This window comes from Salvia miltiorrhiza, chromosome 8, assembly GCF_028751815.1.
Source record: "Salvia miltiorrhiza cultivar Shanhuang (shh) chromosome 8, IMPLAD_Smil_shh, whole genome shotgun sequence".
NCBI classification, from domain to species: Eukaryota; Viridiplantae; Streptophyta; class Magnoliopsida; order Lamiales; family Lamiaceae; genus Salvia; species Salvia miltiorrhiza.
This window is the reverse complement of record NC_080394.1, coordinates 22,568,540-22,710,954: the sequence shown is the minus strand read 5'-3', so window position 1 is coordinate 22,710,954 and position 142,415 is coordinate 22,568,540. Positions and strand designations below refer to the sequence as shown.

The 142,415-nt window shown below is 35.7% G+C and overlaps 14 protein-coding genes, 1 non-coding gene and 1 pseudogene across 41 annotated transcripts; 8 read left to right on the top strand and 8 right to left on the bottom strand.

Annotated features, from left to right (window-relative positions):
* The first annotated feature begins 22,306 nt into the window (after window positions 1-22,306).
* LOC130998202 (secreted RxLR effector protein 161-like) lies at window positions 22,307-23,327 on the top strand. Its single transcript, XM_057923632.1, has 3 exons — window positions 22,307-22,849; window positions 22,964-23,062; window positions 23,286-23,327. Exons 1-3 carry the CDS (start codon window positions 22,307-22,309, stop codon window positions 23,325-23,327), a joined length of 684 nt encoding a protein of 227 aa, XP_057779615.1.
* Window positions 23,328-24,675: 1,348 nt separating this feature from the next.
* LOC131001910 (uncharacterized) lies at window positions 24,676-26,466 on the top strand. Its single transcript, XM_057928554.1, has 3 exons — window positions 24,676-25,061; window positions 25,812-26,145; window positions 26,228-26,466. Exons 1-3 carry the CDS (start codon window positions 24,721-24,723, stop codon window positions 26,291-26,293), a joined length of 741 nt encoding a protein of 246 aa, XP_057784537.1. The 5' UTR covers window positions 24,676-24,720; the 3' UTR covers window positions 26,294-26,466.
* Window positions 26,467-27,216: 750 nt separating this feature from the next.
* Window positions 27,217-30,660, bottom strand: LOC131001911 (uncharacterized). Of its 3 annotated transcripts, XM_057928556.1 has the most exons (4): window positions 30,480-30,660; window positions 29,817-30,079; window positions 28,126-28,245; window positions 27,217-27,420 (listed from the first exon to the last, which is right to left on the bottom strand). In XM_057928556.1, exons 2-3 carry the CDS (start codon window positions 30,033-30,035, stop codon window positions 28,132-28,134), a joined length of 333 nt encoding a protein of 110 aa, XP_057784539.1. In that variant the 5' UTR covers window positions 30,036-30,079; window positions 30,480-30,660; the 3' UTR covers window positions 27,217-27,420; window positions 28,126-28,131. The 3 variants fall into 3 exon arrangements, with proteins under 3 accessions (XP_057784539.1, XP_057784538.1, XP_057784540.1); XM_057928555.1 differs by lacking the exon at window positions 30,480-30,660 and having other exon boundaries at window positions 29,817-30,170; XM_057928557.1 differs by lacking the exon at window positions 30,480-30,660 and having other exon boundaries at window positions 27,217-28,245; window positions 29,817-30,232.
* A 6,914-nt stretch (window positions 30,661-37,574) lies between these two features.
* On the bottom strand, window positions 37,575-41,216 carry LOC131001909 (probable RNA-binding protein ARP1). 3 transcript variants are annotated; one of them, XM_057928553.1, is made up of 5 exons: window positions 40,841-41,216; window positions 40,615-40,759; window positions 40,308-40,525; window positions 38,579-38,813; window positions 37,575-37,957 (listed from the first exon to the last, which is right to left on the bottom strand). In XM_057928553.1, the coding sequence occupies exons 1-5, from the start codon at window positions 41,009-41,011 to the stop codon at window positions 37,938-37,940; spliced, it is 789 nt and encodes a 262-aa protein (XP_057784536.1). In that variant the 5' UTR covers window positions 41,012-41,216; the 3' UTR covers window positions 37,575-37,937. The 3 variants fall into 3 exon arrangements, with proteins under 3 accessions (XP_057784536.1, XP_057784535.1, XP_057784534.1); XM_057928552.1 differs by having other exon boundaries at window positions 37,575-37,933; window positions 40,841-41,129; XM_057928551.1 differs by having other exon boundaries at window positions 37,575-38,813; window positions 40,841-41,113.
* Window positions 41,217-53,071: 11,855 nt separating this feature from the next.
* On the bottom strand, window positions 53,072-58,344 carry LOC131001908 (nuclear transcription factor Y subunit B-8-like). Of its 6 annotated transcripts, none has more exons than XM_057928544.1 (6): window positions 58,147-58,344; window positions 57,693-57,926; window positions 54,833-54,962; window positions 54,399-54,485; window positions 54,226-54,288; window positions 53,072-53,487 (listed from the first exon to the last, which is right to left on the bottom strand). In XM_057928544.1, exons 2-5 carry the CDS (start codon window positions 57,902-57,904, stop codon window positions 54,226-54,228), a joined length of 492 nt encoding a protein of 163 aa, XP_057784527.1. In that variant the 5' UTR covers window positions 57,905-57,926; window positions 58,147-58,344; the 3' UTR covers window positions 53,072-53,487. The 6 variants fall into 6 exon arrangements, with proteins under 6 accessions (XP_057784527.1, XP_057784528.1, XP_057784530.1 ...); XM_057928545.1 differs by having other exon boundaries at window positions 57,693-57,930; window positions 58,147-58,339; XM_057928547.1 differs by lacking the exons at window positions 53,072-53,487; window positions 54,226-54,288 and adding an exon at window positions 54,569-54,647 and having other exon boundaries at window positions 54,404-54,485.
* An 8,343-nt stretch (window positions 58,345-66,687) lies between these two features.
* On the bottom strand, window positions 66,688-70,988 carry LOC131001906 (uncharacterized). 9 transcript variants are annotated; one of them, XR_009094066.1, is made up of 9 exons: window positions 70,571-70,988; window positions 69,981-70,461; window positions 69,635-69,752; window positions 68,917-69,041; window positions 68,399-68,484; window positions 68,146-68,255; window positions 68,027-68,059; window positions 67,190-67,354; window positions 66,688-67,077 (listed from the first exon to the last, which is right to left on the bottom strand). XR_009094066.1 is itself a non-coding variant. In XM_057928541.1 (8 exons), exons 1-8 carry the CDS (start codon window positions 70,662-70,664, stop codon window positions 67,298-67,300), a joined length of 1,104 nt encoding a protein of 367 aa, XP_057784524.1. In that variant the 5' UTR covers window positions 70,665-70,986; the 3' UTR covers window positions 66,688-67,297. The 9 variants fall into 9 exon arrangements, 3 of the variants coding, with proteins under 3 accessions (XP_057784524.1, XP_057784525.1, XP_057784526.1); XR_009094065.1 differs by having other exon boundaries at window positions 66,688-66,978; window positions 70,571-70,986; XR_009094067.1 differs by having other exon boundaries at window positions 68,027-68,054; window positions 70,571-70,986.
* Window positions 70,989-71,872: 884 nt separating this feature from the next.
* Window positions 71,873-72,959, top strand: LOC131001905 (uncharacterized). Its single transcript, XM_057928540.1, has 2 exons — window positions 71,873-72,602; window positions 72,681-72,959. Exons 1-2 carry the CDS (start codon window positions 71,881-71,883, stop codon window positions 72,928-72,930), a joined length of 972 nt encoding a protein of 323 aa, XP_057784523.1. The 5' UTR covers window positions 71,873-71,880; the 3' UTR covers window positions 72,931-72,959.
* A 1,946-nt stretch (window positions 72,960-74,905) lies between these two features.
* Window positions 74,906-76,977, top strand: LOC131001904 (golgin-84-like). Of its 2 annotated transcripts, none has more exons than XM_057928538.1 (6): window positions 74,906-75,169; window positions 75,762-75,838; window positions 75,951-75,996; window positions 76,070-76,174; window positions 76,355-76,399; window positions 76,526-76,977. In XM_057928538.1, the coding sequence occupies exons 1-6, from the start codon at window positions 75,161-75,163 to the stop codon at window positions 76,595-76,597; spliced, it is 354 nt and encodes a 117-aa protein (XP_057784521.1). In that variant the 5' UTR covers window positions 74,906-75,160; the 3' UTR covers window positions 76,598-76,977. The 2 variants fall into 2 exon arrangements, with proteins under 2 accessions (XP_057784521.1, XP_057784522.1); XM_057928539.1 differs by having other exon boundaries at window positions 74,906-75,207.
* A 12,288-nt stretch (window positions 76,978-89,265) lies between these two features.
* LOC131002104 (U1 spliceosomal RNA) lies at window positions 89,266-89,404 on the top strand (annotated as a pseudogene).
* Window positions 89,405-97,736: 8,332 nt separating this feature from the next.
* LOC131001903 (receptor-like protein 7) lies at window positions 97,737-101,320 on the bottom strand. The gene has a single exon (XM_057928537.1). The coding sequence runs from the start codon at window positions 101,126-101,128 to the stop codon at window positions 97,913-97,915; it is 3,216 nt and encodes a 1,071-aa protein (XP_057784520.1). The 5' UTR covers window positions 101,129-101,320; the 3' UTR covers window positions 97,737-97,912.
* Window positions 101,321-105,202: 3,882 nt separating this feature from the next.
* Window positions 105,203-110,115, bottom strand: LOC131001902 (pentatricopeptide repeat-containing protein At5g14080). 7 transcript variants are annotated; one of them, XR_009094062.1, is made up of 5 exons: window positions 108,215-110,033; window positions 107,726-108,143; window positions 107,588-107,650; window positions 106,332-106,502; window positions 105,203-105,946 (listed from the first exon to the last, which is right to left on the bottom strand). XR_009094062.1 is itself a non-coding variant. In XM_057928535.1 (2 exons), exons 1-2 carry the CDS (start codon window positions 109,842-109,844, stop codon window positions 107,938-107,940), a joined length of 1,836 nt encoding a protein of 611 aa, XP_057784518.1. In that variant the 5' UTR covers window positions 109,845-110,115; the 3' UTR covers window positions 107,660-107,937. The 7 variants fall into 7 exon arrangements, 1 of the variants encoding a protein (XP_057784518.1); XR_009094063.1 differs by having other exon boundaries at window positions 106,332-106,412; XR_009094061.1 differs by having other exon boundaries at window positions 107,588-107,640.
* Window positions 110,116-110,565: 450 nt separating this feature from the next.
* Window positions 110,566-112,840, top strand: LOC131001901 (uncharacterized). Its single transcript, XM_057928534.1, has 3 exons — window positions 110,566-110,808; window positions 111,341-111,693; window positions 111,841-112,840. Exons 1-3 carry the CDS (start codon window positions 110,790-110,792, stop codon window positions 112,558-112,560), a joined length of 1,092 nt encoding a protein of 363 aa, XP_057784517.1. The 5' UTR covers window positions 110,566-110,789; the 3' UTR covers window positions 112,561-112,840.
* Window positions 112,841-113,054: 214 nt separating this feature from the next.
* On the bottom strand, window positions 113,055-116,223 carry LOC131001899 (uncharacterized). 3 transcript variants are annotated; one of them, XR_009094057.1, is made up of 3 exons: window positions 114,814-116,223; window positions 114,613-114,736; window positions 113,055-113,816 (listed from the first exon to the last, which is right to left on the bottom strand). XR_009094057.1 is itself a non-coding variant. In XM_057928533.1 (2 exons), the coding sequence occupies exon 1, from the start codon at window positions 115,975-115,977 to the stop codon at window positions 114,820-114,822; it is 1,158 nt and encodes a 385-aa protein (XP_057784516.1). In that variant the 5' UTR covers window positions 115,978-116,223; the 3' UTR covers window positions 114,394-114,736; window positions 114,814-114,819. The 3 variants fall into 3 exon arrangements, 1 of the variants encoding a protein (XP_057784516.1); XR_009094056.1 differs by having other exon boundaries at window positions 114,613-116,221; XM_057928533.1 differs by lacking the exon at window positions 113,055-113,816 and having other exon boundaries at window positions 114,394-114,736.
* TRNAN-GUU (transfer RNA asparagine (anticodon GUU)) lies at window positions 113,404-113,474 on the bottom strand. Its single transcript has one exon. It is a non-coding gene; the product is annotated as a tRNA-Asn (tRNA).
* Window positions 116,224-118,696: 2,473 nt separating the features above from the next.
* LOC131001898 (putative late blight resistance protein homolog R1C-3) lies at window positions 118,697-122,629 on the top strand. Its single transcript, XM_057928532.1, has 2 exons — window positions 118,697-120,015; window positions 121,838-122,629. The coding sequence occupies exons 1-2, from the start codon at window positions 118,906-118,908 to the stop codon at window positions 121,967-121,969; spliced, it is 1,242 nt and encodes a 413-aa protein (XP_057784515.1). The 5' UTR covers window positions 118,697-118,905; the 3' UTR covers window positions 121,970-122,629.
* A 7,624-nt stretch (window positions 122,630-130,253) lies between these two features.
* On the top strand, window positions 130,254-133,892 carry LOC131001897 (putative late blight resistance protein homolog R1A-10). Its single transcript, XM_057928531.1, has 3 exons — window positions 130,254-133,070; window positions 133,338-133,531; window positions 133,681-133,892. Exons 1-3 carry the CDS (start codon window positions 130,465-130,467, stop codon window positions 133,686-133,688), a joined length of 2,808 nt encoding a protein of 935 aa, XP_057784514.1. The 5' UTR covers window positions 130,254-130,464; the 3' UTR covers window positions 133,689-133,892.
* Window positions 133,893-142,415: the final 8,523 nt, after the last annotated feature.

Below are 142,415 nucleotides of genomic sequence, written 5' to 3'. Positions count from 1 at the left end.
CACTTTGCACTTTGCACTTTGCACTTTGCACTTCGCTCGTTCGCGTCGTCGCGAGGAGCATTGAGGAGCCTTTAGTTTTGACAAATGAAACGGTGGCTCAGGTGACGTGGCAACATGGCTCGGCGGTTCGGTGACGTGGCAGAGTGGGCGGATGCTGACGTGGCACAGGCGGTTCCATGACATGGCGGATAAGGTCCGGGTGACGTGGCACAGGCGATTCCGCTGACGTGGCAGGGCTGGGCGGCTGCTTGGGCCGAACCATTGCAATGGTTCGGTCATGGCACCCCTTGACCGAATGGCTGTGATGGTTCGGTCAAGGCCTTCTCCCAACAGACGCACCCTTCCACCGCACCCCTCTACATACTATAAATAGGCCCTCCAGGATGTGGTTCAGATCATTCCATTCACATCATCTCCTATCATACTAGTTAGTGTTCATACTCAAGTCCCGAGTATCGAGCCGTTCGACCGGATAACGATCTCCTAGTGCTAAGGAATCGTCTATCGACCCTATACCGTTGTATCTTGGGGGCAATTACTATAGATCCGCAAGCACAAGAGCGGAAGTAATTTTGCCTTACGGAGAGAGATTTTATCTCGCCTCGGTTCTGCATTAATTCTTTTATCGTCATCCTATTTTCTACACTACCCAACTAACAATCGTAAGGCAAAATTAGTGTGGAAAGATGGCGACAGGAAGCAACACCAACAACAACAATGTTCCGCCCAACAACAATGCTCCACCAGTTCCAACCAACGTTCCACATGCTCCAGCACCTGCTGCTGCCGAAAAGCCGGAAAAATTCGTAGGTTCTGAATTTAAACGTTGGCAGTCTAAGATGCTGTTTTATCTTACTACTTTGAATATGGCTCGTTTTGTGAATGAATCTCCTCCAACTGTGGGGGAAGACGAGACTGATTCGCAACTGCGGATAGCATATGATGCATGGCATCATAGCGACTTTCTGTGTCGCAACTATATTCTGAATGGGCTAGACAACACTCTCTATAATGTTTACTCTAGCGCCAAGACGTCCAAGGAACTATGGGACTCCTTGGAGACGAAGTACAAGGCAGAAGATGCCGGCTTGAAGAAGTTCATAGTCGGTCGTTTTCTAGACTTCAAAATGGTCGATAGCAAAACCGTTGTGGAGCAAGTGCAAGAATTTCAACTGATCCTGCACGACATTCTTGCCGAAGGTATGGAATTGTCTGAATCTTTTCAGGTGGCCGCGGTGATAGAGAAATTACCACCACATTGGAAGGACTTCAAGAACTATCTCAAGCACAAACGCAAGGAGATGGGACTTGAAGACTTGATCGTTCGCTTGAGAATCGAAGAGGACAATAGAATCTCCGAAAACAAGACGAACAAAACTTCCATGGAGGCAAAAGCAAACCTAGCCGAGTCTAGCAACAAGAAGAAACGCAAGTTCAAAGGCAAAAATCCCGACTCAAAAGGTCAGAAGAGGATCAAAGGAGATTGCTTCAACTGCGGCAAACCCGGCCACATGGCGAAAGATTGTCGCAAACCGAAGAAAGACAAGCACAATGGTCACCATCAAGCCCACGTGACGGAGACAAAGTCTGTGCCCCTCGACTTAGGCGAACTTGACTTGTGTGCCGTCATAGACGAGGTCAACATGGTCGGGAGTCCAAAAGGATGGTGGATCGACACCGGTGCTACCCGGCATATCTGCGCCGACAAGACAATGTTCTCCTCGTATGAAGCTCTCTCCGGCGACAGAAAGCTGTATATGGGCAATTCTACCTCATCCTCTATCATCGGAGTTGGAACCATTGTGCTCAAGATGACGTCGGAACTCAAGATAACCCTACAGAAGGTGCTGCATGTTCCCGACATTCGCAAGAACTTGATCTCAGGATCCGCTTTGTGCAACGCCGGATTTAGACTAGTGTTTGAAGCAGGCAAAGTTGTAATGACCAAGAATGGTCACTATATAGGAAAAGGCTACCTAGATAATGGCCTTTTCAAGCTTAATGCTATCCCTGTACTTGTACGTGACAATGAAATAAAGAAAAATGTTTCTTACTTGGTTGAGTCTCCTAATTTATGGCATGATAGATTAGGACATGCAAATCTAAATACACTACGTCGTTTAGTAAATTTAGACTTATTGCCAAAGATGTCTTTCAATCAACATCAAAAATGTGAAATTTGTGTTGAAGCAAAAATGGCAAAATCTCCTTTTCATTCAGTGGAAAGATCAACGAAACCTCTTGAATTGATTCACACCGATCTATGTGATTTAAAACTTGTGCAAACAAGAGGTGGAAAGAATTACTTTATAACATTTATAGATGATTGCACAAGATTTTGCTATGTGTATCTTTTGAGAAGCAAAGACGAAGCATTCGAAGCTTTCAAAACATACAAAAGTGAAGTTGAGAATCAACTTAACACCAAGATCAAAATGATTCGAAGTGATCGAGGTGGCGAGTACGTTGCACCTTTTGAGGAATTTTGTCGTGAAAATGGCATTATTCATCAAACGACTGCACCTTATTCTCCACAATCAAATGGTGTTGCAGAACGAAAGAATAGAACATTGAAAGAAATGATGAATGCTATGTTGATAAGCTCAGGCCTATCACATAACATGTGGGGGAAGCTATTCTTTCGGCTAATAAAATTTTGAATAAATTACCCCAAAAGAAACAAGAAAAAACTCCATATGAATTATGGAAAGGAAGGAAGCCGTCCTATAAATATACAAAAGTGTGGGGGTGCTTAGCAAAAGTTGAAGTACCTAAACCCAAACAAATAAAAATAGGACCAAAAACTGTTGATTGCATCTTCATTGGATATGCAAACAATAGCAGTGCGTACCGATTCTTGGTACACAAATCGGAAGTACCCGATATGAATGAGGGAATGATTATAGAATCAAGAAATGCCATATTCTTTGAAAAAATATTCCCCAAGAAAGAGAAGAATGACATAAGTTCGAAAAAGAGAACTTATGATGAAATTTCGCTTAAGAATAACGGACCAACACGTGAACTAACACCGCAACCAAGACGCGGAAAGCGAACAAAAACTGCGAAAACCTTTGGTCCGGATTTCGTAGTTTATACTTTAGAAGACGAACCAAAGACAATCAAGGAAGCATTGTCTGGTCCTGATGCCGATCTATGGCGTGAAGCTATCAATAGTGAAATCGAGTCAATCTTATCCAATCACACTTGGCTTATTGTTGATCTTCCTCCGGGAAATAAACCTTTGGGTTGCAAGTGGATTCTTAAGAAGAAATATAAAGCCGATGGATCTATTGATAAGTATAAAGCACGTTTGGTAGTTAAAGGCTACAAACAAAAGGAAGGGTATGATTATTTTGATACATACTCTCCAGTCACTAGAATTACATCCATTAGAATGCTACTTGCTATAGCAGCATTATATAATCTTGAGATACACCAAATGGATGTAAAAACAGCATTTCTAAATGGAGATTTAGAAGATGAGATATATATGGAACAACCCGAAGGGTTTGTGATTCCTGGTCAAGAAAAGAAAGTTTGTAAACTTGTAAAGTCTTTGTATGGACTCAAACAAGCTCCCAAACAGTGGCATGAGAAATTTGACCAAGCAATGATGGCAAACGGATTCAAAATCAATGAATGTGATAAATGTGTATACGTTAAAGGAACATCCGACAATTTTGTCATTGTTTGTCTCTACGTTGATGATATGCTAATTATGGGCAGCAACAATAGAATAATCATAGAAACCAAGGAGATGTTAAAGAGAAACTTTGACATGAAAGATATGGGATTAGCTGACGTGATTCTAGGAATTAAAATCCTTAGAACACCCGATGGAATAGTCTTATCACAATCTCACTATGTTGAGAATGTACTTAAGAAATTCAAAGCTTTTGATCTGCCTCCGGCTAAAACGCCCGTTGACCTAAGTATACACTTAGCCAAGAATCGAGGAGAACCCGTATCACAATCAGAATATGCTAGAGTTATTGGAAGCCTAATGTACTTGTCAAATTGTACAAGGCCTGATATAGCATATTCGATTAGTAAATTAAGTCGGTTTACAAGTAATCTCGGGAAGGATCATTGGACCGCACTGACAAGAGTGTTGAGATACTTAAAGCACACAATCTCTCATAGTATACACTATTCGAGATATCCCGCAGTTTTGGAGGGATATTGTGATGCCAATTGGATATCCGACACTAAAGACTCTAAATCCACAAGTGGGTTCGTATTTACCATTGGTGGAGGAGCAATATCATGGAAATCTTCTAAGCAAACATGTATAGCCCGATCTACAATGGAATCGGAATTTATTGCTTTAGACAAAGCCGGCGAAGAAGCCGAATGGTTAAGAAACTTCTTAGAAGATATTCCCTGTTGGGAAAAACCTTTGCCTCCGGTTATGATACATTGTGACAGCATGGCTGCTATAGGGAGGGCAAAGAATAGTTTGTATAACGGTAAGTCACGACATATTCGTCGAAGACATAATACCGTTAGACAATTGATCACTACAGGAATAATGTGCATTGACTATGTAAAGTCAAAAGACAATATTGCGGATCCGTTTACTAAAGGTATTAATCGTGATCAATTGTATAACGCAATAAGGGGAATGGGATTAAAATCCACACGTTAAGAACTTTCATAGTGGTAACTCAACCATGATGACTGGAGATCCCAAGAACATGGTTCAATGAGACAACTAAATTATGGAAATTCAAGTTGAGCACTTGAAACTTTCAAAATCCATTCTCATAGCTACTCAAGTGCAAAGCCTGCAGCTTGTGGTAAAGGGTAAGCCATCAAAAGCTTTTAATGATTCCTATAGCCTTATTAGGTGGAGTATGGCAGGATACTCTTTATAGGAGATCACCTATACAAGTGAAGAAGTGGGCCGCTTCAAATTATCAATAAACACTTGTGAATCCAAGAAATGGTCCAAGGCCGAAATGGACACAACGTGAGAACGAAAGATATTAGATCTATTATTGTGTGTATGTTGTTGACTAGATTTACACAAAAGTTGACCGGTTCAAGACATCATGTTCACCGAGCAACGAGTAAATCCGATGGCATTACACTAAGGAAGGTTCAAAGCTAACAACTACCTATCCTAATGCAATAATGGATCGTCGGGACTTAGTTTTTTTTTTTCATTTGCATTAATCATCATTCATGTGGGGGATTATTGGAATAAATGGCTTTATTAGTCCATAATTACTTTGTAATTAATGGAATTAAATGGTATATTTGGAATCTACATTTTGAGTAGATTAATTTGGTATATTTACTTGTTCAAATCTATTAAGAATTGAATGAGTAATTAATGCCCAAAGATAGCCATTGAAGATGGAAATGTGGAGTGTCATCCCACATTGGAAAATTAAGGAAGTGTAAAGCTATTTATAAAGTGCTCTCCACCATAAAGGAACAATCAAGTGTGCTCCTCTATGGTGGACCTATGGTGCACCCAAGTAGGTTTTGACTTAGCCTTTTAAGGCTAAAACTCGATTCCTACGAGGAAGGTGCGAAGCACCTTCCGAGTCCGAGTCCGAGGCCGAGGCCGAGCACGTGCACGTCGCACTTGTCGCAATGGGCGCTTTGTAGGCGCACTTTGCACTTTGCACTTTGCACTTTGCACTTTGCACTTCGCTCGTTCGCGTCGTCGCGAGGAGCATTGAGGAGCCTTTAGTTTTGACAAATGAAACGGTGGCTCAGGTGACGTGGCAACATGGCTCGGCGGTTCGGTGACGTGGCAGAGTGGGCGGATGCTGACGTGGCACAGGCGGTTCCATGACATGGCGGATAAGGTCCGGGTGACGTGGCACAGGCGATTCCGCTGACGTGGCAGGGCTGGGCGGCTGCTTGGGCCGAACCATTGCAATGGTTCGGTCATGGCACCCCTTGACCGAATGGCTGTGATGGTTCGGTCAAGGCCTTCTCCCAACAGACGCACCCTTCCACCGCACCCCTCTACATACTATAAATAGGCCCTCCAGGATGTGGTTCAGATCATTCCATTCACATCATCTCCTATCATACTAGTTAGTGTTCATACTCAAGTCCCGAGTATCGAGCCGTTCGACCGGATAACGATCTCCTAGTGCTAAGGAATCGTCTATCGACCCTATACCGTTGTATCTTGGGGGCAATTACTATAGATCCGCAAGCACAAGAGCGGAAGTAATTTTGCCTTACGGAGAGAGATTTTATCTCGCCTCGGTTCTGCATTAATTCTTTTATCGTCATCCTATTTTCTACACTACCCAACTAACACTTAGCAAACCAAATGAATGTATTTGTATCTGGAAAGTATTTGTAACAACAAATGAAATGCTAAATTCATGTTCAATTCGTATATAATGGACGAGATATATATGATTACAAAAGGATTAGTTTGTATTTAATATTAAATGATTTACGCATATTATATAAAATATCATGGCTAAATTTGAAAGATTTGATTTGCTAAAATCAAATCCTTATTAAGATTAACTTGTTGGCCGATTTTTAGCAATTAAAAAACAAAAAAAACAAGCCATTTACTATTTAATCTGTACCGTTCAATTAATGAAGATCAATGATCTAAAATGGTTCCTAGTTAACACATAAGGGTTGGTTTCCATTATAACCCACCCATATATATATATATATATATATATATATATATATATATATGAGTTAAGATAAAAAAAAAATCATTATATTTTGTTCTTTTCTTTGAAAACGTTGTCTTAGTTGAAAATTCAATCAATAATTGCACCAGTGGTTTGAAAGCATGTTAATCTCACATCATTTTATTCGTGTCTAATTAAGACTTTTGGATCAAAAGCAAACATTTCTGCAAGAAAACCTTAATTGTTAAATGAACCCCATTATTACATTTGAATATACTCGCTTGGTATGAATATTCTTGCATGGCATAAGTATGACAGTATGAAAAATAGAAGTGGTGTCGTATTGTACAGTTAGACGAAAACGACGTCGTTTACGTCCAAAGTTTGGCTGAAAAATGAGTAAAATGAGAAAAACTTAATAATCAAGGAAATTTTAGTAAAGAGTTTAAAGTTCAAATGAGAATTTGTTGAAAGTTCAGTAATTTATCATGCAATTAATCCTTAAAAAAATTATTCATATTATAACAAATTAATTAAATTAAGTTGTGAAACTTGGGCCTAACAACCGGCACGAGTCGGCCCACAACCGGATTTTTTTTGGACTGTATATTTGTAGGCTTAACAAAATATATAAATCGATCTACACTGAAAAATGATTTGATTGCAATTGTATCATCACTCGTAAGGATATTATACGACCTTTTGGAATGGCATGATCGAGCATACAGTCTCATAAATAATTATCTTATAAATTCGAAGCCTTTAAACCGAGTCACTCATAACTCATAATCTATATACTCCCTCCGTCCCATGAAATATGACACAGTTCTTTTCGACACGAGAATTAAGAAATTTATATTTTATGTGTTAAGTGTGATAGGTGAAAAATAAAAATGTGAATAAATGATAAATTTTTTACCATTTTTAAAAACGTGTCATGCTTCGTAGGACATACCAAAAAGAAAACTGTGTTATGGTTCGTGGGACGGAGGGAGTATAATATAAAAGGGAAGTTTAACTTAAATTTTTTCCCACCGAATTTTCTCTCTCTTTGTTTTTCTTTTTGTAGTTTTGATTCTCTTTTAAAATCTTCAACTTTAATTTATAAAAAAAATACTCCCTCATGGCTCGTATTCCTTTTTGAGTCGTCCCATGTTACTTGGCTCGTTTCCTTTTTGGGCCATAATTAGGTGTAGATTAATTACTTAATTAATAGTTGAATAAAATCCTAAATTCTACCCAGATTTTCACCCCATCAATTCTCTCTCTTCTCAGCTGCTCTCTCCTCTCTCCCTCTCATTTCATCTGCCCTCTCCACCAATTGCCGTCCACCGCCTCCGCCGCGTGTTCTACCTCCGCCTCCATCCTCTGCCGCGTCCTCTGCCTCCCCTACAGGCTGTGGTGTGGTGGTGACGGAGATGGAGGGTGCGGCGTCGCAACAGATCGGCGGTTCTTCACCTCGAAGGTGTGGCGGCGGCGTGGTTCGGTGGCGCTGCAGAACAGAGGTGGATGAGATTGTATCAGAGCTTAATTTTCACAAAAAAGGGCTGGCCTCGCCGGCGTTAAGATTCGCGGCGGCGGCTGAAGCCATAGCGCCTCCACCTCCACCATCCACCGCCTCGCGCTTCCACCTCTCCTCCACTGTTTTCCCGGCGGGTTCGCGGCGGCGGCTGAAGTCATAGCTTGGATTGTTGTGTATACCCAGAAAAGGGAAGGGTTAGCGCGGCCGCCCATTCTCCCCAAACCCCAGATCCTTCAAATCGCAGCCCCTGGCCTCGATTCCGGGCGATAGCACGGCCGGAAAGCCACCGCCACGTGAGATCTGAATTTTTACCACCACTTTAACTCGCAGCCCCACGCCTCGATTCCTCATATTTGAATTTTTTGTCTGAATTTTTAATTATTTTATTGTATAAAGCACGTTATTAAGCAAAAGTGTCAAGGAATAAAATAGTTGAAAGAAATACCTTAATCTTGTGGTCCCTACTACTTTTACCACAACTTTAACTCTCCTAAATACCCGTGCTGAAAAGTTTTGAGCCATGAATCATGGGACAGAGGGAGTATTCAATATGGATGTTAAATTAAAGATAATAAAAATATCTTTAATTTGATGTAAAAATTATAAAAAAAATAAATTTAAAATCAATAAGTTATTATAGTTCAAAGTTACAAAATTATTTTTCTTTTTCTCTCTCCTCTCTCTTCTCTCATCTATCATATCCTTGCTCATTTCTTATTTTTTTAAATGTCACAGTTATTTCTTTTCTCTTTCATTCATTTTTTCATATTTTTTTATTTTGTCTTTTATGTTTTTACTATATTAGTAGTATTTTTATATTTTACTCTCTCCGTCCATGAAATATTGCCCTACTTACCCATTTTTCCTTGTCCACAAAGTAATGACTTACTCTGCTTTTTGTACCACTACATCCTTTTTTCTTTCATTTATTTACCATCAATTGTCATTAATGGACCCACGTCACAACAACTTATTTCATTTTTATATTATATATTTATTACACTTTATTACTAGTGGACCCACCACACAACATCTTTAACACTTTAGTCAACTACCTTTATCATTTTAGTCAACTACCATTATATTTCACTCACAATCACTTTATCAGCTTTCTTAAAACCTGTGCCGAACAGTAAATGGGGCAATACTTTGTGGACGGATTATATTTTCATTATATCAATTTAGGGTTAAGGTGCAGATAGGCCCCTCAAGTGGAGGCCCTTAGAGCGTTTCAGTCCTCTTACTAACTGTGTGTGCAAATTGGCCCCCGAACTCAAAAAAACGGTGCAGATCGGCCCCTCTGACTTAACACCGTTATGGCCGTTAGTCAAGGGGGCGATCTGCACCGTTTTTTCGGAGTTCAGGGGCTAATCTGCATCTTTTAACTTTTTAATTAATTCATCTCTCTCGCTCAAAAGTTGATCGTCGTTGTCGCTGACTCAAGCTCCGGTGAGGCCGGCGAAGGGCGCCGCCCCTTTCTTTCTCTCTTGGGCCCTAAACCTCGGAGCTCGCTCGACTGCACACGCTTAGCGTCAAGGACGAGCCCTAATTCTCCCATTCCGTCAGAAATCGCCGCCGCAATATCCGGTGAACCCGCCGCTTGGCTTTTCTCGATTAGGAGTCGCCTAGCTTTTCTCGATAAGGAGTCGTCTCTTTCTCTCAAATTCGGCGAAATCCGGTGATAAAGGCCGACGATGCCCGTCGCCATCTACACTATTGGCGTGCTGTTGAAGAAGGACGCCTTCAAATCAGAGACCATGGCCAACATGATCTCGATCTCGATTGGGGTCACGATCATCGCCTACGGCGAGGCGAAGTTCGATTCGTTGGGGGTGATTCTGCAATTGGGGGCGGTGACGTTCGAGGGAGAATTTGAGTTTCCATTTCGATTATGTGATTTTCGGGAGCAATGACGCCGATTTGGAATTCCCGATTTGGGGCTTGGGAACTTGATTTCGTGATTTTTCTCATCTGACGGCGATTGACGCTGGAAAAGTTGGTCGGAGAAGATGAGATGTGATTTTTTTTAATGAACGGTGTGCAGATTAGCCCCCGAACTCCAAAAAGGGAAAATGTGCAGATTAGCCCCTGAACTCCAAAAAAACGGTGCAGATCGCCCCCTCTGACTAACGGCCCATAACGGTGTTAAGTCAGAGGGGGCGATCTGCACCATTTTTTTGAGTTCGAGGGCCAATCTGCACACACAGTTAGTAAGAGGAGTGAAATGCTCTAAGGGCCTTCACTTGAGGGGCCTATCTGCACCTTAACCCATCAATTTAATGCAATTACAATGTTGAAACTTATATTTGTTCATTTTAGAACTCTTTAGCTTAAAAATATATTTTTAAAGGTCAAATTTATATTAATATAAATTTTTTGATAAGTTTACTTTTGTAGTAGCATGTTGATTTAAATTTACTGAAATTGTATACATTTTATTTTAGAAAATGAACGATACATATCTCATGTTAAACTCTTTATTTTTCTACTTTCCAATTGATAAAAAATTGGATACGTTGATAGGAACTTTATTTTAAAATTTGTATTTAAATAAAATGACCACATAAATATAATTTAAATATGTATTCGAAAACTATATTAAACTAGAGTTATAATATATGTAAATAAATAGTTTTGTACATCTTAGAATATTATATAATCCATAATAATTCTCATTATCATCTCTTTTGATATTTCATAATTTATATACTTATACACATTATCAATTAAAATAATTAATTACTATTTCAAAAATTGAAAATTCGAATGTTTTCAAATTCATATTTTTATTGAGATTATATTGTGGATAATTTAATTTTTTTATTGAAATCATTGATGTTTGTAGTTACTTATAGTCTTATATATATATATATATATATATATATATATATATATATATATATATAGGGAGAGGTTCAAGAAAGAACTATAAATAAAAGAAGACCGGAGAACCATTTTCAGCCATTCGATCATCAAGATCTACGGTGGATGCATCATCTTGTTGGATGAATGCAGATCCTGGGTTCAAATCCTGAAGGGAGCATTTTTTTTTTTTTAGTGCATTAATTTTAACAGCGAATGCATTAATTTTTACAGTGGATGCATTAGATTTGATGGTTCTCCCGTTCTCACAAATAATGTAGTTCTCTCTAGAACCACACCCTATATATATATATATATATATATATATAGGGTGTGGTTCTAGAGAGAACTACATTATTTGTGAGAACGGGAGAACCATCAAATCTAATGCATCCACTGTAAAAATTAATGCATTCGCTGTTAAAATTAATGCACTAAATTTTTTTTAAAAAAATGCTCCCTTTAGGATTCGAAACCAGGTTCTATATTCATCCAACAAGATGATGCATTCACCGTAGATCTTGATGATCGAATGGCTGAAAATTGTTCTCCGTTCTTTTTTTATTTATGGTTCTTTCTTGAACCTCTCCCTATATATATATATATATATATATATATATATATATATGTATATATATATTATATTTAATATTTGTTTAAATTATAATTCAATTTCGATGATGGTCGTGCATCGCACGAGTGGGCATGTACTAGTAGTTCTAAAAAAGAAAGAGGTGGTCTTAGGTGCAACCGGTTGCACTCTCACTCACTACAAAAAACGCCTGATTTCCGGCGAACTTACCGCCGGTAATTACCGGCGGCCCAACGACGCCAAAACAAGGCGGGTCGTTTTTTTCGTTTACCGGCGGCATTGTTGCCGCCTCTAATTAGCGGCGGTATTACAGACGGCATTGTCGCCGACGGTAATTAGAGGCGGCGCGCCGCCGGTATTTATTAAATAATTTAATTTAACTTTAAATTTATACTCCCTCCGTCCCTAAAATAACTTCCTCTTTTTCCATTTTGGGACGTCCCCCAAATAACTTCCTCTTTCTTTCTTTCCATTTTTGAAAACCTACCCCACCACTAATAATACTTTATTTATTCTTACTTTTCACTTTTCACCACTCTCAATACTAATTATAACACTTTTCACAACTTCCAATAATAATTATATCACTTTTTCTCCACTATCAATACACTTTACAACTTTTTATTAAAACACGTGCCGTCCCTAAAGAGGAAGCCATTTCAGGGACGGAGGGAGTATAATTTGTTGATTACCGGCGGCAATGCCGTCGGTAATTAGCGGCGGCATTTTGCCGCCGGTAATGCTGTCATTAAATATTTACAGATCCCCTTTCACAGATCCCCTTTCACGCATTTTCCCCTCAAACCCCCCCCCCCCTCCCTGCCGCGCCTCCAGCCCCAGTCGCCGCCTCGCCCCGCCCCCAGCCGCCGCCGCCGTCCACCGCCGCCGGCCAGCCACCTGCAGGTATTATTTCCATCTCTTTCTCTTTAATTATCTCTCATTTTCAAATCTCATTTTATTTCTTTAACATTTCAGTTGAACGACGCCGCGCTGCTACCGACACTGCCATCGCCACCGCTCCGCCGCCGACCACTACCGTACGCTTTCGTTCTCGTTATTTGATTTATTTATTAATTATTTTGTTAGATTAAAATTAATATTAATTAGATTAATTTTAATTAATTTATAATATTTGAAGTATGATTAATTAATTTAAAATTTATTTTTTAATATTATTTTGTTAGAATCTAATTAATGTTAATTTGATTAATTTTAATTAATTTATAATATGTGAAGTGTGATTAATTTTAATTAGTTAAATTATATTTAAATTTGTTTTTACAATCTAATTAATAATTTGTTGAAGTTTGATTAATTATAAAGCATGATATTTCGTTAGATTCAAGTAATTCATGATATTTTATGTGTGTCAATGCTTATATAAATCATTTTGAAACAGGTAACATGTCTCGCCGTAGAAGTATATTTTTGTTTGGTCGATCTGGTCGGTCTGATCGAGATGAGCAGCCGACTGATGACACATCTGATTGGTCCGGTACAGGGATTTCTGGGACTCCTGAGACCCCCCAGGCGTCTAGTAGTTCACGGGCTAGAAGGCCCAGCGCCCCTCCAGCTGCCACCATCAGGGCCAACACGCCTAGGGAAGCACATGGGAGGATTGTCTTTCAGAGGATGCCTAATGGGTAAATATTTTAATTTAAATCATTATTTTTCGTATAGCAAACAAATCCTTAAATTAGTTTTACACAGTGCTTTGATGGAGCCAGTGGGCCTGGCCAAAGCCTGCACTAAAGCATTTAAGAGGGTGGATAACCCAGGCGAGTACACTTGGAAGTTGACTCCCCCGGATGTGAAGGAGGCGTACTATGCCGAATTACAGGTATGATTGAATTTATAGTGCATATAAATTTATCATTATCTATTGTAAAATGTTACATATTAAATTAACTATTTCTTTCAACAGAAAGAGTTTGCATGGTCGCCTGCGGACGAGCTTGAGGTCAGGGGCATGTGGGAACAGAAAGCCAACAAGAGGTACAGTGACATGATGAGCGACTACAACAGGAAGCTCAGGGCTAGTACCGATGAAGGTCGGGAGATGCATAGACCCCTCTGGATGTCTGCCGAATTCTGGACAGGACTCCAGGCATACTGGAGTCATGAGGCTGTTCAGGCCGTTTCCGAGCGAGCACGTGCGAACCGGATGTCTGAGCCCGATGGACCCGGTACAGGGATCAGCAGGCACGTGGGAGGGTCTCGGTCCACTCGTGTCCTGCAGCAGAGTCTGGTTAGTAATTATCAAATAAATTCATAAGTATATATATATATATATATATATATAATATCGCAAATAATAACTTATTTATCTTACATGCATGCATGGACAGAACTTGGAGACTGGACTCCCCCCGACTGCACAGAACTATAGCACATTTCTCCGCCTCCACATGCGCGAGGATGGAAGTTTTCTGTCACAGAGGGATGAGTTAATTGATGTAAGCGTTTAAGTTTAATCAAATATTAGTAGTTCATAGTGAAATGTATTTATTTTAATACAATTTTCAATTGTTATGTCTGAATTAGGCGGAGATTCGTCGCATTGCTGTTGAGACTAACCGAGAGGACCTGCTGGCTGAGATCTACTTGGAGGTCGTACGACCCGACAGGTCCCGGCTCTACGGCACTGGAAGTGCCGGTAGGAGCCAGGTTAGTAGGGGGTCTTCTCAAAGCACAGGCACTTCCATGATGTCTCAGCAGCTGTATGAGACACGGATCTCCACGCTGGAAGAGCGCCTTCAGGCCGAACAAGCAGCACGTGAGGCCGAACGAGAGGCTTCTCGAGCAGAACGTAAGGCCCTCGAGCAGCGTATAGCTCAATTCGAGAAGTTCATGAGGCGGTCGGGTCAGCTACCTTGAGCAGCACTTTATGTTTTGGAACTATTAATTTCATGTTTTGGAACTATTTGTTTGAACTATGTTTAGGAACAAAATTACACTTGCACTTTCTTTTTGCATTTATGTTATGTTGAGCAACTATTAATTTTATGTTTTCAAACAACATTACAATTACTTCGTAACAAAGTAATAAATTCAAAATAACGACGAATGGAAATAAATTCAAATTACTTATCTTATAACAAATTATCTCCTTGTTTTTTATAAAAATAAGGACGTATGGAAATAAATTCAAAATACAATTATCATGATAAAATACTAATGGTGTATATAAACTATATTGATTAAAAAAAATTATATAATAATAATAATAAATTAATAAATAAATACTTTTGCGACATAAAAATAAAGACAAAAACGAGTTCGATCCGTAATTAACAGCATCTCATCGATACCATCTCGATATATTATAAGGTTATGAATATATATATATGATTTTGTATATTGAATTAGACTTTAAATGAATTAATAGGTACTATATATATCAATAATACGAGTGTTCTGTACTGGTGACCATTCGAAAAGAACTTCAAAGTTAAGCGTGCTTGACTTAGAGCACAACTAAGATGAGTGACCGACTGGAAAGTTCGTCTAACTTATAAATAATAAATAATAAATAATAAATAATAAATAATAAATAAATAAATAATAATAATAATAATAAATAATAATAATTAATTAATTAATTAATTAAATTACAAAAAAAACCGGCAATTAGCGGCAGCATTTTACCGCCGGTAACGACAATAATCTCTGGTTATATCACCGCCGCCGTCCGGTGAATATTACCAGCGGCAAAGTCACCGCCGGTAATTACCGGCGGCAACATGCCGCCAGTAATTTGCCGGTATATCTCCGCCGTTCGCCGAGGAAATATAACGGCGGGACCTACCGCCGTTAATTACCGGCGGTGTGTTTTGCCGCCGGTAATTGTGTTACCGACGAGAAAATTACCGACGGCAAAACGCCGCCGGTAATCTCCGTTTAGTTTCTGGCGGCCGTCTCGCCATTACCGACGGCAAAACGCCGCCGGTAATCTCCGGTTTTTTTGTAGTGACTTAAATCATGATCCATATCCTAACTTGAATCCATATCATGATTCTAACAGTATAAATAACACTATTTTAAATACGGATCAACCCGATTGCACGGTGCAACTGATTGCACCCAAGTTTTTGTGAAAAAGAAATATGCTCAAGTCAGCATCACCCTAATTAGACTACCTATGTATTTTGCTTATTTATTTGTATGGTTTTTATTATGTTTATTGAACTGAAATCAAATGGATTTAATTCATTTGGATAGTTCAATTAATTAGTAACGTATATAATGCACGGTATGAATAGTTAAAAAAAAACATTTCCATAAAGTTAATTCATAATCTAATTAATAAATTAAATCATGAAATAAAATATATGCGGTCTAATATATAATTGTTAATTTTTTATTCTTGAACCGATTATAAAATCATTCAGTTTAATGGATATAAAAACAATAATTTCATCAATAGTTTATAATCGTAACAAAAAATAACTTTAGCACCGAAAACAATAACATTAAACCGACTTGAACACAATCGTAAATACAGGCCCAACGAGTACGGTATGTATATATAAAAAGGTTAATTGCATCTAAATTACTGAACTTTTAATAAATTTTTATTTTGCACATAAACTTTAAAATCTTATTAAAATTACTTAATTATTAATTTCTTCTTATTTTGTATATTTATTCATTTTCTGGCCAAAATTTTGGGTCTAAATTCCATCTAACTATACATTACAATGTCAATTCTATTTTTCCACACAATCATATTTATGTTGCGCAAGCATATTCATGTCAAACGAGTATATTTATGTCATGTCACCACGATGAAAATGGACAAATATATAAAATTAGAAGAAATTAATAGTTGAGTAATTTTAATAAAGATTTTAAAGTTCACGTGAAAAATGAGAATTTGTTGAAAGTTCAGTAATTTATATGCAATTAACCCTATATAAAAACACATTCGACGTATACAAATGTACAATCATCCAAATTATATAAAAGCTCAAATTAATACCTCTTATTGAACTACAAATGAGGACCAAACCAAGAAAATAGAATTGATGCATAATAATATAATATAAGAAAATATGAGACACAAATTTTTATGTGGAAAATTCAAATTAAAAAAAAAATCATGAGATTGTAGTCTAGAATTCTTCCACTATATAAATAGTCTAGAAATCTTCCACTATATAAATAATAGATTTACTAAATTCTCCCTACACAAAATAGGGGAAAGACAAATCTCAAGTTTAATAGCTTGACAAAGCTACTCTTTGAAGAGATGAAAAATCCTACAATTTTTCCTCACTTTTTCTTCTCTCAAAAGCACTTAATGGACATGAGACAAGAATTAACTTGGCATCACTAGTTGTGCCCGATACTGAATATTAGATCCGAAATTATGCCTTTGTTTAAAGGAATGAAGCCCGAGCCCATTTTCGACACCTTACAAATCAAAAGTTCAAAAAATTTAAATGAGTTAATGTCACAATTGTCAGGTTATATTCAATTAAAAGAGACAAAGGCTACGAGGAAAGTTGAAGCAAAGAGGAATAAACATAAAAAGCAGAGAAGAATGACAAAACTAATGATCTGAAGAGACAGAGACCAACACTGAGAGGACAGCCCCCGAAAGGCGAAATCCCCTTCAATTTCTTTTTATTTTCTTTTCATGTTTGGGTGCGATTAGGAAAATTAGAGAAAGGTGTTAAGTATTTTGTGCATGCATGGATTTACCGAGGGGTTTTCTAGCAAATATGAAGAGTTGAAGGGAGCTAACTGTAAATATACATGGGCAGCTATCTGTTCAGCTGGATATCTTGGATCTCAAGCCATCTTTTTCAATGGTTTAGATAGGTTTCTTTAGCTCCATCTATAGTCTTTATATTTGTATTGTTTCCCTGTTATTTGCGGCTGTTGATCATTTAACAAGAAGAGAGAAAAGTAGGCTGTGTGAGTAATATTGAGATCGAGAGCTTTTGTTGTGTTTTGAGAGCTGCTTTCATCTTCAAGATTGCAGCAATTGTAGTGTGTGTTTCTTCTCATTCGTTCAATCAATAAAGTACATCGTGTTGACCTGCCCGTGGATGTAGATCTCTGATCGAACCACGTAAAATTAAGTGTGTTATTGTTCTTGAATCTCTTCTACATTTTGTTGTTTTCTTTTCAATTTGTGAGAGCTTTCTTCGGTTCACAAATTGGTGCCGTCTGTGGGAATCAATTGGATCGCACCAGAGCCGGAGATAGTTTTGCAAGGGCAGTGCGATTCGATGTGGAGAAGTTTTCTGGGAAGAACAATTTCGGTCTTTGGCGGATAAAGATGAGAGCAATGCTCATTCAACAAGGTCTGGCCGATGCACTCAAAGTGGATTAAAAAAAGAATGATCCTGACTTGAAGGTAGATCAACAAAGGAAGGAAATGATGGAGAAAGCTCATAGCACCATCTTACTATGTCTAACTGATAAAGTTTCAAGGGAAGTCTCAAGAGAGACTGCTGCAACTGGTGTGTGGGCTAAACTCGAGAGCCTATACATGACTAAATCTTTAACAAATCGCTTATACATGAAGCAGAGGTTATACTCTTATAAGTTCTTGGAAGAGAAATGTATTAGTGAGCAGCTCGATGAGTTCAACAAATCCATAGATGATTTGGAGAATATCGATGTTAGTCTTGATGATGAAGACAAAGCCATCATATTACTCAATGCTCTACCTATGTCTTTTGATCAATTGAAGGATGTCATGCTATATGGTAGAGTGGCTTCTATCACTCTAGAGAAAGTTCAGTTGGCTCTCAAAGCTAAAGAACTGCAGAAATTGAACAATAATATTAAAGACTCAATTGCACAAAGTCTGAATGTTAAGAAGTTCAAAGGAAAGAAAGCAAAGAAGACTACTCCAGAAGGCAGCAAGCAAAATTAGACAAAATCAAAGGATTCTGAAGGAAAGGAAACTAGATCATGCCACTGGCGTAAAAAGCCAGGACACCTCAAGAAGAATTATTTTGCCTGGAAGAAGATTCTGGCTGAAAATTATCGGAAGGCTAACATTATGGATGTTACAGAATGAGTAGATATTGCAGAGGTACTAAACATTGTTGAAAAGGTTGTTGAAGATGCTTGGATCATGGATTCAGGATGTAGCTTGCATATGTGCCCCAACAAATCTTGGTTCTAGCAGCTCACTAAGAAAGATCAAGGATGAGTTCTTCTTGGAAATAATCAGGTTTACAAGGTTAACGGTATATGTTCTATTAAGTTGAAAATGCATGATAAGTCTCTCAAAATTTTGTCTGATGTTAGATATATCCCTGACTTAAAGAGAAACCTGATTTCCCTTGGCATGCTAGAGTCAAAAGGTTATTCTTTCTTATCTGAAAAGGCCATCTATATGTTATTAAAGATTCTAATGCTGTTATGATAAGGCATATGAAGAATAGCCTATATTATCTAGATGTTGAAGCTGTTCTATGAAACTCTTACGCTATAGAATCTACTGATTTGTGGTACAAAAAATTAGGCTATGTTAGTGAAGGGGGAATCAAAGAACTACAGAAATAGGGTCTTATTAATGTTGATTGCAACCATAAGCTAGAAACCTATGAATAATGTGGTTTAGGTAAGAGAAAAAAGGCCTCTTATCCCATTGGTAAACATACTTCTAAAGCTCATCTGGATTATGCACATAGTGACTTATGGGGGCGTTCACAAATTGAAACAATAGGTGGAGGCAAATTTTTTTTTTGAGTATTATTGATGATTTTCAAGAAAACTCTAGATATATGTGTTAAAAGATAAAACAGAAGCTTTTAATAAGTTTAAAGAGTGCTGTAAAGAAATAGAGGTTGAAAAAATAACTAGCTTAAAATGTTAAGGACTGACAATGGTCTTGAGTTTCTTTCAGAGAAATTTCAGGTTTTCAGCAAAGAAAAAAAAATTAAAAGGCACAGAACAATGTCTGGTCATCCTCAGCAAAATGGAGTTGCTGAAAGGATGAATAAAACTATATTGGAGAGAGTGACATGCATGCTTATCAACTCTAGCTTGCCCAAGAAATTCTGGGGTGAAGCAACATCTACTATTGGTGTTCTAATCAACAGATGCCCCTCATCATCCATTGACTTTGATACACCAGATTTCAGATAGTATGGCTAAAATAGAAATTTTATTAAAAAGAAAAAAAAAGAGAAAATGGACCTAAAAATCCTTAAGAGCACAGACGCTAACAAAGGGCCGGGTCACAAAGGATCTGTCTAAAAGCAAAACAAAAAACCGTGTAAAAATACCCGCAAAGGACCACGGGTAGACGAAAACAATGAAAACGAAGACTATGAGGAAAAATTTAAAAAAGCGTCCTCATCCCCAGCATCTTCGTCGTCCAACATATCTCTCCATTTTTTCTTTTTTGTAGATACCACTGCCGACATAGTTCGGACATCGTCGGAAGAGGAGTGAATCACAAAGTTTTGCAGAATCGCTCCTCTAAATTGAGCATGCTGCACTTTATTCAAGAACTCCACCGGCGACGGAGTGTTAAGAACGGCGCCCTGCAAAACGGCACCAGCAGCACGGCCTGCTGCTTTTTAGAAATCTGAAGTCATACCATTCTTGATTATACGCCGGAGTCAGTGCTTGATAGAGGAATCAGGAACCTTTCCCTTCTTGGAAGCCCCCTTCGGTCGCTCTCGGTCGCGAGTTATGGGGGGATCCTCCATCATCGCCTTTCATGGCGTCACAATCAAAGCCAGATCTGAATTGCTATAGTGCGTCGGGGTGACAGTATCAAACTCGGGTACAGTAGCAGTATCTGTCAGTTGTGGATCACCAACCGCTATCTCCATATCATCTCCACCTTGACTGTCCTGAATGATTAAAGACTCAAGTACATCTAAAGAATTGGCATGAGAGATGCAAGCATCTGAAGCTCGGCCTCCAATGACAGCCGAAGGAGATATGTCTTGTCGCGGAGCAGCCCTAGGTGTAGCTTCCTTCTAAACCGGCAAAGAGACAACCTCTCTCGACGGGCGGCCATCATGGCTCGGGGGAGGTCCATCTCATCATCCCAGAGTGAAGGATCCCAAGTCGTGGGAATTGGAATCCCCCCCTCATCAGTAGTAATAACCTCAAGATAAGCAGGTTTAGGTCCCACTTGGCGCCAATCAGAGCGCTGCTGCTGGCCAAGGGCCGCCCCGACCCCTTTGCCCTTAGCATTTGTCTGAATCATAGTGTCTTTGCCCTCACTAGACCTTCTGCAAGAGTTAGTAGCATGGCCAACAACACAGCAAGAATGACAATAATACAGTAGGTCCTCAAATCCAAACTTAACCATAAAAACACGATCACCACATTTAACATCAAAATAATCAGGTACTGCCTTAGATACGTCCATCTCGACCAAAACTCTAACAAAATGACCCACAACAGCATGAGCAGATAAACCATCAACAACTAAAGGGGCGCCAACGTGAAGGTAATTACTCAAATCTTAGAATTTTTGGATGTAAGGCTTATGCACATATAAACCAGGATAAATTAGAGGCTAGAGCTCTTAATTGTATCATACTTTGGTACCAGAAAGGGGTAAAAGGTTACAGATTGTGCTGTATAGAGCTAGGTAAACAAAAAGTCATCATCAGTGGAGATGTCATATTAAATGAAGATGCCATGCCATATATAGAGAAAGAAATGTACATCTGCACTCTAAAGGAAAAGAAAGCCAGGATACCAGAGTTAAGATGGAGCTTACTGACTATGATGAGCATAAATCTTCTGAAGGAGAGTTTGATAGTAACCAGAGAAATGATGATGATGATGATGATGAAATTGATACAGATGATTTGAGGGATTATAAGTTGGCTAGAGACAGAACCAGAAGGCAAATTAAACCACCATCAAGATATGCAGAAGCAGATATGATTCACTATACTTTTAATGTTGCTGAAGGGATTGAGTATTTGAAGCCAAGTAATTACCAAGAGGTTGTTACTTGTAAAGAAAAAGATAAATGGATTGAAGTTGTCTCTACTAAAGAATGGGATCTGTATATTTGTGAAAAAACCAAAGTCTCAAAAGGCAATTAGTTGTAAGTGAATTCCCAAAAAGAAGGTGGAGTCAACAAAGATAACAAGGATAAGATATAAGGCAAGGTTGGTAGCTCGATGCTTCACTCAAAAATAAGGAGTTGATTTTAATAAAGTGTTCTCTCATGTTGTCAAACACAGCTCCATCAGAATTCTACTTGTAGTTGTACTCAAAATGATTGGGAATTGCAGCAACTTGATGTTAAAACAACATTCTTGCATGGAGACTTAGAGAAAACTATATACATTATACAGCCTGAAGGTTTTGTCCAAGAGGGAGAGGAAGATAAGGTGTGTCTGCTGAAGAAAAGTTTGTATGGTCTCAAACAAAGCAGTAGACAATGGTACAAGAAATTTGATTATCACATGACTAGAATTGGATTCAAAAGATCTGACTATGACAGTTGTGTATATATTAAGATGAAGGATGGTTTAGTTGTGGCTTACCTACTCCAGTATGTAGATGATATGCTCATAGCAGGAGCTAGCATACAAATGGTAAAGCGGGATCTTCAAGACAAGTTTAATATGAAGGATTTAGGGTGATGCTAAGAGAATTCTTGGTATGGATATACTAAGAGATAGGAAGAAGAATGAATTATGACTTACTCAACATGGCTATATCTTGAAAGTTGTCAAGAAGTTCAGAATGACAGAAACTAGAGAAGTATCAGTTCTTATAGCTCAACACTTTAAGATATCTACATATCAGAGGCTTAAAACTGAAGCTGAAAGGAAAGAGATGAGTTATATTCCATATGCAAACATTGTGGGTAGCATAATGTATACCATGATTTGTACAAGGCCTAATGTGGCTCATGCAATTAGTGTAGCAAGCAGGTATATGTCAGATCATGGAAAGACTCACTGGCAGGCTTTAAAATGGATCTTAAGTTACATGAAGAGCACTGAAGGATATGGAATAGTTTTAAAGATAAATGATAGTCATCAAGGGGATGCCCTCATAGGATTTTGCGATTCAGATTATGCTGCAAATGTTGACACAAGGAAATCTCAGTCAGGTTATGTCTTCAACTCATATGGCTCTGCTATAAGTTGGAAATCTTCACTGCAATTAGAAGTACATTTGTCAACAACTGAAGCAGAATACATTGCTTTTATTGAGTCTGTCAAGAAAAGTATTTGGTTGAAAGGTATCATTAAAGTTTTGGGAATTGAGCAGAGTTCAGTGGTGATTAATTGTGACAGCCAAAGTACTTTGCACTTACCCAAACATTAAGTGTTCCATGAAAGATCTAAACATATTGATGTGAGGTTGCATCTCATTAGATATGAAATTGAAAAGGGAGTTGTTAAAGTAAAGAAAGTTGCTACAGAGCACAATGCTGCTGATATGCTCACTAAATCACTTCCAGCCACCAAATTCAGATATTGTTTGGAGTTGGTAAGAGTTCAATCTCAATAAATTTTTTGAGGGATGCCCTATGATGGGGATTATTTGGCAAGGAAGCTCTGATTGTTTTTATTGGATTGTTCCATACATGTACAAAGGTGAAGATATGTTAAGTATTTTGTGCATGCATGGATTTACCGAGGCATTTTCTAGCAAATATGAAGTGTTGAAGGGAGCTAACTGTAAATATACATGGAGTCTGTTATCTTTGCAGCTGGATATCTTGGATCTCAATCCATCTTTTTCAACGGTTTAGATTAGGTTTCTTTAGCTCCATCTATAGTCTTTATATTTGTATTGTTTCCCTGTTATTTGCGGTTGTTGATCATTTAACAAGAAAAGAGAAAAGTAGGCTATGTGAGTAAGATTGAGTGAGAGCTTTTACTGTGTTTTGAGAGCTCCTTTCATCTTCAAGATTGCAACAATCGTAGTGTGTGTTTCTTCTCGTTCGTTTAATCAATAAAGTACATCGTGTTGACATGCCCGTGGATGTAGATCTCTGATCGAACCACGTAAAATTAAGTGTGTTTTTGTTCTTGAATTTATTTTACATTTTGCTGTTTTCTTTTCAATTTGTGGGAGCTTTCTTCGATTCGCAAAAAAAAGATAATATTTTATAATTTTTTTAAGTTAAAATATATTTTCTTCGTCTACAAAAAAATACTCCCTCCGTCCCAGTCAAAATGATACATTTCTTTTTGGCGGGGAATTTAAGGAGTTGTAGATTAGTGTTTTAAATGTGAAGTATAAAAGTGATAAAGTAGGAGAGAGAATGTGATAAAGTAGGAGAGATAAAGTAATGAGGGAGTGATTAATTAGTTGTAATTCTGTAATTAAAATTTCTTATTTTTCTATATTTAGAAATATAGCATCTTTGTTGGGTCTGGGGAGTAATTAATTTTTGTTATTTTTATTTTAGAAAATTTTCATTATATTTGAATAATTTTTTTCACTTATGATTATTACCACTACTTTTAAGTTAGATTTTTCTTCACCTTTTATTGAAACTTGTGATTGTTTTTTGTGGGCAAAGAGATTATATTTTATTTCATAATAATTTTCGAGTGAAGACAGCTAGGGGTGAGCATTCGGTTATATGGTTCGGTTTTTGCTAAAACCAAACCAAACCATATTTTAGTTCGGTTTAAAAAAAAAACCGAACCGAACCGAATTAACCGAACAAACCGAACCGAATTAACCGAAGTTTTTATAATTAAAACCGAACCGAACCGAAAAACCGAATTAATCCGAAGAAAACCGAAATTTTCGAAAAAAAACCGAAAAAACCGAAATTTTCGAAAAAAAACCGAAAATTCCAAAAAAAAAAACTATAAAATTAAAAAACATTAGAAGTTAGATATTATAAAATTATAATTAAAATATTATAACATATATTTATATATATATTATAAATATATTATAAATATAATTCGGTTTTTCGGTTTTGTTCGGTTTTAAAAAATCCGAACCGAACCGAACCGAAAAACCGAAATTTTATGAAAAAAAAAACCGAACCGAACCGAAAAACCGAAAAAACCGAACCATATTTTAAAATTTCGGTTTGGATCGGTTCGGTTATTCGGTTTCGGATTTTTTGCTCCCCTAAAGACAGCTGAGTGGCAAAGTAGTGGTCCGAGCCGAGGTGCCATATGAAGTGGCTGGCGTTTACCCAATTGTTCTTCCCGCTGCCAAAATCCGCCTTGAGATCGACACCCAGTTTTCCTCCCTGCCGGCGATCTTATCCCCTTAATTTCGACGCAGTGAGAGTCGATTTCATCAAGAAGCCATCGGTATATTCCTCCTCGTGCCGTCGGCAGATGGCGGCCGGCGAGAGCGCGGCGTCTTCTTCTCCGGCGGTGATTAGGCTGGAACCCATTGAAGCAACGCCGGAGAGCTTCCGAGAATTCGGGCAAGTCATCGAGGTGTCACCCGACGGCGATGAGTTTGGGCCCCGCGACGCGCAGCTCGACCTTTCCCGAGGCATTCCCAGGTCTCTCTGTCTCTCTCTCATGGAATTTACTTGGAAGTTATGAATTAGCGTTATTTCAATTGCCTGCAGAAATTTTTGATGCTATAATTTTATCTAAATTTATTAGCAAGGAAGGGAGATCTTGTTATAAATGAAAATTTTGTTTGACGCCAAAAATGCTAATGAAATTTTGGGAGACATTATCAACTTTAAATTTGAGTAAATATGTCGATTTTCGTCTCCATGGTGACTCGATCCTCCAAAGTAATGGTTGGTAACCTCGATTTTAACTTTTGTTCGTGTATATGCTTTCAAGTATTTCAGTTGAACTCTTTTGTTTAATTTTTTCATTTTATATATGCTTCATAAACTCATGTTCATCCAAGACAAAGCTTCTAATAATTCCAAAAAAAAAAAAAAAAAGCTTCAGTAATTAAGAAGCCTTGTTTTGAAAGGGTAAATAATAGAGTCTATTAGCTGAGGCATAAAGTAATATGATAGGCGTGGCTATAGAAAATCAATCCGTGTATGGTTTAATAATCAATATGCACAGAGGGCATTGATGATAGTGAAATACGAGATGTAGTAGAAAATCTCGTAACGTTACTAATTGGTGATTCATACTAAACCATATCATCTAGAAATGAAACAAACTATAACTAATTTGATTATTTCAAAACTGTGTGTTCCGTCTTCATTATCTATCATCTACAAATGAAGGTGTAATAAGTTATAATCCAAGTCTCTGGGCATGGGATTCTGGTTGATCAGGTTCTACATCATGCATCTCGAGGACAGGCCTCTCAAGTTCTCCACGATCACACACCATGCCAGCGTGACCCAGTGCCTCGGCTCCATTGGCGGCCACGTCTGGTACCTTGGAGTGGCGAGGCCGTCTCTTGTTGATCCAGGCGAAAACAGAGCAGAGAACGCAGTGCAATCACGCTGTGGCCACTCTTACGTCCCTCCGGCTGTTGATGGCGTGCGTGTTTTCAAGGTTTCTGGCCCCAAGTTCCTGAAGCTTAACCGCGGCACGTGGCACGCCGGGCCGTTGTTTCTTGACAAGGCCATGGACTTCTATAACTTGGAGCTGAGCAACACCAACGTGACCACCTAGTCTTTTTCTTTTTGCCTTGGCTTTATTAATGCGTTTTTGATTGATTTGGAGAATGATTGTTGATGTGCAGGTGGTTGATCATACGACGCATGATTTTGTAAAGAAGAATAACGTAGTGTTGGTGTTTGATGAGTAGCTGTGTTTGATTTCCTCAATCAAATCAAACGATTTCTCAACCTGCTCGGAGAGATTATGTTAATTTGGCGAGTTTTATACCTGCCACTGACATATAAATGTCACCTGGGTTTATATGTTGTTGATCTCTCTCTTTAAAACTTGAAATGTTGAGCTAATATCTTCACTTTTAAAGATGGTTTGATAATTCATATATATATATATATATATATATATATATATATATATATATATATAAGGTTGTGTATATTGGGAGAGGTTCAAATAAGAACCACTAATAAAATAAGAACAGAGAACCATTTTAAGTCATTCGATCGTCAAGATCTACGGTGGATGCATCATCTTGGTGGATGGATGCAGATGCTGGGTTTGAATCCTGAAGGGTATTTTTTTTGGATGCATTAAATTTAATAGCGGATGCATTAATTTGAATCCTGAAGGGAGCAAAAAAATTATTTTTTTTGGATGCATTAAATTTAATAGCGGATGCATTAATTTGTATATCAGATGCAGTAATTTTATTGGTTCTTATGTTCTCACGATAATTGTGGTTCTCCCTGTGTATATTTATTTACCTTGACATAAGATAAAAATCATTTTCTATCTTATTCTTTCTTTGAAAATTGTGATAATTTATTCATCATTAATAAATTCATAACATGTAGTACATTTTTTACTCCCTTCATCTCAATTCAATACATCACAGGGTTTGAAGACAAATGTTAGAAATCGACTAGTTTATAATAATATAAAAGATATTGTAATTTTTTTGAATGTATATTTGTCAAAAGACTCAAAATTAGAAAGAGAGAAAGGCGAGTATTTCTTTTAAGTGAAAAAGAAATAATTATTTGAGTATCACAATATTTGACGTAAATAATAAGTTATGTAAAAATGTTTGTTATGTATAATTTTCAGGTGACCTATTGAAATATAACATTCAATTAATGAAATGTGGCCTATTAAATTAGGACGGAGGGAGTAACATTTAACTAGTTCATTCGGGATATTGAATGAAAGACTTATCAAACATCGAGCTAAAAGGATTAGTAATGAAAACAAATCAAACAATTCGAGTTCTAGCACTCCGCCGCTCACTGCCGTTTGCTTGCTCTGCGGATTCGGTTGCTGAAAAACGATTTAGAATTATTAGTATTGAAGAATCAATTGTAAGTTTACACATATAAAATAATGAACTTACGCATAGAAATCTAAGTCAAAATCTAAATCACATTAGAAAGCAGCATGCATATTGCTTCCTTCAACATGTTTTCAAAAACTAAGGATTCCAAAATCAAGTAAATAATTTTATTGAGTAAAAAGCACCCTTTCTTTTCAACCTAAGCAATTGCTTACTTTATTGAAGCTCAAGCAGACAAGAATTCTAAAGGAAACGGGAAGACGAAGCGAGCACGGGAAGTATGTTAACAGCACCTTAACATACTCGAAAACCTGCTCCCAAATCTACACAACACAAGTACGACTTAAACTAACACGTACTTTCATCTGACCACGTGAGAGAAACCTGCAACTGGACACTACATATGTGCAATCTCGATATATGCTGGTTGGCAGATAAATGCTTAAAGTGTTATATTTGTACGTAGACGAGAAGCATGATTAACTAAATGCTGTCATGATGGCCAGCTACAACTTAGAAGCTAAGTTTCTTTTTTTTTTTTTTATGTAGCTATATTCAACTTGTGAAAGATTATTCACACAAATTTATAATAGACTGTTTGAGATTATATATGTCAGAATAGAGTAACATCTTGAAACTCGAAACTCTGCGGTAAATTTCTACAAGATTGCAACAGGGAGAAGCACTCTTACCATCTATTAAGCCTGATAAACTTCGGGCAGCTGGAGACCTACACTTGCAGCAGATTTTCCTAGTACTTTTTTCATCTCAGCAGACCTATCCACTGCGATATTGTACGAGAAGAGCAATTCCTGTACATCACCCATGATATTTTAAACTAAAAGTTTCAGATACTATAATAAGTTGCACTATTCCAAAGTACAACGGTAAGAAGAATTTCAACATAACTCAATAATCATCATAGGTAGTATTCAAGGTCAAGCCAAACCAAATCCATCTAATGCTGCTAAAACTAAGTTGAGTCTTCCTATTATTAGACCAATCATTTTAAAAGCCAATGCATCAACAATAAAGAGTGCATTTTTTAAAAAGAAACATAACCGAAAGGATCAAAACCACTTCCTACGATACTCGCCACTTATACATATTCTTGCACGTAGAATACATGTTAGAACATGCATCTGAATGAACATTTCGAACGAAGACAAAATGGCAGATATATAGATTCTGCTTAGAACAATGAGAACCCCAGCCAACACACAAAAAACTTAAATCAGAATTCGAGCTAACCATATAAATTCCATGGGAGGCGCTTGGTTGAGTGATAAGACATGATTGATAAAATAATCCAACATACTCAAGTGTTTGGTTTACATGATTAAGCCCATGATGGATAACTCAACCTGCACTCTAATCATCCAATTGGATGATTATATATCACCCCAAAGTTGGTGGATTATTCAGTCATCCTGCAATCCTATCACTCTTATCTATTACATCCACCAAACCAAATGCCCCCATACAGTTACAATATTTTTGCACTATTACTTGGATCATGCCCCAAAAACAAGGATGTAAAATGAGCCAAGTAATTCCTGAGTTACTCAAATCTCCATTCTTACAAGTTTGTTCGAGCTCAATTGATAAGGTAATTAAAATAATCAAGTCATGCTCGAGTTTCACAATATTTGGCTCACTAGCTTGTGAACAAACTTGTTATAGTCTCGTGAGCTAACTCGTGAATATTAAAACTATAAGTTTCACATTAACCTTATAATTTTACATTTAGGGTGCGTTCACTTTGATGGATGGGAAAAGGAGGGATAACAAAAATTTATACCTTTAAATGTCTCATTTCTTTTCCCACATTTTACACAAAAGAGAAGTTCACCATTTTTCCTTTTCCCATCCATCAAAGTGAACGCACCCTTATACTAATAATGAAGTACATGATTTCAAATTAAACTAAATCTACTATAAGAAAAACATAGATTTTTTAGCATATATATTAACAAGAAATGAAGAATGTATAGATTTGCAAAGCTCACTTATGCTCGCTCAAGCTTTTAGTAAGCTTGTGAATCTTCAATATTTTCTGTAAATTAAGCTCGAGCTCCACACAATAAATAATAGAGCTAAACTCAAAATTTTCAATATTAAGCTCGACTTGATTCGATTATACCCCTATCCAAGCAAATTATTTTAGTCCAGTCAACTATTTTGCGAATACCTAATCTTAAAATTGCTCAAATCCTAACCGAGAACGGGTAGTATCATTACCAAAGCCTAATCTAAGCACTCACTCCTTTAAAGCAGAAAACTAGCATCCATAACAATGAAAAATCAAACAGGAAAAAAAATCCCAAATTAGAATTCACGATCACAATATTGATAATGGAGCAAATGAAAAATAAAGCAGTACCTTCTGATGGTGTACGCTGTTGAGATAGACAGTGTAATCCTGCGCGAGCTTCAGATTTTGTGGGTCTTGGGAGCTAAGATTTCTTCTGAATTCGTGTTTGATGAAATCCGTGAAATGGGATTTGTGGTTTTCTTTCCCGACATGTTTCCTCACCGCTCGAAGAAGACTTCTGTACGCCGCTTTTGCTGCTGTATTCGCGACTTCCATTGATGAACTCATTTTGTTTGCTCACTCTTCTTCTTCTTTCTCTCTCGCCAAAATTTCTAAGTTGCAGAAATTCAGAAATGGATTTGTTTATTCTTACTTGCAGTTAGACGGGTGTACATCCGGTCCGGGTTGGATATCCAACCTGATTTTGTCGGATCTCGACCCGATATTTAGCTAATTGTACTAACCTACCCGACACCGATCTTTAATTTCGAAATTTCTAATATTCAACAAATTTTATTCTACCATTTTCGTAAATATCATGAACCAACAAGGATGCCAAATATTGCAACTTGCAAGCTATGGGGAGGAAGAGATTGGCACCAATTTTCTTATTTTTAACAGAAGAAACAATGATTTTCGACAAGCCTATGGAAAATACTTTCAACAATCAATATGTATCATGTCCCAACTGGAACTGGAAGTCTAGAAGAAAGGGCTAATATTAAAGCTTACTGTGGATTGGCGAGGCCGCAACCCGCGAGGGTGGAGACTGGAGAATCTGGACAGGGCGAGGTTGGCGCTGCGCGGCTACGCCGACTGGCCTAGGCGTCGGAATGGGGCAACGAGGCTGGGCGACCGACGACTGGTCAGCTGATCCGATGGCACCGTGGCGGCCGGTGCGTTGGATTATTGGATGCCCGAATGGCATGGGAAATTGGGAATAATAATCAATTTTCATATTTTAATATATATAATACTTATTAAATTAATAAATTATTAAAAAAACATGTATTCGAATATACTCGCATAACCCGACGGGTATACCCGATACCCGATATTTTCATAAATTAAATATCCGACCCCAATTTTATCGGATAACGGGTACCCACTACCCTCTCGGATGTCGAGTCGGGTCGGATATATCCATTACCCACTTCCCGAATTGGCACTCCTAATTAGATTGAAGAGGTCTATTTATGTAAATACCTGAATTGAAGCCCAAAACTAACTGCACTGATTATTTGAGGATGATTATATTCACAATTTTTATTTATTGTTGTTTGTGACTCCATATTTCATTAAGATAAAGGAAAAAAAATACAACCTCTTTTACTATTCCAAATTACAATTCCCAATCCCTATGACTTCTTTATAGTCCCTAATTATGATTTAACTATTACGCTCTCTCACGATATATATATATATATATATATATATATATATATATATATATATTAAATGATATATTTAAAGAAATAAATATAAATATTAAATAAAAGTAAATATAAAATATAATTTAAAAATAAAATATAATAAAATAATACACATTAATTACTTAAATAAAAACTCAAAATTGAAAACGTAAATTTTCAACTTTATATAAAGTGTAATGATAAGTATAGTTATTAAATAATTTTAAATTAATTGATACTAAAAATTAACATTACACATTATTATTATAGAGTATTACATGTCATAACAAATAAATAAATATTTTCATACACAAACCCAAATAAAAAAAAATCATATTTAAAATTATATTTTTAATATATACTCCATAACGAATTATTCATCTACAAAGTGATATTAAAATTAATACAAAACATTTATTTTTAGAAAAGAGTTATAAAATGAATATTATATTTTCCTTCACCTCTATTACATTTTCTAAAAAAAAACATGTTTATTAGAAAACATGATATCTACTTAATAAAATTAATATAGTAAGAAAAAAAAAGGTAAAGTGCGTGTCATTAAGGAGAAAAGTTAAACATTAAAGTGAGTAGGGATGAAAGAGAAAAAAAATGTTTTAAAACTATAAATTACCTTACTTATTCATTAGAAATTTATTTTTTATGTTTTTTAAAATTAAATAGTTATAAAATGGATCAATAATTTATTTTCTCCTTAATTTCACTAAAAACTAATTTATTTCTAATGGACACGAGTTTTAATAAAATAGTTGAAGGTGTTGTGAGTGAAGTAAGAGTCCCACTTTATTGTGAGTTTGTAAAATTTATTAAAAATTTACTAGATATATTTTATGAGGATAGATGAAAATAATAAATTGAATATATTTTATGAGAACGCAAGAAGTATTATATAGACGTGCTTTGTGTTATTTTAATCAAATGCCAAGGTAAATTCTTGGAACTAAAATGAAAAATGAGGTGGAAGTTTCAAAGTTTTGGACTAATTCTTATTTATTGGTCTTAGCTTCGAACTAAGTTGGGCCAAATGGGCCAATAGACCCCGTTGTAATATTAAGTTCCTTGATCGGCCGATTACATTTTTTTTTTTTAATTTACAATATTGAATAAAGAAATTAAAAGAGATTCGAACCCAAGACCTTTGACCTTAGGCATTAACCCTTTATCACTTGGCCAACACACGCACACATGCTGATTACTTCTTTTATCTATATTACTTTGTTTAAGATCAAAATATAGAAATTCATCTAATGAAAACTAAAAAATAAAATGTTCTATACTTCAGATTTTGATAAGCCTGAAAAAAAAAAAAAAAAAAAAAAAGACCAAACAAACAAATTATTTTTAGGGCCATAAATCACAAGGGCAAGGCCTATGTAGATTTTTATTTTGTAAAAACATGAATGTGTAGAGTTAAGAGGGTTAGTTGCTCGAAATAACGTCATGTTTACTCGAATTCTTAAATTTAACATGATTTTGAAAACGTTTCAACTACACCCTTTTTAATCTACTGCAGATTTGCAGTTACAAGATAGCTATTTTTTCTATCAACATTTGTTTCATATGTGCCACTAAAACGTCATCTCACCCTTAAAACGATCCAATTACATTATCAGAATAATTGGAGTTGTTGTAATTATTATAGATTAAAAAGTAAGATTGTAACTACAAATTTGCGTGATAATTGTTAATTCGATAGGGCATTATCTCTTTTTCTGAACGATTAACCCAAATTTAAATGGTTAAAAAGCTAGTACTCATCGCTTTCTTTCACCTATTCACACGAGTTAAATGGTAAAAGTTTATATTACACGCTTATTCTTTCATCTGAAATTAGATATTTTTTATAGGGAAAATGAGATTATTATTAATTTAAAAGATCATTAAATGAGGGCACATTAAGGAACTCTAATGGAATAGAAATTATACCTATATTATAATTTCCTGACGGGAGGAAAAATAAATACACTACATCTTAGAAGAAGATTATATAGTGCTTTGGGTATTCATCGGTGGCTATGAAATTATATCTAAGATAAAATGTTATTTTAAAAAATTACAAATATTAATATGAAGTTAATGTTTCGAAATAAATATTTACGAATTTCTAACGTGTTGATTAGATCATGTTGTCCACGTCTTAGTTGTACTACTAGTATTCATTATTTAATTATGTACTCATTTTATTTATTAATGTGATGTTGAGAGATCTTTAATGATTTAAAAGTACCAACAACGTCGTTATTTAGTACAAGGTAATATAGATGTCCCTTGTGCATAGGTTGCCGATTAATCATTACTAATTCCTCTGAATTAATGACCTAAATCATGTGTGAGAATGAATTTCAGTTATTATTGTCATCATGACTAAGACTCACATGATCATGTGGTGTATAATCATTAATAAAAATGTTGTTAGCCAATTCTAATGTATTTATTTATTTATTTTATTTTTGCAGTCTCTCTTTTCCTCTCAAATTTCCCTTCCATTGATAATCTGTCGTGGCCTCATTTGTTCGATCTGAGAGTTTCGTGATTGAGATCGATGTACCTTTTCTACATTATGGACGTAGATTTGTTTCATCTCCTCAAATAAAAATTTTGTGGACAAACACATAAAACGAGTATGAGAAAATTATATTTTGTAATTGGAACCCTATTTTATGTTGTGATTGGAAGTGTACAATTTTATTCACTAGACATAATAAATGATGGAAATATACGGTAAATTTATTTGTTGTTTTTGTCCTTTTTATTTGATTTGTCATAATCTCATACTTCACTATCACATAGACGCCTCATGCTACGTATACCATTTCATGGCGATAACAAATATATACTCCCCCCGTCTTCAAAAAATTTGCCCCAATTTCATTTTTGGAATATCACCAAAAAATTTGCTTCAATCTCATTCCTTTCTATTTTTATACATGACATCATCATCAATTTTACAATTACAACACGTTAAACACTATTTTTAAACATGACCCTACCATCAAATAACTTTTTACCAACTTTTACTTAAATCTGTGTCGTTTTCCTTGGGGCAAACTTTTGAGGAACGGAGGGAGTATCTGATATGTGTTGCAACTGTTAGATACCTATCAGATTTTAGTTAGTCTTACTACCGTTGCTTACTCTCTTAATGACCTTCTTCTACTCTAACATCGATATTAAGCTAGAGGTGTGAGGGAATATAAAGGATTTTTCCAACAAATAAGCACATTGTTAAAATAAGCATAATGAGTATGAAGTGTGCTCGATTCTAGGCTTGGGATACACGATTTGATGCCTAGAACTAAGGGAATGTATATACTCTTGGTCTGGAGAAACTAAGCTTGTTATTTCAGACAAGAGTTTGTTTACACTGTAGGCTCCCGCCTTATTCGAAAATACGTTGCAATCTTGTGAATGAAAGTTTAAAGGCTTGATCACTTAAAGAATCAAATTGACAGCGTTTTCAGTAGTCACTTCGTTGAATGCCTCAGGGTATTTATAGACAAGGGCTTGAATATTTCTGTTGGAGAGAATATCTTCATATCCTTGGGTGTTGGCTTCGAAAAATCTTCCTGTTTGACATAACACAAGATTGTGTCAGGATTCTGCGAATCCGTACGCTGACGATGTAAACGTCTCTGTAAAATCCTTGTACTAGGATGTGCTTTCTTATGGATAAAGCAAGATACTCATTTAATGTCAAATTTGTAGCATTAAATGTCTTATTCGCTTTGTCACGCCTTGTAGGTTGACTTTGCTTTTCCTTTTCTTGACTTTACGACTTACGTAACACTTCTGGGTTAGTGAGACCACGGCTTGAGTTGGATTTGGTTAGCTGATCCCCTATCAGCTGATCTCCTAGTACTTGAATAACTTATTCGGTTCTTCAACTAACCTTGAAGACTATCTGGTTGATATATCATCTGACTCACCAAACTGATATCCCGTAAACATAAAAATCACGTTACGTAACATATGAGCTGCAATCTACAAGATAGAGCTTTGACTTATTATCATCAGTTTCAGGGATTTTGAGATCATATCAATTTATCAAGACATCATAATTTTTCAATAACACCACAAGCTACGACACCACTGATTTTCAGGCTACGACACCGGTTAAAAACCAGTGTATATTAACATTTTTTTAGTGAATTTCTCATTTTTTTATTATGCATGCCAAAACCATTAACACTACAAAAAAATTACTCAGTCTAAATATTGTATCATAGTGAAAGATAAATCATCTTTATAGTTTTAAGCATAGATACAATATTAATTAGAGCAATAGTGTATATTAAGAGCAGACCTAGACTCTCTAAGATATCATAGCAATGTCTAAACATTAAAACATGTATACTTCGAATTCATAAACATGTTGATGCAAAGAGCATAATCAGATAAAGTAAAGAAAAACAAGAGTCTAAAACTTCTCAATTTAATTCTAAAAAAAAAAAAAAAACTTATCAGTTTAGGTTAAGTCTGGGTGTCTGGTGAGCTGACAGTTGTACCTTGAATCAGTCTGTGCTGAAATTGCTTGGTCAGCACAGTCAATCAACATTTAAGCTCGTTGTTGTTCTGCATCTAGAGCATCCAAGCGGAATTTGATATCAGAACAAAGTCTATCTTGTTGGCCTAAAATCAATCTTCCCTCTTCTTGGTTGGATTGATGTTCTCATACTGAACTGACATCAGTGCTTTTATTCTTACTTATTACTTCCCTCTCAGCTGATTATATCCTAATTTTTTTTATCTATTTAAGAGTAATTTTAGCAGGAGTTAGTCAATACAAGTACGAATATTAGACACGTTTTGGATAATAAGAAATAAGAAATTGTCATTAGAATAATTGAAAAACTGATATAATCAGGGGCGTAGCCAAGGGGGGGCTAGGGGGGGCTGAAGCCCCCTCCCAAATTTTGAGTTTTTTTTAGTATATATATATAGAGAGAGATATGTTTATATTATAAAAGAAATTTGTTTTACAAAAGTTGATTAGCTTGTTATATTCTTCCATTTATAATTAATTTAAGGATAATTGTGTTATTTAAAACTATATAATCTATAAAAATATTATACATTATTATCACTATTATGCTTGTCTTTTAATAGAAAATGCATAAAATGGATGGAATGCCCAAAAGAAATTTGTTTGCTATTATTACTATGCTTGTCTTTTGTTATTATTGATTCTAGCTTGTAATTTATTGAATATATAATTTATGAAAATGTTGTTCGTTATTATTGTTATTATGCTTGTCTATTAATAAAAAAATACCTAAAATGTACGAAATGACAAAAAAAAAAAATTGTAATGTATTGAAATTAATTTGTAATATATTAAAACTATATAGTACATGAAAATGTTGTTCTTTATAATTACTATTATGCTCGTCTTTTAATAAAATATGCTTTAAAAATACAGAATGTCCCAAAAAAAAATTGTAATGTATTGAAACTAATTTGTTATATATATATAAATTATATAATCTATGAAAATGTTGTTATTTATTATTAGTATTATGTTTGTCTTTTAATAAAATAATGCCTTAAATATACGGAATGTCCAAAAAAAAATTCTCGGGGGCTACCGCCCCCGAACCCCCGTGTAAGTTCAGCCCCCTCCCAAATTAATTCCTGGCTCCGCCACTGGATATAATTCGATAGGATGTTTCATTAGAGAACAAATGTAGAGTGTTAATTTGATCTCCTCTTCAACCACGTTCATTTCATACAATGGTGGATCTCTTTCCTCATTATATAAATTCACCAAATATTATATTAAAACTTGTACCGAATTAAATCTATAGTTTACATGACGAAGATAGTACTCCATAATTTATGAAGTTTGGATGAATAAATATTCGGAAACCACATAGCTGCATGATTAATTGCAAAGGTAAAAACATGGTATATATGGTAAGTGCATGTACTCTTTTCTTCCTAAAAAAAAAAAGGTACTCTTTTCCAATATATCATGCAAACGTATCAATAAATAGTTGTAGAACCATTTATCTTGGGTTAAATAGTAACATTTCTAAAGCTTCTAAATTCAGGCATTCTGTTGTTTATTTCATGCGACACTCCATTTTTTTTTTATATTATATATATATTCTCCTCATCGTTATTCAAAGAAGAGAATTTTTTTTTTACCGAATATATATGGATCCAATAAAGACCTTAGACAAAAAAAACTTCTCAATCAATATTCCCCCTTGTCGTAATATTGATTAACAAGAAGACCCGCATTAAGCAAGAGGCCAGCTCTTATATCACTGTTCCACTGGAAAATTTAATATCTTCTCCCCTGATATTATTTATCTAGGTTTTATTTATCTAAGTTTTATTTATCACCCTTTATCTCAATTTATATATCAAAACACACCCTTACTCGAAAATATAAAGCATGTTTAAGCTCGATTAATACATGAGAATAATCATCTCATAAAAACATGAGAAGAATCATTACATGTTCATAAAGGTTACATTGTTTTCTCTAGTTGAGATGCATCATGCAGGTTAGAGAACCAGATAATTGTAATAATAACAATAATGAATGAATTAGATTCCTAAAATTACAAAACAAAAAATAAAAATAAAAAAAATAAATGGGTAAAGCTGTGCCACTGCAGATGATATAATAAACTTTGTTCTGAGCAGCACCACTCTCCCATATTTTGTTATTTTATTTTTCTTCATGTTTCTTTGCATCCCCTGCCTATCTGCCATTTCTTCAATGTTTTTGGCCAATTGTTGTACCTATTTATTCCACAGCCAGGCAAACTGTGACATATAATATCAGTTCACAATTGTATGATCAAAAAATATAACCCCAAGTTGTAGATCAATAATTTTCAAAGAAAAGTTGAACATAAATTACTATTTCATCTAATGATTCCATGAGTTACCTCACATGCTCACACTTGGGAGTTGGGACCATGTGATTCAAAGATTCTTCTCTCTGATCTGATTCCTTCTTTATTTTATTAATTAACTAACTATATAATAAATAAAAGGTAACAAGCATGCCGATTCGACCAAATTTTTTCATGCAACTTCATCCTCCAAAATAAATTAAACAAATAAATAAATGAATATTTATATATTGATTATCGTAAAAATCTCGAACATGCGATAGTGCAATTTTAATACCAAGTCCCCATAGATTTTTACTTCTGTAATAACAACACTAATCTGTTTTTTGACGACTTAAACACGTTAAGTCACTGGAAAATTGGTTGATGCTGCGATTTAATGAAAAATGTAAAGGCGATAACGACTTCAAGGAATAGTGTAAATAACTTCGATTTTTTTGTTAATTTCCCAAATAAAATAGGGTGTGTAAAACATAATTTTTTTATAAATTCTAGAAAAACAATTTGGCTAATTTCAAGTAATAATTACCTGCATTTGGAGGGGCAATAGACGTGGGCTTTGAAATAAGAGCAGGCACAGTTGGAATTGGGCCTGCTGCAGTTGGACAGTATAAGTGGGCTGGAAGGCCCATTGACTGTGATTGGTGGAAATGGTAGTAAGGGTACATCGGCATCAGTGCACCTGCACCCACCATAGTCTGCCCCGCCGGGTACACTTGACCAAAATGCCCATTCATGTAGGACCCACCAGTAAATCCCACCTTCTGCATAAATAAAATATAAATATAAATACATGTTTTTTTAGATCAATATAAATGTACATGTTTATTCAAAGAGAAAAACGAGATAATTGAAATGGTTCTTGACTATATACACCCTCCAACTCTAAACTTAGTTAATTTTTAGCATTTTAATAGGTTCTTACTCCGTATTATCTATTTATAAATATTATTTCATAATATATTATTTTAAGTATTTTAATTTATTTATATATTTACGCTGTGATCCTCTTTTCTTCACTCACAATACAATTAATTAAAATTATTAGCATTATCATTTAGACATGATAAATTATTATTTTACTAATTTTATTAAAACTCATATTGCACTATTTTTAAGAACAAAAAAAGTATTACTAATAAATTATTATTTTAGTATACAATATTGATACTAAGAAAATCAACAGTCTCAAAAAACAGTAAGAAAATAAGCCATTATGATTTTATTGCATCCCGTGTGAATAACTACGGCTGATAATTTGTCTAAAAAATAAGGAACTACGGCTGATAATAGGAATGTGTTATAGTCATTTCGTCCCCTAAATAATATTCTAAGAGTAAAGAGGACAAGTTTTACCTCTGTTTCTCAAATACTAACTTCTTAAGAGAAAGGGACACCAGTCCGTTTTCCAAATAATTTTAAGAGTGATGGACACGAGTTTTAAGACGAAAATGTGAAAGAAAAAAAAAAGATAAATGAGGTATTAGAAGTATTAATCCAAAAATAAAGATGGAAGTTTCGGAATTGACCAAAGAAGAAAGTTAGGAATTTATTTGGAAAAGAATGGAGTATTATTTTTTCACAAAATTTGTGAGAGAATGTTTCTTCAGAACTCCCCCTTTCCTCTAGAGTAGGTCTTTTCTTTATTCTTCATTTTAGCTTTATATGCATTTTTTTTGGAAGGATATATGCATCATATATTATCCATAAAAAACCACTCCATCTAAAATTAGATAAATTGCAAACGCGCATGCTAAAGTATTACTGCAAAATTACAATAAGTAAAGCCTGTATCCATATGCTGATCAAGTTATTGGGTATGTATGACAGACGCGCAGAAAGTTTATTTTATTTTCTATTAAAAGATACACTTAATCAAAATCAAGTTCGTACATTTCTCGAATTAATACTCTCGAGATTTAACCTAAATATTTAGATATTATCGTTTTAATGAAATTAATCAACGATGTCAACATTAATCTCGAATATTATCTAGTCTCCTACATACTATTTTAATAGTATATTTTTCAATACTAGTGTCATTTAACTCAGCCATACGAAGAATATGAAAAAAAGAAAAAAGAAAAAAAAGAGATAAATATAATCGAATAACCAAAAAAAAAAAAAGCATCTAATGCTACAATTTGTCAAAAAGCAATCTGCAACTGAAAATTTTAACGACTCGATTTAATACATATTATAAGTAGCAACTGCGGATATCTTAAAAATTATTTAAAAAATAAATAATGAATACTTACATGATTGTAATTCATGTCAGCTGCTGTAATGTAGGTTGGTGAGTATCCATAGATGGGAACAGCTTGATGGTGGTGGTGATTGTTGTGGTGGTGGAAAGGTGCAGCGGCAGCCGCCGTGGCCGGCGCCGCAGCCGGATAGTACCATTGCACATGATTCGACGGCGGCGGCGGCGGCGGCGGTGGAGTTGATGCCGCAGCCCTCGGTCCAACATTCACTCCTAACAATAATAAATCGAAATTCACAAGATCAAAATATGAATTCGGAAAAGTTGTATAAAAGGAAAGACTTAATTGAAAAGTTAGTTACCTTGTTGGGGAGGGGGATTGGTGGAGGAGGATCTAGGGCGGCGGGCGCCGAGGACGGCGAGGTTGCAGTTGGCGCGGCGGCCGTTGATGATCGGAGTGGGGTCCTCGCAGGCTTTCTTGGCCGCATCGGCGTCCTTGAAAGTGACCTAGAAAAAAAGGAAAGATTGAAATTGCGAATTGCGATACGTGATGGAGGAAGCAATTGAGGAATAGGGAGACGTAGTTACGAAGCCGTAGCCCTTGGATCGGCCGGTGAGCTTGTCGGAGATGATGACGGCTTCGAGAATGTCGCCGTATTTCTGGAAGTGGTCTTTCATGGCTTCCTTGGGGGTCTCCCAAGCGAGGCCGCCCACGAAGACTTTGGTGAGAGAGGTGTCGCCCAAGGTGATCATTGTCATTGTAGGAGGAGGAGAGTTGATGGGAATGGAGAAATATAAGTAATGTGGAGGATGTATGTATACATTGGAATATAATAAAGGAAAGTGACAGAGGGGCAGACAGATGGATTTTGGGTTGAGGCCAACATGAACACTTGAATGCTCTCTCTCTCTCTCTCATGTATTAACATGATTACTGTTTTTGATTGATTTTGTAATTACAGCGATTGTAATAATTTCTTTGTTTAAAATACAATTTCACAAATGTTTTTGATGCGGACCACTCACAAAATTTTAAGTAGAATGAATCTAAGGTTATAGTCACACACACACGTCGGATTCATTTACTAGAAATTTGACAAAGTGTTTTACTTACGCACGATAGATTCATTGTAGGATTCGAAAATCGTGTAATTAACATGTATTTGCATTATAGCAGCTCAAATTAAAAAGAATATCGATAAGAGTTGTATTGTAGCCAACCCGTTATATTGTTAGTTAGTCCCACATATATATTGTTAATATGTAGAATGTTGCTTAATAAACGAGTGATCGAGTGCACATAAACTGGATATATATATCTTATAAGGTTCATCGTTAGCACATATAATAAGTTGTGTTGCTTGCTTGTTACATAGATATATATACTTGGCCACAGGAGAAATAAGAACCATGAACCATCCATATTTATATACATAGAAAATAGTCTAAGGCATCTTAAAGCACAACTTGTGAATTGTCTATTTTATCCATATTAAATATTTTATTTTAAGGTTATTTTACATATTATATATTTATAAGAATATATTAATTCATTAGATATTACACTTAATCTATATGATATATATCTATAGTTATTGATAAGGCTTATAGATAAATAATTAAATATATCCATTCAATAAATTACTATCTAATAAAAATAATAAAATAATAGATTGTCTAAAATGATAAATTATCAAATAAAATAACATTAATTACATGTACAAAGTACGTTCTTTCTGCTAGTTATATAAAAAAGAACGGATAACTATATATTTACAACTTATGGATCATCAAGTTCTATGATGCATGCATCATCTTGTTAAATGAATGCATCGCCTGTTTTTTTTTTTTAGTACATTAATTTTAACAGTTGATACATTAATTTTTATTGTCAATCCATTGTTTTCAGTGGGTTCATACCTATATATATATATATATATATATATATATATATATATATATATATATATTATGTAGAATTCGTTGTATAAAGGTGTGAATTGCTAAAAATAAATTTTTGCTACCTTTGAGATTCGAACTCAGGATCATGAATTCATCTAACAGGATGATGAATCAACCGTAGATCTTGATGATCTAAGGGCTCAAAATGATTCTTATTTTATATCTTAAGAAGTGTATTTATTTTAGCTCTCCCCTGTATAAATATATATATATATATATATATATATATATAGGGGATAAAATAAAAACAACTCTTTAAATATATATGAACTATTTTCAGTCCTTAGATCATCAAGATTTATTGTTGATTTATCGCTTTCTTGAATAAATTCATGGTCTTGAGATTGAATCCCATAAGTCATATGTCATATCCACGATCAAAATAAAATACATTACTCCCCCCGTCTAACTCTAATATACTCATTTTTTTGGCACGGAGATTAAAAAATTTATTTTTTAGGAGGAAAGTGGTGTGTGGTCCACACCAATTAATTATATTTTTTTTTACTCAAAATAAAAAACGAGTCTGTTCTAGTGGAACGTTCAAAAAAGAAAAACGGATCTATTAGAGTGGAACAGAAAGAGTAAAATTTTATTGAAATACATCAAAGTTAATAAAATAATTAAGATAAATAACAAAGAATTAAAGTAAGATTGGATCGGCCTTAGTCCTAAACCCTGAGGCCAATTAGGGTTGAGTTGCAAACCCTTTTCTATATATAGGAGTCCATATGCCTACAATTATTTATAATTTTAAATTTATGCTTTCACAAAACAAATATCTTAATCTACATGTATATATGTAGATGTAGATTATTAAGTATTTTATTTTTCTCAACTCCATCCAAAAAGTACCGTTTATTTATTTATTAGTTTGTTTTGTACAAGTAGTTGAACGAGGGGAGCACACACACCTGCAACATCGTGTGCACTCTTATTTTCATATGGCTATATATGCAGGGGCGGATCCAGGATTTGAGGTTAGGGGGGGCTGAATTTATTGATCTACGACGTATGTAGACATTTACACGGGGGTTCGGGGGCTCCCGCCCCCGAAGCAAATTTTTTTGAACATTCCGTACACTTTATTTTCATGCATTTTTTTAACAATCACTTAATATAATAGATATATGTTTGCAATTCAATTAATTCAACATCAAGTAGATTGAAAGTATACAAAACAATACTTTTATGCATTCTTTAAAAAAAGTATATTTCATTTTCTAAACAAATAAACTAACTTTCATTGTTAATAATTAGTAATTTTACTTTTAACTTTAGAATGGACTCAAATTCAACATTAAAAATTAATTAAGAAAAAAAAATAGGATAAAAATAACATAAATGTAACAAATCAATGTACAAGAAAAAAGAATTAATATGGATAGTTGGATATACTAGAAATAATGTATTATATTTTTTCTTCTATTTCTTATTTATATACACATATACATATATATTGATATATTAAGTGAAATAAATTTCTATATTAAAAAAAAAAAAAAAAAAAAAAAAAAAAAAAAAAAAAACTCAAAAATTGGGAGGGGGCTTCAGCCCCCCCTAGCCCCCCCTGAATCCGCCACTGTATATATGTGTATATATTATTACCTTAATTAACTTTTTTTAAGGAACTACCTTGGCTTAATTGGCTTAATCATCTAATATATATATATAGAGGAGGAAGTTTAATAGGAAAATAAATATTTGTAAAGAAATGAGAAATAATCTTAATCATTGATCATTATTCATCGAATGGTAAATAATTAAGATTAAATTTCGCATCCAGATTTTTGATGAACGTATCGGTAATTGTGTTGAACGTATCTAGGTTTCGAACCCCAAAAACCTCAAACGTTCAATAAAATTATTGGTATTTTCAATCGCATTACTGACATGTTCAATGCATGTTCAATATATATTTAGAAATATATCTGGCAATATGCGAATTAATATAAGATTTATCTTTTATTTCAAAAATAAATAAATATTATATATGTGTGTGTGTGCGCGCACGTGTGTGTGTGTGAAAAAATACATCTGTGTGGTCATTTTGAAGAAGGAAACACATATTTTGGCCACTGATTTGGAAAACAGAAAATCTGGCCATTTTTTTGCATTTTAGGACTGTTTTTCCCTTAATTAGGGCGGACCAGATTCGGGTTTGCGCGCGGGTTAGGTACACTTGGCACTATTAGTGCCAAAAGTACCAACATAATAAAATAAAATAAAAATTAAAGTAAATTGGTACACTTGGCACTATTAGTGCCAATAGTGCATGCACGAATGATAATAGTGACTATATTAGTGCCAATAGTGTCATATACTTGTGTTGATACAATGTCTTGTCTTATATAAATGAGTGCAAATATATGGCTATTTTGAACACTTCTCTGTAAGGTTTAGATTTCTCTATTTAAGGTTTAGATTTCTCATTCAGGGTTTATATTTCTTATTTAGGGTTTAAGCATCAAATATTGATACTTTTGGTACCATTTGTGTCAAAAGTACCAATTTATTTGGATTTAAAAAAAAATTATTGGTATTTTTTGGCACTAATATTGTCATTTTTGTGCCAAAAATATCATTTTACTTAATTTTTTTTTTCCTATTGGTACTTTTGAGTGTCAAGTGTACCTAATCCGAGCGCAAATTCGAATTCGATCCACCCTAATTAAGGATAAAACAGTCTTAAAACGTAAAAAAAATGGTAATTTTTTTTTTATTTTTTAAATGAGTGGCCAAATATTATGTTATACTGTTCAAAATGGTTATCTTAAAATTGGACTCTATATATATTCGAACAAATGCGTTGTAAAAATCAGCTTCATTGTTGCTAACAACTTACCATAATTCTTCGAATACTACATACAATGAAAATTCGGTCAAATATTACTCAAAATCCTTGTAATCCCATCTCGGATTTATCTCAAATATTAATGGCCATTATCATCCTATATATGTAGTTGGTACACGATATTCAATAAAATTGAATTCTCAATGCACAATAAGAAAGAAAAAAATAAACGCACGATAAAAAGCCAGTAATTGTTTAGCTCAATGATATTCCTTATTATTTGTAGTTTTCGTAAATTTCATTACACATGTATGATATGGTAAAGGAGTTTTACGGTTCATCTTCGAAATGAAGACCCATAGTCAATTTGACGTATTCAAAAAAGAAAAAGAGAACAAATTATAAAAAGTTGAATGAATAAATTAAAGTTTGGGAATTTATAGTAAGAATTAATGAAATCGATGCCGGCGGAGAATCTATATAGGCATGGGTTTGTAAGGCGTTCACGTTGTGGTGCTGGGTACGATCCGGTGTCGTTTCATGGTACGGCGGAGTTTAGCTGTCTCCTATTGGCTGTGACGTACGTTTTCGTTGTCTACTAGTATTACTGCACGTGCTACCCTATTCACTATCAATAATTTCTGCCCTTTTTTATACTAGTATATTGTATTTTTGTTTTTATCAATTAAAGTCTAAACTATATGTTTAGTCTAAAAAATATTCTCAGTTATTAATAATATTAATTAAAAACTCATGTTATTTAAGTTGTAATAAATAAACTATTAATAACATCAATAAAACGCTCAAACTATTAAAATTGTAAAAAAAATATCATGATTAACGATGTATGTTGACATAACGCTAATGTTGTATCTTAAACAAAGAAGAATTTAATAAAAACAAGTCCAAAAAAATTAGAAAGAGCTAATAAATAACAATTGCAATCTATAAATAGGTGGAGAACCCTAAGCGAGACCGAATGAATTTCATATAAAAAATGACAAAATCACAATAAATCTGGAAGAACTTCTAGTCGTTCACTATCTTGCACGAATCAACAAAAACTTATTCGACCAAATCGGTAGGAAATAAGACAGCAAAATTTGTAAAATCAAAATAAATGAGCAATGAGATTTGTAAAATTATGGAATTAACATTTTTCTTACAAAAATTGTGACAAACATCATAATCCCAATGTGCACAAAAACTCTCGATGAAGTGGACATAGATTTTAAGGAAAGTTAGTTGTATATTTGTTGAGTGGAGAAAGAACTCCACAAATTAGAAAAAGTTGTGATAGTTAATGAGTTTATGTTGGTCCATTAGTGACAGTATGTGTAAATATGTGAAAATTTTAAGAGTGATAATTAGTGAGATTATTCAAAAAAGAGTAGGAAGAGTTCTTGAGACAAATGAAAAAAGAAAATTAGGAGAAGAGTTTTTGTGGACAGAGAAAATGTAAAATATTAAAGCTGATAGTCACTTTTATTACAAGCTCAGTAGTTTGGGCGTTTGCTTGATATTGTCGGTAATTCGGGATATTTTTGTTACAACTTTAATAGCTTGAGCATGTTTTTTAATATTATCAATGGTTTAGAACATTTTTGAAACTCGACATATAGTTTGAGTATTTGATTAATATTTATCCTTTTGTTTACCTTTTTATAATTATTATTTTTTATTTCTTCTAATTCGGTGTCTCGTCCGGAATAAATGTGGCATTTCTATTAGCCCAATATTATTATCTTGGTTAACATCATTTTATAGACAAATTAATGTCATCGTATTTTATAAAAAAAACCACACTTTAGATATTCACATAATGACACCTCATAAATTAATTTCATTTTCAAATCTAGATGGGATATACTTTTCAGTACATGATAGTGGCGCTGAGAAACGAAAAATATGTATGCGATTTTATTTTTATTTTAAAAAAGAAATCAGGATGTGATTTTATTTTTAAATTACACATCAAATAAAATGACGTTGTTTGAAATTGGACCCAAACTATATTTGAAATTAATTTCAATTTTACATTTGGTTGCCAACATTACTACCTATTATCGAAAAAATTGGCTCAATCTAGATTTGAAAAAACAATTTAAAAATCAGCTCAATCTAGATTTGAAAAAAAATGCTGAAAAGCGTGGGCAATTTCTGAAAAAATGGACAAACTTTGGTATATATAGAAAATAAATTCTAACTGTTTCTTTTAATATCTTTCAAATTATAATATGAATTAAATAGATTTTCTTTTTTTAAACAACACGAATACACATACATAGAGACACCACATATCATTTGACATTGACGAATTATAACTGTAATAAAACATTATTTAACGATACAAAATCCGCTATCACCTTATACAAACACCTCTAAACCAACACTAGATTATCACATTATGTTAAATTGTAATGTAACACGCACCATGAAAAGACATTGCATATAATAAAAACTAACATATATATATAATGGTAGTTTAGATGAAAAATATTGTCTCTTATATTTAGAATATATCCTCTTTGCGTTTGCGTCAAATATGAGCTCTTTAATAGTCTGACAATTATGTTAGCATTATGGCATTTTTCACGGTGAATATAAATATAGGTTTTAGTTTATTTTAATTTAGGTATACTGAACTTGGGCTCTTGCCTGAAACAAGTGAGCAGCCCACTAACTAATATCATCTTTTAAACGATGGGCTAAACTCCTTCAAATGGCCCTTCAATCAATAATTTTCCTTCTTGTTTTTTTTTTTAATTTATTTTTTTGAGAAACGATCAATAAAATAATTTTCAATTTAGTAATAATTCTTGCTGTTGTTGTTGTTGTTTTTTTTTTTTTTTTTTTTTCTGTTTGATTCAAGAATCCAAATTTTACACGGAATTATGGAGTAACTAAAAGAATACAAGATTCTACCTAAAAAATTAATACTACAAAATTTCTTTACTGGCGACTATAGAACTCTAACTTGATCCAAATTATAGCTCCTCGATATTGGATGATAATCTACTGGAGATGTTGTTCAAGATTCGCATAGCTAGCTTCCTCATAGGATATTTTCAATGTATAGATTGACTAATGCAGTAACTCCCAAATTTTTTAAATAATACAAAATTACTTGAATATTCAATTCTAAAATTAAATTAAGCACATACTGAGGCTACACATACGTTTTTAAGCATGTTTCGCTCGTCTAATATTGAGTAAAACTCTTATAAAAAAAATATATTGAGTAAAACTCAATTGTAACTCTCAAATAATATACATTACAAAAAAAATTCTCAAATAATATATTCAAGACTCGAAAACTTAATCCAACTCAAACTAAATATGTAAATGGGCGTTTATTTTGAAGGATCAGCCTTAATAGATAAAAATAGTAAGATTAATCCCTTTATTTACTTTGATGGTTTGAAACTTTGGATATCTCAAGGCCCTTAATTATTTTTATCATTCAAGCTAGTTTTGCTTGATTCTTATCCCATGGAAATTGTGAGATGGAAGAAATCTTACTCTTGAGGATAAAAATATTCAATCATGCATATAATCAATCATGCAAAGTAAATGTTCCCTAAAGGTCAAGATTCGGTAATACTATTCTCTTAGGTAATATCATAGTATTTATGTATTTTTGTATATAAAATAATATAGTGTTGTGTGCATAATCATGCATCTTTTGAATATTAAGCATTATACGCATATATATATGTTACTATGTAGTAGTAATGTTAATGAATATATACAATTTTTGAATTCATATAATCATATATGTAAAAACATGTTGAATCTATGCACTTTTAAATTGTCCAAACGGGATAATATATCGTTGTTAGATAGGATGATTCATTATACAATGGATATATAATTCACATTATTACTCCAATCAATTATCTGAGATGGGATAATACATGATTATTTGACGAGATAATGCATTATTGTTCGACTGAATAATTCAATTCTCTAACGTTGGCTATTAACAAAAACTAAGTAAATTCAACACACATCAAAATGCGTATTTTTAACATATTATTTATTAAAAGTGGATATTTTAAATTTTTAACCAAATAAATACAAGTAATATCTATGTAAGAATTAGGTCGCAAGTATATTAACCATTTCAATATCGTCACCTTTTTGTACGAACATTTACTATCTGAAAATATCAAACTCTCTTAAGTATTCATTAAACAACTCTGGATCATTTTCCAGCCAAGAAGCTGGTTGGATATGCTAATCCAAAATTATACTCTGTTTATTTCATTTGAAACGTTCTACTTTTAAATTTAAGTCTCCCATTTAAAATATCTTATTTTATTTTGGGACATTTAACACATAACAAACACACAAATATAACTTGTAAAATACACAATATATCATAAAAAAATTACTCTATATATTATATCTCTTATTTGAGTTGATAGAAATATTTTGAAAAGGTTATTCTCTTACTAATTTTATTATAAATAATTCACGTTATAATTAAATCACTTGTACCTTAACATTTATGATAACAAAAACATAACATTTCGAACAGAACAAGAGGAGTAGGATATATTAATCAAGATTATTTGAGATAAAAGTAATGATCTCTCTTATTTCACTATTTTTCTTTGAAGACAATCTTACCTCACCCTTGAAATAATAATAATAATAATAATAATAATAATAATAATAATAATAATAATAATAATAATAATAATAATAATAATAATAATAATAAAAGAGATAAATTAATCTTAATGTCTTACTTTTATTAATGAAGACATTTTCTTATTTTTCTATTCTTTTAAAGAAACAACATTATCTTACACCTGAAATAAATTAATATAAATAACTATTTATCATTATTTATCTGATTTTATTAATTAACTAATTTTAAACATGAATATCAAATAAGTATAATAACAAAATAAAAGTACGGTCTCATACAAATGAAAATCAATCTAGTGTATATAAAATAAAAATAAAAAAATGATGTGTTGTTATGGAAATGGGCACGTGAGAATAATGAGGGGTTGCACAGAACAATATGCTCCATGCTTTGTCTCCTCGAAAACGTAACGTGGCCAGCTGTATGCCAACCAAGGGCTTTTTCGGAAATTCCAAAAATTATGTTTGACTGTTGACCGAGACTTCAAAAGATAAATAAATATACAAAAATTTAATTTAGTGTATATTCGAAAAAAGAATAAAGAAATGAAAGAAAAATCTGGGTGGGGATGGATAATGGTGTTGCTAGCTGGAAATCCTCATGCTTTGAGCTGGCAAAGTGGGAAGGGTAGATTTGTAATTTACTCCTTCTACATTTGTGAAATAGATTTGAAATCACAGTCTTTCAAATTTAATAATTTATGTTTTAATATCGGTTTACACACCAAAGTTTGTTCATGTTTTCATAAATAGACCACAATTTTCATATTACAAGATAGCCTCCAATATTTTAATTAATTTCCTATTCAAACTTAGACAAAATCCACTTTTTGAATAACGAGTAGTTGTTTTCTCAACTAGGTTGAATATAACTAAACAAGATAATTTTATTTGACGTGAAAATTAGAAAGAAAAAAAATATATAATTTGTCAACCAAAATCTGTGCGAAATTAAGCTAAACGAGATTATTGGAAAAATTTTAAAATCTCATAATCATTTCAGTTTGATTATTTAAAGTACTTTCGATTGCTAACATGCTTATTTATACCAGAAAATGGGATCACTCCAATTAATTTATAAAGAGATAGGCAATATTAGTTTATAAAGTGACATTTTTTAATATAAAGTGATATTAATACATCTATATATCCTTAGGGTGCATTCACTTTGATGGATAGAAAAATTAGGGATAACAAAAATTTATGCATTTAAATGTCTTCTTTCTTATCCTACATTTTACACAAAAGAAAAAATGGAGGGATAATAATATTATCCCTCCTTGAAGTGAAAATAAGGAAGGAAAAATTGTGAACTTCTCTTTTGTGTAAAATGTGGGATAAGAAAGAAGACGTTTAAAGGCATAAATTTTTGTTATCCTTCCATTTAGAGGGATAAAAAGCAAACACATCTTTAGAATAAAAATTTATTTTAATGCCTTATTTTATTAACTATTGTATACCGGGTGTGTTTACTAGAGATCGAATAGAAATAAAAGAGAGAGATCACCATCGTGTAGAAAAAAGGTATTTGAACCCATATCTTTTAGGATTTATCAGAAGATATATCCAGTGCATTTTTTAAGATTCTTTGGAATTAAAGTAATTAAGCAAGATAAAAAAAATAAAATTATGAATGATTATATATATAAAAAAAATTATGAATGATAACAAATTGCAAAGAGATTGAAAATAAACACGAAAACTCATTAAAAAGGTGTGATGAGTCAAATTGCGAGACCGTAGTGGAGATCTAAAAAGTCTATTTTATGATACCAATAATATGTTTATGAAAAGTAGTACTCAAATCAGTTCACAAAAAATAGGACATAATTATTATTTTTAACGTCCATAAAAAATAGATTACTTTTTCTTTGAAGTACATGAGCCAACATCTTTTTCTTATATTTTATTTTTATAATTACCTCTTATTTATATTAAAAAAATCACATTTAATTCAATCTCAACCTTCATTTCATACAATAGTGTGATATTTTCTCTACTCACCATCAATTTTATAGAATTTGTGCCCAAAAAATGTGCCCCATTTTTATGGATGGAGGAAGTAATTTTTAGTATAAGAGGTAATACATTTACGATATTACTTTATGTGCGTAAAGAGTATTTAATGTTGTAATGTAAATAATATTACTTTGATTTATTATTTCACAGAAGATATATTGAAAGTGAAAAGAACAAAGTGTAGTGGCAACTGCAGTTGTTAAAATCTTGCTATGATTCTATATGAGGAATATTTAAGCAACAGTGTATTAATATTTTACATTATCTAGTCAAGATATTGCTTATTATATGATTTATCAAATTTGTTTAAGACCAGCGAGCTTATTCAAAACATTTCGCTGGACAAACCTAAACAGCCGTTAAAAATTAGGAAAAAAACAAATAGTCGTCATTTGATAAATCATAAATTATAATCAAGAATATGAAACTTACGAATAAAATATTAAGGAACTAACTTTGCATATTGTGAAGCTCGTGAATTGATTTAATAAATTTAATTACGGACCGAAGGTAGTCAGACTTTTTAAAATGAATTTCAGCATGGTTGTATTCCGTATGATTAAAAAAAGGTGTACATATATTTTTGTCATTTTCCACTCTTTTCACATATTAAGTAAGCTGGATAGTTTTCTTTGAGCAATATAAAATAAAGATAGTCTTATCTATTTTTAACTCTAATTCATGGTAATATTATCATAAAGTATTAGCGTGATATGCAAAATCAAAATCTGATAAGCATTCACTAATTTATAAGCAATTAACCTTATGTATAACTACGAAGATTTTGATTTATGTCATGTTGTAATGTGTGGTGGTTAGAATATAGATTATTTATATAAGACATGCGCACTCTAATATATTCAATTTACACAAACTATAATCACATTTAAATGGCTCTAACCACAATTCCTCTCTCTCTCTCTCTCTCTCTCTCTCTATATATATATATATATATATATATATATATATATAAAGAGCTGGCAGGTCGTGTGGGCTAAAAATGATGGCTGCGACGTGAGGGAAGGTGTGTGCCTCAAGTAACTTTCTAGCTTAAAAGAATCTCAATCGCAACTGTTAATCTTGAAATATTTTTCTTGTCATCTCGAAATCTTCTCTCACTCTCAACATTATTCTAACAATTTGGTCACCACAAATTATATTACCCTTAGCCAATCAATCACGTGACTCTCACATGCTCACTTCACAATGGCACGTGCAGATCACGTGTCCCAGAAAGAAAAAAGAAAAACTTATTCCATTATTGACTAATCATTTACATCACAATAAAGATGTAAGCACACACTTGTTCATAAAAACACAAATACACACCCAATAAACACATAAAACCGTCATAGAATGAAACAGCAACATGCTACATCCAGTGCTTGTAAAATAAACAAATATTATACACGATAATATATTACCAAATGCAGAATAACAATCAAACGGTCTATAAATGTTAACCACTCGGATGGGAACAGAAGGAGCCGAGGATCGATATTTTTGGTGGAAAAACTAAGTTAAATAATTCCTTATGCAAACAGTGCTGTATGTTTTACTGGCTCACTCTCCCTACCAGTGTCAGATACTCAAAGCAACAAATGAGCCAAAATTTAGTGATTTTAACAGAGAACATTAGGATTTACAAATAGAAATCACATAAATAAGCTTCACCGACATTATCAAGCGCCTAAAATATTTCACGTACATCAACCAATTTGAACTGACCGCTATAGCCTGAGATGAACAATTCATCCCTGCTCTTAGCTTCATGAGAAAGCCAACCAAATTGTGTTCTCGACTGCAAAGTTTCCAAAAAAACAACAACAACAAAGCTTAGATATAATTATAATTTTGCTACAACAGTTTGTTTTCCAGAAATGGATAACTTTATTTGTTCATTCACCAAATCTCAATTTAAGAATTTTTGCTGGGATAAAATTCCAGAGGTTCAATGATTCTAAACGATCACAGCAGCATAGAACAAGCTCTTTTTAATCACACTGCTAGTAATAATTTCAATATGACCTAGTAGCAATATAGAAGTGTTTTTGTAAATTTTATTTAATTCTTTCTCCTTAAAATATTTCAATTTGGGTAATACTAAGTCATCACAAAGATTAAATTTACAAGCTAGAATTACTACTAGATAAAGCAATATGCAATATCATCATCAGTGAATTTTCAGCATAGACATCATATATTCTTGAATAAGGAAAGACTTTAATTCAACGAAAAAAATCAAAACAGTGGTGGTTTATCATTGAATTTTGGGAGTCACCCCCCAAATAATAATAATAATAATAAAAACTTGCATGGTTTACTATTTAAATATTTACTATTTCATTATTTCAGCATTGATTTCCATGACTAATTGGCTCCCCAATTGAATGTTTCCGGACTCCAGCATAAAGCTAAAAGTATAGATACACAATAATATTGTAAGCCTAGATAGACTATTGTCTATCCATACAAGGTATATTAGCAAAGAAACAAAACTTTTTCTCTTGTTTGCGGAGGAGTGAGAGGGGAAACTTACTTAATATTCAATATGAGAGTTTGAGTAGCTGAAACCTTGTGAAAAAGAACCTTGATGAGCAAACTGCCAAAGTGGACCACAAAGAGAAAAGGATAAAAAATATTATTTCTGAGTGATATTTCTAGGTTATTAGTGATGAGCCCCTCAACGGCGGCAAGTAATTTAAACTCTACCTGCGCATCAGAACCGAGTTGAGGTCCAGTCATTTCTTTCTTTGCAGACAACCCATCAGCACCCCTGGCAGGTCCCTTGGCGTCACCCTGTGGATAGCTCACGATTCATCACACTACAATACAACTGAAACTTGCGACGATGAAATTATACAGCATGTAAATTTCCATACCTCTAACTGAAATATTGAAGCCGTTCCACAAATTCGACACAGATTGGACAAGAAAGGAGATGAGGGTTAGATTCGGCACCTATTTTCAATTTAAAGTTAGAAGGAAAGGCCAAAGCAGGACTAAGAGAGTGTGTAATTTTTTCTGAATGCATCTTACACAGAAAACTGAGATGGAAAATATAATTATTGAAATGGCTTCCTAAGAAGAGAAGTTAAAGACAAGAATGAGAATATAATTGGATTTGAATATAGATCTTCTCATACCTCTCTGTACCTAGCCAAATAGACCTTTAGTGGGGCGATATACTCCTCGAAACCTAAAGTTGCCATTGCCCACAACAAATCGTCACCATTGACGGTCTTCCTTTTCTCCTTTTGACACTTATCGCTTGCTCTAATCAACAAACACATCATAAAATGGAAAGTCCCATAGTACAAAACATATTACAAAACAAATCTCAGAATAACCCGCAAATATTTTTCCTCTAACCAATTATGATTTATGAGTGTCACGCAAACTTTTCTGAAGCTATAAATGCAGATAAACATTTTGAAATGCTTGAAACGTAATTCGTATACACAGAAATACAAAACAGAAAACCTAGAGTTGTGAATATAGTACCTCTACTTGAGAGATTACAAATTCATATTACCCTTTTCTAAGACAAAGCACCAGCAAAAGCATCAAAGTAAAATAAAGATTTTAAAAAGCTTGTTGAATCAGATCCTAGTGCACATAGAAAACTGTTATATTGTATAATCCTAGAACCATCTCAAACAAAAACAGTTGATAAGGGAGTAAATTAATCTGTCAATTAAATAGCAAGATTATTGAATCAAATAGTAATATATTATACATACATATAATTCAAATAAAATTTTCTAAGCCAATTTTACTATAAAGACACTCAATGTAAATGGAGATGGACCCAGCACAAAGCAACAGATGCAAGCTTTTCCTTTTTCATATATCTAACATGACAACCATTTGTACACTAAGGGGGCGTTTACATTTGAGGATTAGCCTAGATAGATAAAATTAGTAAGGTTAATCCCTTTTTTACTAAGATGGTTTGGAACTTTGAAATGTCCCAAAGCCCTTAATAATTTCTATCATTTGAGCTAGTTTTGCTTGATTCATATCCCATTGAAAAGGTGGGATTGGAGATATCTAGTCCAGAAGACAAAAATACTCAATCGTGTATTGTATTAGCCTAGATAGAAAATAGTGTATGCTAATTCATTGTTTACTAAGATGGATTGGAACTTTGGGATATCCCAAGGCCCTTGATAATTTCTACTTAACTAATTTTGTTTGATTCATATCCCATTGAAAGGGTAGGAATTGGAGAAATCCTAGTTATGAGGATGAAAATACTCAATCATATATCTTATCAATCATGAAAAGTAAATGCTCCCTAAATCTAGTTGCTTAGTATTGTACCTCTGACCCAACATTTAGGTAGGAACTCAATCTCATACAGAATATTAACCTCTTAGTCCCTTAAAATTGAAAATGCAATATAAGGGAGGTGCAAGAGTGGTCTCCAACTTGAGGTACAAATACTTACTATATTGAACTGGAAGACACATAATCTCTTTAAACTTTTGATGCCATAAGTAATTTCCATTCATATATAGATGATAAAAGGTAAAAAAATTCAAGGGACTGGATAAAAAGAAAAGGATTTCTGCAGTTTCCATGAGCAATGAATTGGTTTAATTACATTTCATTGTCTGCCCAATCCTAGAGTTGCAAGTTAGTGGAAGGCTTATGAGACGTTGGCCCCTGAAGACTTGGATGGAGGTTGCAAAGACTTTTAAAGATATCAGACTAAGTGATACATGGAAAAGATGTGTAATTTGGCCAATTTGTATTCTTGTAGGCTTGTAGCAACCTTCTACTCAGTAGAATGGGTCGGATGAAGATGATGAGATATTGAACAGCCAATTTATACTCAACTACCAAGGCATGTTTATTGTAAGTAGATTATTGTTCAAGACATTTCCAGGAACCTCAAGCATGGATACAACCTGTATATGCATGTACCTCTATAAATGCACCATGACATATTTACTAAGCACAGAAATCACAATAATGGGTGTATCATCGATTCATCATAAATAAGAAGAAAAGCCAACTACATCTCAACCTAATCAAAGCACAGACAGCAGAAGAGCAGAAGTATGTATATCGCATGCATTAAAGCTCAATAATGTAGTCTCTAAGATACCTTAAGATACTAATTGCTCGTCATAGGTAGAGATATCAAGAAGTTATTTCCATAACTGATGCATGCAGAACATGCTTGAATTAATAAAATATGTAACTTGTCCATGTAATGTTTTTATATACACACAAATGTTTAGGACTTCTCCAGTTTACCAATTTCAGTTTCTTGTGTAAGAAAATGAATTAACAACTTATATACACGACACGTAGAATAATTTTAATTTCAGTATGGATCCACACCCTCAAGAATGCATAATTTATCTTTGGTAAAAGATAGAGATTAACATAATGGTTTTATAGTAAACAACATAAAACTAATTACTATTGTGATCATTGCCCTCCAAAAAGTGGAAAAATACTTATTTGAGGTCAAGGAGTCCCTTCACCCACTCCTGCATCTTCAACTTTAGTACAAAGGGATTAACATTGAGTTCTTCCTCACCAGCCCCAACAAGGCAGTAAACACAGAAGTACCAGCACTAAACTAAAGCAGAAGTTTCACATATACTTAAACTTCAAAGATAGAACTTCAAGCAAATTGATTATTTCACAGACTGGACACCAAATCAAACAACCAGTAGCACATTCTATCACGATGTACTTAGAACAGGTTTGAAACACAATATGAATTCAAATATGACCTCTCCAGTTCCATAAAGCAGTGTCGGTTATCTGGGATAATAGTAATATAAAAAGAAAAGCTTGGTATCTATGAACAACGAATTATTCGGGCTATGCTAAGGAATGACATTCCTTCTAAAACTCAAAAGTTCAAATTTATAAGAAAATTTAAACATATTCAAGCAACCGGCTCAAGCAGATCCAAGTCAGCTCAATAACACAAAAACACAACACCCATTCTAACAAATGACAGAGAGTTTCAGAGCGTACTCGCTGGTGATGAAGCTGATGAACTCGGAAACACATTCCTGTACGGTGTCCTTCGCATCCTTGGCGATCTTCCCATTGGCGGGCAGCGCCTTCTTCATGATTCGGCCGATATTTGCAATCGGAAGAAAGCGATCGTGCTCGCGCACGTTCGACGGCGGGCTCTGGTCCCCGCCGCCGTCGGCTCCGCCGTGGCCGCCTGGACTGTCCGCCATCCTTTCACCAAGTAGAGAAACCCTAGCTCCACAAAAAAAAAAATTACATCAGCAGTAACAACGACAACAATCCTTCATTTCCGAAGGCAAATTCGCAGCAAAACACTACAAAATCAAACGATAAAGAACAAAAAGAATCCATCCAGCTAATCAGCTCGTCAAACACCATAACACGGTGGGAAACGCGTGAAATTTGAAGACGCAGCGAGCGTGTATGTGCGTGTTTTGAGGCGAGGGTGTACCTTGGTCTGGGAGTAGGGGCGGTTGGAACGGTGGATTTGTATTTGGCGCGCTAGAGAGAGAGAGGGGAGAGAGAGAGAATGGGATTGGAGAAATCTTAGAGGGAAGATCGGACGACGGAGAGATGAGAAAGGAGACTTCTTTATTACTACTACGGTACTACTCCACTCCAACCTCTGCAAAAATAATACTCCCCTCGTTTTATACTTATATTTACACACATATAAACTTTATATCTCTATGAGTGATTAGGAATTTTTTTTGAATGACCTGAACAGTGATTACGAAAAATTCCTGACTTGAAGAGTGATTAGGAATTGAACAATACCATACCAGAATTTACAGTATATACTTAAGAATATAGTACTAATTATTTTTAATAAAATTTATATTATCCATTTTTAAAGTTATTTTTTATGAACGGATGAAATATTTAGTACTAAGAGCATCCAGAGTGGTTGAGTAAGGAGCTTACTTGATAGAAGGGGGACCATAATGAGTAATGAGGCCACAATGAGATGACTCATTCTCTTACTTATCTTTTTAGTTTTGCTTTTTGTATTTTTCATTTAACTTTAATTGCGCAAATTTAAATTACTAAAATTTAAATATAAATTTAAAATTTTAAAAATTGAAAAAAATTACAATAAAACATACGAACCCAAACATTTTCAATTTTTCTTTACTACTCATTTAAAATAGAAGCTCAAATATATTTAGCCCAATTATAATTTTAAATTAAAACTATTTAAAATAGAAGCCCAAATATTTTAGCCCAATATAATTTTAAAACCCTAAACTACTCATTTAACCTATCTCCTCCTGCGCAGCTCCTTCATCTTCACTTCTTCCTCTTCTTCAATGGCGCCGCAACAGGTAATGTTCAAATTTTTCTTTTTTCTTTTTGTTTTCTGCGCGTGTACCACACGCATAGAGGAAAAAAACGAACGAGCCTTACTCGTTTTTTCGAGTAATACTCGAGTAAGTAGAGTGCCACAGTGGGCTTACTCGATTTCTCCCTTACTCGAGTAAGGGAGAACGAGTACCACTGTGGATGCTCTAATTAGATAGGGCATTTCATATTTATGCTCTTTCACTCTGGATATTAGAAATTGAAAAGTTCCTCTTTTACACCCAAAGTTTTCGATTTAGACAAACCCTTCGATTTATATATATAGATATATATATATATAGGCATATATAGGGCAAAGTTCTATAGAAATGCAAATATAGGCAAAGAAATAAGACATAATCTCAACCGTTGATCTTATCTAATCTAACGGTCAGCGTTCGTTCGTTCAACGTTCAATGCAGAATTTTGTTGAATATAAACAGCCATCGAACCCCCAGCCTCTAAAAGTTCAACAAATTATTTGTACGTTCAACATCATTAATTGTCATGTTCAATGTTTCTGATTTTCCTATATAAGTTTTGTTTCTGTAGAACGCGGCCTTATATATATATATATATAGGGTAGGGTTAACATAGAAACCTCCCTTAAGATGAAAACTAGGAACCAATTTAAAGCCATTGGTTTAAATAAAATAGAGGCCTGAGATTAAACTACAAATGACCAATTTCGATTGCATAGATGCACAGTTTCAATTGCATAGATGCACAATTTCGATTTGCTTGAGTATTTTGCATTGTTAGTTTCAATTGCATAAATTGCATACTTTTTAAGTGCACAGTAAAATATAATAGATGCACAATTTCTTTTGTTGACTAAATCTTAACCATTAGATCTAATATTTAAAAGGTCAAGATTAGGTTCCTAGTTCTCATTTTAACAGAGGTTTTTATTAGAACCTCTTCATATATATATATATATATATAGGGAGATGTTCAAATAAGAACCACTAATAAAATAAGAACGGAGAACCATTTTAAGCCATTCGATCATCAAGATCTACGGTGGATGCATCATCTTGGTGGATGGATGCAGATGCTGGGTTCGAATCCTGAAGGGAGCAAAAAATTATTTTTTTCGGATGCATTAAATTTAATAGCGGATGCATTAATTTGTATAGCAGATGCAGTAATTTTATTGGTTCTTATGTTCTCACGATAATTGTGGTTCTCACTATAACCGCACCATATATATATATATATATATATATATATATATATATATATATATATAATATCGTATAGTATCATGTCTTTAGTTAGTACGCAATACCCAATTTTGACCACACATTTTAGACATATGGCACACTAAGATTGTAACATGTGGCAAAGAGCTTCCAAGGTATTCCAAAGCAAAATCTGCCGAGGGGTAAAATCAAAATATATTTTTCGTATATTAAAAAAAATTGAAAATATTTTCTTTTTATATATATATTTTGTTGATTTTTTTAGATTTTTTGGAAAAATATGTTTTTCATGCATAAAGTTTCACACAAAAATGCATAACAGAACCCACACAAATGCATTAAATTGTACAAAAAATGTATTGCACTCTTCTAGAAATCTGAAATTTTCATCACTGACCCACCCCACCCCACACCACCCCCCCAATCACCTCCACCCCCAAAAACAGACATGGTTCACATGCATATAATGTCAAACAAAAATGCATAAAATTTCAAACAAAAATATATTAAATTGTACAAAAAATGCATTTCACTTTTTACAATTCACGTATTTTCGTCACCCCATCCCACACTACCCCCCACCCCTCCACCCTCCACCAAAGACAAAATGAAATGCATTTTTATGTGAAATATTATTCATTTTTGTATCAAAATTTTTTTTTTAAAAAAAATTGTCTTGGGAGGGGGATGGGGAGTGGGGTGGTGAAAATATCAGATTTGTAAAACTGAAATACATTTTTATGTTATAAGTTATGCATTTTTGTGTGAAATTATATGCATAAAATTTTAGATTTCTAGAAAAGTGCAATACATTTTTTGTACAATTTAATGCATTTGTGTGTGTTCTGTTATGCATTTTTGTATGAAACTTTATGCATGAAAACATGTTTTCCTAGAAAATCTAAAAAAAAATCGATTTTTTTTAAATATCCAAAAATGATTTTTCGATTTTACCCCTGTGCAAATTTTGTCTTGGAAGCTCTTTGCCACGTGTCACAATCTTGATGCACCACGTGTCCAAGATGTGTGGTCAAGATTTGACCCTACGGCACTACCTAAGGACATGGTACTACGGGAACCCAACCCTATATATATATATATATATATATATATATATATATATATATATATAGTTAGGATCTTGTGAGAACGCATCTTTTTGTGAGAACGGAGAACCATGAACAAACACATAAAATATAGTTATGTATTTTTTCATGATTCTCCGTTCTCACAAAATGATGCGATTCTCACAGGATCCTCCCTCTATATATATGGATAGACTAAAATAAAAACACCTTTTAAAATGTAAAATAAGAACCATTTCAGCCCTTAGATCATCAAGATCTACGGTTGACTCATCACCTTGTTGAATGAATTCATGGTTTCGAGTTCGAATCACATAAGTAGCAAAAAATTTATTTTTCGCAATTATACAGTTACACAACGAATTCATACGTATTCTACACAAAATTCATATATTTTAGCTAGTTCGTATTTTATATGTTAAGAAATATTTATACCCTAGCCCTCACCTATATATACTTGAATTATAATTATAAAAGGTAGTATTTAAATATAATCAAATAAGTACTCGCACGTAGGTGGGATCTCTACACCACATAAAGATGGGTGGGACTACTACATCACATAAAGGTGGAAACATTATCCGCATGCAAATGTGATTGATCCCAAGACTTTTCACAAATAAGAGTCTTTGGGTGCCTCAGATTTCGACATATTATTACCTACTTAACTATATGCAATTCTCAATTTAGAAATGGTTGATCATTTTGGTACTGAAAAATTAAATTGACGGCTTAAATTTAAGGTGAATTTGCAATGTCATTATCAAAGAAAGTACACATAACTATAAATTGGGTGAAATTTTAAAATACTCATTTTGAAAATTTATTTATAAAAAATACATATTCTTGTAACAAACATGATAAGAATGATCAAGATCCTTGGGATATCCCAAAGTTTAAATTCATCAATATAAACAAATGATTAACCTTACTATTTTTATATATCAAGGCTAATCCTTCAAAATAAATCCCCCTTAATGGTTTAATCATGTTTGTTAATTTTCAACATGTTTCTTACACTTCTTACACATGTAAGACAAAAAAATGTATTTTGTGTCATATCATAACACAAATTGATGAATATTCTCTTACCTTTTGAATTTAATTTATGTTCAAAAAGTATCTTTGACTAACTGACACATGTATTTTTTTTTTCCACCAACACACTAGCCACATTCCAATTAGTGTATGTTTAGTCATGTTTGTGTCGTTGTTTATTATTAGTTTAGTCATATTTGATTGCAAAAGTTGTGTAGAGTAGTGCCGATTTTGTGTTAATTTAAGCTTAATGGTTAATTGTGATGCTTTAGGTGTTAAATGAAGAATGTCGATGTTAAAGCATTTGAAGATTGTGAAGTAAGCTCACAACGATGCAAAAGAGAGTGTTTAAGCCTTGCTAACCATGACTCACAATGAATCGGAGGGTGATTAGAAGAAGATTGGGAAGAGAAGGCAGTGAGCCGCGGCGCACTAGTCAACCGGGTTAACTGCTTGAAGGAAAATGGGCAGAATATTCAGTGAGCCGCGACGCACTAGTCAACAGGGCTGACCCTGACAGTTTTCTGACGAAAATTTTCATATGAAAGACGGTTTTTAGATATTCAAACATATCTTTTTCACTTAGAACTTCCATCATTCCTCTCTTTTGAAGCAAGAACAATAGGAGAACTTTAGATTATCATTTAATTTCACTTTCTTTACGCTTTGGAACGGATTGCACTTTAATTTAGTAAGAATTTCATTTCCTTTCTTCTTTGATTTAATTCAATGGTTTACTTTTTCTCCTACTTTGATTTCTACAGCATTATGAACTAAATTTCTATTCTAGGGTTTGAGATATTCAAATTGATGAGTTTTAATTGTTTGTGATTGATTTGTGCTAGTTGATTAAATTGTTCTTGTTATGATTATCAATTGGCCATTGATTTATCTTTGTAAACAATGAATGAGATCGAGAGATGAATTTGTTGTTGGATCATGGTTTAATCAACGTTAGATTTGATCGGAAACGTGTAATCTAATGGATTTGTTAATTCTAATTAATTAATTTTCTTAGTCTCATAGCATGAATACGAAAGTTATTGCTTGAGCTCCTACATGAATGCATTATTAGAGTTGATAGATTGTGCTTATCTTTTGCTAACGTTTTAAACTCTTGAGGTGAATATCCCTGAACCCTAGACTCGTTTTTCCCTTGCTATTCGATTTAAAGTCATTTTTATCTTTTGCTTTGAATTTACTTTTAATTCTCTAGAAGAAATACTGAACTACCTGGTTAGACTGTTTAGAATGTATTTATTTGTTTTCCGTGTGTGACATATAGATTACTAGCCCTGTTAAGCCTTCTACGTGGATATGACTTGGGCAACTTACTACTCTACGATTGACCTCATTCTCTTGCGAGCAATCTAGAGGTACACTTTAGGTTGAACAAAATTTTGGTGCCGTTGCCGGGGAAGGCTTTAGGCTTTGTGGTTTTTGTGTTGCATTATTTTTCGTGTTTCTTTTTATTTTTCTTTTTGGTTCTTTTTTCTCCCCAAGGTGCGTTTGATCGGTTTTTGTATTTTTGTTGTGCAGTGATTAAGGAGTCCGGGGAGGAAAATATGAGTGATATATGCCAAGTTGATATAGATCTGGAGCTCAATGTAAAGAATGGCATAGTATCAATGAAATATGTGGGGTTACGCTTATCCACCAAGCGAGGATCCTTCAAGTTGTGAGATCACGAAGCAGATAGTTGAGCTAACACATGAAATCCATCGATTGCGCAGAGTAAAAGAGGAACAAGAATGGGCTATGCTCGGTGGCACATACAATCAAGGCTGGAATTGTTACTCAAATTCAACTTGGGAGATGTGTGACACTACTGAAGAGTAGTCATATAATCATGGATGGATGGAGAACCTGATTTTCACATGGAATCCAGACCTCGATCAATTCAGTTAAAGCATTCAGAACCACCATCCACAATCGGTTCCATCTTATGAGCCAACGTTGGAAGACACTCTTCAAGCATTCACAAGTAATTTTGAGTCTGTAGAAGCAGTAGCAGAATGCCAACAGAGAGTTGAGGCTGCAGACCGTCTTGATGCTCAAATTGCACAAATTACTGTTGCTGTGAAAAAGATGGTGCGTCAGAAAAATGATGAGGAACCAATGTATTCCAAGGAACAATTGCAGACACAGCCAGTGCAAGCATTTATTGCCACTGTTCTCGAAAGGGATACGGTGAGTGATGACGAGAATGAGGAGCTAACATGGCGTGAGAATGAAGATGAAGTTGAGTCCTTGTCGACTCCACTTTCGACATATTGCCCATATTTTGAAGTGTTTGATCCATTGGTTGAGGAGGAGATTGAGCGGGAGTTCTTGGAAGATTTGGAGAAAGAACACATAAAGTCATTGGGAGAGTCTTTTATGACCACAATCGAGTAATGATGATAGCAATTCTAAACCTCCCACGACTATTGTTGAGCATTTCTTTTATATAATTGCTTCTGATGCTTTCTTTTACAATGACTTATTACTAGGAGTCAATTCGAACGAAGGAGAGAAAAATTCAAACTATCAAATATATCCCGCATCTATTTTTCGATTACCAAAAACGTGATCTGACTCGCTAGATGTCACAATGTAATTTATATTCTATTTTTTAAAAAAGTAATGGCAAAAGCGACGTCGTTTCGTACCATTTCATTAAAAAAAATTCACTATGAAGTTTTAAATTCACGCTAATAACTTAGAATTAGGGATAAATACGATAGAATATGGTACGAAACGAAGTCGTTTTTTTCATGTCATTTAAAAAAATAGAATATAAATTACATTGTGGCATCCGGAGAATCAAATTACGTTTTTGGTAACTGAAAAATAGATGTGTGATATATTTGATAAAAAAACTAATAGTTTGAGAGTTTAGAGAACATTTCAAAAATTTCAGGATATTTTTGATAAAGTGAGTATAGTTCAGGGGTTTTCATGATATTTATCCAAAAATTTAATAATATATGTATTGTGGTAGAAAAAAAACAAGAGAAACCTAAAAATGGCATTAGCCATCGAAAAATATGGATTTTATGCAATTACTCGTCGACAATGATTCGTTGACGACTAATGGCGTAAAATGCATAATTTCCGATGGCTAATACCATTTTTTGTCTTCCCCTACTATTTAAATGATAGGTGTATTGATATGCTAATCTGTTGCTACATATTTAATATTTTTATATATGTTTTGTGACTTTATGAAATTGATTATTTCATTTAAAGGTATTAGCTGCATATAAAATTTAGGAATATATGTATTTTGATAGGAAATAGCGAGAGAAGCCGAAAAACATAACTGGCCGTCGAAAATTAGGCTTTTTACATCATTAGTCAGCGTGATTCCATCGTCGCCGACTAATAATGTAAAAAGCCTAATTTTCCACGACAAATGCATTTTTCTGGCTTACCTCACTATTTAAATACTTAGTGTATTGATATGTTAATTAATTGTTAGTTATTTTATATTTTATTTGTGTTTTATGAATTTATAAAATTGATTCATTGTCTTAAAGTTATTAGTTGTGTATAAAATTTAGGGGTGTGTGCGATTAGCTAGAAAATAACAAGAGAAGTCGAAAAAATGAATTATCCGTCGCATATTGTGCTTTTTACGGCATTAGGCAAACACAAAAACTTAGGTACAATTGATTGTACCGTACAATCGAGTTGCACTCTGACCTGCATCTTAACCCGCATCTTGATCCGAATCCGTATCCTGACCTAAACCGTGTAAATGACATTATTCGGTTATACAAATGACATTGCATATAATCGACACTATTCAGTTATACACATGACACTGCGTATAAATAACACTATAACTTTGTAAATGACACTATTCGGTTATACAAATAACAGTGTCATTTGTATAACCGAATAGTATCATTTGTATAATCGAATAATGTAAATTATACACAGTGTCACAGTGTGTCATTTATAGTGTCATTTATATTACCGAATAATGTCAATTACAGGCAATATCATTTGTATAACCGAATATTGTCATTTACACGATTCGAATCAGGATGCATGTTCAGGTTAGGGTGCAACCCAATTGTACCCAAGACCAGCTCTTAGGCTAATGCTGTGAAAAGCACAATATGAGACGGCTAATCCATTTTTCCTGACTTCCCCCATTATTTAAATGCTACGTATAATGATATGTTATTCAATTGTTAAATACTTGATACTTTATTTATGAATTTATGAAATTGATTAATATGTTTCCAAGTTTGTCCATTTTTTTTTTATCAAGGTTTACATATTTATCGCTAGACTTGTCTTGAATTCTCAAACGTATTTTCACTCTGGGAAAGCCGGAATAGGATTAGTCGAGCTATATAAGATTAGCAGTGATTTAATCCGACATACATCGTATCCTCGAATGAATCCATTTACCCACTCTCTATTTAGAGGATTCGAATGAAACACTGACTAAATAAATCCTAGTCTAACCATATTCAAAAATCATACAACACCCAACACCATGCGTCTCAACTCTTGCCACCAATTTTAGTCTTGTTTTTTGAGTTCCTGCAATCCTCAGATTCCCTCTTTTTTTCAAGGCAAAAGACAGAATTCGAAACACACCTTCTTCAAAGCGTTCTACATCAGATCACAAGGAACCAAACTCGTATTAATTAGATGAAGCCAAGGTTAAAGTGAGAATTCCCCGAAAATGTGAAGTTGCTGAATGTGTTTTGTCTATAAATTCACATAGCGAGTTCCTTCAGTCATAGAAGAGAGCTTTAAACAAATGTACACAACTTTTATTTTTGTTTTCAACTTAATCAGTAAAGAGAGTATGATGAAGAACCTGTCTGTAACTGTAAATGTGGTGTTCTGGGACGAATACGTCCTCGTCTTGAACGTGGATGATGCGTTCCACCAATGGGCTTGATGGAGGTCACACGACAGGCCATCCTTACTCAAATGAAGCAACTGGATATGACTCAATACTGGCTTTCTCCAAAATCTCCTTCTGCCACAGAAGAAAACTCAAAATTGCTTCCTCTCGTTGGAAGTAGCGATGCTATTAGGCTAAGATTATTTTAGAGAGCTTATAAGATCCAATAACTTATAAGATGCTTGAAGAGCTTATAAGATGTAATGTAACAAGAGCTTATAAATTATCAAAGTGTTTGGATAATTGAGCTTATAAGTTAGAGAGATAATTGTGAGTTAGAGAAAAAAAATTGAAGAGAAATGAAATGGGAAGGTTATATGATGAAAAGAACAAACTATGGTGGAGTTACTTTTGTAAAATGATTGTTGCTTATAAGATTATGAAATAATAAGTTGGTATTAAGGAACTTATTTTTCGGGGAGCTTACTTTTATAGCTTATAAGTTGTTTGAGAGCTTATTTTGCCAAACAACTTATAAGCTCCTAAACACCTTATAACCTTAACCAAACACCCCCTAAGTACACTGCCCGAAGTAAGGAGTTTCTTATGTCCGATGTATACCACTAAAATGACGTCGTTTTACCACTAAATAAATTCTAATGGTGAAAGGGTAAAATGTGGTAGCATGATTGCAAAGTTCTAAAAGTCATGTGAAAATTGCCAAGTCCGGTAAATGTGGTGTTATTTGCAGCAATCACCCCTTGCATAGAACTAGAGAGATGATGGCCGGACAAAACTATAGAATACCTGCAACAGTGATGTGATCATCCCTGGGCTGTCCTGTTTCGACGACAGAAAGCAGAAAAAATAGTTATCTAGATGGCCTCAAATCCCGACTCATTCCCTGCCATTACGTATTCACTCACCTGAAATCGTTTCTCCACCCATGGTATCTCCTCCCAACTACTTGATTCGACAGATTCCCAAGCACTTGGAGCTTGGATTGTTTCCACATGCTGTAAAACCCTAAGACTGCCTGCCAATGAAGACAAGCCAGAGCGGATTTCTAATTAGTAGCAGCAGAAATACCTAACGAAAGCCCACAAGCTCAAACTCTTCTTGTACTAAGGCCAGTTTCACAAGTAAAGACCAACAATATAGACATGATCAACAGCTTACTTGTGACAAAAGCTTCCAACCACAATTCGCGCTTTGACCATGATGGTGCAACTTCTCGGAAAGGAATTCCATTTTTCAAGCATATGCTGCAAATGTCGAGTTCTTAATAACAGGAACTTGTTGGTTCATAATCACAAGTGAACAGAACAACCTTCAAGATTGTTTTATAACAATGTTAAAAGGATTAATTACCGGATAAAAAACATAGCGTATACTCAAATTAGCAATTTTCACATGACTTTTAAAATGTTGAAATTATAACACCAGTTTTTTTTTTCAATTACAACTTCCCAAATTTTAATAATGACATGTACCCTAAAACGACACGGTTTTATTACAGGAAATATTGGGAATGTTGTAATTGCAAAAAATAAAATGTGGTGTTGAAATTGCAAAGTTTCTAATCTCGTGCAAAAATTACAAATTCGAGTAAAAATGTAAAAGTGTAGTTATATTTCCGGTAATTAATCCTTAGAAATTTGATCCGCTACAGCAGCACCAAATAAAAATGTACTTACTCTGTAATCACTTGTCGTATAACTCCAGGAAGAACACCGTCACTCAAGGGAGCAGTCTGAACTTCTATGCCACTAGAACTTTGTAATTCGTTCTGCTCAACAGTGCTAGCATCCCCATCTTTCTCCTGCAAATGACAAATGAACTTCATATTGAATGAGAAAACACAACTTAAATGAACTGGATCCAAGATATCGATAAGCGCTGGAAGATGCCTACACAAGCCAACATCAGACAGGAAGGAATCTGGAACACATTTAAACCACAATCAAGTTACTTTACACGTAGAATGAGCAAACAAATGACTATAACTGTAACTCAAGCCAAAATCGGAATGACAATATCCTCCCGATGGGATATAGTTGCCGAAGATTCATGTGTCTACAAGCCAATATTTACACACGCATCCGAAAGTTCTGGAAATTTTGCAGTCTATACATTTTTGCTTCTTTTCTCATCACATCATTTATGCCCCAGTAACTTAAACATGTTACCATTGCCACCTCAATTGTACAAAATATTACACAAATTGACCAAGCTCATCAGTTTACAGCTAAAGGAAGTCCCCCAATTGATAATACGGATGATCAAAGTAATTGTACAACTACAAAGATTCTACTCACTCCGTGTAAAAACATGAACTTTGCTAACAAATCATATGAAGTGTCACTTAGTAACTGAAGCCAAATCGCAAAGTAAATAGTGAAATGGACTACTCACCTTGAGACTAACAACAAAAAAGTTCGTCACACAACCTTCCAGTATTCGTTCACCATCATTTGATAATAAAAGTTCAGTAATGGAAGGCGGCCTCAGCCTCTCCAAGTGCTTCCTCAGCCTACTTGGAGAAGCTATATCAGGAAACCGATAGTACCATAAAGATAAAGCAAAATGCATTAGATGATCTACCCCTTCTCACAACCACCAAATGAACACATATTGCTAAAATTCTAAATCTAAAACACCAAGAAATTCTTTCTATGAACAATGCACACAACATATCACATTAAATTACAATTTCACAGAACCAATAACACCAGGATAAACAATCACCACGCCAATGTACCTGACCCAATCTGTATACTTTGCATTCGCAAAATCCCTTCCACGACCTACGACTGCCAAACTAGCTGCACTCTCTCTAGAACCAAAAGCAGCCGGAATGTATCCACCTACGTGTAAATACACATCCAACACCTCAGAAATCCTTCCCTCATCAAACCCACCTCGCCTAAAATCCAAATTCTCCCAATTTCCACTCAGAAGCACGGTAAACGCCATTTCCTCCACCGAATTCCTGTCTCTTACAACTAAAGGCATCACCTTTCTCATGGAATCATGAACTAGACACCTAATCACCGAGTCCCACATCGCTGAACGGGTCGACAATTCCCAAAATATAGCACTATCGTTTCTGGGGTTTTGGAGTAATAAGTTTGGATTTTCTCTCAACAACAATTTGAAGGAATTTGATAGCCTACTTAGATGTCTTTCCCAGAATAAGAGTTCCGAGACATTGTTGTGGGTGCGAGTGGTTGTATATACACCTGAATTCGAATGATAATCAATCCAAAAAATATTTTTTATTTTTACGTTGAAGTTTCTGCTAAAATTCAAGAAACAAAACCATTTCTTTATTATGGTATAGAAATGCACCTGGTTGAGCTTCAAGGAAAGCTGCAACTGGAGGAGTGTCAGCTGCAGGTGTTACGACACCGTTCCTGCAGAGAAATCGGTTGGCGAGAGACATTACCTGGTTTAGGGAAATTGGGTACGGCCGAAAGAGATTGTTTGGTCGACGGCCGACGGGAAGAGGCGGGTGGAAGAGGGGGACGACAGCCGCAGCTACTGCTTTTATAGCTTATGGCCGGGAGAGGCAGGCGGAGGTGAGGCGAGGAAGGCGAGCGGCGACGCCAAGTCGCGGATGAGCCAGGTAGGGTGGCCGCCGGCAGAGGGGACGGGTTATGGAGAGTTGGGGAATTGGTGAGAGGAAGCGCAGAGAGAAGGAGAGAATCAGAAGAGTAAGCGTGTTTACGAAGATGAAAATCGTAAAAAGGTTTGTAATAATTTAGGATAAGACTTGGGTTGGGCACAGCCTATTAAAATGGACTTCCGCATTTTCTTAATAAACTTGTTAATTAAGCTCATCGAAATTTAACAATATATTTAAATAAATAAATAAAATTAAAATATAAATAAATGTAAAATAATTTATCAGTAATTACTCAATAAAATCTTAAATGTGAAAATATAAATTTTCAACTTTGTATAAAGTTTAATAACAATTATATATGTTAAATAAATCTAAAAGTTAATCGATAATGAAAAATGAAAATTAGCATTGTGTATATTATTATAGAGTATTACATGTCATAATAAATCAATAAAATATTTTCATAAACAAACATAAATAAAAAATTGTAAATGAATAAAAGAAAATAAAATATTTAAAATTTTAATTTTTTTTCATAATTTATTTATTTTAAATTATTTTTGATGATTTGTATGCTATATTAAATTTAAGATGCATATTAGATATTTTTTTATGAATCAAATTTAATTATGTTTAGAAAAGAATTAAAAAAAAAGATAATAGAAAATTGGTGGAAGAAGAGAGAGAAAATAAAAGGGAAAAAATGGAGGGAAATCATAATTAATTAGTTTGATTTAAATAAATATTAGTATCATGTACATATATTAATTATTAAGTAGTGAAAATTTAAAATGCATATTTGTATTGAGCTACACGTAGGTATACGTCCTTTGTTTAAAATTTCAAATTTCCCGAACTTAAGAGGGAAAGAAAATAAATAAAACGGTAGTCTTCCTCTCTGAAACGACGCAAATGAAGAAATTGCAGAATCCGACACACCATTTCCCACCCCAACCGTCGCCTCTCCGCCGCCAGCCACCTATATATCCACCCACGATGATGCCTGCAACCACTCATCAAATCAAATCACTTGATGGAAGACGCCGGCATGAGAAACCACTCCCTCTTCCCGCTGGAAACCTGCCCCCACGTCCCCGACGAGGCGTTCCGGCAATTCCACACCATCGACAGGGAGCTCTACGCCGCCCTGACCCGCCCCCTCCGCCGCGACCCGGCCGAGTCGGTCCAGGTCCTCGCCTTCCTCATGTGGCTTGAGAAGGAGTGCGCCGACTCCACCCTCATCAAGCGCGTCTCCTCCCTCCCGCCACTCCTCATCAACGCCGTCGCCGACGAGGCTGCCGCCTGCGTCAGGTGCGTCGAGAGTGACGCCTTTCTCGCCGGAGGCGGGGTCAAGCTCCTGTCCGAGCTCCTCAGCTTCCCGGCCGGCGTCAGCCTCCGCTTCCTCCACGACAACCGCATCGCTGTGCTCCGCGGCGTCGCCAAGATCATGAACACCGTCTGCTGGCGCGCCTTCGGCGACCTCTTCCATCGCGATGTAAACCCGGACATGACTGTGACAGTGCCGCCGAATTTCATGTATAATACGTATGTTGACGTGCCGTCGCCGCCGCATGTAGCCCACCCCCACCACCCGCCTATGGTGGCGCAGCGGCAAATGCTAAGCCAGGATTTGGGAAATTTGAAAGAGAATAAAGAGCAAGAGAAACAAGTGTCGCCAGATGATCGTACGATTTTCTTGACATTTTCCAAGGGCTACCCTACGAGTGAAGATGAAGTTCGAGATTATTTCACTAGGTATATAGTATTTTTTTATCTGATTGTGTTAATTATTAATGAAAGGAATGTGGGTGACAAATTGTATGGTAATAACAGGAAATTTGGAGACTTTATAGAAGATTTGATGATGCAAGAAGTGGAGGGGGACGAGCAGCCGCTGTACGCAAAAATGGTGGCGCGCACGCCGGCGGTGATTGACGGCATAGTGGAGGGAAATAAGGCTAAGTATTCCATAAATGGGAAGCACGTGTGGGCAAGGAAATACGTCAAGAAATCGCCGCAGCAGCGCTCACCGCCCACAGGGGAGGCTTCTACTTCTGCTTCTTCTCCGGCCAAGAAGGCTTGAATATTTGTTGCAAGACATATTTATTTTTAATTTTTTTGAGTGTTTGTAACTTGAGAAAACTTATATTGCATAATGTTTGTAATAGTTTAATAGCAAATATACGTACATTTTTATTTTTATTAGTTTCTCATATTAAACAAACTGAAAAAATTCTCAAATTACAAGTCGAGTCAAACTCAATGCATGCAACTTTACAAAGACACATTCACTGTTTTATTTTTATTCCAGGGGTACTTTTGTCTTTCTATATTCGTATATAGGGATTCAGGGAAGCTCCAATTCGTGAATTTCTTATCAATACTCCCTCCCTTCTTTTCCTTCTTCGGATGTCCCTTGTTTTCACTTATTATTATTGTACAATAAGTTATGGGAAGAGTGGAAGCGGCCGCCGACGACGTGGAGAGCACCGCAAAGGCTGTTGCAGGCCTCATATCCCCAAAATCATCAGCCGATACAGATGCAGCCTCAGTTTGTTGGGAGGCCGTGGACCACTGGCCTATTTGACTGCCATCTTGACCAAACTAATGGTAATTAATCTCATTCATCAAATGTTTATCTTATTATTCACATCGAAGTTTGTTTGTAAACAAGTTTTATGTGTAAATTTCACATAAATCCAACTTTTATATGCTCCCATGTGTTGAATGACCGCTTGAGATCCAATATATCATAACTGGTGTCTAAAAAAAAAACACACCTTGTGAGATAGTCCATATTGAGCAATGAAACTCAATGTTTGGCCACTCATCTAAAAAACACAAATTTTGACCATTTACTCATCTAAAAAACACAAATTTTTTGACAATTTACTCATCTACAAATTTTGGACATTTTTTTCATTTTAGAACTATTTTGCTCTTAATTAGAAAGACAGGGTTAGGGTTATGCGCGTGGATTGAGCTTTGGGTCGGATTGGGCTCGCGTTATGATGGTACATATGCCTCTTAGTGCCAATTGTGTCATTCATTAGGTACACTTAGCACAATTAGTGTCAATTGTGTCAAGAAAAAATAGCGCGGCCGCGAAGAGATGGCGCGACTGCTGTCTTTCCCACGGCCGCTGGCAGTTGGTACAAATGACTATTAGTTCCAATTGTATCATTCATTAGGTACACTTGACAAAATTAGTGTCAATTGTGCTAAGAGAAAGGGCGCGACCGCTGACTTTCCGACGACCGATGGCAGATGGTACAAATGGCACTATTAGTGCCAATTGTGTCATTCATTAGATACACTTGGCACAATTAATGCCAATTGTGCCAGCAGTCGCCCAACGGGGCAGTGAATGAGGGAGAAAAGGGGTGCGCGAACAAGAGTATTTTGGATCGAAATTGAAAAAAATGGCCATAATTTGTATTTTTTAGATGGGTGGCCGAAAATTGAGTTTCATTGCTTAATATGACTATATGAATGCATATTCTCAATATTATATATATATATATATATAATATTTAATAAATATAAATAAAATTATCAAATTATTAATGTATATAAGATTTATGATCATATATATGGACTTTTAACTTTTATTTTCAATTACGTTTCATATATAGTTTCTAAAAATGATATGTATAAATGGCATATCATATTTATGTATTGATAATTTTGAATCAACAATTAATAAATATTGTTATAATGACATAACTCATGACAATAAATTAATTTTAATATTTTAATTGAATGTTAATTCTATCGTGGCATGTAAATGATATATTATGTTATATAAATGATATATTCCATATAATATATGTGTATATATATTTATCGATTTTAATCTATAATATATAAAATATTATAGTGAATGTTCATTAATTTAATCTAATATATATCTATATAATAATATGTGTCAATATATGAAACTAGCCTATTTCATATAGCAAAATTAAAATTTAGCCTATAGGATAAAAACATAAAATTTTATCCAGTTTTTGCGTGAAAAGACTAAAATGCCCCTCCTTAAATATTTGCAATTTCTCGCTTTCTCTCTGTAACACTCTCTCTCTCTCCCCTATCGCTCTCTCTCCCCCTCTCTCTTTCCCACACCAAATTCAACTCAAACACGGTTGATCTGAGGGAGCTGGCGGCGGCGAGGTACGGACGGCGCGATCTGAAGAATTCAGGCGGCAGCGCTACTTCAGGAGCTAGGGCACGACGGCGGCACGATTTCAGGCACTAGAGCACGACGACTTCAAGCTCTAGGGCAAAACGACTTCAGGTGGCAGCGCAACTTTATGAGCAAGGTAATGTAGGCGGCGCGACTTCAGGTGCGCCGGGCATGGTAATTCTGGTTCTATTTTTCTCCCTAATTTTGCCTTCTAATTTTTTTTCCCTAATTTTGCCTTCTGTTTTTCGCCCTAATTTGAGGAGTCATGGTGTGTTGATGGGTTGGAAAGAATAATTCTCTGCCTATTGTGTTATATGTGTTATGTTATGCATGATGTTTGTGTTCTTTCTTGATCCAAGATGGATTAACGAGTTAAGAAAAGGGGAAGGTTTTAGTGCTGCCTATTGTGTTAAGCATCACTGTGTTAATAGCCCTGCTTAGTTTTATTATTTACGGTGGAAGTCGAAGTTTGTGTTGGATTATGCATCTTATATCGCTTTTGTTTGGGACTTTGGAGAATTTGGAGTTGTTAAAGTGGAATAACTTGTTTTGATTCAATGGTTAAAGTTAGTGTTGGCTTACAATTTGAGGAAGCAAGCTTTAATTACAGACATCAAACATGTTTGCAGAAGTTGTTGGTTTAGGCTGCATTTGTTTTCCCCCGCTCCTGAACACCACTCTTTCCATATTCCTTATCTAATATTGAAATGTATTAACTCCTTAAACAGTTAGAAGCTGAAAGGAATAGAGTTTTTCGTCGTGCATCATCCTCATGGGAAGAGGATGCTGACATGAAAACACTCGAGTACGTGTGTCCTCATTAAATTACTTGTTGGCAATATTGTATAGTATTACTTAGAACCTAGATTTAAAATTCTTATTCCCTCCCTTAGTCTAATCTCGTATACTAAATTCAGACCTCTGCCCTTGCATCATCGCCAAATGACTGGAGCAAGCTTACAGGTATGTGTTTTTTTACCTCCTAAGTGTTCCCTTGTTCATCCAGATTATCATGTGATACTCTGAAACCGTGCAGTTGCAGTTACAGAGGGCAGCAAAACTATTAGACACTGGGGCTGCTAGGGCAACAAGATTCTTGTGGCGGTATCCGACAGACCGCATCATCCTGCTGTTCTATCTGGTGAGAAGATTTAATCAAATCTTCAATTTATTGATCTTATCTCTAGTTAAATTAGTTGTATGTTTCATCTTCTTGTTTTTCGTCTTTTATGTGAATCATATGCATTAACTCAAGTTCATTTATCACAGTCCGGCAAAGCAAATATTCATTTCTAATAATACTTTGTGGTGATGTTGGCAGGTTTTTGTGCATCTCTTTTTGATGTACCTCTTACATCGCCTTCAGGTATGTACATCTGGTTACTTGCTCGATCATTACACCAAAAACACATTGATCAGCTTATATTATTACTTTACACTAAACAATAAGCAGTGATATGTTGTGTGTTCATAGTTTCGGTATGATGTGCAGGAACAAGCTGATAATAATACACCTAATGAAGTCGAAGAATCTATGAGATTATTTAACAGGACATCACGTTGAGCTGCCGCCTTGCTGGGATGTCGATGCCAAGAATTCACCGTCGTCTAGATATCTAATGGTGATTATTCTGACACTAAACGAGCTTTTGTCACTAACAGGAATTGCTCAACATGGAAGTTTCGACTTTGGGCTAATTCTCCACTAATAAGATGTATATGAATTTGTGTGATTTCTGATAGTTATGATGTATTCTTTGAACGCTTGACTATATATCCATCCTTATATATGAATTGGAAATTTAACCCATTGCATTTCTTGGGGGTTTTCCAATTTATGTTGAAGAAGCACGACATGTATATGTATATATATACAGCCTCAAATGTATTAGTGAAAGTAAAAACATTTAGTTGTGGACAAATGAAGAGATTTGGTTTCTTGCATTTTTGTTTGTGGAGAAATATTATAGCATAAACCGCCATTACCCCAAGTCATATGGTTCAAATGAGAACCCATTGGTTATTGTGAGAATACATAAGTTGTTCGTGAATATCTTTAGTTAATGTATCACCTGAGTTATTTGATTGTGAATAATTATTTTTTATGTAAAATTTCATATTTTAATTAATATAATATTCAAATTTAATTAATGTTTTTTTAAAAAAATTGTGTGATTTTATATGTTTCTTAATTTTCTATTTTTTTATTGATATAATTTGCGGGTTTTTATATGTGAATTCACAACTAGGGTTTAGGTTTAGGTTTAGGGTTTAGTGTTTCAGTTCAGTTGTGAATTCACAATCGTAACAATTCACAACTAGGGTTTAGGTTTAGGGTTTAGATTGGGTTTAGGGTTTAGATTGAGGTTAGGGTTCAGTTGTTTCAGTTTCAGTTAAGTTGTGAATTCACAACTAGGGTTTAGGTTTAGGGTTTAGTGTTTAGGGTTTCAGTTCAGTTGTGAATTTAATGTTTTAGTTCAATTCAGTTCAGTTTCAGTTAAGTTTCAGTTTAGTTCAGTTCAGTTGTGAATTTAGTGTTTCAATTCAGTTGTGAATTCACAATCGTAACAATTCACAACTAGGGTTTAGGTTTAGGGTTTCAGTTTAGTTGTGAATTTAATGTTTCAGTTCAGTTTAGTTTCAGTTCAGCTCAGTTCAGTTGTGAATTTAGTGTTTCAGTTCAGTTGTGAATTCCCAATCGTAACAATTCATAACTAGGGTTTAGGTTTAGGGTTTAGGGTTTAGGGTTTAGGGTTTAGGGTTTCAGTTTACTTGTGAATTTAATGTTTCAGTTTAGTTTCAGTTCAGTTTAGTTTCAGTTCAGTTGTGAATTTAGTGTTTCAGTTCAGTTGTGAATTCACAATCGTAATAATTCACAACTAGATTTAAGAATTCACAACTTAATGTTCTTGAATTCACAACTTAATATTCTTGAATTTACAACCAAATCTATAAATTCACAATCAAAATAAATTACAGTTTTAATTGTGAATTCAAACTTTAAAAACTCAAATTCACAACTACTTGAATTCACAACCAAAATAAATTCTAATTGTGAATTAAATTCAGGTTGTGAATTCGACTGATTGTGAATTCACAACCAACATAAATCTGGTTGTGAATTCGTTTGCTGTGAATTCACAACCAAAAAATTCTAGTTGTGAATTAAATTTTGGTTGTGAATTCGACTGGTTGTGAATTAAATTTTGGCTGTGAATTCGACTAGTTGTGAATTCACAAATAAAAAATTCTGGTTGTGAATTCGACTGGTTGTGAATTCTCAATTCACAACCAGTGTGAATTCACAACCAAAATTTTTGGTTGTGAATTCACACTGGTTGTGAATTGCGGGATTTTTTAAAGGAGTGATGGAAAGTGGCCATTTTTTTAATTTTTAATGTGGAAGGGTATTTTGGTAACAGTGACCATTTTTTAATATTTTTATCTTAGTGGACAATTTTTAATTTTACAATATGAAAGTGGCCATTTTAAAAATCCACTCATATAATATTATAGAAGGAGCAAAAACATCCAAGTATTCTAAAGAGTGGATTTTGAAAATAACCACTTTGGAATAGTAAAATTAAAAAAATACCCATTAAGATAAAAAAAATTAAAAATACCCACATTTACCATTTTACCCTTGCATATAATTTTTTTACAAATACCCACGAATTCACAACCAGAATTTATTTTGGTTGTGGATTCAAGCTTTAAAACTCGAATTCACAACTGAATAACAAGTATTGGTTGTGAATTCAAGTTTTAAAAGTTTGAATTCACAATTAATAAAACTTGAATTCACAACAAACACTATTTCTGGTTGTGAATTCACAACCAGCGCTGGTAATTCAATTGTGAATTCATAATTTAGTTGTGAATTCAAGAACATCAAATTATGAATTTATGGATTTGATTGTGAATTCAAGAACATTAATCAATTTTTCATTTTTTATTTCTCAAGTGTTGAAAATGAACTTCTAGTCCTGAAAAAAATCTCCAGTTGAGAGAGATTTTAAAGCTCATACAAATACTTCAGTTAATAATAATGTGTGGAGAACCATTGAAGTTTAAACTTCTTATTTTAGCAACAAAAAGCATAAAAGTAGAAAAATGAGTGGTAGCCTTGTGCAAATCCGAACTTGGTTTAAAAATCTTGATTCTACTGGTTTATGTAAAAACACTTCTAATTCGCACCCAAGCAGAGAAATTATCTTCACTCTCAAGAGGCAATTTGACCTCAAACACCTGTTGGAAATATGGTTTTTAGACCATTTCTGAAATTAATTATTTAATTAAATATTTATTATTTAATTGAAATAATTATTGGATGTTAATCTACGTCTCAAGTAGATGAACGTGGTATACTTAAAGTCTCAAAACCGATTTTCGGTGAGTGAGATATTGTATATCAAAGTTTGGATGTTGAGAAGGGAAATAACACTTGTGAAGTGCTATTGTCCCACATTGGAAAACAAGGGAAGAATATTCTTGTATAAGAATAGCAATGCTCATGGAGCTAATAACTTGTGGGCTTGCTAGTGGGCTTGGATGAAGGCCTTGGCCTCGCACACACGCGCGCCGCTGCCGACGATCGATCGGACGCCGTTGCCGCCGGACGGGCGGGTCGGATATGGGCCGCGGCCAAGGACTTGGATCTTGGCAATTGGTGCTTTGGGCGGTGTTTGGGTCCAAACTATATAATTTTTTGGACAAAATACTTATGGCCTCTTTTGGATTGATAATTCTCGGCCCAATTGTATTTGTTTTCAGCCCAACTGAAGCCCATCCGTTCAGCCCACCCAAGCCTTGAAGATCTGTAGCAGTTTTCGAAACTACTCATCTTTTGAATTCTGGAATTGATGCAGAATGGATTCTATAACTTCAGAATTCAAATAGTGTAACATCCCAGCAGTTTTATGTGGATTAATTCCCATAATGTAGTCTTGATTTCCCCCCTTGATGAGTAGCCTATAAATAGGTCTAGAGCATGGTATTGTTGGTCACACGAAAATCTGCACTTCCTCACTCACTCTCACTGCATATTGCTCAGTTCTTGATCCTATTCCGTTCGCCGGAGCTCGCCGGATTGTGGTGCTACATCCGACGAGACGTCGTCGTTTTACCTTTGGGGAAGATTTGCCAACACCGTGAGCACTACCGGGGCGATAATCTTCTTGCGGGAAGAGTTTCACCTCGACTCGACGCCTTTTATCACGTTTGTTTTATTTCATTGTAATTTTGTTCTAGCTTCCTTGTTACTTCTAATTTGTTTATTTTCTTAGTTCAGTTTTCTAGCTTCGATTGTTTAGTTTGAGTTGTAAAAGTTCACTCTATCGTGTACTCCGTTGTAACAACACCAAATTCAAATCGTAAATGGAAGAGAGAGAGAGAGAGATTAAAGATTCTTCCTTCTAATTCATTACAAATTCATAAAATTTGAAGGGGATGGGGAAGTGAGATACGCCGACGAGTACTTCGTCACTCGTCGAGATCATCTCCATCACGATGCAGATCGAAATCGGTAACATCGTCTCCGAAAGCAAATTAGCCAATCGCGATGCAGATCGAAATCGGTAACATCGTCGAGATCGTCAAGCACCTGTTGATGTCGACAGCCCCAAAGTAGCCAACTCCACTAAGAATCAATACATGAGAGAGACCGAGATGAGAGAGAGAGCGAGAGAGAGAGAGGAGAGAGACAGAGCGTGAGAAAGAGAAGAAATATAGAGGGGGAGAGAGAGAGAGAGAGAGCAGGTGGGGGAGGAAGAAGAAAGAGAGAGAGGCCGAGAGAGTGTAGAGAGATTAGGGGTGAGTAATTTTTTAATTTTAATCTTAGGGGTAGTTTAGTCATTTAACACAAAAAGTGGGTATTTTTTAAAGTTTTTGTGACAGTCAAATCTAATTAAAATTTCAATGTACATTTGTGAAGAAAAATCATGAATATAAATAAATATTTAATGAGAAAATCACGGAATAAATTTTTATTTAAAATACTTTACATAAAATATCATTTTTAGGCAAAGCTAAATTCAAAATATTTGATCTGCCATTTGACTTTCCATGCACCTCCGACCTTTAGAACCTGAAAATGATAAGTATGGGATGAGCATACTGAGTACACTCAGTGTGGGAACATGCAATCATTGTCCACGTTAATAAAATGGAAAACACATACGGCCATTTCATACGTATCCTCAATATTCGCACTGTGGCAATCCAAGGACTTTAAAGTCCTAGACCCTATTTACGAGCCTCTGGCGACATCCTCAATATAATGGCTGCAACCCTGTAACATGACATCGCATTGTGGCATACCAAGGACGGTGAAGTCCTGGACCCATTGAGCGGGCCCATAGCAATATAATTTAATTTACAACACATATGGCAAACACATAATATTAAAATGGACAAAGATTAACCACAACATGTACTGAAATAAATCTCACACCTGAAACTTGAGCTTTGAAAATTAACTTGAGTAATTTCAAATCAAAATCGACGTCTTAGTTGCGCCGCAACTAATTACAATTAATGGGATAATAATTAATATAGGACTATATAATACATAATTATAGATATTATAATATATATATATATATATATATATATATATATAGGGTTGCATTCTACAGAAACACAATATTAGATGGAGAATGAAGTCGCAATCTGGTTCGTCAGATCAATCTTGATCAAAGGCTGAGATTAGAAGTTAATATAATTAAAATTGGTAAGATTCATAATATCCCTTAATTTACTCTCTTCTCTCTCCTCTCTCCTCTCTCCTCTCTCTCTAGTCCCCTCTCTCCTTCTCGTCCCCTCTCTCCTCTCTCTCTCTCTCTCTTTCTTAAAATCAAAATACATAATTAAGTTCATGACAAGTTCAACACAAGTTCAGAAGTTCAGAAGTTCAATAAATTCAGAAGTTCAGAAGTTCAATACAAGTTCAACACAAGTTCAACAGAATTATATGTATAAGTTCAATAAAATTATTTACAAAATCTGCCGCCCCCTTCCTCTTCTCCGGAAAATCAAAAGTTCATAGAAATATATGTACATGTTCAATAAAATATATGTACATATTCAATAAAATCAAAAGTTCATAGAAATATATGTACAGGTTCAATAAAATTATATGAACATGGGGGCTGAACTTGGGCGGCGGTGGCTGAACTTGAGGGCATTCGAAGGCGGCGGTGGCTCTGAACTTGAGGGCGGCGGTGGTGGTGTTGTGGAGAACAGAGAGATGACGGAGGGAGGCGGCGGCGGTGGTGGGGACGAATCGAGGTTGGATAACAGAGAGAGCACGGAGGCTGCTGGAAAAAGGGAGAAGGTTCAGTGTGAAACTGCCGGTCAGGAGGGAGACGGGTGAAGGGGAGGCGGCGGCTGCTGCTGTGCTGCGGTCGACGCGGCGCCGGCGGTGGTTTCCACTGCCGTCGACGGAGAAGAGGGAGAGATGAGAAGAGAAGCGAGAGGGCTGGGGGAAGAGAGAGAAATGAGAAGAGAGAGAAGTCGGAGCAGAGAGAGAGGGGAGCGGCTGCCGGCCTCCGTCGGGCGGCGCCGCCGTCAGCCGGCGGCGGCAGTAGCGTGAGAGGGAGAGAGGGAGGGGGTGCGTGTGTGTGTGCGTGCGTGCGTCTGGGTTGTGTGTGTGTGCGTGTGTTTGTGGGTGTGTGTGTGTGTGTTCTGTGTGAGAGACGAGAGAGAGAGAGGGAAAAAGGGAAGGGAGAGAGAGAGAAATGAGAGAGGAGAGAGGAGAGAGGAGAGAGGAGAGAGTGAAAAAGTGACGGAAGAGAGAGAGAGGAGAGAGGGATGTGAGTAATTTAAGGGATACTAATATTAGTTTTTAATCTCAGCCCTTGATTAAAATCGATCTAACGAACGAGATTATGACTCTAGACTTTGCAATTATTTATGTTCTTGTAGAACTCTTCATATATATATATATATATATATATATATATATATATATATATATATATTGGTGTGTGTGTGTGAGAAACATAATATATATGTTATAGTAAATGTATGAAAATATTATACCTTCAATAGACTTGAAGCCTCTCGCTATTCTTGCTGTGAATGTATTAAAATTTTTGCTGTGAATGTATTAAAATTTTGAAGCCTCTCGCTATTTATAAGAATTCCTAAAGTCGATGAGTCATAAACCTAGGTGATGAGGAGTAATATATGCGGAACAGATGAATGACTTTACCAGGGGAATCACGGGGAGCAGCGAGATAGCTTTCGCCAGAGGAATCACACTCGTCAGAGGAATCATACTTAATCAGAGGAAAGGTCCTTGCCAGAGGGAAGGCTTGCGCCAGAGGAATCGTCCACCTCACCAGTGAATCTACCTTTTTGCCCCTGACCACGCGGAGTGCATGTTCTTAGATAGGAGTTTACTATTTTGCCCCCGTCCATGCGAGGAGCGTGTTCGGGGAGCGAAATTACTTTCTTATCCTTAGCTTGTATTCCTCTATAAATACTCGTGCGTGCACACGTTGTGAGGGGGGATCTCATTATTCATCCATCTCTTGTAAAATGTAATTCTCTCGAAGTGTAGTGGAAAAACCCCCCAACACCCCGTGGACGTAGGTCGTCTCGACCGAACCACGTAAATCCGGTGTCGTTTACTGTTTTCTAGTTTAGGTGTTGGTTTCATGTTTCACCAGTTGACGCCGTCTGTGGGAAAAATGGGCTAAGACGTGAGAATTCGACCCCCTGCGCATGCAGATCTGGAATCGCTGCCGGATTTGCATGCGCAGGTCCCGATTGCGCCGTTGTTCGGAGTGCCCAAGCCATTCTAGCTCGATACTCATGTTTTTACGCCGATCTACTTGCAAGTTCGGGAGATCTGCGTTTAATTGTATTTTTTGTGCATGGGGGAAAGGTGGTGGAAGTCGCGAATTGGGAGATCTGTGATTATTTTTGATTATCTTACGTTTTATTTCGATAATTGTGTGTGGCTATGCTGTTTTTTCGCTTAATGCTTGTTTTCATTACGGATCTAACATGTTTCGCTAACAATCTGCTGGTTGGTGCTCTGTTTTTGTGTTTTTTGGGTTTTCATGATTAATTCACCGGGTAATATGTTCTCTCGCCTGAGCTTAACGTCGATCCTATGGGGAAATCTCCATTGTTTTCGCTATTCGTGTTCAACTCCGTGTACTGGGTTTATTTCCCAGTACATGGGAGCGTTTTCTAAGGGATTCTATAATGGTTCTCAGACCAGTATTCGGGATGTCTAATATTGGGGTTCTTCAGGCCAGGGGATGGTCCGATCCGCTTTACTTAAACATTTCTCACATTTTTTCGTGTGTAGGTACTATGGGTTCCTTTGAAGCTCGCCGTGTTCTGGAGAAGGAGTTCGACAACGCGAGGCTTGGCTCTGCTGCCCACACTACTGAGGTGCCCACCTCGCTGTTCAATGGGCTACCCGCCAGCACCGTCTTCACTTCGCCACCGGGCTTTCACAACATCTCAGCCACCCCGCTGACTGCTCAGAATGCCGCTACCCAGAGGTCTGCTCTGGTGACACCGGGTTCAGACATGCCAGGCTTGGCCCCCACGTCTGGTGCTGGACAGCTCAACTTTGGGTTGGCAGAGCAGATGATGGCCCTGCTCCACTATTCTGACGTGCGTCAGGCACTGGGGACTCCTCTGCTGTCCACCATCCCCGCTGCAGCTCCCCTGGTAGGAGCGATCAATCCACAGGGCACTGAGGCCCCAGGGAGAGATGCCACCCCGACAACAGCGTACGGTGAATGAAGTCACACGATTCACTGAGTATACGCCCCTGAACAAGCCACATGAGGAGATTTTCCACTTGATAAAGAACCAACCATTCTTCCGGGCACCAGGAACTTACCGGGATGGGCCGCCACAGAAGGGGCCCAACAACAAATTGTGTGATTATCACAACGCCTACGGGCATTATACCAGATTTTGTGGACATCTTAAACACCAGTTGGAACTACTGGTGCGCCAGGGAAACCTCGATCAATTCATCGACAGAGGGAACGAGGGCCAGAGGCGGAACCAGGGAAATGATCAGAGGGATCACAAGGATCAGAGGGGTCATCGGGATCAGAGGGATCCAAGAAATAATCGGGACCAGAGGGGTCAGGGGTTTTAACGAGGTTCGGGGCCATGATATCAATAAAATCGGATACGTGGTTCTAGGGAATTCTCTGGTGTCGACTCATTTACTTTATGCTATTTCTTAACAAATATATACTTCACTTAATATGTTCATGCAGAGCATTGCACATGCGACCAGAGGGGGGAGTAGGGTGTACACCCGTAACTCACAAATTAAAAGGGGAAAACAAATTAAAAAATTGCTTCTTAGCAAGTCAAGGAAAAAATAAACAGCCAGGGACAACGCTCGAACAAGGGGAAGAGCAGAGAGATCATGCTGCCACCAGAGCAGAGGGATCATGCGGCCAGTAGAGCAGAGGGTTACACTTAATCGTAAGTCGCGAAAGTTGGTTGCACCCCCCGGGTCCTCCATGCTCCGCGCAGAGGTCACTACTTAATCGTAAGCCGCGAAAGTTGGTTGCACCCCCCCGGGTCCTCCATGCTCCGCGCAGAGGTCACTATTTAATCGTAAGCCGCGAAAGTTGGTTGCACCCCCCGGGTCCTCCATGCTCCGCGCAGAGGTCACTATTTAATCGTAAGCCGCGAAAGTTGGTTGCACCCCCCGGGTCCTCCATGCTCCGCGCAGAGGTCACTACTTAATCGTAAGCCGCGAAAGTTGGTTGCGCCCCCCGGGTCCTCCATGCTCCGCGCAGAGGTCACTACTTAATCGTAAGCCGCGAAAGTTGGTTGCGCCCCCCGGGTCCTCCATGCTCCGCGCATAGGTCACTACTCAATCGTAAGCCGCGAAAGTTGGTTGCGCCCCCCGGGTCCTCCATGCTCCGCGCAGAGGTCACTATTCAATCGTAAGCCGCGAAAGTTGGTTGCGCCCCCCGGGTCCTCCATGCTCCGCGCAGAGGTCACTATTCAATCGTAAGCCACGAAAGTTGGTTGCACCCCTCGGGTCCTCCATGCTCCGCGCAGAGGTCACTACTTAATCGTAAGCCGCGAAAATTGGTTGCACCCCCCAGGTCCTCCATGCTCCGCGCAGAGTGTTCAAGCTTGGATGGGAAGCAGCAAAGGAATGCTTGGATGGAAAGCAGCAGCGAAATCCTCGCCAGAGGAATCAGCGAAATCCTCGCCAGAGGAATCAGCAAGTCCTCGCCAGAGGAGTCAGCGAAATCCTCGCCAGAGGAATCAGCGAAGTTCTCGCCAGAGGAGTCAGCGAAGTCCTCGCCAGAGGAGTCAGCGAAGTCCTCGCCAGAGGAGTCAGCGAAATCCTCGCCAGAGGAGTCAGCGAAATCCTCAAAAAGCGGAGTCAGAGAAATCCCCAAAAGGCGGGACCAGAGAAATCCCAAGAAAGGCAAACACATGGGGTTCGCCAAAGGAAGAGTCAGAGAAATTACGGCAACACCAGTCAACGAATGCAAAGATTTCATAAGGAAACCATCAACCATACCAAAATCAGAGAAATCCAATCAGAGGAGTCAGCGAAATCATCAGAGGAGGAGTCAGCAAAAATTCTAAAGAAAAATTTCCGCACTTTGATTAAAAGGATAAACACGCCATTTCACAAGAAGGAAATCTAACTTGGAATTACAATTCCAAAGTCAAGGGGAAAATGTTTATCTTTGCTTTCTTACAATATTAGAACTCTTATGTCTTCATGATTTGCAGGGATTAAGGAAAACAGCACAACACTGGCTTTCACAATACTTCGCTGGTTGAACACGAAGGATACCCGGTTCAACCAGACTAGGGGGGAGTAGCTGATGAGGAGTAATATATGCGGAACAGAGGAATGACTTTACCAGGGAAATCACGGGGAGCAGCGAGATAGCTTTCGCCAGAGGAATCACACTCGTAAGAGGAATCATACTTAATCAGAGGAAAGGTCCTTGCCAGAGGGAAGGCTTGCGCCAGAGGAATCGTCCACCTCACCAGTGAATCTACCTTTTTGCCCCTGACCACGCGGAGTGCATGTTCTTAGATAGGAGTTTACTATTTTGCCCCCGTCCATGCGAGGAGCGTGTTCGGGGAGCGAAATTACTTTCTTATCCTTAGCTTGTATTCCTCTATAAATACTCGTGCGTGCACACGTTGTGAGGGGGGATCTCATTATTCATCCATCTCTTGTAAAATGTAATTCTCTCGAAGTGTAGTGGAAAAACCCCCCACACCCCGTGGATGTAGGTCGTCTCGACCGAACCACGTAAATCCGGTGTCGTTTACTACTTTCTAGTTTAGGTGTTGGTTTCATGTTTCACCACTAGGCATTTAGACTTGTGAATAATTCGATAGGTTTGATTACTAGCTATTAGAATTAATACACGTGTCTTACTATATATTGATGTATATCTTAGAAAGGTTATAGTATATAATATCATACGTGTATTATATATACTATTATTCTTACTTAATACTGAAGCTATTCATTTATTTCTTATAATAAATAATTATATATATCTATATAACTTATTAATATAAATTATATTCTAAAGCTTAACTGTTCTTTTAAAAACATTCTTTTAATTAAGGGCGCGACTAGACTCGGAAATTCAATAAATAAAATATTTTTCAAATACTTTATAATTAAAAGTTCAATAATTTTTAAATAAAATTTGTAAAGAAAATAAATGGTTTTGGGCTGTGACAGGTTTTATTTGACTGGGTAAATTTCAAGTTTACTAAAACAAAGTGGCTACTTTCATGTGTTAACTCTATTCTAAATTATAATTATTTAAACAAAATAACTCATAATATCAATGTTATATGTAATAAAAGTAGTTCATTAAAAGTAATTTGTCACTCACACAAACATAAAATGATTAAATTTTCACCTTTAAAAATTTGAGGACATTATGGAGTAGTGTCAAGACAATTTTCATGAAGAGTCTATTTCTATATAAAAAGAAAGGAAGAATGTGAAAATGTGAATTCAAAATAATTTCACTTCATTGAATTTTAAAAAAATAAATCATTTACTTTCTTAAAAAAAATCTTAAACTTTTATATTATCTTATGTCATTTTTCTCATTCAATTTATTCCATTAAAACATTCAATCTATTCCATTAAAAAATTAATTCCTTTTAGTTTCAAATTCATCTAAAAAAATCATAAATTCACACCGATAAAAGAGTATAAATTTTAGTGTACTCAAAACAATCATCCAACTTAATCTCATCTTTATTGTCTTGATCCGCGTTGATAAAATATACTATATTCATCTCAATTAAATAGACTTATTTTTCTTTTTCAGATATCCCAAAAATATAGGTCAATTTTCATAAAAGGTAATGCGTTTTAAAATTATTTACAAATATATCTCTATTTAATTCTTTGATTAACTCTAGCATTAATGTATTGTCAAATAATAAATATGGGCATATTAGGAAGTTACTTTAATAGTTTTTTTTACAATGTTTTTTCTAATCATTGTGCAAAATTCAATCAGTCTATATAAATGGGACGAATGACGTCTCTTGAAAAAAATTCTGATATGCATGAAAAAAAATTAGAATTTTTTCCTTGCTTAGTAGAAACCTAAAATAAAAAATAGATGGATATTTTAACTAGCTAATAATGATCATTGATAAAATATGTTGTTAATTGATATATTGGTCATTGATTTGACTCACATACAACTATAAAAAGTCACATTTATTTGAACAATTATAGTATTAATGAGATCTATCTTATACTCCCTCCGTCCCATAAAAATATGTATAACTTTCCTTTTTCGTCTGTCCCTTAAAAACATCCATAGTCCATATATAGTATTAATTATCCCACTAAACATCACAATCAATGTGGAACCTTTTCTCCACTCACACTACACTTTACAAGATTTCTTAAAACTCGTGTCGTCCCATACAATGCATATTTTTATGGGATAGAGGGAGTATAAGTTAAAAATTTGATAATTTGATATAGTTCAAGCACCTCATAGTGATGAGGCAAAACACAAAGACTAATTAAATTTATGCGTTAAGATTCAACCACTTGAATTCGTCTAAAGTATATATATTTATACTTTTTCTAATCCAATTAGTTATCCAACCTCTTATAAATTTATAAATATAACTATATAATAGCAATAATTGGTTATTTGTCTTAAAAATTGAAACACTATAAAGTAAACATTAATAATAAATAAACTTACCTGGACGGGCTCAATGGGTGATCCAAAAGGCCCATGAGCTAGGTTGGTAATCTCCATTGCACTTTGGAGAGGTGCTCGCTTAAGGTCGGCTCAAGTAGTCGAGCCTATTGAAATTATATGTGTGTTATTATCCCTTAACAATTTGAAGAGAGTGTCTTTTTTCGACGGTATGACAAATAAAAAACAAAAGATGCAAAATTTGATAATTGAATTATATATAGTGTAGTGTTGTGCTATTAACACCCCTTAACAATTTGTGGGCTTTTGTCTTGACTTTATTTCATTATTGTTCAGAGGCATAGGGTTATTAATATAGTTCATGATACCTTAGAAAGATATTCTTGGTGGTCTATCTTCAACTATTTGTGCGGCTGATAGTTTTGTACTTTTTGTTGTAGTAATACTAATAGGCTCTATAGAGTTGTTCGAGATTCCTAAAAGCACTGATGGTGTTTATTCATTTGACTATTATCAGAAAAAGTGTCATCGTTCTTTAGTAGCAGGGGCTTCAGAATTTAGCTTAGCAACAAACTTGAAACCAAATCTCCACTTGAGGACGGTCCATCACATTGTGATGAAAGCAAGTACTTGCAACCAACTTATAAGTTTCCAAGTATAAATATGTATATGTATTATGCATTTTAAAACTATTTTATGATCAATTAGATACTAAAATCAAATTCCCTTGAAACAATATATATCAAACACATGAGCGTGAATATACCCATTATCAACCCGTTTTATTCTTAATCAATCCATTGTTTTTTTTTTTTGTGTTGCTTTTTGGGCTCAGAAAGCTTTTTCTTTGGCAAACTTCGTTTATTAGCTTATATTATGATAATTAGACTTTTGGAACATCAAAGTGATCTTTTTGGGCACCAGCTCGACCCTTCAAAAACTGGGGTTTGGATCAATCATCTAAAGGAGATTTGTGGCATGAGCAAATAAGGAAAAAAAAATGCATAAGTAAAGGACTATACTTGTTAATCTAATCTAGCTACTTGGTTTTTCTGATAATTGAAAATAGGTCTTACATGTTTTCTTAGCCTCTACAGATGCTTAAGAGCTGTCGTTTCCTGCTAATATGTGAGTTATTTGTGCAACTCCTTTATTTGCTGCTCAATAAACACGGGTGTCATATGCAGATGAGATTTTAATGTGATTAACAAACTTGTAAACCTTTTAGTTGTACCTAGATGTGTAACTTCTTTTACTTTCACAAATAATGAGATGAGTTTCAAAGTGTACCTTCAATTATGTCAAAATAAATGGTGTGCCGCCATGTATAAAGATATATATATTTTTTAAAAATCAATATGGATGCCATGTCATTAAAAGATTAAAAAAAAAAATCAATTTCGAGAAGAATCTAGATGGTCTATGAGGAATCTGCTGCTTCTAACTCTAAAACATGATGTTGGTTTAGGCCTCAACCGCGATGTCTTTCTGAAGTGTGGCTTGCATATTTGGTTGAACTCTACATCATTTAACACAAAAGACAACTAAGTTGAACAAGAAACTTGAGATGAAGAGGTGGAAGAAGGGAAATTAGAAGCAAACCTTTTACATCTTCACTTTCAAGAAGCTTAATAATAAGGTGGCCTCCTGGTTTTAGCAGATGGCCGGTATCCGGGGCCAGAACTGTCTAATTGAACTTCCTGTGGAGCGTTGTGTAATGTGGCCACTCCAACTGCCAAATCAAGCGCGCGCATCCCCAGTTCTGCATATAGAGCTGCGGCCCTAGTTCATCATTAAATAATAAATACTCCATCCGTCCATGAAAGAACTTCCTAGGAGGGAGTGACACGGGTTTTAAGAAAAAATATTATTAAGTGTATTGAGAATGGATTAAAAGGTAGTTGAGTATATTGAGAGTGATGAAAAGATGTTATAATTAATATTGAGAGTTATGAAAAGTGAAAAATAAGAGGATTATAAGTGGTGGGGTATAGTCCAAAAATAGGTAGGAAGTTCTTTTGTGGACGTCCCAAAAAGGAAAGATAGAGAGTTATTTTGTGAACGGAGGGAATACTAAATATGGACATATTAGAAAATTTACTTATATATTTTGATTTCCAATAATGTTTCTTAATACTTGTGAAAATTTCAATCAGCCTATATATACTTCCTCCATCTACAAAAAATAGTTCATTTTAGTCATTTTTAAATGTCCACATAAATTAGTTCATTTTCATTTTTAAAAACTATCTATAAAATGGTGGGCCCTATTCTCCACTCAAAATACAGTTAATTATCATTATAAACACTACTCCCTTTCTTCATTAACAACACAATAACTATTTTTATTAAAATTCGTGCCGTCCCTTACTATGACTATTTTTTGTGGACGAAGGGAATATTATACACGCTCCCTCCCATTTACAAGCTTGTTTTCCATTTTTCGAATGTCTCAAATATATATATGTTGTTTTCATAATTGTTTTTACTATTATATCTATATTTATTTTTTTAATGTAACTTCAACTTTAATTCATCATTAAATAATAAATATGGACATGTTTGTATATTTTTTATTTTTAATGATTTTTCTTAATTTTTCTATAAATTTCAATCAACTTATATAAATGGAACGAAAGGCGAGTTAGGTAGAGATTCATATAGTAATGAGTGTAGATAAATTTCTTATATGAAATTTTACTGCATATGAAAATAGTCGTATTTAAAATTTTACACAAGGTTAGTATATTTAATATATAGTAATTCTATAGTTACAGTTTGTATAAAATTTAAATTGATATGAATTGTCGTTAATTTTTTACCTCCATTACATTGGACTTGTCAATAAAATTCAAATTTATATTTTTTAAAGGGTTAAGTACCAAATACCCCCTTATCGATGACGTCCCTATCGCGTACAGGACCCTATAGTCAGGGTAAGCGTTGTTTACTACCTCAACATGGCAAAATCGAACCAATTCCCCCCCCCCCCCCCCGCATTTTAACGGTACTTAACACCGTTAATTTTTAAATTTTTTATTTTATTTTTAATTAAGGTGGTCCCCTATCTTGTGTTTTTCGGCGACAACGAAAGAGGCCGTTGAGCCGTCGAGCCAGAATCTCACCATCGCCGGTCTTCTTCCATCACCATTCCAGGCAACCAAATTCCATCACCATTTCATCGCCGGAATCTCACCAAATTCCTCCATCACCATCAGCAAACAACAACAAAAAAAAACCTCAAATCTTTAGTGAAAAAGCAGATCTATTGAATAAAAATGAAAAACCCCCTCTTCCCCCCCCTCCTCCCAAAATTCCAGGCCACCTTCGAAATCTCCTCCAAAATTTGGGGCACCGCCGCTGTCAATGGCGTCGCCGCCTACCGCTTGGCTCCTATGTGCAGATAGATTGCTAGAGACCCAACCCATAGCATAGATCCACCGGGGAGAAAATGATAGAGCGAGAGAGAGAGAGAATATATACATTGGGGAAAAATTGAAAAAATGAATAGATGTCGGCTATGGTGTTGGGCCGGCAGCGACATCGCTAGAAGTTGAAGGAGCAGGCGGCGATGTCACAGAAGTTGAAGGAGGAGCAGTGGCTATGGCTTCGATGAGTTGTAGAGAGAGAGCAGCGACGATGTCACAGTTTTGGGGATTCTTTTTTGTTTCAGTCGATGGAGCATTTGAAGGAGAAGAAGAGGGGGCGAGACAAGTTGGAAGAGGCGGAGGCTTCCAATGATGAGCTCGCCGACGACATCTTCCTCATTTTCTTGTGGGGAATTGGAGGGTGAGGCGTGACTGAATTGGTCCGAGTTGAGTCCTACTCGTTAGAACTCGAGAGTGAGTTCTAACTCGGGGGGAGAAAGTTGGGGCCCACCTTAATTAAAAATAAAAATATATATATTTATTCTAACGGTGTTAAGCACCGTTAAAACGCAGCGGGAAAATTGGTTCGATTTTGACACGTTGAGCTAGTAAACAGCGCTTACCCTGACTATAGGGTCCTGTACGCGATAGGGACGCCATCGATAGGTATTTGGTACTTAACCTTAAATATTTATTATGTTATATTTTAGGATTTTGATATTAGGATGAGCTAAAATAAAAACACCCTTTAACATATAAAATGAGAATCATTTTCATCTCTTAGATCATTAAGATCTACGGTTAATTATCACCTTGTTGGATGAATTCATGGTCCCGAGTTCGAATTTCATAGGTAGCAAAAAATTTATTTTCGCAATTCATATAGTTACACAACGAATTCATGCGTGTTCTACATAGAATTCATACATTTTAGCTAGTTCGTATTTTATATGTTAAGAAGTGTTTATACCGCCCCCAAGGGGACACCAAGCGGTGCGACCTCCTGTGTGTGAACAGTGAGGTCCCGTGTTCGAACCCCACTGCTCCCCCTCCCCAACTCCCCCAAATAAAAAAAAAGTGTTTATACCGTAGTCTTCTCCTTACAGGGATGAGCTATATATATATATATATATATTAGTTGGGAGAAAGTAGCGATGAAGATTAAACCTATATTCACCTTTTAGATGTCCTCTAGGATTTTTGTTTTAAAATTTAGGGTTAATTGCCAATAAAATACTGAATTTTCGTCCAATTATAATTTTGTACACAAACTTTGAACTGTAGCGTGAAAATTACTAAACTTTAGATTTTATCTGATTTTGCTACTAATTCAAATTTCGGTCAAATATCAGGCTAATATGACGTGTCAATATTTGACGAGACGTATTTATTGTTAATTTCTTATTAAAAAAAAGGAACACTAATATATCAAATCAAATAATAATATTTTTTAATTCTCAAGTTTAAATCATTTTTTTCTAGTTCACTATTACACAACGGATTACTTCAATATATAAAATATAAGTCATTCAAATAGTATAAATATATATAGTTTATATAAAAAAAATCCTTAGATAATGAAAATTTAATAAACTTTATTACTTAGCTAAATAAATTTTTTTATATATTAAGTTATTGATAATTAAAATATTCTTTGGCTGACACACCTAAATTCAAAGAATCCCCTTACTATTATTGAATTTATTCAATTAATTAATTCAACTAAAAAAAATACTACTCCAATCCCCTTACTATATATTATTTGATTTGATATATTAAATTATTGACAATTTCAATTATTTGCTTTGTGTTCTTTTTTTTTATTGATAAGAAATTAAATAAAAAATATTATTTTGCCAACTAATTGTCACGCAAGAATAAATATGCCACGTTAAAATTGGCACACCAATCCATATTATATATTAGCTTGGTAGCTGGAATTTGGATTAGTAGCTAAATCAGATAAAATCAAAAGTTTAGTGATTATCACGCCACAATTCAAAGTTTGTGTGCAAAACCATAAATGGATGAAAGTTCCGTATTTTATGGGCAATTAACCCTAAAATTTATATTTAAATAAAATATACGGATAAATATATGCTGAATATGAATTCAAAAAATCATACTATTAAACTATATGCAAATAGGTAGTTTTGTATATCTTAGGATATCTATGTAATTCATAATTGATACTCATTATCATTTATATTCAATTTTTTTATTGGGATAATGGCTTGTAAATTTCCAAATTTTATTTACTTTCTTATTTTGCACTCATACTTCAAATTCTGTGTATAAATACCTAAATTTTGTTGAATAATCTGATTTTGCACCAGACGATGAATTATTCTCAAACCACATTTGGCAATATAATTTTGAATGTGGCACACATATGTTTTGAAATAGATAAACAACGTCGCTCTCAAATCTCTTTTAACATGAAAATCATCTAAATGTGCTCATTCGTACAATTATCGCTAATCGACGACAACAATAGTATTGTCGCCCTGGATTCTTCTCGATGTGGGACGTTTTCACATTTGCAAAGATTTTATGCTTGCACAATCCGAGAAAAAAGTATAATTTCTATGTTATGAGATTTGAGAGCGATATCAGTTAACTATTTCAAGACACGTATGTGTCATGTCAAAAATTATATTGTCATGTCAAATGTGGTTTAGGGGTGATTTTTCGTCAGATGCAAAATCATATAATCAACAAAGTTTAGTATTACAGTTTGCGGGGCAGGAAGCATAGCAATAGACCTCGACACTGGAAGAAAATTAGGAGCCGTTCTCGACAGCACGCGGCTCCCTGTACTGCTAAGCTGGATAATCAGGAGGAGTCTTCACCCAGCCGTGACGTTACTGTTGGGAAGAATTCTGTGGAAAACAGAAATCGGTTTGAGGTGCTGGAGGGTATGGAGTTAGAGAATGAAGAAAATATGGAGTCCTCAATGAAACCGGTTCAGAATCGACCTCTGGATGATGTCACTCAAGCATGCAAGGAGGACACGGTTGTTTTGGAGGATTCTGACAGATCCATGGATGAGGAGATCATTGCTGACGATCGCGAGGCCGCAAGCTTGGCAAATCGACAACAGATGGAGGACACGGTCGGGGGTATACAGTCGGCCATCGTTCCGTCCATGGACATGGTAGATGTTTCAGCATCTCAGTCTGTCATTGAGCCTACACATCCTATTCAGGAGGAGCTGGCTAGTCGTATTAGCAAATTAGAGGAGCAGGTCAGTCAGGGGATGCAAATGCTCGTTGACAACCCTAAGCGTCGACCGGGTCGACCTAAAAAGGGTATGGAACGTACGCAAGATCCGCCGAATCCGATTGACAGTATCAAAAATCGGCTCAGGAACAAGGGCGCCGTTCTTGACACTCCGTTGCCAGTGGAGTTCTTGAATAAAGTGCCAAATGCTCAGTCTGGAGGAGCGCTTGTGGTTTGTTCTTCTTCTTCAGACGCTGCTCGAGCTATGTCAGCTGTAGTTTCTAAGAGATGGGGAGATATGCTGGATGACGACGACTCGTTCTACGAGGACGGTCAATTCTTCTCTTAGTGTTGTTTTGGTTTTTTCGTTGCTTTGTCGTTTTCTTTCGTTTGAGCTCTCTTTTTGGAGGCTCGGCCCTTAGTCTGCGCTTGTGCTTTTAAGGGTTTTGATTTTTTCTTTTTCAATAAAATTTCTAATTCAGCAGCAAAAGTAGGACTATAATTTCCATTATACGTAAAATAGGAGTGTAAATGTAAAAAATGTAAGGTATAGTCCTCATTTTTTAATTTTTTAATACATAGTCCTTATTTTTTAATTTTGTAACATATATATTTAAAAAAAGAACATTAAAAGTTACAGTATGTTGTTCTAACGATTAACGTCAATTTCCGGCCGTTGCGGCCATTTCCGTCGAGCTTTGAGAAGCTCACGGAAGAACGTCGAGACTGCTACATCAATTACGATTAGGGGATATTTGAAGGGAACCGCTTCTGCTGCCGCAAGCATTGTTCAAGCGCCCGCTATGTGTTTGATTTTATTGCTAAGCCATAATTGGGGAAGAATTGTGGAAGAATCATGGAACACATTGTAGAATTTTGTTTCTGTTTCATGTCTGTTTGCTCTGAGAATTTTGTTTTTACTGTTTAATTTCGGTTATACTTGTATTTGGTGCTACAGTTTAATCATGTTTGTTTGTTTTTCCCCTCTTTGTAAAGAGTATAATTGCTTAGTGTTGGAGTTAATTTTTAACTCCATAAAACTTTCCTAAAGTTTTGGTTTGTTTTGCCTTCTTCACGTGTGTTTTGTAGGGTTCGAATGACTGAGTCAAAGAGAAGTTGAAGACTCCTACAAATGAGGAAGATGAGAAGAGAGAAAAGAAAGAGAAAGGGAGTGGTTGAAGGCTCAAACGTAGCTGTTGGAAGTTAAGGGAAGAAAGTTGGTGGAGTTTGTTCCTACAAACAAGAAAAACCTAACCACTTCAACAACCACTCCATCCATCACTTGCAGCATGTTTTTCAAGGCTTGGGGAGCAAGTTGGAGATGCCTATATAAGCTGTGGAAGAGTTTTCATTCAAAGGGCAGCTTGAGAGGGTGATAGGCTATTCTTGTACGAGTGTTATGTTGTGTGTTACGATAACATCTTTTACAGCACTCGTTGTTCCTTAAGTCTGCCAAGAGCTTACAGAGAGAAATCAAGCCATGTAGGGCAATTGTGTACGAGTGTGATTCTGTATGTTGGGATGACATCAGAGTCAACACTCGTTGTTTAATTTTGTAAGGTTTCGGAGTATTACTCTTGAACCGAGTTTTGTTTTTTAGTGAGAGTGTCGTATGTTCAATACCTATGTCGTTGTAAAGGTATTGAACGTGAGTTGTTCATTCTCGATTTAGTCATTTTGCCATGAGGCGTCTTCAAGTTATATAATTTATAACTTGAAGAATTTTTGTATCTCCTTGTGTCTTCTCCCATTTTTATTTATTTCCGCTGCAATTTATACTCTGTATTTTTGTGCGTGCTGTTCCAACACTGTGCACAACATTTTGATCCAGAAGAAGCAACACCATCACTTAGTATTTTCTACTGAAACTAGGGCATTAAGTAGCTCAATGCATAATATATATTGCTTGTAATCGTTTCAAAATAAAAGATAACGTTATTTTTAATGGAAGCTTGATGTACTAACTAGTAGTCGATACAATTCATTGTGCATCATCTTTTAAGATCAAATGTATATTCTTGAATTTGCAGCTATCAGGATGACTCTTTTCTCGCTTGTCTTTGGCTCAAGACAAGATTCAGATTAAGTTGACTATCTGCCTCGTCTTCTGATCTTTCTTTTGAGTTGCAAACGGCGTCTATGATATTGAAAATCTGGAATAAATGCATACCCGAGTGCAAGTCCAGCAACTAATCCACCTGCATAACCTGATCCTGCGAATCTCCAGTCGAATAAGCTCTCTTTTCCAGAACTATCACCCTGTGAAGGAGGTGTCTGTGTGGAGCCTCCATTAGGCTCTGAACAACTTCTTGACAGTGGCTCTCCACACAATCCAGTGTTCCCAAGATAGGAGTCATTTGTGAAGGTATCAAACTGGTATCCTTTCGGTATAAGCCCTGTCAAATTGTTGTTTGATACATTAAGAACGGACAGGAAAGTCAGGCCGGTAAGCTGCTGAGGAATTATTCCGGTGAGTCTGTTATTTGAGAGGTCTAAGGATTCGAGCTCAACCAAGTCACCAAGTGATGAAGGGATTCTTCCATCAAAACCATTTCTTGACAAGTTGAGGACAACCAGTGATTTTAGGCTCCCAATCTCACTGGGAATCTTCCCATGGAACCTGTTGTTGGACAAATCAAGAGATACGAAAATGGTCAGTATCCGCACAAGCACCATTTCATTACCTTTACTCATAATTGTCACTGAATCTTGATAGTACTCATATTGCCCTATTGTTTTCAGGTTTGCAGACTTGATTTCTCTGTTCATCAACATCTCGTCCAGACTGCCAAGCAATTCTCCTGGCAAATCTCCAGTGAACTGGTTGGATGATAGGTCTATTATCCCCAATTTTGGGAGAGAGAAGTTTCTCCTTGGAAGTCGTATTTGACCGTTGAGATTGTTGTTCCTCAAGACCAGAACTCTCAAGTTGGGAAGTTTCTCTAGCCATAAGGGAAACACATCTGTGATCATGTTGTTTCCAAGATCCAACACCTCGAGCATTTTACAGTTTTGTAATGACCTTGGCAGCTTGCCTTCCAAGAGATTGTTGTTGATATTCAGAGACCTCAGGCTGCTGGCTAATGCAAACTCTGGAGGGATATGCCGGTATTTGTTCCTGCGCAAGTTTAAGACAGTGAGATTGGACATCAAGCCTAGACATTCGGGGATTGATCCACTTAGGTGATTCTGAGAAGCGTCAAGAATGGACAGGCTGCTCGAGCTGCAGATCCCAGCTGGAAGTGATCCCTGAAGCAGATTGCCCCGAAGATCAAGAGTCTCCAATGAAGTCAAGGAGACATTGGGGAGGAATTCTTCCATAGAATCGAGACTGTTGTGTGAAATGTTGACGTATTGAAGGGTGCTCTTCCAAATCCAGTTGGGTACTTGGCCCTTTATTTTGTTGTCTGAAAGGTCAAGGTACCATAGGGTGTCTAACCGTTGCAGAAAATCTGGAAACTTGAAAACGGAGCAGGAGCGCATCACCAGTTTACCCAAAAATAGAGAAAATGTGCTGTTTCCTCGGCCACCCCGACTAGATTCTTTTGGAAAGTGTACACCATTGTCTGAAAGATCCAGCTCATTAAGAGAGCTAGTCCACAACCAGTCAGGAACATACCCTTGGATTCGATTGTTTGAAAGATTCAGAGTCCTCAGCAGTTGTTGTTTCTTGAGGAAAGTTGGGAATTCTGTCAAGTTGCATCTGCTCAACTTTAGGTCCTCCAGGCTTGGAAACATCAAATCTGGATCATCACTTCTGATGTTTAAGCTATTGAAAGAAAGGTCGAGGCTTGTTAAGTTGCTGAGATGCTGGAACGCCTCCAGCTTCATGGAGCCTGCGAATTTGTTACTAGCAAGTGAAAGAAAAATGAGATTTGGGATTGCACTCATTGATGTTGGTATCTCCCCACTCAGGTTGTTCCTGTCTAGATACAGCTGCTCCAGTACTGAAGAGGAGGCTGAAAATTCCCCAAGTTCTCCACTCAAACGGTTGTCGTTTAAGTACAGAATTTTTAGGGATGGAAGTGTGAAAATAAGAGGATCTATTGGGCCTGTTAGGCGATTGAAAGATAAACGAAGGTCTTGAAGGTTTGGAACAGTGCTACCCCTGAAACCCGGGATTGAACCCTCGATGTTATTATAGCTAATGTCTACTTCAGTTGCACTAGTGAGGTTTGCAAATGATGGTGGGATCAGACCCGAAAAGTTGCAGGTGTAGAGAAGCAAACTTGTCACCAACTTCAAATTACCAATTGAATCTGGCAATTTTCCACGGAAGGTCGTCTCATATAGAGCAACCCATTTCAATGAACTCTTCAAAGGAAATTCAGGCAATTCGCCTGTCAGGAGTGGATTTTTGCTCAAATCAATGGTTTCTAGTTTTGGTAATAGGAAAACATTTGGAGAAAAGTTCCCATAAAGTTGGGTGGAAGCGAGGTTCAAAACCCGCAAATCCCTGAAAGTGACTAGAAAATGGGGTACCTCAGAGGAGAGATTGTTGTACTGAAGCTTGAGAGAGTTTAAAGACTTGAGATTTTGAAACGAAGTGTGGATAGGACCTGAGAGCTTGCAGTTTGACAAACTCAAGAATTTAAGATTAGGAAGTACTGACAGCGCTTGAGACCAGCTCGAGCCTTGAGCTGAAAGATCAACATAATCAAGATTGAGTTCTGTTAGTGCTCTCAGATTTCTAACAAAGGACTCAAGGTTTGGTCTCTCAAGCCTCAGCCTATGGCGCTCCTCGAAAGCAAATGGGCGGTTGAAGTCCGGATCATTGAAGGTCGGGGGCAGCTCACAGAAAAATATTGTGGAGAGATCAAGAGATTCCAGCCTCACTAAACTCGAAATCCCTGCTGGTATTTGATCAGAGAAACAGGAAAAAGAAAGATTCAGGTGAGTTAAGTTGGAGAGCCTCTCGAAACCTGAAGGGATTGGGGTCAGCTGGAAATTGTTTCCAGCCAGGTTGAGACGCTGAAGGTGGCGTAGATTGATTATGGCATCGATATGGCCTGAGAGGCTGCTATAGCTGAGGTTCAGGCCAACGACGTTGCCAGAATGGTCGCATGTCACACCATCCCACGAGCAGCAATCCGTTTTGTTGTCCCATTTTGCCACCACCATTGAAGAGTTATCATCGAACGTGACAGTGGATGAGTTGTGGCTGAGGACATCCTTCTGCAGCTGCAGCAATGTTGCTTTCTGGTTGTCGAGGCACCGGTGTGGCAGCTGTGCTGAATGTGAGTATTGTGAGGCAAAGGCTAAAAAGATGAGAAAGAGCAAAGAATTCTTCTTACAGCCCAGACTCATTGTTTCCCGCTATTTTGTGCATGCTTTGTGGTTGGAACCTTAGCTACATATTTATAGAATGCAGATCACTAAATTGCAAAGACTTAAGTTAGTTATTGTTCCTTTTCTTTTCTTACCGACATTTATTTTCTTTAGTTATATAAATTTATCATGCGAAAAAAAGGAGAAAGAATAAATTTCAAAATTTTATCACATTAATTTAATAGTCACCACTATTTTCCCTAATGATGTTTTTTTTTTCAAATCGTATGCCACACTTCATCCCATACACTGTTCTCTTTTCCATTGTTAGAAATGCATAGATAATACTACTAGGGCTCGGTACAATATACCTTATTAAATTTGTCATATCTTATACTTTACTTATATCTTCGGTGTAGAAAAATCACATACATTTATCTACCTTTAGTTACGGCATACTTTAATTACGGTATGAAAAAATCTCATACTTTTGTTTCGGTATACCTTACCGAGTATTGGTGTACCTCATTTTTACGGAATACCGTACTTTCATAAAGTAACTGATATACCAAAATTGATAAAATTTAGTACGGTAGTGTCGATAATTTATTTTAAAAAAAATATTTACGTAAATAAACAATATTTGACAAATATAATAACGTCATAATAATTAAAATATATCACAAGTTAACAAAAAAATAAGGGGTATTGGCCTGTAAATACTCGAACTTTTCTCATTTTCTGATTTTGCACCCCAACTTAAAAATCTACCTATAAATACTCGAACTTTGTATTTTTTCTGATATTGCATCCATCGAATTTTTATCCTCAAATCGTTGTTGACATCCCAAACCCTACAATTACATGTTCTAGATCCATATTGACAACGAACTTATCTTTTTCATTATGCACTTCGAACTTTCCTCTCAATCCGATTGCCATGCCAGCAACGATTTGAGGGTAAAAATTCGCTTGGTGCAAAATTAGAAAGAATACAAAATTTAGGTATTTATAGACTGATTTTAAAGTTGGGGTGCAAAATCAGAAAATGAGAAAAATTCGAGTATTTATAGGCCATTACCCCAAAAAATAAACATTCTTCACATCTCAAGTCTCAAACATAATAAAATAAATCATGTAGTTTGTTCATGTCTCAACAATTTCAAACTACAAGCTAGTTTACAACACAACAAAATTAATAGTATCTACAAGCTATTTTTTTTTTGTACAATTTATTTTGAAAGAGGGGCAATTTTGAACATTCTAGTCAAATTCACTGGATTTTTCTAAGTTTGTGTTAAAAATGAATTTTCGCCAAAATTAATGTATTTACGTGCAATTATTCCTTATATTTACATTTCTATTTACAAGTATATAATAATTTAGAAGACGGTGGTGAAATTTAAACTCATAATTTTTTTAACAACGAAATCAATCCACCAGCTAAGAATACTTGCATAGTCCTACTAGAGAGTGAATTAGGAGCGTTGTTTACTCGTTTTGGAGAAAAGTCTCTTTCGTGCTTCAATGGGAGTATTTATGGGGAGAGGAATTGGAAATCAAAATTTGAAATTTCTTTGAAATGAGTTAATGTGTATATATGTATTGCTAGTCAATTGGGTAATGTTGTGAAGTATGTGAAGTGAGTGGAATTTACGTGTGGGCTATGTACATGCATTTGTCAAATCTTGGCAATTACCATCACCAAAAACCTCCAAATTTGAATAATAAAATGGGGGACATAGAATTAGTCTTCTCATCTTAGTCAAGGTGGAGTCTTCACTTCTATCACATCACAAAGGTTATCTCTTCACATCCAATTGGACCAATTCAAACAATATAACACTTCGGATCTTGCAAATGGTATATTCAATATAAAAAATTAAAATGAAATTTCTATATGATTTATGGTTGGTCAAATGGTTTTCCATTGTGATATTATTGTTTGTGTTCGGAAATCTTTTTATCAAAAAATAATAAATAATTTGTGTTCACCTATGTTGCAATGAAATCGTTGTCTCAGAATATCAGTAAATGAAGTGTTACGCATTAATCTATATCTATATATATATATGAAACATCAATTTCTAACGGCTCTTTTTTGGCGTCAATTGTTCTCTCTCATCTATCACCTATTTTATAACACTCTCTCTCTCCTATCTCCCTCATCTACACGTTCTCTCACCCATTTTAACATCCATATTAGTATTTGATTAAATATGATTTCCATGAATTTTTCTCTCACTTCTCCTTTTTTTGTTCTTTTCTAAAATCATCAAATTCGATTAATAAAAAATATTCAATATGGATCTTAAACTAAAGATCATGACAAGATCTTTAATTTGATGTAAAATTTATATATATAAAAAATTAACTCGAAAAAGTTAAATCGTTTGAAATCATAAAAATCATTTTTTTTTTCTCTCATCTCTCCTCTCTCCACTCTTCTTTTTTCTTTCTTTCAATATAATGTTACGACTTTTTATCTTTATTCTTTTTCTGTAGTAATTTTGTTTTATTTTTATTATATTAGCTCAATTTAAAGTTCTTTAATTTAAGTAATTAATTGGCAATTGTTATTTATGAAAATAAATCCTATCTCTTTTTGAAAAATCATTTTTTTGGAAACTTTATTTATAAAATTTGTATTTAAACGGATAAATTTACATATTTGTACTCATTATTAATTAAAATTAAATATTTCAAATATTGAAAATTAAAAATTCATATGCTTTCATATTCATATTTTTTATTAAGTAATTGATGTGAATTATTTCACTTATAAACAAATGATTTACATTTACTTATATTTTAATTATATTTATTTATTTTAAATATCATTTAATTTTAATGTTAACCGTGTATCGCACGGGCGCGCGTACTAGTATAAGTATATGACACAGTCAAATCTTATGTAATGAATCATGCAAGTTGATAGTAACAATAAATAGTGAGGCCAAATGCCCCCTCAAAAAAAAAATAAAAAAATAGTGAGGCCAAATGTGTGTTATGCGATGGGTGAAAACAAAATCAATCCAGGGTGTGTGCGTGTGTTGGATTCGAGTCCCCTGTGGCGGTAAGGGGTTAATGTATAAGGCCAAAGGTTTTGGATTCGAGTCCCCTGTGGCGCAGCCATTTAATTTCTTTATCTGTAAATTTATCAAAAAAAAAATCAATCCAGGGCAACCTCGAAACTTTTTCTAGCAAGGCTACGATTTATGCACCCTTTGACATAGAGTATGATTTTATAAAATATATATGTTGTCTCTGTAAATATGTATATAGCTGTAATTAGTCTAAGGTTGTATATGAATCGAGCCAAGTCGAGCCGAGCCGAATACCTCCAAGCTTAGGCTTAGCTCATTAAATTTATACAGGACTTGAACTCGGCTCGAGTTCAAATTCGAGCCTTAAATTTAGCTCAAGCTCGGCTTGACAAATAAATATTGAGCTCGAGCTTGTTCGAATTCAGTTAAATAATTATTCGAATGGAGCAAGCTCATGATTAAGCTTGACTCGATGATTTTTCATGAATTGTTACTCAAACTCGAATTCGAGCTCGGCTAGTGAATAAAGTATAGAACCTATTATTCGAGCTCGGGCTCGATTGATAATTATTTTTTAGTTCATTGATCTACAAATTTCAATCCACAAACTACAATTCATCTAATCTACGAGTTCATTTCCACAAAGCAAAATCATAAAACAAATTCACATAACATATCCCAAAACAACACAAACTAACAATATTACTTCTTTACAATATTACTCATAGAAAGCTAATGCATTTCAGGCAGTGTACAACAAGGAAATATATAAATGGCAGAATGCAAGAAGACTTAACTGCTAGTGTAATGAAATGCTTAAAACATTACTATCTTCAATTAAGGGTTTTTTTTCTTGGTCACAATGAGAGAGATAATGTTAATCATGAACGAGCATAAAAATGATAAAACTAAACTTAGTAATAGACTGAGCTGGAGAAAGCTCTTTGTTTGGTTATTTAATGAAGTCCATGAAATTTAACTGTGTCTACGGAATAGTATGGTATTTGATATTCAAACAGAGTCATTTTCATGAAGATGCAATACGAAAAATACAAATAGCAGCAAGGATTTAAGTTGAACTCGAAGTTCAGCATCTTAAATCATTGGACGTTGAATTCAATGTATAAACATAACAATGTTAATTAGTTCCGTACATATAAATCAACAAAACCAATTTATCAAAAGGAACAAGCTACCAAGATCAGATGCACAATACGATTCTTCCATCAACTTCTTCTTTTTCATCTCATAAGAAGTAATGCAATACTTCTTTGCCATGGCATAACTAATCTTCTGGAAAACAAGGAGTGGCAGTTTGCATCACCAAGTTGAACAAATCATTTCCCGAAAAGCTAAATGGCAACTCATTATAACCATGTGCGAGATAACCGCTCTAAAGCTAAGAATGGTCATAATATTAAAGACAGTTTCTTCCATAGATAACTTTGTAATGGTAAGATTCTGCTGACCTTTTGATTTTTGAATCTTGTTAGCAATGCAGTGATTGATGCCTCAAGAAGTGTGATGTAGCACAGTCTTGTTTACTGTAAGCCTCATCTTACAATGAATGCACTCAACTTTATTGGTAGCATTTGGAAGAGTAACCTCTTTAAAGTTCTCCCATACTTTTGATGTTTTCTTGCTTTTTTTTATGTTGGAATGGATCTCTCGCATCATATTCAGTTTGAGTCTGAGTCTCTACTTGAGGTGTATCTTCCTCATAACATCAACATTTAAAGATACAAAAGCTGGACTAGTAGTTGACTCTTGAACCGATTCAGTGTTTGGAGGAGTCGTCATTTGTAATATTCTAAAAAAATGAAATGAAATTGCAACTAGTAAACTGCACGAAAATCATTTGTGAAATGACAAATGTTGTATGGAAAAATTGCGAGAAATTTACTATGATAGAAACAATCTCATCTTATCAGGTTGGATTCATATCCAATTATTAGTCCAAATTATATAAGTCGCAGCAACAAAAAAACCAGAAACTCTTGCGCAATATCACATTATATCAGCATAAAGCCACAGAAATATAACTAACTGCAAAACCTAAACTCTAAATAAATTCAAAAACTCTTAATTAATATCCTAATATGGAACTGATATTTCCAACTACACGATATCACATTATATCAGTTGCAACAACAAAAAATTAAAACTACGCAATATCACATTTCATTTACACTTACCTGATTCAATGGTGGAGACAACAGGAGGTGGCGCGGCGAGTCAGAAGCCACGGCGAGTATATGTAGCAGTGGCGCAGCGAACTGGAAGCAACAGCACGGTAAGTTGGAAGCAGCGGCGCGGTGGTGAGCAAGTTAACAATTTTAGGGATTTTGTTGAGAAGAGGGTTCCCGCTGCATTTTAGTCTTTTTCTTAGAGAAAACGTCACTTTAGTGTTTAGCTTATCATTTGACCTTTTCATCTATTATTATATTCTATAGTTCAGGTCGATAAAAGCTCGTTTGAACTTGTGAGCAAGCTACTCACGAGCAATTCATAGTTCAATACGATAAAAGATCATTCGAACTCGTTAAGTGAAACTTGTTAGGCAAACGATCAAAGTTGGAGCTTGATAGTATTAGATTCATTAGCTGATGAACAAACTCGTTAAGTGATTAACTTAAAATTATAAAATCATTACTAGGTTAAACTTATATTAAATATCTAATTAACCTATGTTTTTATAAAAAAAATAATTAATATATATTATATTATGTTGGTCACAGAAAAGTAAATACTAGTGTGTGTGTGTGTTGGGGGGGGGGGGGGGTTAGGGAGACATGTTACGAATCTTTGTGTTGCTTTGCTTACTGATAACAAGACTGATCAACTAACTAAAGTTGTTAGCTTTCAAGTGACTACAACAGACTGAGTGAGCTAAATTTGTCTAAGTAGGAAGTCTTGTGTTAGAGTGATATCAGTTAGCCAATATACTGACAGCTGAAGAGCTTATAAATTAGTCAAGTTCTTTGGTTGGTTTAAGCCTGATTTCGTTCGGATTGGCTCTTAGAAACTTTTTTTCAATTGCCAAATTATAATTTATATAGTTGATATATATGCATTTGGTGAGGATGAGGTTTAAGTACTAAACTGAACTTACATTACCTGCAGCATTTTTATACTAGTTTTTCTGATTTATGATCTTGATCTAACTTAAGCTAATGAAGAATTTCGGTTATGGAACATCCTGCATTCTTATCAGTGAAAGATGAACCATTCTAGCTACACAAAAGAGAATGAAATCTAAGTCAACGCCAAACAATCTGATTTCTACAAATCAATGCCAATGAATAGAGCAAAGTTGTAATTTGACATCATTGCTTTTCTTCCTTCTCTTAGAGATCTTATGTCACAATCAGATATGAATGGAGAAGCTTTACCGGGAATGTTCAACAGCTTGTTCAAAAGAGAGTGTGAAATATCTGTGGAGAGCAAATACCTTGTATCCAAAACAAAGAATTGGCCTTCTTGTGTATTATCCCTCGAACAATTCTAGTGTAAACTAATCAGATTTTCGAATAATCACAATTTATTAAAACAATATATAACAAATCTTTCACAATTAAACAAATCTTACATGTTGTCACCATGAAGGATTAGAAGAATTGAGTCAGAAGCTGATATCCATGTCCCTAGTGTTGATTGTTGAGTACAGGAGCTACAGATGATCATGTAGAAACATCCAATGTGAACCATTGGCTCTGGATGTTTATATCTGAAATGGTAGACAGTGATTATAGAGGCATCAGCTTCAGCGCTTGTAAATGTAATGAGCATTGATAATCTGAGTCATGAAGATGAGAGTGATGCAGCGAATTCGGGGGGAATAGCATGTAGCATTTCAGGTGATTCATCTGCAATCCATTGTAAGTGCTTGCAGGCCAAGGAATGCTGTCCAGCATCAACCAAGTATCTCAGAAAAGTCAAATGGGATTCCACGCATCCTATACCCCGTGTGAGTTCACGCAGTAATTTAGAAACCGGAAGGAGAAAACCTGCCAACAAAAGTAGCTCATCATCATCATGTATAATTTACACACACGCAAAATATACAAGCTCAAATTACCTTGTTTGCAGAGGCAAAGAATAAATGTATTGAGTAAGGCCTTGGCAAGTTGTTCGTCCTGTTCAACGGCCTTGTTGAATATTTCAAGAGCTAATTCAACATTTTTTGCCCGACAGAGGCCTTGAAGGAGGGATCTGTATGTCGACTCATCGGGTTCCAATCCTTTCAATAGCATCTGGTGAAACAGGTGGCAAGCGTCTTCAGCCTCATCTACTTCACATACTTTTTTGATAAGGATATTGTAACTCTCGGAATTACCACAACAACCATTTGCAAACATCTCATCCCACAGGCGTTTTGCAGGGCGCACAAGATCCTCCCTGCAGCAAGCTTCAAGAAGAGAATTGTAAGATGACACGTCCGGTCCCAAACCTTTCTTCTTCATCTCCTGAAGCACCTGATAAGCTTCTTTAACTCTTCCCGCCTTACAAAGGTAGGAAACCATCACATTGTAACTCTCCAAGTCCCTGAAGTACTCCATCGTGGATAAGAGCTGGAAAACTTGAACCAACTCTTCTCCATTTCCATGCTTACAAAGATTTTCACTCAAGTTGATCACTGTGAGCAGAGTCGGTAATCTCTCTTTCTCGAGCATGAACCTCAAAAATGAGATTGCACGCGCAGGATCAGAAGACGAAACAGATCCTATCAACACGTTCAGAACATCATCCTCAATCGGAAAATCCCCACTCACAATCACCTCGCCCAATTCTTTTGCTTCACAAAAGTGTCTCTCCCTAACAAACTCAAGAATAAGCTCTCTATAATCATTAGCCCTCGGCGCCACTCCTAACTTTCGTTTCCTCTTCAAAACCATCTGCACATCAACCACGCATCCCATCTGGCGCAACGTCTCAGCCACAACTCTATACGCCATAAAGTCGGGCTTACACTCTCTGATCCTCAACTCCTCCAATGCGAACATCGCATCATTCACCCGACGATCCGTGCACAAACCATGAACCACCAACAGCGCAACAACTGACCCATTAATCCCCGAAAAATCAACCCTTTTCACACCATCAATGAGACCCCGAATCTCACTCAGTTCCATCTGTCTGCAAGCCCTCCACACAAAAACCCCAAAACCAAGAGTACTGAACCGAACACCTCTGTTAAGCATTTCATCGAACAAATTGCGGGCACTCTTCATACTCCCATCAGACGCCAAGGCGGCTAGAAGCGAATTACAAGCTTCAGGCCCTATCTCCCGTGCGATGGAGGCAACGTCATGAAAGAGAGAGAAGGCCGAGTGAGTTCTCCTCCCAGCGACAAGGGAAGCAATGAGGGAGCGATAAACGTGGGGCTGCAGGAAAACCTTGTGCGCTCTGACCTGCTTCAAGAGCTTATCGATAGAGTTGAATTGGCGGGAAAGGGAGAGGGATTTAAGGAGGGATTGATAGGTGGCGGAGGTGTGGGAGAAGCCGGGCTGCTGGGATGCCCAGTTGAAGAATCCCAAGGCAAGAGAGTGGTGGTTGAGGAGGAAGGGGTCGATGACTCGGGCGACAAGGGTCGGGCTCAATGACTTGCGGCAACCGAGGTGGTGGAGTGTTTGTTCGAGCGACGGCGTCCATGCGCGGCTGGATGCTGCCACCATCAGCCTCGCCAGCTCGGCGGCCGAGCATTGCATGCTATCTCCGATCTGCCTTCCAAATCACCTCCTTAAACCAACGAATACACCTCAACTACTGTTCCGATCAGCAGCTCAAGTTAGTAGCTCAAGTTCAAACTAGTGAATTTTAGAGGTGTCATTTAACTCAACTTTTATGGCTCTTCACTCAATTTTGGAGTAAATCAAAGCAGGATTTAGAGGGCACGCGGTAGAAGCTCTTTAAAATAATTTATAAGCAATTTAGGAGTTTATAAAATTTTTCCAAAGCGTTTTGGTAAAACAAATTCGTAAATACTTATAAGCAATATAAATAAATTTCAAAAGTTTATGAGTTTTCAAAAAATAAGTTTTTGTATCCCTAACTTATTTTTTATTATCTTATACCCCCTTCATCCATGAAAGAACTTTTTAGGAGGGAGTGTCACGAATTTTAAAAAAAAATAATAGTATTAAATATATTGAGAGTGAATAAAAGATAGTTGAATTTAGGGAGAGTTGTGAAAAGTAATAAGATTATAAGTGATGGGGTATAGTCCAAAAATAAGTAGGAAAGTCCTTTTGTGGACGTCCCAAAAAAAAAATATAAGAAGTTCTTTCTTGGATGAAGGAAGTATTAAGTAAAGCTCACTTTATAAAAATAATTTAATTATATATATATTTTTTCATCATATACTATTCTCTACCAAAAACTTTTTAATTTAATTTATAAATTCAATTATTCCAACAGTTTGACATCTTATACGTGATAAAAATTCAAGACAATGTGTTTGATAGCCAAGATTATAACTTGGATCATGTGTTATATTTACAAATTTTGCGTAAAGGCAGACCCTGGTTTGATTAAATGAGCAAGAATGAAATAGGGAGTTACGCCTCCGCAGAAAAGGCAAAACCACAGAATCGCGAGGCGCGGTGGTTCTCCTCTACTGGCGATTCACTTCGATTGTAGCCCACCCTTGAAAGATGAGTTCTACGCAACAAGGTTAGTGATTTCTTTCTGGGCTTTAGAAAACTATCGACGACTGATATTTTGATTCCATGTTTGTAAATAGGGTTAAAGGTTGATAGGGTGTAGAAACATGTAATTCGTGTGAAACCTTAGGAAAATCTCAGTTTCTCTAGACTTCGTCAGGTTTCCTTTAATTTCATTGTGCACATTATTGGAAATGATGGCAAAGTTTGGGGTCGCCGTGGAGTGCGGCGCCACCGCCTTTGCCTTTCAAATCATTTGGACTGAAGCAAAAATCCATAGGAAGGGCTTCGGGACACTAGTCTATTTCAGATTATGCGTTCATACAAGTATATGTATATGTGCTACCAATGTGTGTTTCTTCTCTGTTAACTAGCAATTTGAAGCCAAACATATCGAGTCCTATTGTGACTTTGCCTTTGATATCAATTGTTGTTAACTATCAAATTGAAGCAAATATGTGCCTTTGCCTTTCATATCGAGCCAGACATGACTTCTGAATCAAAAAGTATTTCGTGACTTATTGGCCTATTTTTTGAAGCAGGTAGCAATGATATCGGACGTGGTAGAGTTAACAAAAGTGACAAGACACGCCGTTGTTGGTCGTTGAAGGAGGAAGAAATCCTCCTTGCATCTCTCAAAGAAATTGTTGCACAAGGGTGGAGATACGGCAATGGTTTTAAGCCTGGCTACTTGAAGAGGTTAGAAGAAGCCATGAAAAAGAAATTTCCAACTACAGATCTTAAGGACGTTCCCCATATCAACTCGAAGCTTACTACGTGGAAGAAGAATTACCACTCTCTCATGAGGATGCTCAGGCGAGATGGTGTAAGCTTCAATTTGAAAGGGACTCACATGATTGATTGTGACAACGATCAATGGGAGCAAATCGTCAAGGTAATGCAATTGTTGATCAATGCGAGCAATGGTTGTTTTCTTTTCATTTTTTCTATGCAAATCTCCATAGAAGTTTGCATTTATATTATTTATGACCTTTGTGATTTTGAGAGAATTGAAGAATCATAATCTGGTTGCTTCTGCCAGCTTGATAGCAATGCTAGGCTCATGCGCTATAAATCATGGCCATTGTTGGATGATTGGAAAGAAATCTTCGGCAAGGAACGAGCAACTGGGCCATTTTTGGATGATTGGAAAGAATTCTTCGGCAAGGATCAAGCAACCGGACAGAAGGCCGAGGATGTTAAAGAAGCTGTTAATGAGATATTACCCGAGGAGAACTTAGCAGATGCAGGTGTAGCTGATGCATATCATGTCAACATAGAAGACATGGTCGAAAACAGCCCACCAGTAGATAGTGTTTGTCAAAGTGAGCAAGGTGATCAGCAAGCCAACAAGAAAGATGCAGGTGTAGCTGATGCCTATCATGTCAACATAGAAGACGAAAACAGCCCACCAGTAGATAGTGTTTGCCAAAGTGAGCAAGGTGATCAGCAAGCCAACAAGAAACGCAAGATTATTGATGGTATGCAGGCTGTGTGTGAGCTACTCGGTGATATGCATCGGAATATAAATGCTAGACATGAAACTTTGGCAAGTCGAATTGGGCACGAGTTTGAGTTAGGGAAGGCAAGGAAGGAGTTGTTCAATCTCTTAAGCAATATACCCGGCCTATCCCTAGATGACAAATTCGATGTGTGTGAAATTCTTGCTGACAAGGTGGAACGTCTTGAGGTTTTCATGGGATTGCCGGATTCTGTTAAACCACAATACGTGATGCGTCTCATCAAATCTAAGGGGAAGTAACGAAGTGGTGTTTGTCTATTTTTTGACCATTTTGACCAAGCATGTAGCTCCCTTGTGTAGTAAGGACCTTTTAAGGGCATTTGGTTTAGTGTATTTTGGTGAAGGGGAAGTAGAATAGGATGTAAAAAGCTTTCTAATTTACTACATGGAGCCGTAACAGCAGTTAAGATTCTGATATGATGTGTGCTATTGAAACCGTTTCTTTGGAATTGAAGCAGTTTTTGAGGTTGTAATTTAATTAAGACACTTTTATGGAGCTAATTGAAGCCTTTTTTATGGATGTTTTATTATTTGTAAGTTGAGTAAGTGAAGGTTTTTGTTCCTTTACTGCAGCAGTAACAGAAGTGTTGGTTCGAATATAAATAATCTTTCATGATATACATTGTCAAGGTTTGGTGTACGAACACAAACATCTCACATAGAAGTGGACATATGTTTAATGGCTCACACGTTGACTTTTTATTATTTTATTTTCATGGCTCACAAAATCGGAATAATATCAATGGCATATTAATGGCACTATATGCTCTACTGTATTGTAATATAGGAGTATTCCATATGGCAAGCATTCACTAAACATTCGAATTTCATCGATTAATGAGAGCAAGCACATTTGAAAAATAAACCTAAGAAAACCTAAGAACGATAGCTAGTTAAATCTTACCGTCTAGGAGGGTAAAATAATCGTAGTCTTTCAATTAACCTTATCCTCCATTCATATTAACTATATGAATGGGTTCTTCCAGCATTTACTTGGGCTTGATGAGAATGTATTTCGCAAGAGAATTTATTGCTGTATAGAGCCCCTTTATTCTGAATTCGTTAATTCAGAATGAATCAAATCTCCCCAATAGGATTCGAACCTACGACCAATCGGTTAACAGCCGACCGCTCTACCACTGAGCTACTGAGGAACAACGGGAGATTAGATCTCATAGAGTTCAATTCCCGTTCTCAACACATGACCAATATGAGCTCGAACCCTCCTTCGTAACTCCCGGAACTTCTTCGTAGTGGCTCCCTTCCATGCCTCATTTCAGAGGGAACCTCAAAGTGGCTCTATTTGACGACTCAAGATCTGCGGCTTGCGGATTCTCCGAATCAATGAGACCTTAATAGGCATCGCTTCTTCGTCGGGATTGATTGTGTCGTGTCAGATATAATTATCAACAGTATCCACTTTGATTTCATCGTGACCACACAAAATAGCTAGCTTCTCAATCTCGGGCTCACCATGCTTTTGCAAATTGGTTCTTCTGAAGGAAACAAAAAACCCACGTTGCATTTACATAAAAACAAAAGAAGCAAAATTAAATTTGAAGAACTAAACGTGACTATTCGGAGAAATGTGATTTGCAATATAAACATGTGTATTACCATTCGACGACATCTTAAAAATTCCAACAATAAAGTTTCTGCACTAGTTAATATGGCAATGCATTTCAAGGCGGCAAAATCACAGTAACAAGACACTCCAAGATAGAATTAAATCACTACGTGGCAGCAGGGCTCCTCAGTGGTCTTCTATGTATTTGTTCAATTTTATGTCATTCTTATGGTCCAACCACTTGAGTTCATCATAAACATTCTCAACCACTTGTTAACAAACCTAAAACCATAATCACAGATACATAACCCTGTCTCAACCAACCAGCTTGTCCAATGCAAATTAGAAATTGAAAAACTTTCAACATCAATGTTTCTTCTTAATCAAACAAACAAAAGTGTGAATCTTAAAAATAATTATTTTACATTGATTTCTCAATCTCAATATTCTACAGAAAGTTGTAAAGTAATCTCAATGTAAACCATTCCTCTAAAAACAAAGATATCAACAAAAGTCAACAACAGATTAAGATTAGTTCACGATCATGATTACACACAACATTAGGACTCAGCAGAAGCAGAGGAACATGACTTAGAAGGTAGCGACAAAATTCATAATCATGGTATAATGTGGGGCAATAAAAGCTGAAATTAACAAGATATTACTTAGATAAGTAGGATAAGCACAAGGTTCATTCAAATTCAAAATCTAACAAATTAATTTACCTAAGCATTAGAACTTCATGCAACTTTCTTGAGCATTCAGTTAAAGCTTCATCTCCCCTTTGCGCTTGACTATATTTTTGCGATACAATCTTGGCCAATCTCCTCATAGAAAGGCCTAACAAAGCTGTCAAAAAAATGATCATCTGTAGATTTAGAAACACTTGAAAGACTAGGCCACTTTTCTGAAGAACTCCAGCATACCACTTCTTATAGATTCATCTCTTTCTGCCATCCGACACATATCTTTGTGATGTTTTCTTCACCAATCTTATCATAATAAGGCCTAACAAATCTGTCAAAGAATCCATCATCTGTAAGTGTAGCAACTCTTGAAAGAGCAGGCCACTTTTCAATCAGATTCCTACTTTCCAGAAGTCTTAGAATCTGCAGCCGCGGCTCGAGCCTCTTCTCAATACTGCACCCAAGTGCTGATGGAGCAGTGGCAATACTGGATATATTGTACTTCCCGGTAGCAAGCAGAAGCTCTATCACATTCTTCACTTTCTTTCCAGGTGCTGTAAAAACTAACGGTGTCTTCCTAAACATTGTGAATATATTGTCATCGGAAAATCCCAAATCACGGAGAGTTTTCAACTTGACTTCCCACAGCCCTTCACTCATACATGAGAAAACTCCAATAGCTTGGATGAACACAATCGAAGTCTGAGGGACCCCAAATTTGATGGCCCTGTCTACAGATTTCCTCACAATATCCGGCTTGGAAAAGAAACATCTCGGCTGAGTATAGAGGAAGTGAAGGATACGCTCCATTGGTATACCACAGCTCTTCAAGATTTCCACATTTGGCATTAAGATTTTCTCCAAATCGGACCGCACAAACCATGAACATCTTTTCAAAAGTCTGGCCACCTCCTCATTGGATCCCAGCAAGACCTTTAGAATCGATAACGAGGAAATTATATGGTTCACCTTCACCTTACTTGAAAGTAAAATTCTCTTATCACTGGACATCATCTTGGCAATCTCCTCGGAAGAAAGGCCCAAGTCTTGGAATACCTTGAATATGGATTTAAGTCTCTCAATAGGAAACCCTAGAATCTGAGGTTTATACATCACGATTTTCTCCAGCTGATTACTCGTAAAGCTATTCTCTTTGAGGAATGATAGCATTGAATCAGCTCTTTCGGGGCCTTGAAATTTAGGTAAACACGATGCAGCTAGTGAAGACGATTTAGGAGAAAGGTTGTGTTTATGGAACAACACATGGTAAATTTCAGGGCTAGGGATTGATCTTATGACACTCGCAGTCGAAAAAAAGTGGACTGAGAGAACATTGGGGTTACAGAGAAATGAATTAGGGCTAAAAAATAAACAAGAGAGATTCCTGCGTGCAATTGCAATCATAATGGCTAATACCCGAGAAGAATAAATTGTGGTGGGAGATGGAAATGACTTGCGAAATCCAAGGACTCAAAGTTTCTCGATTGAGGGATTCTTCCTCCACCAGTGTCGCCGCCGTCGCAGTAATATCCAAGGACTCAAAGTTTCTCGATTGAGGGATTCTTCCTCCACCAGTGTCGCCGCCGTCGCAGTAATGACTAATGAAGGAAGATAATTTGAATATTTACTTGATTTCGATTCATAAGTCCAAATAATAAGAAAATTGATGAGAAAATAATTTGAATTATTTAGTTTAGGATCCATAAGTTGAATTTGTGCACGCGATAAATGTTGAGCTCTATTTATTTGATATGTAATATTTTATTCTCTACGTCCACAAAATATTGTCTTAATTTTTCATTTTAATTCGCCCCCAAAAAATTATTCTAATTTATTTTTAGTAATAATTTATGGGTTATTTTTTCCACTCACTAATACGTGGACCCCATTCTACACTTACAAATTTAATTAACATTTTTCACTTTTATTTATTTATAGAAATCTTTCTTCACTCAATAAATAAACAATACTATAATTTTTCTTAAAATTCATATCTCTCTTCCTTATGACAACATTTCGTGGACGGAAACAGTACAAGATTAAAAAAATATGTGAATTTATTACTTAATTATAGACATTTATTTATAGCTAACACATAGTAATAAATATGTATAAAGTGTTGTGTGTGTGTTGGCTTAATCGTAGATGATTAATATGCAAGGCCTAAGGTTTTCGGTTCGAGTTCATCGGGGTACGATCTTTAGGTTTCTTTATTTATTTGTATATTTATAAACAAAAAAATGTATACAATAAAATTAAAAAGACTTGAGATATTTTGAAATGGTGAAATTTGGTGGTACACATGAACAAGTCCTATAATCCTTGAGGATGAGACTTTAGTTGCTTGTCTTTGGGTGACGACAAGATTGCGATTAAGTTGACGATCTTGTTATGTTTGTTTGATATTGGTTGAGACTAAGGGTGTATTCGTTGTGGATTTCCACAAACTTTAAAAAGTTCATGGAATTTAAATTCCATGGAATTCACATAGATTCCAGACGACTTTCAAAGAATTCGTGGTTGGATTTCACCTCGATTTTCACTGATTTTCGAAGACTTTACGGGATAATTTTGGAATTGAATTCCATGAAACCAGCGCCCGCGGAGAACCAGCGTCCGCTAGAAAAGACCCAGCGACCGCTGAGTTCCAGCGAGCGCTGGAAACCCACCCAGCATTTCCAGCGACCGCTGGAAATATTTCCTCCAATTTGATTTTGGGAATTTAAGTTCCCTTGTGGAGATCCAGATGCCAATGCATTTTCAACCACATGTTCCTTCCAATTTTCGAGTCTTGAAAATTCACTAGCACAACTTTCAAACAATAATGAAATGTTCCCTTGCAAGATATGCAATTTTGACTCTCTCTTTGTCAATTGATTGTAAACGCTCAGCATCTCTCTTCACCCAAAGTATTCAAAATACTGCTCCAGCTACCCTCTTTCTCCTGCAAATAGCGTTCGGTTTCTGCCAGGCGATCCCTGAGGAAACTATTTTCAGATTCCGCTACGTGTACCCTGTCACGTGCAGCAAACAAGTTCTTGATCTGTTCCTCATACTCATAAATAGTTTTTTCAGTGCGCTTGGTCTCAGAGTTGAGGCGCTCAACCTCAGCATTTAGTTCTTCGATTGATTGCTTCATGCCATCTCGCGGCAACCCAGCGGCCGCTCACACCCAGCGCGCGCTGGACACTCTCAACAGTTGGTGAGTTCCAACGCTCGCTGGCTTCTTGGCCGCGGGCGCTGGAACTCAGCGCTCGCTTAAAACTTCATGGATTTCAATTCTCGTGGTTCTTGGCCGGATTTCGTCGTGTGTATTTTTTGGATGAAATCCATGAAAGTCATTCCGAATTTTAAGTCAATGGAATAACGAATACACCTAGATTTGTATGGATTTTAAAAAGTCTTGAACGAATACACCCAGATTTATATGGACTTTTAAAAGTCTTGAACGAATACACCCAGATTTCTGCAGACTTTTAAAAGTCTTGAACGAATACACCCAGACTTTTAAAATCCATAGAAATCCATCAAATTCCACAACGAATACACCCCCTAAGAAGGGATACAAAAATGTGAGTGAATCTTGATACTACTCATTTTAGCCTATATTTTAATTATATTATTTTGTTAATTTTATAATTTATAATTAATGTTTACTTTTGTAGTGTTTGAACTTTACGTGTTTGGAAACAAAAATAATACAGGTAATAAAATCTCTTTTTTTAATGGGATATGGGATAGCAAGTCAAAAAAAAAAGGGATATGGGATAGGTGCGGGTAGAGATAGTGACTCGGGTTTGGAACACGAACGAATTTGATTGATTTAAATACAAAACGGATACAATCACTCGAGAAACGCTATTCCACCTTAATCTATTTTCTATTATAATTTTATAATTTGTTGTCGATTATTATCTGTTTCCTTGGAGAAATTTCGCATTTTACTGTGGAGTTTTGGTTAAACTTGTATTTTGCAGTTTAATCACGTTTGGCCAAATAAGAACAAGACGATGAATGATTTGGTATGTTCATTGCCACTCACCTAATACACTTGTTTAGATTTTTTCTAGTTTGCAAAATACTAAAGTTCAAATATGGGTGTGTTTGAATATATCTTCAGCAGATAAACACTAACTAACATTTGTCTGTGAAATGTTGCTTTCCTTCAACTAAATTAGATTATTTCCGCAGCCGGCACATATTAATTTTTTATAAGAATTGTTGGATTAAACAATTGAGCAGGTATTGTTTTACTCTAATTTTCCTCCACCACTTTCACCATTACCAACTCCTTCCGCTGCCACCACCACCACCAACTCTCAGATCAGAGGAATGACAACTTATGGTGCAATCATTTCTCTTAAGAATACGATTCAGTATATTCTCCATTCTTCTCATATTATTAGCCTTCTTGATCCCTCCCTACATATCACACAGCTTGCGTACAAGGAGTTGCAGCCCTTCCAAGAAATTCTGGAAAAATTGGATAACACTAGCAAAAGCAGTAGCAGGAAGAAGGTGAATGCTTTGGATGGACGAATCAAAGAGGCACTATGGAAATTTGAAGACTTATTGGAATCAATTCACTCAGATCTTCAAAGCCCTCTAGACCGCCTAAGAGATGATGTTGATTCCTTCATTCACACTCTCAAAGATATGGAGAGGGAATACCTTTATGAATTACAGAATATGCTTGAAGACGACGACGAACCTATTTCCTCAATAATTGGTTTTGGTGGAAGAAAGTCAAAGATGATTGGATTATCTTATCAAATTGAACAAGTCAAAAGCGATGTTATGCAGGAATACAATTGGAAGCATGTGTATGCTCTTGTTGGAATGGCAGGCGTTGGAAAGACCACTCTCGCTAAGGAAATTTTCGAAGATCCACAAATCTCGAGCCATTTTGAGTGTCGTGCATGGGTCACAGTGGGCAGAAAACCTCAACTCACTCAACTTTTACAAGGCATTCTAGCTCAACTGTGTGGAATTACGCAAGGGGATGATATAATAGGTGACTACTTGAAGGGTAAGAAATGCCTCATTGTGGTGGATGATGTATGGGAGACACATGTATTGAATTCCTTGATAAGTTCCTTGCCAGACATTGAAAATGGAGTAATTCTAATCTTAGTTACTGCTCGAGAGCGAAATGTGATTGCAAATATTGTATGTAGTGGTTTTTATGATGTGGTGCGGTTTTTGAATGACGAAGAGAGTAAGGATCTACTGTGCAAGAAGGTGTTTGGTGAAGAGATTTGCCCTCCTCAACTTGACAAAGCCGCGACCAAAATTGCCAAAAATTGTGAAGGTCTTCCTCTTTTGATAGTCACAGTTGCTCACCACCTATCAAAATCCCATAACAGAGACCCGAAATATTGGAATGATGTAGCAGAAAAGCGAAATTCAGTCTTCACGGATGCATATGATGAAATATCAAAGGTACTTTTCCCAAGTTACGACTACTTACCTCAATATCTAAAAATGCAATTTCTCTATATGGGAGTTTTCCCTCCAAATTATCAGACTTTCCCATCTAAGATCATCAATATGTTGACCGCTGAAGGCTGGTTTCTTGACACAAACAAAACACATTCTTTGGAAGAGTTTGTTTGGCAATGTTTGGACGAGCTTTGTATGTATAAAAATCTTGTTTTATTCAATGAAAAAAGCATTTTTTGGAATGAAATGATTCGTCATCATCACACGTTGAAAACTTGTTGGCTTCATTCTTCGTAGCGGCACTTGTGTAGAAGAGAGGCTAGGAAGAACAAGTTTTATCATGCCTTCGAAAAGCTTGTTGATGGCTCAGACGAAGGTGTAAAAGGTCAACGCGGCTTGTGTCTCCAAAATAACATTTTATTTGGCATCAAAGAATTTCGCAACTCGGTGAGATTAAATTGTGCATCATTTGCACGTTCTCTCCTTTTTTTTGGTCCTTACCACCAATATCCAATCTCAATAGATGTTGGGTTTAGGTTTCTTAAGGAACTAGATGCTCTTAGACAACGCTTCTACAGTTTCCCGACAAAAATTCTGACACTAGTTCAACTAAAATACCTTGCTCTAACTTGCAATGGACAACTCCCTACAACCATGTCCAAACTTTTCAACCTTCGAGTCTTGATCGTCCATCCCCATATGAGCATTAGATGTTGTGATGACACATCATTTGTACCAATACAAATATGGGATATGAAAGAACTAGAGCATATTGAGATATTGGGAAAGAATCTCATATCTCCAAATCCTTTTGCTACTTTGGCAAGGCTCTCAACACTTGTAGGTGTGAATGCTAATATTGGCACTATCTTAGAATTGCCCAAAAGATTTCCTAATATAAGGAAATTAGGAGTTCAGATCGAGCTGATGCCTTATGACAAACATAATAATCTTTTGAGTTGCTTTCGTTGCATTTCAACACTTGGTAGGTTGGAAACACTTAAATGTAGTATTATTAATCCAGTGGTTAAGTATGGTTATGTTGTCCCTACAACTCCTAGTTTATTGATGTTACCACGTCGATTGAAAAAGTTTCATTTGAGTGGCATGGGTTTTCCCTGGAAATACATGGATGTCATTGGCTCTTTGCCATTTCTTCAAGTTCTAAAATTGAGATCGTACGCCTTTCGGGGTCCAAAGTGGGAAGCACAAGAGGGAAGTTTTTCGAGGCTTGAGTTTCTTCTAATTGAAGACACTGACTTGGTGCAATGGAAGCCAAGATATGGAAGCTTCCCTAATCTTAGCTACCTAAGCATCAAGCATTGCTATAAACTAGAAGAGATGCATTGTCCGTCGTCTGATTCTATTGATAGAAAAATTGAATTAGTTGACTGCAATCCTTTAGCTTTAACTTGGGCGAAACATCTGCAACCGATTCCAAGTACTCTCCTTGAAGTCACTGCCTCGTCTTCTTTTAAAGAACAACCGATGACTATCACGTACCAAAGGTTAGTTTTGCAACTGCAAATCAATCCATGTCTTAGTCTTAATATATATTTCAAGAAAACTATAGGATTTCAAATTCTAATTAAACTCTCGATAGACTTAATTGATATTTTGATGTTATATGATTAAATATTCTGTTATAGTCAAAGTGTTATACACTGTTGCATTTGTTTTTCTTATTAGTTAGTCTATAAATGAGAATTCCACAAGTAAATCGGGGGAGGTGTTCTCCAATATGTATTAGTGCTTTTGTAGGTTTATTATCTTTCAAATATTTATGTATGCTCGCGCCCTATATTCATTTATGAATTTTCAGGTTTGGTTAGATAGAAGAATTGGAGAGGTGAGATACCACGTTGTCCATCCCGGTATTTATAATTTCAAAGGTTGTATTATTGAGTTGTCACATGAATCAAAGATTTCTGACTTACATATTTTGGATTATTGATGATAGTAAATTGAGTGGATTATGTATGAAATGAAAAATTGATTGGGTTTTGTTGAAAACATTAGTGCATGAAAGTGTTTGTTGATCAGTGAAATTATATGCTTTGTTTCTGTGCTCTGTTGCAATACAGGGTTCCCTATTTGGCTGAAATATGTGGTCGGTCTGCACATGACACACACACACATTGAATTCATGTGGAATTATTTAGCTGATGGTTTTGGTATTTACTTGTTAACTGTGATGTAGTCACGTTGTTTGAGTCTATAATCACGTCCCAGACACACACACACGGTAAATTATTTTTTAGTGTGTGTGAACCGATCATCTTTGAGCACTGAAAACATGTATATTTATGATTTGTTTCATAGTTTTGACTTTGTATAACCATCCGCTTACAAATTATTATTGCAGAATCTATACTGGTGATGAGGATACTAACAAGGAAGATGATGCTTTGGTTGATTAGAGAGAAGATGATGAAGCTAATATCTAATATATGATGTGGGGGAAGAGAATATAACTTCAACTTTTGATTTTGGCCTTCCATTTGGTAACTACTTGTTTAAGCATATTTCTTATATAGGGTTCCTCCTTGACCTAGATTCGATAAATGTGGAACAAAGTGTGTTTATATATGTTTTATTCCATGATTAGATTCAATCTCAACTGCGAATCATAAAATCAAATTAAAAGGGCTTCCGTAATTAAACTGAAATTGAACCTTATTTTAGTGTTTATGATATGAAACTATGGCATCTCAATTTCACACGACACTTCATATAATCCCATGAAAATCTGTAATTTTCGGTGCCCATTTCATTTGTGTGGTGTATTAATCCCAATAGTGATTCAGACATACAGTATTATAATTTAAGAAATTATTCGAGAATACAACGTTGGAATAGACATCTATCTATATAATATATAAAAGATGAGTTTTTTCCCTCCATGTTTTCCTTCTCTTTTTCTCTCTCTTCTTCCACCAAAATTTTTACTATTTTTTCTTTTTATTTTTTTTATAATTTAATTATTTTTCTAAACATCATCAAATTTGATTCATGAAAAAAAATCAATATGTATCTTAAATTTAATATAGTATAAAAATTATCAAAAATGAATTTAAAATGAATAAGTTATGAAAAATTTAAAATATTTTATTTTCTATCTCATTAAAAATTTACTACAACTTTTTATTTATGTTTATATGTGAAAAATAATTATTATGATTAATAATACTATATAATAATATGCATAATGCAAATTTTCATTATCGAATCATTTTTAAATTTATTTAATAACTATAATATCATTACACTTTGTATAAATTGAAAATTTATATTTTTAAATTCAGAATTTATTGAATAATTGATGTGAATTATTATAATTTATTTTAAAACATATTTTGTATTTTTTATATTATTTTATTTATTTATTTATTATTTAAATTTATCATTTAATTTCGATGTCTGTCGTGCATCGCACGAATGGGCATATACTAGTATTTAATACAATAAGGGTTTGCTTGCTTTTTATCCCTTTAAATTGCCGCAGGCACAACTACTTATACAGTGGGCACACCTACCAGTTGAGGAGGCCACATGGGAAGATTATCATGATATCACAACACGATTCCCACATCTGGTGGCTTGAGGTCAAGCCGTTGTTAAGGGGGAGGGTAATTGTTAGGATACAAGAAACAAGAGAATAGATTGAAAGTGTCACTTCACTTGTAAAAGCGCATAGCGCATTGTTCAAGCCACGTCAGCAGCGGGGCTAGAGTAGTTAGGCAGTTAGAGTTTGAGCTAAAATGAGCTCATCGTATAAAGAGGGGAAAAAACTCATTTTTTAAGGCATCCAAAATCTGAATCAAATATAGTTACCATTGTTCTTCTACAATCTCCCTCAACACGATAGCACACGCGCACTATTTTGCAGGTAGATTCTTGTGAAATTGTTGTGGAATTGCTAAGCTTTAGAGTGAGAATGTTAAAGGTTGTTGAATTCTACGTTTCTGGCTAACAATTGGTATCCAGAGCAAGGCTTTCCTATCCACGATCTGCGCATGCTGTCGAAATACGCCGCAAAAAATTTTCTGCAAACGGAAGGGAGAATCAAGAGCCTGGAGGCACAGATTGGTCAAATCAGACAGCAACAGACAAAATTGGGCCAATCATTAATGGCAGTCTTCAAGAAGCAGTTTGAAGAATTGAGAAAAGAATTGAGGACAGAGGAAAAACGAGCAGAAGCAAAAGGGAGGGAAGATGATTCATCATCTTCTCAATCCAGAGGGGAACACAATCAAGGTAACCCTACTCATTCTCGTTCTAGAATACCTAAGTTTGATTTCCCCAAATTCTTAGGTGATCAACCTAGACAGTGGATTAGGAAGTGTGAAAAGTACTTCATGTTTAATCCTATGGGTGATAATGATAAGATCCTTACTGCTGCGATGCATATGGAAGGGCAAGCTGATGTATGGTACTTAGAATATGTGGAGGGGAAAAATGATTTAACATGGGAAGGGTTTAAGGAGTTGATATTGGACAGATTTTCGAACATAGAAGAAAAAAATCTGGTTGCACAATTTAACAAATTGAAACAAGAGACTGATGTGCTAAGCTACACATTGAAATTTGAGGAGTTAAAAGCATTCATGGTGAGTAATAATAGGGGTTTATCTGAGGAATACTTTGTGCAAAGTTATATTAGTTGATTGAAGGGCGAGATAGCTAGGATGATTGAAATGTTTAATCCTACAACCTACAAATCTGCAGTACAACTAGCAAAGAAACAAGAACTTTTGATAGGGTCATTGGGTAGAGGCCCGAAACAGTTCAGTAAAACAGGGGGAAATAGTTTTGATAGTGGATGGAAGAAAAACCATGAAGAAGTAGGAAGTAAAGGAGGAGTTCAGAGTAACCATAATTCTACCAAAACATCTAATTTCAAAAAGTTAACCCCAGAAGAGATTGAGGCCAGAAGAAAAAAGAATTTATGCTTCAACTGTGATGAGGCTTACTTTGTGGGGCACAAATGTAAAAAGTTGTTCACCATAATATGTGAATCAGGGGAGGAGGAAAATACTGAGTTGATATTGGAAGAAGTGGGGTCGGAATCGGAGGAATACCATATTTCAGTCAATGCATTAGTAGGACAAACAGCCACCGACGCCATCATGGTGGAAGGAAGGGTGGGGAAACAAAAACTAATAGTGTTGATTGATACGGGAAGTACACATAGCTTCCTGGATATGGTGACAGCAAAGAGAATAGGGTGTAAGATGGAGCACACCAATCCACTTTGTGTAACAGTGGCTGATGGAGGAAAATTGGAGTGTAAAACCAAGTGTCCACAATTGGAATGGGAGATGGGCGATTGTAAGTTTCAGTCCGCTATTCGAATTCTGAAGTTAGGAGGTTGTGACATGGTGATTGGGGTGGATCTACTTAAACAGTTGGGGCCTATCACATTTGACTTTGAGGAGCAAAATGTGAAATTTAAAAGAGGAGATCGGGATGTGACGTTACAAAGTGCGCAACCAAGGATATCACTCTCCATGATAACTGGGAAGCAATTCAAAAAGGCTTAAAAGAAAGGGAAGAGAGTAATGTTTGGGTGTCTATGCATGATCACGGCAGAAAAGGTGATCGAGGAGACACAACCACCGCCTGAAATCCATCCGCTAATAGCTAAATACACACAGATTTTTGACACACCCACAGACCTACCCCCAAATAGGTCACATGATCACCACATCAAGCTGAAACCAGACGCTGCACCCTTTAAGCAGAATCCTTACAAATATCCGTACATACAGAGATTGGAGATTGAGAAATTGGTGCAAGAAATGCTTCAGACAGGAGTCATTCAACCCAGCAGCAGTTCATTTTCCTCTCCGGTGCTACTAGTCAAGAAAAAAGATGGGACGTGGCGCTTTTGCATTGACTATAGAAAGTTGAACTCTATCACAATTAAGGATAACTTCCCTATTCCCTTGATCGATGATCTATTGGATGAATTATGGGGCGCAACTATATTTTCCAAGGTAGATCTGAGGGCTGGTTACCATCAAATAAGAATGGCTACTAATGATATACACAAAACGGCCTTTGTAACTACTAGTGGCTTGTATGAATTCAAGGTGATGCCATTTGGACTTACCAATGCCCCAGCTACTTTTCAAGCGCTTATGATATCGGTGTTCAAGCCTTTCTTAAGTCGATTTGTACTGGTATTTTTTGACGACATACTAATTTACAGCCCAGACATGACTACTCATATTGAGCAGTTGGAGATAGTTTTTCAAACAATAGCTAAGCAGCAATTATATGCTAAAGCATCCAAATGTTTGTTTGGACAGAAGCAAGTGGAATATCTCGGACACATTATCAGTGCACAAGGGGTAGCAGCAGACCAAGGGAAGATCCAGGCAATGAAAGAGTGGCCTAAACCAAAAAATGTTAAGGCGTTGAGGGGCTTCTTGGGACTCACAGGTTACTACAGAAAATTTATCAGGCACTATGGAATGATTGCAAAGCCTTTAACTGACATGACTAGATTGGGTCAGTTTGTATGGAGCTCAACAGCAGAGGAAGCCTTTGAGAAACTCAAGCAAGCTATGGTTAGTGCTCCTGTACTCAAACTCCCAAATTTCAACCTTCCTTTTGTATTGGAAACAGATGCATGCTATAATGGAATAGGAGCAGTGTTGATGCAAAATTCTCACCTTCTAGCCTTTATTAGTAAGGCTTTAGCACCAAAGAATTTGGGCTTATCTATATATGAAAAAGAGTTCTTAGCTATTATCCATGCTGTAGAGAAATGGAGATCCTACCTCCTCCATAGCCAATTCGTTATCAAAACAGATCACCAAAGCTTAAAGTTTTTGTTGGAGCAAAAAATTTCTACTCCGGTGCAACATAAGTATCTCACCAAACTTTTGAGATTTGGCTACAAGATTGAGTATAAAAAAGACGTGGAGAATAGAGTAGCTGATGCTCTATCAAGAAGAGTGCAGGAGGAAAGTCATTTTTGTACTTTAACAATGGTGAAACCTGCTTGGATGATAGAAATACAAGCAAGTTATGAAGGGGATGAGGAAACACAACATTCCATGATTGAGTGTAGTACCACTCCTTATAATATGTCCTTGTTCTCTTACACAGAAGGGTTGAAGTATAAGGGCAAATTGTATGTAGGGCGATATGGAGACATCAAGAAGAATATCTTGAACTTTATGCACTCTTCAGGTTATGGAGGACAATTCAGGTATCAATGCTACATATCAAAGAGTAAAGTCTATATTCCGGTGGCCGGAGTTGAGGAGGGAAATCCAAGAACTTGTAGCAGCCTGTCACCTTTGTCAGTTAAGTAAGCATGAGACAGCCAGAACACCAGGACTTCTACAACCTTTACCAATTCCTACTCAAGCGTGGCAACATCTAACAATGGATTTCATTGAGGGCCTACCTATGTCCAATGGTAAAGATTCAGTTTGGGTAGTAGTAGATAGGTTCAGTAAATATGTTCATTTCACACCACTGCACCACCCTTATACTGCTTCTCAAATTGCGCAATTATTCATCGATATCATTTATAAATTGCATGGTTTACTTGTTAGTATAATTTCAGATCGTGACAAAATATTCACCAGTCTATTTTGGAAGGAAATGCTGTCTATTCTAGGTGTGCAGCATCATCTCAATACCGCTTACCATCCACAGACCGACGGCCAAACGGAGCGTGTTAATCAATGTCATGAAACTTATTTGCGATGCATGTGTAGCCAAAATCCAAGGAAATGGGCGCGGTGGATTCCTTTAGCAGAATTTTGGTACAATACTTCATTCCACTCATCCATTGCACTGACACCTTTTCAAGCTCTATATGGCTATGTTCCTACTCCATTAGCTTTGTCTACATACACTCAACCACAAGTGATCGGCGTGGAAGCATCAGTTCAAGAGAAGAGGGAGATCCAGATCCAACTCAAGAAGTTTCTACAAAAAGCTCAGGATCGCATGAGATACTTTACTGACAAGAAGAGAAGTCCAAGAGAATTTGCAGTCGATGATTGGGTATATTTGAAGCTGAAACCGTATCAGCAGCTCTCATTACAGACCCACAAAAACTGGAAACTCAGCCCACGTTATGCAGGGCCTTTCCAAATACTGACACGAGTAGGGGCGGCAGCTTATCATTTGAAACTACCAGCAACCGCAAAAATTCATCCAGTGTTCCATGTTAGTCAACTCAAGAAGAGTGTTCAGTCAGCTGATCATGTTGTACCTACTCTTCCGGAATTTAATGAAGAAGGGACCACGATGTTACAGCCAGTTGCAGTTCTTGATCGCCGGATTATCAAACGTCATAACAGCCGCAGGCACAACTACTGATACAGTGGGCACACCTACCAGCTGAGGAGGCCACATGGGAAGATTATCATGATATCACAACACGATTCCCACATCTGGTGGCTTGAGGTCAAGCCGTTGTTAAGGGGGAGGGTAATTGTTAGGATACAAGAAACAAGATAATAGATTGAAAGTGTTACTTCACTTGTAAAAGCGCATAGCGCATTGTTCAAGCCACGTCAGCAGCGGGGCTAGGGTAGTTAGGCAGTTAGAGTTTGAGCTAAAATGAGCTCATCGTATAAAGAGGGGAAAAAACCCATTTTGTAAGGCATCCAAAATCTGAATCAAATATAGTTACCATTGTTCTTCTACAATCTCCCTCAACACAATAGCACACGCGCACTATTTTGCAGGTAGATTCTTGTGAAATTGTTGTAGAATTGCTAAGCTTTAGAGTGAGAATGTTAAAGGTTGTTGAATTCTGCGTTTCTGGCTAACAATAGAGGGATAATATATTGAGGTATGAATTTATCATTTAAAGTGGGGATCACATTTATTATATTTTATTTGATTTGAAGGATAATATATTAATCTACTCCTTATAAGGTGGTAAAAAATTATATCACCCTCTCTTAGGTATAAAATTATCCATTTTTCAAATAATAAGAGGCTGTTTGAAAAATTATACAATATGTCTGAACTTTTGTATATATCAAAGCAAACAAAATATAAGATGATAAATGTAGCTTATCTCTCTCTTATTAGGTTTCCAAAAGATTTACTTGAACCAAAAGAAGAGGCCCAAGCACCACTGGGCTCGTGCACGGCTTATCGAAGAGCCGGGCCCATGGTAACTCTTTAAACAAGTCAAAGGGGCATAAATAAGTTGAGGAAAGAAAGAAAGAAACAAGCCAAAATAATATACACACACAACACAAGCAATCATATTTATAATTTTTCATATTTTTGTGTGAGACTGAAGATCAAATACAAGGCACAGAGCGTCGCCTCATGTATATTTTAATTTTATCGAAAAAAATCTTAATCGTGTTTCACCACTAAATATACTATATTCTTGCATTTTCCGGTTAGTTTAGTATATTTCATTGTGATGGACCAACCGGTAAGTACTTGATACATCAACTACTTTTTTTTTTCTTCTTATTATTCTTTAATTTTAAGCATTTGTTCAGTGACGACTTTTAAAACATACTGTATCTGTTAATTTAAGCATTATATAAGAAACTTGATGGAAGATCACCAACATTAAGACTCACGATAATCCGAAGGAATCGATCATGGGTAGATAATAAAAGAAGTCAATGAGCAGCATGTGGCCTATGCATATGCCATGTCTCGTTTACTATTTTATAAATAATCATTTAACTATTACTTACACAAGTATGACCTCCCCAACCCCAAGGATATTTAATAAATAGCATTGCCAGCTCACCTAATTAGATACACTTTTTTTTATTAGAAGTTAATTTGAATCCTAGGGCGTATGGTTTAGTAAATGTAGTTCTAGTATTAATTATTCTCCAATTTATCTGATGAGAACTAGTGTGTTATAGTTTTTGGTGTCTCACCCTATTTCACTATTATATATATTTGTTTAATAATATTTTTGTATAAAAACAAAATTTATTATAATACTACTATTTAACTTTTATTTAAAAAATTAAAGTTAAAATATATATATATATATATATCCTATTTTTTTATCAATTACAATAATAAATCATTAACTAATGCAACTAAAATTAAATAATAAAAAAATAACTATCTATCTTAATTGGGTGGAAAAATTAAAGTGAAAAAATGAGACACCAAATTTAGTACACTAAATTTAAAGTGCATTTTTGTAGCCAAGTGAAATTCGTGGACAACCAAGATATATAATGCCAATGACTTAATTTATTTGAACAACTAAGCAATGACTTAATTTAAGATGGTAAATCATTGCATCCTGAAGTGAAATCAACTCTTGATTATCAACTCCTCCGATTTCCCACAACCGGCAGATCCTCCGTCGCCAACTCTCACATTCACTGCACTTTCTATTCTAATTTTTGTAGCCAACCCATATTAATTAAAACACATTTTCTTTCCACCATTACCACCAACTCTGAGATCAGAGGAATGACGGCTTATGGTGCACTGCTTTCTCTCAAGAATACGATTCACTATATTCTCAATTCTCAACCTTCTCTACATATCATACAACTCGCCTACAACGAGTTGCAGCCATTGCAAGAAATTCTGCAAAGATTGGATGGCACAAGCCCAAGCAAGACCAGGAAGAAGGTGAATGCTTTGGATGGACAAATCAAAGATACACTATGGGCAATGGAAGACAAATTGGAGTCCCATATTCTCTCACAGATTCTTCCAGACCAAGTAGATGGAGGAGTGAATCAATCTAGAAGCAGTGCCATTGATCTGCAAGAAGATGTTGATTCCTTCATCCACACCCTCGATGATCTGAAGAGGAAATACATTTATGAGGTAGAGAATATGGGTGACGAATGTGTTTCCTCAAGAATTGGTTTTGGTGGAACCAAGTCAAAGATGATTGGATTATCCGACGAATTCGAAATATTCAAAACCCGTCTGATGGGAAGCCATCGCAGGAAGAATGTGTGGGCGCTTGTTGGAATGGCAGGCATTGGGAAGACAACTCTTGCTAAGGAAATCTTCGAAGATCCACAAATCTCCAGCCATTATGAGTATCAAGCTGGGGTCACAGTAGGCAGAAATCCTCAACTCACTCAACTTTCACGAGCCATTCTAGCTCAACTCACTCAAGGAGATGAAGATATAAGTGAAGGAAAGAGTTGCCTGATTGTGCTCGATGATGTCTGGGAGAAACAGGTGCTGGATCTCTTGATAAGTTCCTTACCAAACATCAATAATGGAGTTATTCAAATCTTGGTTACTACTCGAGATGGAAGCGTAATTGGATACCATGATGGATTTCTCACTTGCACCAGTGAGGTGCGGTTTTTAGATGACCAAGAAAGTAAGGATCTGCTGTGCCACAAGGTGTTTGGCGAAGAGACATGCCCTCCTCAACTCGACAAAGCCGCAACCAAGATCGCCAAGAATTGTGAAGGTCTTCCTCTCACCATACTCACAGTTGCTCACTACCTATCTCAGAATAGAGACCCAGAATACTGGAACGATGTAGCAGAAAAGAGAAATTCAGTCTTCACGAATGCATACGATCAAATATCAAAGGTACTTTTCCCAAGTTACGACTACTTGCCTCAATGTCTCAAAATGCCTTTTTTGTATATGGGAGTTTTCCCTTCAGATTATGATTTCCCACCATCTAAGATCATCAGTATGTTGACCGCCGAGGGCTGGTTTCTTGACACAAGCAAAACCCTATCTTTGGAAGCCTCTGTTTGGCAATGTCTGCACGAGCTTTGTATCTCCAAGATTCTTGTTTTATTCAACAGGAAGAGCATTTTTTGGGATGGGGGGATTTATGATCACATTTATAAAACATGTCGGCTTCATTCTTCGTGGCGGCACGTGTGCAGAGGAGAAGCTCAGAAGAACAAGTTTTATCATGTCTTAAATAGGCTTGCTGATGGCTTAGAAGAAGGTGTAAAAGGTCAGCGCGGATTATGTCTCGAAAATAACATGTTATTTGGCATCAAAGAATTCTGCAACTTGGTGAGATTGAACTGTGCATCCTCTACACGTTCTCTTCTTTTTTATGGTCCATACCACCCATATCCAGTCCCAATAGATGTCGGTTTCAAGTTGCTTAGGGAACTAGATGCTCTACAACTGCGTTTCTACACTTTTCCTACACAAATTCTAACACTAGTCCAACTAAAGTACCTTGCTCTAACTTGCAACAAACAAGTCCCTGCAACCATATCCAAACTTTTCAACCTTCGGACCTTGATTATCCATCCACATGTTAACGTTAGATGTTGTAGAGCTCCGTCATATGTGCCAGTACAAATATGGGATATGCAAGAGTTAGAGCATATTGAGATATTGGGAAAGAGTCTTGTAGCTCCAGATCATGTTGTTTCTTTGGAAAAGCTTTCAACACTTGTAGGCATGAATACTAGCATTTGTACTATCTTGAGACTCTCCAAAAGAATTCCTAATATAAAGAAATTAGGAATTCAGCTCGAGCTGACGCCTTGTGATGACCATAATGACATCTTGAGTTGCTTTGGTTGCATTTCAACACTTGGAAGTTTACGAACACTAAAATGTAGTATCATAAATCCTATGCTTAAGTCTGGTCATGGTCATGCTATCTCTGCAACTCCTAGTTCATTGATGTTGGCACTTGGATTGAAAAAGTTACATTTGAGTGGCATGGGTTTTCCGTGGGAATACATGGATGTTATTGGCTCTTTGGAAAATCTTCAAGTGCTTAAATTGCGATCCTACGCCTTTCGAGGTCCAACGTGGGAAGCACAAGAGCTAAGTTTTTTGAGGCTTAAGTTTCTTCTAATTGAAGACAGTGATTTGGTGCAATGGAAACCAAGATTTAGAAGCTTCTTTTCGCTTAGCTACCTAAGCTTGAAACATTGCTACCAACTGAAAGAGCTCCACTGGACATCCCATTCTGTTTTCGGAAAAATTGAATTAGTGGACTGCAATCCTTTAGCTGTGACTTGTGCCAATCAATTGCAGCCTCGTCCACGTTGTCACCTTGACGTTATTGCCTCTTCTCATTTTGACGAGAAACCGATAACTACCAACCTTCAAAGGTTAGTCTTGCAACTGCAAACCAGATCATGTGTCTTAGTCTTAATATATTTTTCAAGATAATTATATTTTTATGTATAAACCAAATCATCGTCAACTAAAGTGTTTTACATTGCTCTCCAATGTTGTCATTATTTGCTTCGGTACGTAACTTTATTGTATTGTGCAAGATTTTGGCTTTTGTTTCAGTATATCATGTGTCATCATTAGGTTTATGCTGCTGAGAGCACACATATGTGAGCCTCTTAATTTCAAATTCATTACTGCAGATATGGCACTGCTGATGAAGATACAAACGACGAGTATGAGAAAAATGAAGAAGAGGATGATGAAGATTTGAGCGATTGGGAAGAGGATGATGATGAAGATTTGAGCAATAGGGAAGATGATGATGATGAAGATTTGACCGATAAGGAAGAGGATGATGATGAAGATTTGAGCGATTGGGAAGAGGATGATGAAGGTATAGTATGTATGTTGTGTAATTGAATTGCAGTATACAGATTTTGTTGAAAGATGCAGAGTAGTATATTATGTGGATACTTTTTTATGTTGGTTTAATGTAGAGAAATGTGGTTTGGTATTTGATGTTGTATTTGATTGTTTGGGCAGAGGAATGATGAAGAAGATGACCGATGTTGAAGAGCGTGACTCCATTGGGCCATTAATTCCTAGCTTTTTTCTTTTTCCAGTATATATCACTTCAGCTACTTAAATGCATGCAATGTTTCTTTCTGTTGGGCTTCATGGTTTTTCTGCAGCATTAATTTAAGCTAAAGACATTATTTTTACTATAGTTGAGTGTGACAAAACTGATTTGATAATCCACTTTTCAATGTGTGTACGATTGGTTAATTTTTTATGCATTTTGCAACGGTCAACTGTTGAAATAAATTATGTACGAGTATATGAAACCATCCTTATGATCGTGTTATATTTATGTAATGTTTTGGGAAGCATATGTGTATGCAAAATATGACCCCCACTTTCAAAATATACTGAAAACTTATTAACTATAATTGTACTAAACAAAACAAGTTAAGAAATCGAACAAATTAAATTTCAACTGATGACATTCATATATAATCAATATCTTATAGCTTTATCATACACAGATTGTTAAAAATAAGAATAACTTAGAAAAAGAATCGCAAGAGTATTTAAATTGCACGCGTAAAAGGACCATTATATTAAAATCTATCTTATAGTATAAAAATTTAGTACACGAAAAAATAAAGATGTCAAAGACGAAAGTTTTTTTATACAGCCCTATTAAAAATTTTCTTTCTAAAAAACAAAATCATCGGTTACTAAATGTGAAAAACAAAATTATTATTCATGTGCTAAACACTTTAATTACAATAAATACGTCAAACAACAGTTCAATCAATTACTAATGTGTAATTCGTTGAAATTCAACGGGAATTAATATTTTTTACAAAAATTTCCAAATTCAAAAAATAATCATGCTATAAACAAATTAGAGAAAGATACAAAGAAATGCAACCATATCAACAACTAAGCATATTGTGTCAGTTGAATTCAACAGTTCTGTAACTATGTCAACCGTGTAATGAAGAACTTGTATATGCTTCAAAATGTGATTAATTTTACAGAAAAGTTACCCACACTTACAAAATAATCATGCTATAAATTATTTACATAAATTACATACCTCAAACAATTTTCGTAGTGTGATTGATTTCGAGCTTTTGCTACATAGAATGTTAAAGAAATTCAACTTCTCTCCTATAGATAGTGATCTTCAAATTTTACTCATATATATCAATTTGTTGTCACATACTTCATCCGTCTCAGAACAAGTGTCCTACTTTCCTTTTTGAATTATTCCACAACAAGTGTTCTTGTCACGACCGCATTTACTAAGGATAGCAAATTCGGGGAAGCCGCGACTAAGGGAGGGGGTTTAGGAGCGGGGTTAGGAAAGGGGCATGTCTAGCTTCTTGATGGCTCGACTTTGTATAAGGGAAACATTTGAACTTAACTAGATATCAAAAAAGGCCACAAGGGGACCGTACATAATATTATCCAAAAGGGGTACTCAACGAGTTTGAATACATTGTTAATAATACGTAATGGTTTGACAAAAAGACATAATATTTTTAAGCGTGACCAGTGTTCGCAGCGGAATAATAACAATTTGAGTATATGTATGAAGACATATACTCTACTCTGAGGTTCTCATCATAGATTGACAAAAGCTCCGCTTGCACACTACACCCCCGATCACAGCTCAACATGCACATTTAAAAATACATACAGGGCTAAGTACGGGAGTACTTAGTGGACACTTGCCGAAATTTACATACATGCATAATATTTTATTGTCAAGCCTTTCAACAGTAGTAAGATACGAGGGTTTTCCTTTAAAGACTCGTATTTACCAAAAATAATATCATTTCTTTCATCAATAACCCGCGCAGGCATTTTATATCATTAATCACCATATCAGTAATTCGTGCCGAGATGGAGGCCTCCCTCTACGGACACTATGATCGGCCAACCCGCTAGATGACTCACGATGACAAGGGTGTACACTAATTCCGAAGGGATTTGCGGTCCCATCCAGAATCCGAATTCGATTAACATCAGATAGGCAATTAATAATAAAACAAGAAGCATTTAGGCATTGACAATATCATTCAAATTCATAAACATAAAGTCTTAGCAATTCTAATATATGGTTTTAGTTTATACGTAAGAAAGCCCACCTGGTAGTAAAGGCTCGTGGCTAAGCTTTAACTCTTGCGTTCGACCTTGATTCGAAAAAAGAATAACGTAAAGTTTTAATTTGAGGAAAGTCTCCAAGTAAAGGGATGCCTGAAGAAATTATGCTTAGAAAATAACTAGGGAAACTTCTATGATTAGTCCGGCTCTCAGATTTAAACCATAGGTTTCGTTCCAGACGGTCAAGTAATTAACTATAATGATTCGCTCTCATTAGGGTGTTCTAAACTGCCAATTTAAAATATAAATCCCCCTTCGTGTAGGCAAAGGGAAAAGAAATAATTAAACGATTCATTCACCCTATGTTCTTTTCTCTCTCGCGCGATCTGCTCTGCTACGCACTTTCTGCTCTGCTTCTTCGCTCTCTGCTCTGGAAAGTCAGCTCTGGCGAGTTAGCTCTAGAAAGTCAGCTCTGGCTGTTCACTCTGCTCTGTCATGTTCTCCGCTCTGCTCTGGCATTTCCAGCTCTGCTCTGGCATTTTCAGCTCTGCTCTGGCATTTGCAGCTCTGCTCTGGCATTTTCAGCTCTGCTCTGGCATTTTCATCTCTGCTCTGGACTGGTCTGGGAAGACGACGAGGACTCCAGTTTCCAAAACCAAAACTCTCCGTCCTTATCTCGCCTCGATTCTCACTCAGCGATACGGTGAAAAACCTACGGACCTCTTCGTGTAAAACACCGACCTTAATTCTCTACCTATGTGAGCATGCTATGGTTATTCACGTTCGTCTATGTTATGAGTTAAAGGTTCTCGTAGTTTATGAAGGTTACATGTTGTTGGTTCTACAAGGACGTGACTAACCATGCATTCATTCACTCGTACACAACATGTAAATCATGATTTCTGTGAGTGCGATTCACGTCGATAAGAGCAGCAACTGAGGTCGAAGGTTACTTTGGTATATAGCGTGCTTTGGTCGGGTAAAGAACGATGGTCTCTCTCTCGCTTCTTCGAGCGTCGAGGTGCAAACTGGAGAATGATATGGATGCTGTTCTTAAGTCGAAACAGGTGGAAAGAAACATGGCGAAGGGTGGGAATAAAACCGAGTCTTACCTTGTTCAAGTTGGCAGCAGAATCTCGTTCCACTCCATTCCGTGCAAGGCGTGTCGAGAGAGATGAATCTTGAAGAAAAATGGTGAGCGTAATGAAAGCAAGGCAATGGCAGTTTCATCTTCTCCTTGGTGGTTTTCTCGTTTCAAAAGGAAGAGAGAATGAAGTTCTTGCTTGATGAAATGAGGCTATCAAGGGAAGATTTGTTGGCTGCAACTTGAGTACACTCATGGGAAGGGTGTATCGGTAGGGTGGCTGAAATGACAGCCTAGCTGTACTTGGGCATGGCTGGGCTGCATGGGGCGTGGAAAGGGGTGCAGCAGGTGGGAGAGAGCTTGTGTTGCATGCCCTATTCTTCCTTTTCTCTCCCTTTGTTTAGGTGGCAGGTGGCAGGGGCGTAGGTGGTGTGATGTGATTAAAAAAAAATATGTGATCTAAGTAAAATCCTTCAATGTTGGTTGCTCTGTATTTGGAATGTCGTTCGTTCGTAGTCAAATACTGGTCGCTCTAATAATATGCTTTTCGATATCTAATCCGTATTGATATAACTATAGATTGCTAAATTAAATCCATAGATTTAATTCATTCATCGCTCTAATATTTAAATTAAATCCGTAGATTTAACTAGCTTCAAAGTCGGAAGTAATCCACGACTTAAGTAACGATGTGAATAAAATAGAAATAAACTCCATCTTGATTAATAAATAACACAACTTCGCTAAGTTGGTTATAACTTTGAATCAAAAATATTCATCGACTTAAAGATTCACGTCGCGGTCTTAAACACGCGAAGATAAATAAATGCATACTGCTAGTGTAGTGACTCTGTCTCCAAAATATGTAATTCAGAAACATAGTTGAATTCATAAAGTGCTTCATTTACTAAAAGATAGATTAATAAGCACGCCATACTGGAATTAAAAATGATAAAAGAGCGTGTTGTTACAGTTCTTTATCTAAAATAAGAAAGTGAGTTTCATTACTTTTTACTCCCTCCATCTGCCAAAAGTGGACCATTTTGGCTGGGCACGAAATTTAATAAAATTGGTGATAATTTTAATATAGTGGAGAAATAGTCCCACCACTTTATGAGATGTGTGGTTGAAATTGAATTTGGAGTGATTTTTTTGTAAATAAAGAGTGTTTGTAAGGATAAAAGATTAAAGTGGATGGTGGAACCATTTCTATAAAATGAAAGTGATATACTCTTTGCGGACGCCCGATATAGTAAAAGTGGTCCACTTTTGGCAGATGGAGGGAGTATTTTTTTTACTCTTTAATGATACCCACCTTAATTCTCGTGCCGAAACAAATTAGGACACTTGTTATAGGATGGGAGAATATATTTTACTTTTTTGTTTACTTTACATATTTATTGTGACCGTTACAAGTTACAATAGCAAATAAAAAAAAGTAAATATCATATTAAACCCTAAATTATAGTTCATTCATCCCTCTTTAAGTGTCTTGTTTATTTTCAGCACGGTTATTTATGAAAAGATTAATTAGATTATTAAGTGGTGTAGTGTAGAGTTAAAAACGTGATGTGAGCCCCAAATATTCACTTTTGGGACTACTTTTTTCCATAAAAGGAAATAAGACATTTGAAGTGGAACAATCCAAAAAGGGAAACAAGACACTTGAAGTGGGACGGAGAGAATACTTGTTTATAAAAATTGTCTTAAATTATAAAAAATATTTTTAAAATCCTTAAATATAAAAAATGTCCCGCGTGCATTTTTTGATCCCTGAAATCATGACGTGGCTCGCTGAATGTTACTGCATAATTTATACTCCTCCCGTCTCACTTATCTTAGCACATTTACTTTAGGCACGGAGATTAAGAATAAATGGTTAAGAGTGTAAATGTGCGTGTGTTGGCCAAATGGTAAGGGGTTAATGCCTATGGCCAAAGGTCTTGTGTTCGAGTACCATGTGACGCGGCCTTTAAATTTCTTTATTTAATAATGTTAAATTATATCAAAAAAAAGGGTAAGAGTGTAAAGTGGGTAGGGACCATTTATATTATATGTGTAGAGATGGTAGGGACAACATGTTATTTTTGAAAAATGTCATTATAAATTGGACAAACTAAAAAGGAAAGTGTGCCAAGATAAGTGGAACAAAGGGAGTATATTATTTTTTTTTAAAATGACATGGCACAAAACGATGTCATTTTATGCCATCATTTAAATAAATTAAGTCCACGCTCGATAAATTGACCTCCAACGCGATTTGAATCAATTAATGTGACACAAAACGACATTATTTTTTTTAAAATGATACTTGTTTTGTGTCATGTCATTTAAAACAATAAAATATAAATTATACGGTGACATCCGGTGAGCCACATTATAATTTTGGGATCAAAAAACGAACGCAAAATATTTTTAATACAAATCTAATAATATGAAAATTTTATAATTTAAGATATTTTTATTAAAATGTATATGATTTGAGATTTAATATGTGATGAGGAGTAAAATACGCATCAGTGCTGCCACTTTGGAATAGCGAGATCGAGTCAACCGGGGACGTCGTGGGGAGACAGCGCGATAAAGCTGATAGCGACCAGGCCGATTCTACAACAATATGAGAGAAGCGCTGCGAATAGGGAAGGGCTGAAGCCAAAATGGCAGGGTTGGAATCAACCTGGCAGGGCTGGAATCAATCTGACAGGACTGGAACCAAGATGACAGGGCTGGGATCAATCTGGCAGGGCTGGAACCAAGATGGCAGAGCTGGAATCAACCGAGCCAATGAACAATACCCACCACGAGGAATGAAGGGCGAGGAGCAGGGCTGGATTTAGACATACTTAGGGTCTTCTTTCACTTATTGTAGGGCAGGGCTGCGTCCCTAATTTTGCCGTTTTATTCCTGTTTATCTCTGTAAATAGAACCATTGTACGCCCATGTAAGACACGCGATATTGAATACTACAATGTTTGTTTTCCTTGCTAATTGCTCTCAGCTTACATTCAACGCACAATAGGTAAATCTCTCTAAAATCACCCACCAAATCCGGACTCATATTTGCCTCGAAAAAAAGTACTTACCCAACGATCGAAGCATTTAAAATTTTTATTTAAAGTAAAAATCATTTATTGCACAATGGGACTCATAATTAACTTGTAAAATATGACATTAAGATTGCCTATTGAAATAGTTGATGGGGCTTACTTGTATTTTATTCTATAACTAGTTCCCTCGTACGTGTGATGCACGACAAACATCAAAATTAAATAGTATATTTAAATAAATGAATATAAATATTAAATAAAATTAAAATAAAAAATATTTACAAAACATGTTTTAGAGATAAAATAAAATAAAATAAAATAATTCACGCCAATCACTCAATAAAATCATGAATTTGAAAATATAAATTTTCAAGTTTATATAAAGTGTAATGATAATTACAACTATTAAATAAATTTAATAATTATTCTATAATGAAAATTAGCATTAATTATGCATTATTATTATATAATATTACACATCATAATAAATAAATAAATATTTTCAGACACAAACATAAAAAAGTAGTAAATATTAATGAAGAGAGAAAATAAATATTTTAAATTTTACATTTTTCATAGCTTATTCGTTTTAAATTCATTTTTATTATTTTTATACTATATTAAATTTAGGATACATATTGAATATTTTTTAATGAATCAGATTTGACTATGTTTAGAAAAGAATTAAAATATATATAAAAAAGAAAAATAAAAAATAGTGAAAAAATTGGTGGGAGAAGAGAGGAAAAACATGGAGGGAAAAAACTCATCTTTTATGTATTACTACTAGTGTACGCCCATTCGTGCGATGAACGACGAACATCGAAATTAAACGATAAATTTAAATAAAAAAAATCAAAAATATAAATAAATAATAAACATGTTTTAAAAATAAAATATAATAATTCACGTCAATTACTCAATAAAATCCTGTATTTAAAAATGTAAATTTTAATTTATACGAAGTGTAATGATAATTATAGTTATTAAATAAATTTAAAATTTATTCGATAATGATAATTTGCATTATGCATAATATTATATAGTTCATCATAATAAATATTTTCATACACAAACATAAATAAAAAGTTGTAAATTTTTAATGAAGAAATAGAAAATAAAATATTTTAATTTTTCATAACTTATTCATTTTAAATTCATTTTCATGATTTTTATACTTTATTAAATTTAAGATACATATTGATTATTTTTTCATGAATCAAAAATTTCACTATAAAGCATATATACTTATGAAAGTGGATATAAAACATAGAAACAATAGGGCCGGATGGCCCTATTGGTGATTGAAACTTAAATTTTGTCCACAAAATTTAAAATATCAATATTTGGCCATCTTTTATGTGCTCTACCTAATTTACCCTTTAACCCAATAGATCCAACAACTTCATTTGACCCGGATCCAGATTTAGGGATTAACCCATGCCTTGTCTACCCCCAGACCCCGACCCCACCCACCCCCCCCACCCACCCACCCCCCCCACCACCCACCCCAAGCCAAAAAAAAAAAAAAATTACTTCCCCTGCTTGTCTACCCCCCAGACCCCCGACCCCACCCACCCCCCACCTACCCACCCATCCCCCCCCACACCACCCATCCCCAAGCCAAAAAAAAAAAATTTCTTTTTTTACTTCCCCTGCCTTGTCTACCCCCCAGACCCCCGACCCCACCCACCCCCCACCTACCCACCCACCCCCCCACCACCCACCCCCAAGCCAAAAAAAATTTTTTTTTTTTTACTTCCCCTGCCTTGTCTACCCCCAGACCCCCGACCCCACCCACCCCCCACCCACCCACCCCCAAGCCAAATTTTTTTTTTTTTTTACTTTCCCCGCCTTGTCTACCCCCCCAGACCCCCGACCCCACCCACCCACCCACCCCCCCCACCACCCACCCCCAAGCCAAATTTTTTTTTTTTTACTTCCCCTGCCTTGTCTACCTCCCCCGACCCCACCCACCCCCATAAGTGCTAAAAAGACCATTTTACTTTATTTTATTTTGGATTTTCGTTGGCACTTATGGCACTATTAGTGCCATAAGTGCCATAAAATAAAATAATAAAGTAAAATTTTTTGGCTTGGGGGTGGGTGGGGTCGGGGGTCTGGGGGGTAGACAGGGCAGGGGGAGTAAAAAAAAAATTTCGTTGGCACTTATGGCACTAATAGTGCCATAAGTGCCATAAAATAAAATAATAAAGTAAAATTTTTTGGCACTTATCCAAATTGATTACTTTTACCCATTATTACATAAAGAATTGGGTCAGCCCCATTTTTTTGGGCCAAATTGACCCCTCTCACCATCGGTTTAGACCAAAAATTATGAGCCTAGTAGCCAATTCGAATTTCTTTTGACAATTAACTCTTAAATATAAGCGAAAATATAAAACTATTATTAATATTTTAAACTTTTAAATATATACAAATATCTTTATTTGAAAATTTACTTATAAAAATCACACTTATAATATTTCAAGTATATTATCGTCATTGGCTAGGTCAAAATATAAAAT

Excerpts from the sequence above, each read along its gene's own strand:
- LOC131001906 (XM_057928541.1), bottom strand. The coding sequence starts at position 70,664 with ATGTCTCTCGCCAACCGATTTCTCTGCAGGAACGGTGTCGTAACACCT. Across the intron at positions 68,485-68,916 it reads ATACGACAAGTGATTACAGA|CATATGCTTGAAAAATGGAA; the intron begins GTAAGTACATTT and ends CGACATTTGCAG. Across the intron at positions 67,355-68,026 it reads TGATCACATCACTGTTGCAG|AAGGAGATTTTGGAGAAAGC; the intron begins GTATTCTATAGT and ends CTTCTGTGGCAG.
- LOC131001899 (XM_057928533.1), bottom strand. The coding sequence starts at position 115,977 with ATGATTGCAATTGCACGCAGGAATCTCTCTTGTTTATTTTTTAGCCCT.
- LOC131001909 (XM_057928551.1), bottom strand. The coding sequence starts at position 41,011 with ATGACAATGATCACCTTGGGCGACACCTCTCTCACCAAAGTCTTCGTG. Across the intron at positions 40,760-40,840 it reads GATCCAAGGGCTACGGCTTC|GTCACTTTCAAGGACGCCGA; the intron begins GTAACTACGTCT and ends CTTTTTTTCTAG. Across the intron at positions 38,814-40,307 it reads CTGACATGAATTACAATCAT|AAGGTGGGATTTACTGGTGG; the intron begins GTAAGTATTCAT and ends TTATTTATGCAG.
- LOC131001904 (XM_057928538.1), top strand. Across the intron at positions 75,997-76,069 it reads TGACTGGAGCAAGCTTACAG|TTGCAGTTACAGAGGGCAGC; the intron begins GTATGTGTTTTT and ends GAAACCGTGCAG. Across the intron at positions 76,175-76,354 it reads TCATCCTGCTGTTCTATCTG|GTTTTTGTGCATCTCTTTTT; the intron begins GTGAGAAGATTT and ends TGATGTTGGCAG.
- LOC131001911 (XM_057928556.1), bottom strand. The coding sequence starts at position 30,035 with ATGAGTTCATCAATGGAAGTCGCGAATACAGCAGCAAAAGCGGCGTAC. Across the intron at positions 28,246-29,816 it reads ACAGCGTACACCATCAGAAG|GAATTGCTCTTCTCGTACAA; the intron begins GTACTGCTTTAT and ends GGTGATGTACAG.
- LOC130998202 (XM_057923632.1), top strand. The coding sequence starts at position 22,307 with ATGACAGAAACTAGAGAAGTATCAGTTCTTATAGCTCAACACTTTAAG. Across the intron at positions 22,850-22,963 it reads GAATTGAGCAGAGTTCAGTG|GGAGTTGTTAAAGTAAAGAA; the intron begins GTGATTAATTGT and ends GAAATTGAAAAG. Across the intron at positions 23,063-23,285 it reads TCAGATATTGTTTGGAGTTG|CTGGATATCTTGGATCTCAA; the intron begins GTAAGAGTTCAA and ends TTATCTTTGCAG.
- LOC131001903 (XM_057928537.1), bottom strand. The coding sequence starts at position 101,128 with ATGAGTCTGGGCTGTAAGAAGAATTCTTTGCTCTTTCTCATCTTTTTA.
- LOC131001905 (XM_057928540.1), top strand. The coding sequence starts at position 71,881 with ATGGAAGACGCCGGCATGAGAAACCACTCCCTCTTCCCGCTGGAAACC. Across the intron at positions 72,603-72,680 it reads GTTCGAGATTATTTCACTAG|GAAATTTGGAGACTTTATAG; the intron begins GTATATAGTATT and ends TGGTAATAACAG.
- LOC131001898 (XM_057928532.1), top strand. The coding sequence starts at position 118,906 with ATGACAACTTATGGTGCAATCATTTCTCTTAAGAATACGATTCAGTAT. Across the intron at positions 120,016-121,837 it reads CATATGATGAAATATCAAAG|GTTTGGTTAGATAGAAGAAT; the intron begins GTACTTTTCCCA and ends ATGAATTTTCAG.
- LOC131001910 (XM_057928554.1), top strand. The coding sequence starts at position 24,721 with ATGAAGTGGCTGGCGTTTACCCAATTGTTCTTCCCGCTGCCAAAATCC. Across the intron at positions 25,062-25,811 it reads CTTTCCCGAGGCATTCCCAG|GTTCTACATCATGCATCTCG; the intron begins GTCTCTCTGTCT and ends CTGGTTGATCAG. Across the intron at positions 26,146-26,227 it reads TGGAGCTGAGCAACACCAAC|GTGGTTGATCATACGACGCA; the intron begins GTGACCACCTAG and ends GTTGATGTGCAG.
- LOC131001902 (XM_057928535.1), bottom strand. The coding sequence starts at position 109,844 with ATGCAATGCTCGGCCGCCGAGCTGGCGAGGCTGATGGTGGCAGCATCC. Across the intron at positions 108,144-108,214 it reads TCTTTGCCTCTGCAAACAAG|GTTTTCTCCTTCCGGTTTCT; the intron begins GTAATTTGAGCT and ends TTTTGTTGGCAG.
- LOC131001901 (XM_057928534.1), top strand. Across the intron at positions 111,694-111,840 it reads AATGGGAGCAAATCGTCAAG|CTTGATAGCAATGCTAGGCT; the intron begins GTAATGCAATTG and ends TGCTTCTGCCAG.
- LOC131001908 (XM_057928544.1), bottom strand. The coding sequence starts at position 57,904 with ATGGCGGACAGTCCAGGCGGCCACGGCGGAGCCGACGGCGGCGGGGAC. Across the intron at positions 54,963-57,692 it reads ATCAGCTTCATCACCAGCGA|AGCAAGCGATAAGTGTCAAA; the intron begins GTACGCTCTGAA and ends TTTGTTGATTAG. Across the intron at positions 54,289-54,398 it reads AACTCGGTTCTGATGCGCAG|TTTGCTCATCAAGGTTCTTT; the intron begins GTAGAGTTTAAA and ends CCACTTTGGCAG.
- LOC131001897 (XM_057928531.1), top strand. The coding sequence starts at position 130,465 with ATGACGGCTTATGGTGCACTGCTTTCTCTCAAGAATACGATTCACTAT. Across the intron at positions 133,071-133,337 it reads ATAACTACCAACCTTCAAAG|ATATGGCACTGCTGATGAAG; the intron begins GTTAGTCTTGCA and ends TCATTACTGCAG.